This window comes from Momordica charantia (assembly GCF_013281855.1).
Source record: "Momordica charantia cultivar OHB3-1 chromosome 11 unlocalized genomic scaffold, Mcharantia_2.0 BLBB01000011.1, whole genome shotgun sequence".
Classification (NCBI taxonomy): domain Eukaryota; kingdom Viridiplantae; phylum Streptophyta; class Magnoliopsida; order Cucurbitales; family Cucurbitaceae; genus Momordica; species Momordica charantia.
This window is the reverse complement of record NW_028275159.1, coordinates 9,317,598-9,460,209: the sequence shown is the minus strand read 5'-3', so window position 1 is coordinate 9,460,209 and position 142,612 is coordinate 9,317,598. Positions and strand designations below refer to the sequence as shown.

The 142,612-nt window shown below is 32.8% G+C and overlaps 13 protein-coding genes, 3 long non-coding RNA genes and 3 pseudogenes across 24 annotated transcripts; 12 read left to right on the top strand and 7 right to left on the bottom strand.

The window, feature by feature from the left end:
• Positions 1–12,557: 12,557 nt before the first annotated feature.
• LOC111010311 (uncharacterized) lies at positions 12,558–16,133 on the bottom strand. Its single transcript, XM_022283666.2, has 7 exons — positions 15,464–16,133; positions 15,203–15,353; positions 14,561–14,628; positions 13,590–13,703; positions 13,332–13,494; positions 12,860–13,012; positions 12,558–12,767 (listed from the first exon to the last, which is right to left on the bottom strand). The coding sequence occupies exons 2-7, from the start codon at positions 15,275–15,277 to the stop codon at positions 12,741–12,743; spliced, it is 600 nt and encodes a 199-aa protein (XP_022139358.1). The 5' UTR covers positions 15,278–15,353; positions 15,464–16,133; the 3' UTR covers positions 12,558–12,740.
• Positions 16,134–19,004: 2,871 nt separating this feature from the next.
• On the bottom strand, positions 19,005–24,392 carry CARB (carbamoyl phosphate synthetase B). The gene is made up of 5 exons (XM_022283671.2): positions 24,232–24,392; positions 22,750–24,130; positions 21,176–21,868; positions 19,376–20,939; positions 19,005–19,288 (listed from the first exon to the last, which is right to left on the bottom strand). The coding sequence occupies exons 2-4, from the start codon at positions 24,094–24,096 to the stop codon at positions 19,398–19,400; spliced, it is 3,582 nt and encodes a 1,193-aa protein (XP_022139363.1). The 5' UTR covers positions 24,097–24,130; positions 24,232–24,392; the 3' UTR covers positions 19,005–19,288; positions 19,376–19,397.
• A 10,004-nt stretch (positions 24,393–34,396) lies between these two features.
• On the bottom strand, positions 34,397–38,645 carry LOC111010456 (seed imbibition 1). Its single transcript, XM_022283904.2, has 13 exons — positions 38,112–38,645; positions 37,765–38,012; positions 37,314–37,404; positions 37,109–37,157; positions 36,918–37,009; positions 36,728–36,835; positions 36,510–36,644; positions 36,010–36,420; positions 35,770–35,911; positions 35,627–35,694; positions 35,395–35,529; positions 35,085–35,302; positions 34,397–34,985 (listed from the first exon to the last, which is right to left on the bottom strand). Exons 1-13 carry the CDS (start codon positions 38,495–38,497, stop codon positions 34,606–34,608), a joined length of 2,463 nt encoding a protein of 820 aa, XP_022139596.1. The 5' UTR covers positions 38,498–38,645; the 3' UTR covers positions 34,397–34,605.
• Positions 38,646–55,592: 16,947 nt separating this feature from the next.
• On the top strand, positions 55,593–56,244 carry LOC111010473 (Chaperone DnaJ-domain superfamily protein). The gene has a single exon (XM_022283922.2). The coding sequence runs from the start codon at positions 55,719–55,721 to the stop codon at positions 56,073–56,075; it is 357 nt and encodes a 118-aa protein (XP_022139614.1). The 5' UTR covers positions 55,593–55,718; the 3' UTR covers positions 56,076–56,244.
• Positions 56,245–60,187: 3,943 nt separating this feature from the next.
• DDI1 (ubiquitin family protein) lies at positions 60,188–70,085 on the top strand. 4 transcript variants are annotated; one of them, XM_088119887.1, is made up of 16 exons: positions 60,188–60,464; positions 60,605–60,637; positions 60,936–61,063; positions 63,075–63,183; positions 64,162–64,278; positions 64,363–64,428; positions 64,754–64,816; positions 64,902–64,946; positions 65,164–65,225; positions 67,015–67,108; positions 67,254–67,346; positions 67,455–67,524; positions 67,626–67,696; positions 68,849–68,903; positions 69,220–69,299; positions 69,755–70,085. In XM_088119887.1, exons 1-16 carry the CDS (start codon positions 60,399–60,401, stop codon positions 69,878–69,880), a joined length of 1,278 nt encoding a protein of 425 aa, XP_087976013.1. In that variant the 5' UTR covers positions 60,188–60,398; the 3' UTR covers positions 69,881–70,085. The 4 variants fall into 4 exon arrangements, with proteins under 4 accessions (XP_087976013.1, XP_087976012.1, XP_087976014.1 ...); XM_088119886.1 differs by having other exon boundaries at positions 69,217–69,299; XM_088119888.1 differs by having other exon boundaries at positions 60,189–60,464; positions 69,217–69,242.
• Positions 70,086–70,753: 668 nt separating this feature from the next.
• Positions 70,754–74,010, top strand: LOC148208085 (uncharacterized). 2 transcript variants are annotated; one of them, XR_015788945.1, is made up of 7 exons: positions 70,975–71,098; positions 71,742–71,861; positions 72,096–72,158; positions 72,266–72,302; positions 73,527–73,645; positions 73,742–73,787; positions 73,871–74,010. It is a non-coding gene; the product is annotated as an uncharacterized LOC148208085 (long non-coding RNA). The 2 variants fall into 2 exon arrangements; XR_015788944.1 differs by lacking the exons at positions 70,975–71,098; positions 73,527–73,645; positions 73,742–73,787; positions 73,871–74,010 and adding an exon at positions 70,754–70,952 and having other exon boundaries at positions 72,266–72,337.
• On the bottom strand, positions 72,148–73,957 carry LOC111010453 (BTB/POZ domain-containing protein). Its single transcript, XM_022283899.2, has 4 exons — positions 73,823–73,957; positions 73,546–73,691; positions 73,177–73,295; positions 72,148–72,982 (listed from the first exon to the last, which is right to left on the bottom strand). Exons 1-4 carry the CDS (start codon positions 73,939–73,941, stop codon positions 72,380–72,382), a joined length of 987 nt encoding a protein of 328 aa, XP_022139591.1. The 5' UTR covers positions 73,942–73,957; the 3' UTR covers positions 72,148–72,379.
• Positions 74,011–74,193: 183 nt separating the features above from the next.
• LOC148208084 (uncharacterized) lies at positions 74,194–78,998 on the top strand. Of its 2 annotated transcripts, XR_015788947.1 has the most exons (4): positions 74,194–74,334; positions 74,416–74,585; positions 76,621–76,894; positions 78,711–78,998. It is a non-coding gene; the product is annotated as an uncharacterized LOC148208084 (long non-coding RNA). The 2 variants fall into 2 exon arrangements; XR_015788946.1 differs by lacking the exon at positions 78,711–78,998 and having other exon boundaries at positions 76,621–77,361.
• Positions 78,999–80,653: 1,655 nt separating this feature from the next.
• LOC111010540 (uncharacterized protein At4g26485 pseudogene) lies at positions 80,654–82,292 on the top strand (annotated as a pseudogene).
• A 3,391-nt stretch (positions 82,293–85,683) lies between these two features.
• LOC111010539 (uncharacterized protein At4g26485 pseudogene) lies at positions 85,684–87,368 on the top strand (annotated as a pseudogene).
• A 1,537-nt stretch (positions 87,369–88,905) lies between these two features.
• LOC148208083 (uncharacterized) lies at positions 88,906–90,117 on the top strand. 2 transcript variants are annotated; one of them, XR_015788965.1, is made up of 2 exons: positions 88,906–89,149; positions 89,217–90,117. It is a non-coding gene; the product is annotated as an uncharacterized LOC148208083 (long non-coding RNA). The 2 variants fall into 2 exon arrangements; XR_015788966.1 differs by having other exon boundaries at positions 88,906–89,154.
• Positions 90,118–91,081: 964 nt separating this feature from the next.
• On the top strand, positions 91,082–91,911 carry LOC111010538 (uncharacterized protein At4g26485-like). Its single transcript, XM_088119677.1, is given in 4 exon segments — positions 91,082–91,241; positions 91,346–91,454; positions 91,456–91,527; positions 91,611–91,911. Coding segments are annotated over 4 exon segments (642 nt in total).
• Positions 91,912–95,170: 3,259 nt separating this feature from the next.
• On the top strand, positions 95,171–96,068 carry LOC111010537 (uncharacterized protein At4g26485 pseudogene; annotated as a pseudogene).
• A 1,609-nt stretch (positions 96,069–97,677) lies between these two features.
• On the top strand, positions 97,678–99,700 carry LOC111010536 (uncharacterized protein At4g26485-like). Its single transcript, XM_022283998.2, has 3 exons — positions 97,678–97,935; positions 98,542–98,740; positions 98,848–99,700. Exons 1-3 carry the CDS (start codon positions 97,746–97,748, stop codon positions 99,620–99,622), a joined length of 1,164 nt encoding a protein of 387 aa, XP_022139690.1. The 5' UTR covers positions 97,678–97,745; the 3' UTR covers positions 99,623–99,700.
• A 4,235-nt stretch (positions 99,701–103,935) lies between these two features.
• LOC111010452 (Late embryogenesis abundant (LEA) hydroxyproline-rich glycoprotein family) lies at positions 103,936–104,927 on the top strand. The gene has a single exon (XM_088120068.1). The coding sequence runs from the start codon at positions 103,939–103,941 to the stop codon at positions 104,800–104,802; it is 864 nt and encodes a 287-aa protein (XP_087976194.1). The 5' UTR covers positions 103,936–103,938; the 3' UTR covers positions 104,803–104,927.
• Positions 104,928–106,831: 1,904 nt separating this feature from the next.
• CPSUFE (chloroplast sulfur E) lies at positions 106,832–108,299 on the bottom strand. Its single transcript, XM_022283897.2, has one exon. It carries the CDS (start codon positions 108,213–108,215, stop codon positions 107,184–107,186), a length of 1,032 nt encoding a protein of 343 aa, XP_022139589.1. The 5' UTR covers positions 108,216–108,299; the 3' UTR covers positions 106,832–107,183.
• Positions 108,300–110,130: 1,831 nt separating this feature from the next.
• Positions 110,131–112,920, bottom strand: LOC111010338 (fructose-bisphosphate aldolase, cytoplasmic isozyme 1). The gene is made up of 3 exons (XM_022283707.2): positions 112,158–112,920; positions 111,365–112,047; positions 110,131–110,691 (listed from the first exon to the last, which is right to left on the bottom strand). Exons 1-3 carry the CDS (start codon positions 112,183–112,185, stop codon positions 110,329–110,331), a joined length of 1,074 nt encoding a protein of 357 aa, XP_022139399.1. The 5' UTR covers positions 112,186–112,920; the 3' UTR covers positions 110,131–110,328.
• Positions 112,921–113,056: 136 nt separating this feature from the next.
• Positions 113,057–121,215, bottom strand: LOC111010337 (uridine kinase-like protein 3). Of its 2 annotated transcripts, XM_022283706.2 has the most exons (15): positions 120,546–120,564; positions 119,809–119,973; positions 119,122–119,213; positions 118,734–118,803; positions 117,787–117,905; positions 117,085–117,181; positions 116,303–116,382; positions 115,516–115,710; positions 115,309–115,392; positions 115,128–115,188; positions 114,283–114,343; positions 114,022–114,115; positions 113,829–113,901; positions 113,538–113,620; positions 113,057–113,443 (listed from the first exon to the last, which is right to left on the bottom strand). In XM_022283706.2, the coding sequence occupies exons 2-15, from the start codon at positions 119,957–119,959 to the stop codon at positions 113,255–113,257; spliced, it is 1,449 nt and encodes a 482-aa protein (XP_022139398.2). In that variant the 5' UTR covers positions 119,960–119,973; positions 120,546–120,564; the 3' UTR covers positions 113,057–113,254. The 2 variants fall into 2 exon arrangements, with proteins under 2 accessions (XP_022139398.2, XP_087975625.1); XM_088119499.1 differs by lacking the exons at positions 119,809–119,973; positions 120,546–120,564 and adding an exon at positions 120,937–121,215.
• A 12,377-nt stretch (positions 121,216–133,592) lies between these two features.
• KP1 (kinesin-like protein 1) lies at positions 133,593–142,187 on the top strand. 2 transcript variants are annotated; one of them, XM_022283882.2, is made up of 18 exons: positions 133,593–133,846; positions 133,976–134,220; positions 136,506–136,669; positions 136,784–136,927; positions 137,080–137,436; positions 137,552–137,620; positions 137,695–137,910; positions 138,084–138,165; positions 138,250–138,345; positions 138,733–138,912; positions 139,061–139,167; positions 139,300–139,478; positions 139,596–139,760; positions 139,840–140,093; positions 140,244–140,407; positions 140,493–140,690; positions 140,987–141,708; positions 141,867–142,187. In XM_022283882.2, the coding sequence occupies exons 2-18, from the start codon at positions 134,061–134,063 to the stop codon at positions 141,985–141,987; spliced, it is 3,378 nt and encodes a 1,125-aa protein (XP_022139574.1). In that variant the 5' UTR covers positions 133,593–133,846; positions 133,976–134,060; the 3' UTR covers positions 141,988–142,187. The 2 variants fall into 2 exon arrangements, with proteins under 2 accessions (XP_022139574.1, XP_022139575.1); XM_022283883.2 differs by lacking the exons at positions 133,593–133,846; positions 133,976–134,220 and adding an exon at positions 134,997–135,017.
• Positions 142,188–142,612: the final 425 nt, after the last annotated feature.

Genomic DNA, 142,612 nt, shown 5'->3' with positions numbered 1-142,612 from the left:
TATAAGTTTGAAAAATGTTTTTTAATTAAAAAATAAAAGAAAACATACCTGTTTTTTAAAAACATAGAGGAGAAAACCAATTTGATTATCAAATAACCTTAAATTTTTAAAAATTTGAATACGGAGGCATAATTGTAGACTTTATTTACACTCGGTTGCAAGCTGATTCGACAGGTTAAAATATATTTGATCCATATACTTTCGAAATATTCGTTTTGGTCCCTATACTTTTAATTTTAGTTCATTTTAGTTATTGTACTTTCGAAATGTTCATTTTGGTTTTTGTACTGTGACCATTTTGGCCCTTAATTTTATTCTTAATCTAATTTTTTTCTATCACAATTTCAACCCGACGTTAAAATCAATATATTTCTTAAAATGTAAACATTATTTTATACTAAAAAGTTTCCATTGTGTGTAAAATTTGTATTAACATTTTGCAATAAGGGATTAAAATGATCACTTTTTTAAAAAATACAAGGACCAAAATGAACATTTTCAAAATACATGAACTAAAATGAGCTAAAATTTATAGTACAGGGACCAAAACGAACCTTTCAAAATACGGAGACTAAAATGACCCGAAACTGAAAATACAGGGACCAAAATCGTATTTTAACCTTTCTAAAATTAAATACTTCAAGCACTACTTTTAAAAATTATCTCAAACTATGATAGTAATAAATAATAACAACTATAATCGGTTAATCAAACATAAGATACATGAAATGAGCAAGGTATTAAATAACCAAGTCTAAAGAAAATAGTTAGTAATTAGTGGATTAGATTACTAAATCGACTACCACTACTTTATTTTCTTAATTAATCTTCTACACACTTTTTCGTACTATTTTATTTTTTATTTATGCATTTTGTTCTTCAACATCTTTCCATGCATCTTTTATATTTCGTAAGGGTGTGTTTTGTATACTTTTGTTTATGACAAACAAAAAAAAGTACATATTTTTATTTGTATTGTTTTGTTAAAATTTTAGAGAAGGAAAAATGTGTTTAGACTCATTAAACTGTTTTTTTTACAATAATAAACAATTATTAGAGAAATTTTAAAAACAAATAAAAAGTATTTAAAAGAAATGATTCAATTAATAAGCGTTTTACAATCGAACTCACAGCTTTTTGATTGGAGGTATGTGTCAATTACCGCTGAACTATACTCACTTTGGTGAACATTTCACTCTTTAATGTACATTGAGTGCCTCAAACACTCATTTTTATTGTCTCATTTCTTAATTTGTTACGACACATGCTTTATTTCTTTCATTACTCCCCACATTTTTTCTTATTAAACTTGTTTGGTTAGATTTTCCGCCATTAATTACTCTCTACACACATCTTTTCTCACTTTCACACGCATCTTCATCTCAAAATCCCATCTAAACTGATAATATTGTTTGTGACTAATTAGGTATTACAGTTAAGAGAACTTGAGTACATTTTACAAAGAAAGACCTACATAAGAGAAGCAAACACTCTGACACAAGTTAGTTTAAGCTCAACTTTAATATAAAGTTCGAGATAGAATGCGATATCTGATACGGAAGTGAGATCCTCTATTTATAAGTTTGGGATCCAACAAGTCATCCGACAAATGATTATTTGTGTCGTTTCGCAGGTTGGATTTATCGGGTGTCTATAGTCGAACCTAGGTCATACCTTCATTGTAGGAGAGAATTGTTGCAGCGTTTGCGGCTAAGTATGGAAGGTCAATCCTGTCTGAGGTGGCCTTTAGATAAGATCTTAACCTTGTGATCATCCTCCGTTCTCCACATGGCAAGACTATTTTCCTACCTCTAACAAATATCATTTCAATGTTCTGCCAATCGATATTAATGACCAATATTAAATATAAATACAATAAAAGTTATTAAATGAATATTTTTTTTAAAACTCAAGACTAATGTTGTATTTGGTGCCTCGGATTTTGAAGGAATTCAAAATCATGATAGATTTCAAATGAATTCCATTGTTTGATAGCACATGATTTTGAATAATTTGAAATCTTATTGGTTTCAAATCCTATTTTTACTTAAAAAAATTTCCAGATCAAAATGGTCGGATTTTACAAGGTTTGATAGACTTTCGAAGTAAATTACTTATTTAAACTCGTCATATTATAATTTTTAATTAATAAATTTAGAATAAAAGCCTAAATCAGTAAAATTTCTATTTTCTTTTCATTTCCAGTGAACATCCAAACAAATAAATCTAATTTAATTCGTTTCAAATCATTCTCGTACCAAACAAGATAAAGAATTTAAAATCATTTCTCGAATTTCAAATCACGGAATTTAAAATTATTTGATCAACTTTCTGGACGCCAAACAAAGGATAAGCGGATTTTTTAATTAGAGTATTACACATAGAATAAGAAGGGAGGATTTAAACCTACTCACAAAAGAGTACGAGACGCCTAACTAATGTAACCTTCAATTTATTGGAAAATTTTAGTGGGTTGTATTTTTTAAAAATAGATGTGCAAGTATATGTCTTTTAGTAATTGGAGATATATCATTAAAAAAATAATTGAAAATACATAAAAAATTCGAAACTAGTAAATCATTCAAGGTTAAATTTAACAAAATACCCAAAGGGTATGTTTTATTCTAAGCTTTTCAAATTTTCATTTTTAGACTTAACCTTTAAATTTTATTTAAAAATTATCATTTCATCAACTTTTCCACTGAAATGAAGATAGATGGGCGATGACTTGTAAATAGTGGTACATGTGGTATAAATAAAATCGAGAATTTTCAGCATGTATATATCTCATTATTTTGAAAATTATCGCCACGTTGTTTTTTCGTAGTCATTTTAAAAGAAAATTTTAACGGAGGGATCATTTTGAAACAAGTTTAAAGTTTAAGAGTAATATTGAAAACTTTAAAGTGTTCAGAGATATTATTGAAACCTACTCGATGGAGTAGGTGGATATATTTTGTATAATTTATCCTTTGAAGAACAATAATTAATGGTTAACCAATATACTATAAATTAGAATCATATTATATCATTAATTAACCTACATATTATTGATTAACTATAATTTTAGTTTTCATTTATTACAACACGTGGGGTGGGGATCGAACTAACTACCTCTTGGAGATATATGTCAATTATCGTTAATTTTTCCATATTCATCTTTTCTAAAATTGTAATTTCCAAAGTTTCTTTCTCTTCTTCTTCCCTTATGACTTTTTTTTTTTGTCGTTTTAAAGGATTCCGCGAGGTTTATCATGGAACTCATTTATCGTTTCATAAATATTCATTTTCCACGAATTTAAACATAAAGCTTAACTAGTTAAAGCATATATTCTAATAAAAAAAAAGCTTGTAAGTTCAAATCCCTACTCGATGTATTGTTGTACTCAAACAAAAAAAATATATGAATTTTATCGAAAGGTAATATTTTATTAAAATTGAACTTATTAAGTCGTCAGGGTTTAGGGTTTTGTAATTTAAGATATAAATTAAGTACCAAATATAAGCTCAACTTTTCAACTTTAGAAAGGTAAATATATTCTCTAGAGTAAAATTTTATTTATCATCTAATTTCATTTCATGGATAAATAATCTCAATTAGTAGACCAATTAAATTCTAAGAGCTTCTCTAGAAGTTGTATTGTCCATAAAAATAATTAATTGACATTCTTTAATTTATAAAATAATAAAAGATAGGTGGTTCACAAGAACCATAACTGGTATATCCTTACTTAAAAATCGTGGGTTTGATCAATCTCCACTTCCATGGATTATAGTCAAGGTTTTAAATGTTGATGTTTTATGTAAATGTCGATAGAAATATCGATAAATGTTGATGTCGGTGGTATTTCTATAAATGTCATAAAAATAAAAAAATCGTAAAAAATATTTAAATTAACAAATAAACCTCTCACTCTTTATATTATGTCTAAAATAGAAATATTTTGTTGATATTTTTGTTGGATTTTATCTATTTTTTTTAGAATACCATGAAAATGTCGATTTACCATTCATGTTAATGTCGAACCTGTTGATACATGAAATATAGATGGAAATATCGACATGTCGACAAATATTTAATATCTTGGTTAAAGCAACGCTAAATGATAAGTTTACATTTCAAAGCGAGCATAAGTCAGCGGTAATTGACATATATCTCCAACCAAGAGATTGTAAGTTCGATCCCCATCTCAAAATATTGTACTAAAAAAAATGATAAATTTACGTAGCACGATACTTAGTAAAATTGACAGAAATTAAAAAAATAAGAATAATTAAATCATCTCAAGGAGTAAAAGTCAAAATTTATTAGAACTTCACAAGTATTATGTTTAAGCATATCATCATCCAACAATATTAAAACTAAAACGATCTCTTATACATCAAAATTGAAGCTAGGAGCTAACATGAGTATCTCAACCGTAATTGACATATACTTATTTTTTTGAGATTGAAGGTTCACCCTCCCATCTTCAATTTGTTGTAGGAAAAAAAAAACCGAAGCCAAAGGGAACCAAACGGCCGCGTTTTGATTATATTGAAAAGTACACTATATTGTATGTTACGCCGTCACCAAATGTTATATTTTTTCCATTATAATAGTTCCAACGTTCAACAGTTTTAATCAACCGCAACCCAAAATAATAATAATAATAATAATAATAATAAGTTTCAGTCGACCCTTTTCTTTAGACCATTTTATAAAAAAGAGTACCCAATAATAAAATATGGTCCCTTTCTACCAACTTTTAATAGATGACAGGTAATTTTGGTTTTTGTTCACTGTGATTTCAAAACATTTTCGTTTCTGTATTTTTTTGTCTCTTTATTTTCTATTTTTATTTTGTTCATTTTAATTCATGTATTTTTTAAAAGTGATATTTTTTATCTCTTTATCTTATTTTTATTTGGGTCAAAATTTTAGGATGACATTCTTCGATTACTAAATTTTTTAAAATGTAATCATAAATTTGTATTAAAAGATTTTCATCATTTATCGGTACTTTTTAAAAATATAGTAACCAAGATGTTTAAATACATAAATTAAAATGAGAAAAATATAAATATTAAAATAAATATTTTAAAAATATAAAAATCAAAATACATAAACTAAAATAATATCTAAATTAAATTTTTATTCTTTGGTGTTGCTCGGGTGTTGGGGGCAGGCAAGGCAGCTAATGCATGCCAGCGGGCAGCGATATGGCATATGGGCAGCACGACCACAGCCTCAAAGGTGGCCGGTCAGCTCAATCGCTGTCCAAAATTTTGGCTGCCATGGCCATGGGCGGGAATGATGAGTTTGGTAATTATTTTATTTTTATTTTTTATTTAAAAAAATAAATTTATAAACACTACTTCTATTTTTACGTTTTTTTTGTCTTGTTGTTAGAATATTTCCAAAATCTAAATTAAATCTTGAAAACTTAAAGGAAATAAGAGTAATTCGTAAAAACTTGTCTATATTTTGAAATTTGACTAAGTATTTAAATGTGTTTTTAAACAAAGGTAAAAGAATTTATATGAAAAATTATACTTATTTTTAAAAAGTTAGAGGATTAGAAAATATTCGAGGTTAAATTAAATTACCATTCTAACATTTATGATTTGAGCCAGACTTCAATTTGGTTCTAGTTTTAAAAGTCCAACTACAGCGTTTTTATGGCTTAGTTAAATTTGGCTAAATGTTCTTCTTGTTATCAAATGTAAACATTTTTCTTACATGAAAAGCTCTAACTTTTTAGATAGGGTAGAAAGAAGTTATGAGTTAACGATTTATTTTCGTTATATTAAAGTTTAGGTTGAGTAATAAATAGAAGAAATTGAGTAAGTGCCAATAGAGTTTTAAAAAAAGGTTTGGATCTTACTACGTACTACACACATTTTCAAAAACCCTAATCTTAAAAATGTCAAACCCGGCCCCTTTCTAAAAAACATGTTTTCTAACTCATAATCCGGCTCAACAACCTAATATAATTAGTCGATTTTCAGTACACTTTATTGAATGCCCCCTTATCAACTCTATTTGCCGTATTTAAAGAAAACATGTTGCGTAAGAAAAGTATATAAATATGTAGTTGGATAGAGATATTGTCCGAAAGATTTAACTAAACATTGACACTATAACGAAGCATTTAAAAACTTACAACTATAAAAACCATATAAAAACTAAAAGTCTAAAAAAAAAGAATTATTGAACGAATTAAATAAAAATAGATATATGTGCATTTGTAATTTTTATCTAAAATCAAGAAATATTTTGAAGTTAATAATAAATTTAGATTAGTATAGATGAATCTTAAAACTTGTTTTTTAATCCATATAAACTAATTAACTCAATTGTTGATGTTTTAATTTATTTAAACTACACCAAATTTAAACGAGTTTATAATCCAACTTAACTTCCATTAAAAATGTTAACTTTTCTCGTGGGACCCATCTTTAGGGGCGGAAAATCTCCATCTAGACTCTCCGAAGGCAAGAGTGGGAGACATTTTGTCTACGTTCCCCTCCTTTCGCCCCCACCAAATTGCCTCTTTTCTTTTTCCTCCCTCTTGAGCTCTCCACTTTACCATGAAAATTAACTTTTAATTTAGAATTTCTAAAAAAATCATAATGAATATTCCTCCCTCCATGGAGTTCTCTCCTAGAGAATTTAACTTTTAACTCCTACTCTGATCCTCATAAAACTTCGTGGGAATTTCACAGGGATGGATAATGACTTGTCTCCACCCTAGTTCGATAACACTTCCTACCCATATCGTTGGCATGCGTGCCTTCACATATCACAACAAACAAACAATTTAGCCGCCCTTTCACCTTTCCCTCTCAAACTAATAGCTTTTTACTTTTCAAAGATTCAAAACATCCCATTCAAATTCTTGTGTGTCAAAAGCTCACACATCTTCATTACTATTGTTGGTAGGCCACCATTTTCAACTTGTAACCATCAATACACACATTATATTATAATGTTTTAGGTGTCACACACCATGGCTTGGCTCTTACTTATATTATTATTCCACTTTACTATTTTATATAATTAACCTTATGATATCAAGAGATGTAAGATCTAGAAATAGGTATGAGTTCAATCATTGGAATATTTGTTGCACCAAACACAACTCCAAAGCATATGCCAAAAAAGAAACATCAATCAAAATATAATATATATATATATATGGATGAGAAATATATGTTTAGATCTAAAAAGTTTTTTGAGTGATTTAATTAAAAATCCCTTTCATACTCGCAAGAAATTAAAAGCTAAATAATGAAGTTAAAAAGTCTTTCTATGTGGGGCATGAGCTTTTGGTTTTCCTTTGCTTGTGGTGTGGGTTGCCTCTTTTATGTGGAGGGCCCATGTTTGATTAAAATCCATTTAGAACAATATTTAGTTCCACACCTATTTTTCCAATATGAATATCACTGAAAGATTGACAACTTATTATTTAATATATATATATATATATATATCGTTTTTGCATTTCTCTTTCACTTGTCACAAATTTAATAGATTGGTGCTAATCAGTTAGCGGAATAAATCATATAATGTGTTTTATTTTTACAAGAAAAATGAATCTCGTGTGGATTGTGAAGAAAAATTAGAAGAAAAGAGAGAAATGTGTAATGCACTCGAACTTCAAGATACACATTGAGATAGAAAAAGAAAGAGGAGAAGGATAATATAATAGTAGGGAATTAAATTTCCATCGATATATCCATACTTTTATATGTTCATGAGTTTGACATCGACAAAGGATGAATCAACATTTGCACAGTATTAAAAAAAAAAATTTAATGATAGTCAATAAGAGATTATGTTACTGATAAGTTATCCTAATAAATCATATAATGCATTTTATTTTTAAATTCAAAGAAAAAAGTAATCTGGCGTGAAGTATTGTAAGGAAAAATTAGAAGAAAAGAGGGAGAAAATGGTGAGGAAAAATTAGAAGAAAAGAGGGAGAAAATGGTGTAATCAACTCGCAATTCAAGATAGACATTGAGATAGAAAAAGAGAGAGAGGAAGGATACTAAAAGTACAACATTTTCATATATCCATGAGTTCAGCATTGATAAAGAGTGTCATAATATTGAAAAAAATAATTGATAAAATATAAAAAATATCAACAAAATATCATTAAATATGAACATAATATAATATTAATAATTAAAATTGGTTTAAAGAATGGAATGCTTATTCGTTATTTTAATATTTATAATGATTTTTTTTTTATTTTTATAATTAATTTTCAGTTATATTTTAATATAATTGAGATTTGGCCATTTAAAATATGAACTCGAAGTAAGTGATAGGAGGCACTATACGTTTGAGAAAGAAGTAATTTTCTTTATTATTTATTTTCATATATAAATAAATATATATATATATATTTTGAGATCCATCGTATTGATAGGTGAAGGGTAATCTATTCCAACTTATATAATCAACTAGGGTTATATTTTCTGAAGAGTTTATAATTATATTGTGTGATTCTCTATATAGTTGTGACTTTGTCCATAGTTTTTAATTTTCCTTATAATTTAATTTGTGACCATCAAACATTAAATTTAGGTACATTTGTAGAAAAATATATGGGTATGCCAAGGTAATGACTTTGATGGAAGAAAATAATATAAAATCAAAATACCTAGTGGTTGACGTAACATAATATAATTTTACAGGCAGAAAAAAGTTCCACACAAAACCTTGTAAAAATAGAACGAAACGATTTAGTTTATGGGTCAAATTGTGCCAAATTTGAATTTATATTTGATATACGAATTTGCTTTATCTTAAGCTATGAAATTTATCTACCTATGAGTAGTTTATATAAAGACTTACGAAACATATATTTTATATTACATATAACTTTTACAAATTATAAATTCGAGTTTACAAAAACTCTAAGTTTGTAATAACCTAACTTATTGGAACAACGGCTTAAGCCATTAACTCTATTAATTGGATCTAAGTCATAACCTACGTCTTCTCTTCTGTTAGTATACTACTATGGAGAGACTAAGCTCTATTTTAGAGATTGGACTTTCTTCCCCTTTGCTTTTGATTTAATATGGTATCGATAACTATAACTTCATACTTTCCATATCCCTCATGGCTGACGTCTAACCAGCACGAACACGCCGACATGAAACGAGTTCCCCGTGAAACATTTTTCTTTCGTCCTTGGACTTTTAGATGTTTTGTTCGATTCCGTTGCAGAAATCGAAATCCAAACGAGACAATCCCCGACGGAAGAGTTCGGCCTGGATCAGTTCTTCAAGGACTCGTCCTTGCCATCCTCCCATTGATTCCTATGAATATAGTGTTAAGGATCCCACATTGATAAAAGAAGGGACCTTACATGAGTTTATAATAGACATGGGCTACTCCTCTCATAGCCAATTGGTTTTGAGATGGAACCCCGTAAATATTGATATGGTATCAGAGCCCAAAAGCTCAAAAAACTGGGTTACTCCTCTCATAGTTAATTGGTTTTGAGATGGAACCCCTCTATAGGAAACTTTTATTTCTCATTCACAAATCCATCTTCGAATCAACCTCTCTAACCTTGAACCAAACATCTCTCAATTGAGAAGTATTTGTTCACCAAGCAAAACTTTGGGCAATTTCTTGTCCAACCAAATTTGGATTGGAAAAAGTTATAAATAGTATATTTAATTTGTTAGAAGTTTGTAACATTTTGCCACTCCTACTCATTAATGCATGGTTTATAATTATTGTTCTATTTTAGGAAGGATCTACATCCACTAGTAGAAGTATTAGCCTCTAAAACAATATTTTCGGACAAAAAAATTTGCATTTTGAAGAAATATTTAAAAATTAGATTGCTTTAAATTAAAATTTTGAAGTACTAAAAAAATGGAAGAAACAAAGATGAATATCCAAAAAGTTATTTTAAAGTAATAGATATTCTTGCAATTTAAGCAGTTAAATACATGCATTTAATTTTTAAACAAAAAAAAAATATATATATATATATATATATAAATTTTGTGCTATATTTGAAATATGCTATCAATGTAAAATAGCCAATAAAAACGAAAAATGTTTGCTTCTCCAAATAGAGTTTGAAAAATGGATGTGAAAATATAATAGCTGTCATGCACAACAAACTAACTACTTGCCAGCCTAATTTCTAACAAACTAATTAATATCAATGGGATAAACAAATTAATAATTATATTACAAAGGCCCACTTTCAATATATATATATATATATTACAAAGATGCTAGTTGTTAACTTGTTCCATGTTTAATTTTTGTAGAATTTGGAAGGGTTTGAAAATACATATAATTAATGCCACTTTTTTAAGCTTTAGTTTAATTGTTAAAATAAAATTTCCAATTATTCTAAAAAATAATAAATAAAATTTCCAATTTTCTTATTATTACCATTTAAATATGAGTGAGGCAAATTTTAATATCAAAACAATATTTAAATATTAAAAACAATAATGAAAGAAGAAGTTACTCAGTTGAAGCTATAATGGTAAAGCAGCTGGTAAAAGAAATACATTTCACTTATCATGTAAAAAAATGTATATATAAATTAAAAAAAATAAATCAATTTAGACATAATTCAACTAGTTAAAATGGATATTATTTATTAAAAGATGGAGGATTAAAAAAGTAAATCAATTTGGACATAATTCAACAAGTTAAAATGAGATATTATTATTAAAGGAGGGAGGTTGGAATCATCCCAATGTATTGTTGAACTCAAAAGGTAAAAGGAAAAAAAAAATGAAGGTAGACAGTAGGCCTTGAGTCTCTAAAGTCTCATGAGGCTTATCCAGTAGTTTCTAAAATTAAAATTTTAATGTCATATAATAGAACTCAAAATTTTAAAAGTGAGATTAGAATTATATTAAAAAAAAAAAAGTGAAATTAGAACTCTTCAACATTTTTTCTTAAAGATTTGGAACAAATTTGTGTAGTTGAGACAATTTTTGAGTAATTATTTTTGTAGTTAAATTAAACAAAAGTAACTTTCGCATATATTATGTCGCAAAATTAAGTTTCGACTTAAAATACGACACACAATTATTTCGTCGCATAAAATTTCGTTGCTTATAAGTGTGACGTACAATTATTTCGTCGCATTATTATTTCGTCATTTTATCTATGCGACATACGTTATTTTCGTTGCATTTTATGCGACGAATCTATTTCATCGTTAAAATCGTAAATTTTGTATAGTGTCACGTATCACCATGTGACACTATACAAAATTTACTTTTTTTTTTTTATAAAGTTGTCATCATCTTTTTACCTACTTAATTTTGTGGCTAGATTAAATATCTTGTAGTTGAATTTACAAATTTATGACTTGATATATTGAGTGATTTATTGTTGGAATTTAACATTAAAATGAGCTTACATGTGCCCCTATTTAAGAGTCACATGGAATATTAATTTCAAAGAAAACATAAAATAAAACAAAATAAAGAATAAAGACCATACAAGAATTGAAGGGCAAACTAGGGTGGGCACAACTCTTCATTAAGCTCATCCATTCACAATTAATTTATGATATCATATCCTAAAGAATTTTTTATTTAATACATTTTAAGTAAAAAATAAGTGTACCGAATATTAAATTTTATGTCAACATAACATTTACATATATCTACACATCATTGATATGAGGGATGTATACCGCTTACGAAGGAGTGCAGTTCGTTCGATAAATTCAATATTTCTATGATATCGCAAAAAAGTTGACAAAATATAAAAAATATCAACAAAATATCAATAATATTAAAATTAATAAAATTTAACTTACTTAAAAATGGTGAAATGTTTATTTCATATTTTAAATATTTATTCTAATTTTTTTTAGAAATATTCATCAACATATACATTTATTAATATTTTTATTGATATTTTTGACATCCGTATTTTTATGAACAATATTCTTTAAAAAATTTTGGTGTATATATATTTGGAAATAAAAAGAAACGTTTGAAAGAGTTCAAAAAAGATTTAATTTAGGCCAAATTATTAAAAAAATGTTCATTTATTAAAAGAGTTAAAAAACAATGTTCTTTATTTTGTTATACAACTTTTATGAACATTTTAAAACTTAGGCCAGATTATTAAAAAAATAGTTTTCAAAAATTTATTTTTGTTTATTTTTTCTTAGAAGACTAAAAATTCAAATACGTTGGTCTACAAAGCATAATTTTTAAAATCTAAAAATCTATAAACGTACAGACAATACTTCAATTTTTAAAATTCGACTTAAAATTTTGAAAATATATATATAGGGAACACACTAGCAGGCAGTAGGAGCACGATCTTACAAACGATGGAGGGTGTCATATTTTCTATATTTTGCTCGTGCAACAAATGATTTGAGCATCCAAAGACAATTAGTAGGTCACCTCACCAGTGTCGAGATCTGTTCTTGCAAGTAAATTTTCTACTCAATTTTCTACTCAGTTGGACACGTCAATAGATTAGATTTCAGTATCAACACACCTTTTATCCTTTAAATATAGACCTAACACTTGTGCTATATAGGATCTCCATCATGAACCTTTTCTATAATATATTCTGTTTTTGTTAACCATATGCAACCATCGGGAAAGCATCGAGAGAAGATCCAAGTTCGACTCGTTTCAAAATGAAACCACTATATATAAGTTATTGAACAAACATCTATCCTTGGATATAATAATTTACAGAAACACCATCTTGAATATTTAAGTCATCCTCTGAGTTCCTCCATTAACCCCTGTTATTCAGAGAATAGGAGTAGATTAGAAGACATTAAAGCAAGCAATAATAAGAATTGCGAAACGAAATTTGGAGTGGAGGGATTCTCACCCGTGAAATGAATTGCTCAGCATCAGTTCGTTTAAGAAAATGTATAGAATGACGTGCAAAGTTTGCTGTTTTATCATCACTGAGTATGATTCCTTCACCGATATCATCGAGTACCCTCACTTGGATATATGGATCCTTGGGTGGCACCATATCCTGCCAGTGATAAACTTGGAAATTTCAGTTCCAGGAATTTGAGTTCTTAAAGCGTTATGGTTTCAAATTGGTTTATGATTTTCCACCAAGTGCTTTAAATCATCTATTCTTATTATATATAGAAAAGGAGTGAAAGAATCAAACTCGCAGTCTCCCTGGAACGGGCAAAAAGCCAAGAATGAAGGAGGGTAAATTACACCTTCATTCGCCTTAATTCTTTTAAAGAAAATTACACTAAAAGTTAAAAGATTTCTCTTTAATTTGCTCCCTAAATTTTTAGAAGGAAAAGATTATATATAAAAATGGTGTCAGAGATTACCACAGTCAATTCCAACTCCAGTCTCGACATGTATACTTTTAGACGTGCAGAATGCTTCTTAAAATACTCTTCCTCTGAGTTGCTAAGCTTCTCTTGTATTTCTGGTGGAAGCATAGATCCTACCTTCCATATCAAACTTCTTATAATCTCAGCTCGATTATACCTGCTTGTTTATATATAAAGACATTTAATTGGCAAATATAATTATCTCGAACCCAGAAAACCGGATAAAAGCCAATGTCACAATATTAGACTTACACATAAGCCATAAGGCATCGTTTATTGCGAACTAGTGAAAGGTGGTGAATGAGCGCACCAAAGTGATCTTCATTCTTAGTAGTCTGTAGATCCAACCCTTCTTCCTGTATTTTCCTGTTCCAGATCATCATATCAACTACAATGAGTCATCCTGAAATACTGTCTTTTAATTTAGATAGCCAATGGTTCTAGACAAGTACTTAAACGCATACAAGTGCCACTATTTCTCTTTGCTCACTTACATAAATTCAAGAGTTATTAGAATGGAGAATTGCTGGTTTTAGAATTCATTGGTTTAGGCGCTCTTACAACCAGAGCCAGTGATTACATGACTGGTAAGCTTTCAGCATTTGGTTATTTGTTTTACGTGGCATAACAAGAGGTAGCCTTTGGGTTAACCTTCCAATTTGATTAGATGCAACTGTTACTAAAGAGATAGCAAATGTCTTGTGTCATCCATGAGTACATTCCTTTCTACATGTGACAGTTCAATCTGGGAGTGACAATGCAATGAGTCAAGAATATACAGTAGTAAGTTCATGACTGCAGTGAACTTACTGGGATAGTTCCTAGGATAAAGAAGGTCCCAAGTGCTACTGTCAATAAATGGAGCCTTGAGTTGACTTCTGCTCTTAAAGTCTTTCATACCATATAATGGAATGGAGGGCAGATTGGACGGAAATTGGATAAAAGAAATGTCAGTCGATAGTATTCACTAGGTGGCCCCCATACGAGACCATCAACATTAACCGTGATAAAACCACTACTCTCATGAAAATATGAACCTCTGTCATTTCTCAAGATTGATGAACTATTAAAAACCAAATGAGCATGCTCTTAGAAGCAATTTGACTACCTTCTTTTCATACCAAACAGACTAATAACCATCCGGAAACAGATCAGTTTTCACTTAAAACTAAATATCATATCAAGGAATGAAATATGTTAATAAAAAGGTAGAACATTATAACCTCATCAAGGACTGAAGCTCAAGATGATGCTGCTCGCATTCTGAAATAACCTGATCAAATAGGTCGCTCTGAAGAAACACAGGGAAAAAACAAAAAATTTCAAAATATTAGATGTAATCTGAATTTACTATAGAAAACAGTTAAAAAGCTGGACACCGAGACATTGAACAATGTGATTTAAGCCACCATAATTTCTTTTCAAGACATCTACTTACTGAAAGTGCTTAAGCATCCAATAAAAAACAAGCTAGTTTATAAGAGTGTATATTTTTTATATTAAAAAGTCGACAATGCACGCCTCTACTGTTTGATCAATTTGTTCCAAGTGTAAAATAATCACTTCACACAAACCTGGAAGTGGTGAAAAAAAAAACAAGCAAAATACATTCTGTGAAATGAATTTGAAAATTTAGGCTTATTTATCAAAGTAAACGATTTGTCGAGTGACTAAATCATCCGAAAGAACCAAGTGCAAAACATTTCATCAACTATAAAATTAGCCCTTCTAGATCTCCTAATAATGCAAATAGATGCAATCTTCAAGATGGAAACGAAATTGCAAGGACAAAACTCGATATCCAATACAATACAACCTCAGTAGGTAAACAATAAACATATACAAAAACAAGCATGTGGACTTACATTGAAGTGCGTTAGCTGACCTTTCTCGCCGTTTGCTAGCTCTTTCACCAACTGGCATGCTTTTCTTCCATACATATTCAAATTTCACCTCTCCGACAGAAGATTTTTGTTCCAGAACCTTATTACCACGCGGACACACAGAGATCAAAACCTGCTCGAAATAAATTACGCAAATGGATATAAGTTCGATCGCGAAAGAAATCCAGAGAATACAGAATTGGAGAAAGAGAAGTAACAGTTATAGATTGCAAGTTACAGTACCTATCAAAAACTTCTGAGCATCGGCTGATAATTGAACTCCTGTTTTGTTTGGCAGAGAAGAAGAGGAGAGGAACTGCCAGAACAAACTTCTGAATTAGGGATTTTGGCGCTTTTATTTTTCTAAATATCAATGTTAAAAGAGGAACTGGCGGGAAATTGTGCTATGACGTCTCACGTGCTCTTAAATTGTTATCGGAAAACTTATTTTTTCAATATTTAAAAAGTAATAATTTATAAAAATCTGTTATCATTGGGTTAGAATTTTTTTTGGATCAACCAAGAACCGAATACACTGGACAATCCAACTCTTATATTTTTTTAGCTGGGTGATAGTGCAGTTCAAATTGTTCACGATTTATAAGTTTCAAATTCTCCTAGAATCAATCAATTCCAGAAATCAGTCCTACTTTAGACCAAAATACACACGGTAGTTAAGCTTTTATGAAACAAATATCTAATTCATGTCGTTGAATGAGGCAAAGATATGAGATACTGATGACGAGCAAATAGCAGGCAAGATCGTGAGAGAGACGAGAATGAGAGCATGAGAGAAGAGCGTGGAGAGAGATGAGAGGAGGAGAGCCTGAGAGAGACAAGATAAGAGGGAGGCAAGCGGCAGATCTAAAGGACTAAAACTCTAAATTATAAAAGTTATGTAGGTATATATTATGGTTTGATTTGGTTCCAATTAAATTGAGTTTCTGTTTCTTGAATTCGAGAACCATAACCAATTGGTTCTTGAAAATCTCAATCCAACCTAAACCCAGTATAGGGTTAGGTTGCTCGGTTTCTTCGGATTACTGGATTTTTTATACAACCCTATCCTTTTTTTTTTCTTTTTTTAGTTTGAGTTCCGTCCTATATTTGTTATAATTGTATTATTGTCTATATCATTTCATTAAAATTAATAGTCACACTAAGTTACATAAATTTGATATACATTATCAACGTAGCATTTGGAAAAATATAAACTCTGATCATTTTTAATATATTTTTTTAATCAATACAACTTACTAGGTAGGGGTGAAAATTTTTCGGTTCGGTTCGATTTTCGGGTAGGGATGGAAAAATCGAACTCGATTCGGTTCAGAAAAGATGAAAACCGAACTGCAGCACGTACCTTATAAATTCCAATTCCACCAGATCCACTAGACGGTATTTTACTTTGTTATCTCTTTAGTAACAATTGCATCTAATCAAATTGGAAGGACAATGCAACGAGAGATTGGATTAGATGCAACTGTTACTAATTTAGAGTCGTCAAGTTCAACTAATGGAACACTTTGACTAAAATGACTTGTTTTAGAAAACTCAGATGAAGTCTGTGAATTAATAAGATAAAATTAGACCTCCTAAGAAAAAAACAAAAATGTTCAAGAAACTCAACCAAAAAACTAAGAACATAATCATTAACTCATTAAACTCAAAAAATGCGCCTCAACGATGGAATCATAAACTCAAACTAAAAATAAAACCATTAGTATTCTACGTTTCCTCAAGAAAATGCACATCAACGTCATCAAATCTCATTAAATAAACATCCAAAGTAAATGCAACATCAAAATAAACAAATTCGAAGCAAAAGCAATGAAGCGTTAGAAATTGGAATCTGGCACGCTGAAATGAAGGGTTGAGGGACAGAGGCGCGCTAATCTAATATGTTACAAAACGAAGACTAGGGTTTAAAAGCAACTAAAGTTCGGTTCGGTCTGGTCTGTACGGATATATAATTTAAACCGAACCGAACCGAACCAAATCGGTCCGAGTCGGTTTTTCGGTTCGGTTCCTTCCCCCCTACCAAATACAATTTCACAGCCTGAGGATACGATTCGATTCTCAAATCCCCAAAATCAGGATCCGGTTTCTCAGTAGAAACGCCGATACCAAAGTCACCGCGCCAACAGCACCGGTCCGGCGATCCACCCCAGCTGAGCCACGCTCCACGGCAGAGACAGCACGCCGGCGCCGATAACTCCGGTAATTATATGAGCAATCGCCGTCCTCAAACTCCCTGAATTCCAAAGACAAAAGCCCTAAGTTCGCGCAAATTTCGCCGAATCGATTCCTCCTCCGGAAGATCTTCGATCAAGGCGAACCGGCGATCGTCTTCTGCCCATTTTTTGCAAATCGAGGAGGTCAACTTTGAAAACACTAAACAGGTTAGTTTTTCGCTGTGATGTGTTATGGAGAGATTATAGGGGCGTGTGATTAATTGCTCGAGGGAATTATTCATGAATTGTTTATTAGGGCATGATTGAGAAGTAGGCCATAATCATAATCAATGGTGCTTTTTGTTTAAGAAAAATAATAATCCACCTCCCTAGCAAATTGGGAATAAGGTTTTTTTTTTTCTCTCTTTTTTTCCTTCATGTGTGTGGACTACAATGTTTTAAATGTAGATATTTTTAGATGTTGATATTTATAGAAATAAGGTTAACTAAAAAATATCTCTCTATCACGATGGAGTGCAATTTTTGTTACGATTTGTGGATATAAAATGTCAAGTTGTTGGATATTTATGAAAAAATTAAGAAATTCATAAACATTATTTAAATGAACAAATATTTGACTCTCTTTGAATTGAATTGAAATTCTTATTATTAATATAATGCCAATGATATTTATTTTATATATTTCATAATGGAAAATAAAAGAATATCATTAATACTTATGAAAATGTTAATATTCAACCTATGACATGTAGAAATAGAAATATTGCCATGCCTATAGCCTATAAATAACAAATAACTTATTAATAGAAATTCATATTACTTATAATAGATGTCTTGACCACCTAAACTACATTCAAATCGATAGAGATTATACTCGTGTAATCTTGAGTTAAACACGAACCATAGACATGCATTTGAAGAATCTTCCTAAACGAGCATATGTTAAACCCATGCACAATATTGCGCTAAGATACATTAAGAGCATTTGTCTAAAGAACCAAAGAATCTATTTTGGTGAATCAATATGTCAACCACCCAAAAGGAGATGAAATTGTTTGTAACATATGTTTCGTTTCCAAATTTATTAGAAATATAAGAATTGGACAACTAAACATTCTCAAAGTAGAAATTTTGAAAAAAAAAAAAAAATTCTTGATTATTGTTCCTGTTTCTAATTTGTTCAAATATAAATAAATATTTTGCTATATCATTCTTGAGGTTGAGGGCATACTATTATATTTTTCTATATTAAAAAAAAAACAAAAACAGGACGCGAAAACCTAATCAAAACCTGTCCTAAAACTTGAACAATTAAGGACGGATAATCTTTTTAGAGGCAGTGGAGGAAAGGAAACATTTGAATCTGTAGGATAAGCAGATTATGATTTATGAGGAGGTTTGGTAGAGTGGAATGAGAATATCTTATGAAAAAAAGAAGCAAATTCATTTGGAAGAAAAGGAGGCTGATTCCAAGGATGAGTAACAATATTTTCGATCCCGGAAAAACAAAGCGAATTCTCCGTGAAAATTCGAGCAACGGAATGGGGGAAAAACATGGTATGATAATTGAAAATAACTGCATTGAAAGATAATCTGTGAACTTCTTACCTTAGCTCTCTCAACTTTATTAGAAAATGTTTCTCCAAGCATTCATAAATGGAAGCTGCTTCACAATCAAGGAGGAAACAGATTTAGATCCATCAGTTGAAAGATATTTCTCCATTGCTGTGGAGTGGGAAGATACCAACAACATGAAACAGTTGTACAATTACAAAAAAGTTACTTATATTTTACAATTTAGAATCCAAACCAGACAGCCATTGCTTCGCTCTTAAAATTTGTCACCGCGAGCTTGTCGACGAAGTTTGAGAATCTGGGACAAACCGAAAGGCGGAATTAAATGAGTCAGTTGGTGAAGGGTTGAATAACACTGTGGAAAATGTAAAGTATAAACACTTACAATAAATGTATGTACAGCAGAATCATATAGAAGCTGACTGCAAGTCCTTTCGACTACCGCTTTTCGTCTCGACAAAGTAGTCCTGAAGTGGAACCATCGAAACACCACTGGCCTTCAGGCTCTTTATAGCTTCTGCAGTTGCCAATGCTCCAGCAACCGTCGTTATTATCGGAACTTTATATGCAAGGGCCATCCTCCTCAAATGTCGTCCATCGATCTGATCAAGATCATCACCAGAACTAGTGATCACCATCAACTGAATCTGCCCATTGGCAAGTATGTCGCCAGCATGAGGCCGCCCCTCGTGCAGCTTCAGCACTCGCTCGACGGGAAGGCCTTCCAATTCGAGAACATGGGCAGTTCCAGAAGTCGCAACAATGTTGAATCCAAGCTCTAAAAATGCCTTGGCTATTTTGGGAAGATGGGGCTTTGTCAAGTCATTTAAGCTGAGGAACAGGCTACCAGAAAGTGGTAACTTGTTCCCAGCTGCAATTTGAGCTTTTGCAAATGCAATGGGAAACTCGAAATCAAGACCCATAACCTCACCAGTGCTTCTCATCTCAGGCCCCAGTAGCACGTCACTGCCTTGGAACTTCTCGAACGGAAGAACAGCTTCCTTCACCGACACGTGTTTCGGGATCACCTCTTTAGTGAAGCCTAGCTCGTTTAGAGACTTCCCAGACATAACAAGGGAAGCATACTTAGCCAATGGGTGCCCGATGGCTTTAGATACGAATGGAACGGTACGAGAAGCACGAGGGTTTGCCTCAAGTAAGAAAACCTCCCCTGCCAGTGTGATTGCATACTGACAGTTCATAAGCCCACAGACATTTAGCCTCTTTGCCAATTTTGTAGTCCAGTTCCTGATTGTGTCGAGACACGATGATGGAATTGTTTTCGTTGGGAGTGAACAAGCAGAGTCACCAGAATGGACACCAGCCAGCTCAATATGCTCCATAATCCCGCCAATTGTCACATTCCCATGGGAGTCAGCTAATGCATCAACATCGATTTCAATAGCATCAGATAAATATTTGTCAACTAATACAGGACGTTCTGGATCCACTTCCACAGCAGTCTCAAGGTAAGTTACTAGTTTGTCATCACCGTACACAATTTCCATTGCCCGACCGCCTAAAACGTAGGAAGGCCGAACAACAACCGGGTATCCTATATCCTTCGCAATGGAGAGAGCATCTGCATCACTCTTGGCAATGCCCCCTCTTGGTTGTTCTATCTTTAACTCCTTAAGGATTGCATTGAACCTTTCTCTGTCTTCGGCCGCATCTATAGAATCTGGAGATGTACCCCAAATTCGAACATATCCATCACCACTGGCACATTTAAGCTTCTTCTCATCTAAATACTGCTGTATGGGGAGGGCCAATTTCAATGGTGTTTGACCTCCAAATTGCACGATGATTCCATCCGGACGTTCCAAATCTATAATGTTAAAAACATCTTCAACTGTCAAGGGTTCAAAGTACAACCGATCACTTGTATCATAATCCGTTGATACTGTTTCAGGATTCGAGTTCATCATGATTGTTTCGTACCCCACATCCTGCGGAAACAAGTTAAACGAACATTTAAAGGCACAAGCCAAGAATAAGAATAACCATCCATTGTACACATAAGTATGAAACAGAATCAAGCCGATCTGATCACATTATATTACTAATGACCAGTCAATATGGTTAATAAGAGGTTATAATGAAAAATGTTGCAATAAGGTAAGCTTCATAACTGTCCAAGTAAATTCATGGGCATGTTTATATTATTTAAATATGAAACACAAACCTGTAGGGCAAATGAAGTGTGGCAGCAACAGTAATCAAATTCAATACCCTGACCAATACGGTTCGGACCGCCACCCAATATCAAGACCTTTTTCTTTTGAGTTGGGGCTGATTCACACTCAAAATCATAAGAAGAATACATATAAGGAGTATTCGCCTCAAATTCTGCAGCACACGTATCCACACGCTTATAAGATGGGAGGACACCCAAAGATATTCGTCTTGATCGCACCTCCTTCTGAGTTGATTTAGTGGCAAATGCTATCTGCTTATCACTGAAACCTCTCCTCTTCACTTCAAAGAAATCTTCCTTTGTTAGATTAGACAAGCTTTGAGCCAAGAGGTATTGCTCCACATCCACCAACTCCTTTAATTGAGTAAGGAACCACTTATCAATGTAACTCAGCTCATGAATATCATCCACTTTCATACCCTTCTTCATTGCAGCATATACTGCATGAATACGATCTGGGCTAGGAACTCGAAGGCTGTACTTCAGTTGTTCCCAATCCCAATCCAGTTGCTTAATGGGTTCACAACCCCATCCAGAGTAGCCATATTCCAATGATCTTACAGCCTTTTGGAAGGATTCTTGGAAAGTGCGGCCAAGAGCCATAGCTTCGCCAACTGATTTCATCTGAGTTGTCAATATTGGTTGAGAACCTGGAAACTTTTCGAAAGCAAATCTGGGAATCTGCAAGAAAACGATCAGAAACAACTTATAAGGAAGAAAGAGAGGTAAACATGTGGAGAGTATTGGTGTAGGGAGAAAGTAGGGGCCAAGTAATGAAAATCAAAAGATGAATAAATCATCAACCGTCATCAAGTAAGCAAACAGAAAGATACAGGAAGGCTTTAATAATCATAAAAATTACATCAAATCTTTCTTAAATGAATAAAAACCACAACTAGGACGGAAAACCATCTATGGATCACAAAGCTGTTAGCCTTAAAATGCAAGATAAAACATCTGAAGGAAATTGGTTAGCAAAGACAAGGATGAATATGCATGACCAAAATCTCCAACAAGACATTAGATTTATAGGACCATACAACTTACTTAGGAATATTTTCATCACCAAAGAACTAAGTGAGGTTGGTTTTTTTAGTGAGAGAAACAATTTCATTGATGATATGAAATCACAAAAGGGCCCGAGGGGATTACATGTAGCACTCTCGATTGTAGACTAGGGAAGTGTGGCTATAGTAGTGAAATAAAGGAGAACTTTTGCACCAAGAAATGACTATAAAGACGATTATATCTAATAGCCGTTCAAAGGGGAGATCTTTGTCGTTGAATGTACGGTAAATACATGAACTCCGTTACTCTCAGTTGTTTTTGGAAAGAAACAGGTCAACTAATCAAATTTCAAGACCATGCGAGAGTTTGGACTTTGGACTTTGGACTTTGGAGAACCATTAAATTTCAGAAAAAATTCAAAGTTATAACCATGCTAAAATTTTCGGTATTGTATGTTCTGTCATATTATTCAAACTACAGACCAATATCCCAGTACCTTCAATTTCAAAGCCACTCAAAAGATAACAAGAAACCTCAAAGTTATAAAAACTTGCCTTTGTCACCACGTAATCAATTGAAGGCTCAAAACTAGCAGGTGTTTTCTTTGTTATGTCATTCGGAATCTGATCCAACGAATAACCAACCGACAATTTTGCAGCCATCTTCGCTATTGGAAAACCAGTGGCCTTGGAGGCCAAAGCAGACGACCTTGAAACTCTCGGGTTCATTTCAATCACCATCACCTCACCGTCAGCTGGATTAACAGCAAATTGCACGTTCGAACCCCCACACTCAACTCCAATTTCTCTGATGATAGCAATGGAATAATCTCTCAGCCGCTGATACTCCTTATCAGTCAAAGTTTGAGCTGGCGCCACGGTTATGGAATCCCCAGTATGAACCCCCATAGGATCAATATTCTCAATGGAGCATATGATCACCACGTTGTCAGCAAGATCCCTCATGACCTCAAGCTCATACTCCTTCCAACCCAGCAAAGATTTCTCCACCAGAACCTGCGAAGTCAAGCTTGCGGCTAGACCTGCCTTACAAATAGACTCAAATTCCTCCTTATTGTAAGCAATCCCTCCTCCAGTTCCCCCCAATGTGAAAGCCGGTCTAATGATCAAAGGGAATTCTCCAATCTCACTAGCAATTTCAACACATTCCTCGAGCGTCGTCCCTATCCCTGAAGGCGGCGTCTTAATCCCAATGTTCTTCATAGCCTGCTTAAACAATTCCCTATCTTCTGCTTTCTTAATTGCCTCAAGCTTCGCTCCAATCAACTCAATCCCATATTTCTCAAGCGCGCCGCTCTCGGCCAAGGCAACAGCCAGATTTAACGCAGTCTGCCCGCCCATGGTGGGCAACAGAGCATCGGGACGCTCCATCTCGAGTACTTTCTCGACGAGCTCCGGCGTCATCGGAGTTACATAGGTTTTATCAGCCAATTCCGGGTCCGTCATGATCGTCGCCGGATTCGAATTAATCAAAACCACCTCATATCCCTCTTCTTTGAGCGCCTTGCAAGCTTGAGTACCAGAATAATCAAACTCACACGCCTGCCCTATCACAATGGGCCCTGCACCAAGAATCATAATCTTCTTCAAATCGGTTCTCTTCCCAACTTTCCCTCCTCCCTTACTCCCCTCGCTAGTCCTCTCATCATTTTTCTCGCAGCGAACCAACCCGGCTCGCTCGTGCAGCTTCCGGAACGGAGAAACCCGGCCCTGCCATGGCTGTATCTTGAGCAAACTCAACCCCACCTTGCCGGAGTAAGAAAAACACCGTGCATGGCTGAGATTCGACAAGAACGAACTAGAAGAGCCACGAACAGAAGACGAGCGGCACAAAATGGACCTCGCGGAGAGGGATTGAGAGGGAATCAAACAGTAACCCATTTCTCAGCTCCACCCCGATCGTACAATGGAAATGCTATTACAGAGATACAGGCCGTCAGAGAAAGAGAAACGAAAACAAAAACAGAAGCAAAAGCAAAAGGAAAAGCAAAAGGAGTGAGAAGGAGAAGGATATACGAGAAGCAGAGGCTGGGAGATTCGATTGGAAGTTGCTGGGAGTGGAAAATCAATGGCTCCGATTCTTAGAGTGAGAAATTGGTGTGTTCGAATCCGGCTACGACAGGACAGTGGTAACAGTGCAGCAAACAAGAAGAAGAAATTGGAGAAGATCATTGCATTCAGTGTTTGAATATTAGGGTTTCTATTGTTGTGCCGCGTGCCCCTTCTGATGGGCCCCTGCCGTTTGGCCCACTTAGGGGTATTCTTTTAAATTCACAATTTTGTGAAATATATAATTTTGGTCTAAATACTATTTTTTCCCGTCCGTTATACTTCATTTTGGTTTCGGTGCTTGAGTAGCACGACGCCTCACTTACGAAATTTCTTAAAATGTAGCCATAAATTTGTATTAAAAATTTTCGTTAGGTAAAATTTGTATTAAAATTCATAAATGTGGACCAAAATAATAAGTTCAAAGACTATCGTAGACTTTTGAAAGTATATATACTAAAAAAAATAAAAGTTAAAATTACATGAACCAAAGTCGTACATGCACCATAATATATTTAAACCTATTCACTCCTAAACTTTTATGATTATGTTTATTTAGTTTAAAATTTATAATAGCCCTTCGAATTTTTAACTTTATAACGGATCTGAAATCAATTTATAAGTAAGTTTTAAACAATATAATCATCCTCCACAAGTGTTCATCTAATGGAGTTAATCGATAATTAAAATTTTAAAAGCTTCCTAAAAGTATAAAATTTAGATAGAGGGAAACTTATAACTGGCCTTTAATCCATCATATTGAACTTTTTTTATAGTTTTTTTTTTAATTAAGTCCTTGCTATTAGTAACTATTAAAAAAATGATGATATATAAATTTTAAAATATTAGTTTTTGAGGTTGTATATTATTAGTATATTAATATTTTAATGGATCGATTTTGTATGATAAGCAATTTTAGTCCCGTAAAGTAAATAACTTTCTTTTTGGGATGAATGACATTTCTATTTCACCCATTTAAAATATATAGTATATCTCAACACAATTAATATAATATTTCGTTATTACATCATCATTTTGTCGTTTAATCGGAAAAACTCAATGCATAAAAGATGAGGTTGAAATTTTTAGAAGATTATGGACTAAATTGATAAAAAATAAATAAACTAAACTAAACATTAAACACTAAATTATATTTTTAACCCTTTAAAAATTTTCATTTGTTACATTTTAAAATAATTTTATTTAAAGATATATTAAATTATAAATCTAACTTTTAACTATATTTTTAACCCTTTAAAAATTTTCATTTGTTACATTTTAAAATAATTTTATTTAAAGTTAGATTAAATTATAAATCTAACTTTAACTTTTTTTTTGTGCAGTGGGTTTAATTTCTAAATTTTAGAAAATTATAACTTTGTATTCTGTTATAGGGAAATAAGCGAGATCCAGCTAGGCGACAGGAGACTAAAAGAAAGCAAAGAAGCGGGCACAAATCAGGAAAGGGGATCGACACCTGGCAACCCGAGCCCTAAGGGTTCATCCCGAACCATCCCACCTCAACTCTCGATTCGACCTTAAGCCCACAATGAAACGAACAAACCCAGCATGAGGCCCACGACCTCTATAAATAAGAGAGTAAGGTAAATCCTAACCCTAAAGGTATGCTACAACGGTACCCAAGGTACTCCAAGCTCTCACGGCTTTGCTTTTGGTTTCACCCAAAAAGCCTCACACCAAATAATTGTCCTCTCTTATATATCCATGATTATTTTTTCCCTAGTAAATGTGAGATTTTGTTTGCAATCACCTTACAAACCTAACCGTTCATTCCTTCTATTTATCGTTAAACGAAAGGGAGTATGATAATTTGTTCAAATGCCAATCATCTTAAAGCTTGTCAATAATTGGTCAAAGAATGAAAGACCCAAAAGTGTAATTTGCTCTATTTTAATATTATACTTGCAAAAATGCATTGCTTTTATAAAATAAGTTCAAAAAATAAAGCAAAAATAAGGTAAACTATGACGATTATGGCATGTTTTGGTTTTTGTCCTTTTTGTACGTCAGATACTACTTTTGAAGGATTGGCGCCACGGCGCCACTAACAATTTATTATAGAATTGATTATTAATTAACTTTTTTTCTTAATAAATTTATTAATTAACAATTAAGTGTGCTTCAACGGTATACCTGTGGACAAATGATTAGGAGATTAATAAATATAATAACCACTACATGAACCCTTTTTTTATATAATTACCAATAATTTAACATAATTAAATAAATTTGAATTATATTGAACACATCGTAGGATAGGACATCTTTTGCAAACAAGAAATCATGTTATTTGTGTTTGGAAATTAGTTCGCCACAGAAAATGTCCCCTTCCACAATTAATATTAGTCATCTAAATCAATCATACGACACAAAAATAAATACAGAGAAAGCAATAAATGACACAATAGATTTATACGGGTTCACTCTAATGACGTTCTAGTTTTCCGTTCAGATGCGAATTCCACTAGTAATGAATTGGATACAAGCGCTCTCAAAATATCCTCCGATATTCACTCTCTTGATTTTCGCAACAAAAGCCTCCTAACTTCTAAGTATTCAACACTACACTTAAGTACGGGAATGAAAGAACTCACAATCAAATCAAGAACTAATTACCCAAAATACAGTGATCTCGATCTGCCCCTCTGCTACCAACACCCTTGAGTCGTTGTCTCAAATGCCACAATAATACTCTAAAAAATTGGCTGCACCATCTGATTTTAAATTCATAACTGACCTAAAACTAAACCAATATGGAATATATATATATACCGTTGTGGTGTTGAGGCGTCTCAATGCTACGAGATATGTAGCGTGATTAGAACAGTCTGCACATGCCTCCTTTAATTCCATCTAATGTTTGCAGCGTTGAGACGATCTCTACAGCGACTCAACGCTGCCCCCTCAGATCATCCTGCAGCAATACTTCATTTCTCCACTCTTCTCTTCTTCCTATTCTTTTTGCCTCGACTATGGTTTAGCTCCACCAATCCCAACAATTTGGTTCATAACTTGAGTTGTATAATTAAATTAGAATTAATTAAGTCTACCTTAATTGTAAGTTTATTTATCCTAAGCTACAGATTTGTTAATTTTATTAACTACTTATTGTTTACTGGATAAATTATATAATATCATTTTCAAAAGTCTATGGTACAATCTCCTACCCTACACCATTGTTGAACTAAACGAAAAATTAAATAAAGAACCTAACTCTCATATTATAATTAAGTTTTTGCAAAATCGAAACTTTTGTCAACCTTCCACACTACTTGTCAGAAATGATTGTCTAGTATTTAACTAGCACTAATATGGTGTTTGTCGAAACAATGATGATCAAGTTACGTGATGTGATGATAAGGATGATGAAATAATTGAGATGAGAAAAAAAAAATTTTTGATGGACTAATGATAACACTTTAGATTAGATGTCATAGATAATAGGGAAGATCTTATATGATAAAGTCGAGCTTATATTATGCCAATAGGGAATAGAAGTGTCAAGTGCTAAGCAAAAAGAGATCTCAATTTGGGTATATCGAGCAAGAATTTGCTTTATCTAACTTGAGTTGAACTATGTCGAGCAGATGTAAGTAGTTTAACTAGCACTTAATTAGTAATTAGTTCAACTACGAGCTACCATGTCAAATAGATTGAGAGCTAAGAGTAGCGTGACTACGTTTAATGATCAAGATTTTGTTGCTTAAATTCATTGATATATTTGATTTGCATCCGCTCTCCCAAACATATAATTATAGAAAGTGATTAAATGTATAAAGCATGCATAAACTATATAATAAATCTTATATTTCTTCTCGTGATTTTCTTAATACCAAGTTGTTAGCTATGGACCACTGTCCCATTGATAAAAATAAAAAGCATAGTGAACTTATTTAATGAAAATTTAAATGATAAATACAAAATTTTCTTATGTCACCATATTGGAATTGAAAGGCTTAATATGTACCTCATGAATAAATACATTTACAAGAGACAAAGAAAAGTTTATAGATATGAGAATGTGAAGAGTGGGGATGGTGGGGAGTGGTATTATCATAAAATTAGCTATATATGTCACTCTTTTTCTTTTTGTCATTTTCAGTCAATAATTGAGGATAAACTTTTCTTTTTTTTAATCATAGCTCAATTTTAACTTAAAATTTTAAATTGGTTTGAAATGTAACGAGTTCATCTCAAATGAAACCAAAGAAACGAGTCAAGTAATTAATCGAACCGAACTACGTGACAAGACTAAAACGCGAAGTAAGTTTTCATGAGTTGATGAAAACTTATTTGATGAATTGAGTGATGAACTTTAAAATGTAAATTAATGTTGTTTTTTAAATCAACTGAAATTTTTTCTTTTTGAAGATAGAATTTGAAGCTTAAAATTTTTAGTCATAATATATAACAATAATGAATTGAGTGATATTCCATAAATGTAACTTATTATAATTTTTAAAAGAAATCTCGAAGACATAAATGGAAAGGAATATATTATTTGACCTTTCACCACACAAGAGAACAAAGGGGATATAAATCCAAATCCCTAACTTAACCTTTCAATAAACCCAAAGGGGATTCGACATTTCCAATAGTTGCAAAGGGTCTTTTTGCAATCCTTCCACTTTCATTCTTTCATTTTATATTCTATCATGAAAGAATAGAAAAAAGTAATTTCAAATTTCATTTTATATGATCATTTATAATATTATAACTCATAGGATATTTGAATTTGTGTAAAATAAGCATGGTTGAGTGGTGATTGTCGTTCTTCAATCAAGAGGTTGTGAGTTAGATCTCTACCCCACATGTTGTACTCAAGAAAAAAAAACACTTGAAATTATTTTGTGAAGGGATGGTTTTATAAAAATTTTATTTAATAATATTAAATTTAAAAAAATATATAATTTCATTTAAAACTATTGGGGAAAAAGTACGACCCACATGCCACGTGACCGAGAAGAATAGATCATCTTAAGTGATTGGAAGATAATACTTCAAAAACGTGTGGTAGTCGACCTATTAAGCTCGACTAGAGTGAGTACCAGATAGATTGGCCAAATGAGAGATAACCTTGAAAAGGTTAGGCACTCAGGTATCGTGTCCAACGATCTCTAATCGCGTAACAAACTCTTCAAACGGTCTAACAGAATCAAGATGTATGATCCACTTTTTTCACCTATAAATAAAGAAAACATCCCCGTACAAAGGTATGCAATCTGATTCTTCATCTCGAGAGCTATAGGTTAGGTTCTTACTAGTGTCGGAATGTTTATTATCCATCTTATATATCTCACATATATAGCTTGCTCTGAATAGTTCGACCTATCCAATTTTCTACGTGCTCTCCAAGTGGCCAAATTTTAACATCAACAAAAAAAAATATAATTTGAATGAGTTTTCCAAATAACTTTTGCTATATTAAATGAACTAATAAACAAGAAGAGCAATAAACAATATAGTATATATATATTTTGACAATCTATTTTATTCTCTCAACTTTTAAACAAATCTGATGATGTTATAAACTTTTTCTTAAATAGTGTAATTTTTTCATTAATTATTTAGTATATATCTAAATATATTTTGAACCCAATCTATAACTTGCTAAATTTCTACACGTGACTTCAAATATTTACTATCTCATAAATATAAAAAATATGTCTATGTTAAGTTTCTATTAAGTAATTTATTAAAAACAATTAATAGAAATAATTTAAATGATTTCTTTAATGTTAGGTTTCAGGATCGAAGGTTATATTATTTGTTTAGTTCCTGAACTTTTAGAGTTAGTTTTTATTTTTAAATGAGAGTTATGTCTTTTTAGTCCTTGGTTCGTTTATGATAGGTACATGAACTTTTAAACGGTGGCTATTTGGTTTCTTAAAAAATATTTTAACATATTTCTAAACTTTTAATTATGTGTATAATAAGTTATTGTCATTAACTTCATCAATTTAATGTTTATGCTACTAAATGTCATAAGATACCCAAAATAAAGATGTCACATAATCCTTAAATAACAACAAATATATCACAAAACATTAAATTGATAGAGTTAATCACATAAACCTATTAGAAGAAAAAATAATCGAAAGCTTAAGAACCTATTAGAATATTTTTAAATAAAAGGGCTAAATAGACGTAATCTTAAAAGTCTAGAGATTATTAAAAATCTTTTAAAGTAGAAATGATTAAATGCATATGATCATGAAACAAGTAGCTACTCCCACTGCAGTTGCAATTGGAGGCATAGTAGCAAGAATGGGAAAGATAAATAACTAGCTCCTCCTTAAAATTAACGAGATCGTTTTTCTTGGATGGACCTTCGTGAAACGGGTCGATCAACTAGGATAATAATTTAACCAATATTAAATATTTTAAAAATAAAAATAAATAGATACAAAAGATAGAAAATGAAAACAAGGTTTAAATTTTAAAAAATGTAACAAAAATTAAAAAGTATAGAAACACTTGCAAATATGTCAAAAACATTTAGTAAAATTAGTAAAATAGCAACTGCATTTAGTTTTTTCAAATATAGCACTTTTTAAAAATTTAGAAAAAAACGGAGGTGCAATTTTAAAATAACTTATATATCTGACTATTAATATATGTCTATGATATACTACTGATATAAGTATCTGATATACTTGCAATATGTATATAATATATATCTGATATACTATATGAGTATTTGTACAATATGTATATGATATACATGTAATATACTATTCATACGAGTGTCTAATATACTATTGATATATTACTGAAATGGTTATATTTTAAAATATTCATATTTGAAACTTTTTACTGTATTTGAAAATTTAAAATACATAAAAGATTTTTTATTAGAGAATATATATATGTGAGATAAATTAGTAAGGGAGGGGAAAAAGAAATATATATATAATAAATAAAGAACTGATTTTATTGGTAGTGATGCAAATGTGACAATTCATTCACCTTCCTTTTGTGTGTGTTGTCCTTTACCATTGGTATTGGTGAGTGGGTCCCACTTCCATTATCATCTCAAACAAACTTCTCTCTCTTCCTTTTCTCTCTCTAGGTTGAGTGTTGTATTCGTTCTTCTACTCCTACATGTATGGTACTCCCGTTAAAACTCACTCCACGTGGCATCACGAGGTAAAAAGTGAATATTTCCTTATATATTTATAAAAAACTCACTTTCGATATGTTTAAAATATTTCAAAAATATCTCTTTGAGTAGACATCTATTAATATTTGAACTTTAATTTAGACATAACATAATTTAGAACGATGAGAAACTGAATGTTAATTAGCAGTACAATGTAGTAAAATTTTGAGAATAATGACAAAGACAATATACAATAAAATTGTAACCATAAGATAAGACCCGGATCGGAATGATAAACAATCATTTGATTGAATGATAAAAGTTGTCATATGGTTAAGAAAACTACAAAGACAAGAGGAGGGAAAATTTATCTGGACAAGGAGAGGTGGAGACTTTGAACAAATGGTCCGCTTCTACCATCATATAGAAGATATCTCTATAATATAAACACTACTCTCATTTATTGTCAATCGTGTCAATCTCGTTTAAAAATAATGTGGAATCTCGTAAGGGACTAAAAATTGTAATTACTATTAATTTCGGTACAAAAGTTCATGCACGAGTAGAGAATGTTTTACTTTTGAGTGAAATTTGAACGGATAATTTAGATATATAATTGAAAGGGACTAATTAGATGGTGAAGAAACTTAAAAATCCATTACTGATCCAATTTGAATACGTCCATTGACTATTGAAAACCAAGGAGAATAACCTTCCACCAGATTAGGAATTTCCAATTCATTTTTGTTTGGTCAGAGATATATAAGGATTTTAAATTGATTTAAACTTAAATTCTCATTTTTTTTTTTTATTGAAATCTTTTGTTCTTTAATGGATTGTTATCATAACAATTGACCAGTATCAAATGTGGCTTCAGTAGCGTTTGTGACTTTATTATGTTTCAAAAAAAGAATAAGATATTATTGAAATATGTGAATATTTTATTGCAAATAAACAAATATTGTTGGAACACAACAAACATAGCAATCTTAATTTAATTAAGACCATCATGAAATTCTTATTTATCATTATAACACAATAAACACCTTAATAGAAAGAAACATATTCAATTTAAATTTACAATACAAAATAATTAAACCCTAAATCTTGTAGATTTATCCAAAGCCACCTTTGACTCCCACAATACACAACTCTAGTTTTTGACAAATATGAATTTTTAAGTACATTTTGTGGGATGTTTTACCTTTGTACTCATTAATATAATTAATGAAGTAAGATTTATTCTTTAATATAAGGTAAGTGAAATTGATTAGTCCATTAGGAAAATCATGTTCGAGATGAAGATTAGATGTCTAAAGTTCATATAATTTCATGAAGATTTGTTTTTTATTTTTTATTAGTATAGTACTGTATTAATGTTGGAAATCAAAGACTTGAATACTTTTTTTCTAGTAAAACTAATATAGAGTATAAAAATTTTGAACCTCCAATGTCAAGAAATTGAATTATATATCTTTATTTCTGAACTATGCTCGTGTTTTTTAAAACCTAAGTAAAACATGAGCTAGGAGATTGAAGGAGATCAAGAGATATGTAAGCTAGGAGATCAAGAGTCATGTAAGCTGGGCCAAAATGAATAAGCCCATTTGGGCCCAAAATGAATAAGCCCATACATATGTTTACAAAATTTAAATATAAATGCAATTTATAAATTTCTAGTTTGAGCTTATAAATCAGAGCTGCAAAATATATTTTACCTTTTTTTTTTTTTAAATTATTGTATTTCACAAATACCTTTTACTATTTTAAAATTCAACATAGACATATAAAAAAATATATATTAAAATTAAACTCTGGTGCTAAATAGTCTAGGGAGAGATTCAACCTACACAGAACAAAAATTATTCTTTTTATACTCTCTTCTTTCTTTAAAAACAATGTAAATAATATTCAAAAGTATGGTATATGGATAAAATATTGACAAAAAATATGCTACTTTTTGTCAATTCAAAATTCACGTGTATCCAACGTGAGTCACGTGCTTTGATGGATTCCACGTATAGATATCGTGGAGGATGAATACAATCTATGGTTCATTTGGTAACGTTCTCATTTTCAACAAAGAGAAATATAATTACATGGTTTCAACGTCTATGAATTTAAAAATGATAGGATCATACTTTTAGTTATGTTTTGGAACAAATGGAAGACAAGACTTAGAAAAAGAAAAATTGATTTTGTTCTATACAGTTTTGAGGACGTTTTCAAAAAAGTAAAAAATAAGAAAAATAAATTATTGTCAAATGTTTAGATTTTCTCAATAAAATTGGAAATGAGAAAAATAAGAAACTCCTTATTTTCACCCGTTCCACTCATGTTATCTTATTTTCAAAAGTCACTAATATTCGAATATCAAATCAAACTTTTCTTTTTCCATGTACTTGATCTTTTTGTTTAAAAACTTATTTAAAGTAAAAAAAAAACAAATCTTTAAATATGATATTGACCAAAATGAGACATTCAACCTTATTCCTATTTTCTAAAAAGAATTTAATATTTTGACCTAAATATTTACTTTATATATAAAATAACCAGCTTCAAAAGCTACATCTTGACTATTTTTTCTTAATACAGTTGGTGGAGATTTGAATGTGTTGGCCCTTTTGGAACTTTAAAATGGCCATGAACATAAAAAGATATACATTAAATTGAGAATGATAAATGAACCACGTTTAGTTCATTATTTGGATGTTTATTAATATACAAGTTTAAGTACAAAATGCTAATAATCTCTTAAATCTTAATAGCAAGTGAGACATTTCTCATGAACTTAAAATTCTCCCGACTCCAAGAAACTTAGCCACCGGTTTAAATACTGCTTTGATCGTTGTATTTATTTTCGTTTTTGTATTTTTTACTATATTTTTAAAAAGTAACTGTTTGGAATATTTCACTCTTAAAATATAGTCTGAAATGATTTCCACTCGGTATCAAATTTATATTAAAATTTTGTAAATAAGAATTCAAGAAAAAAAAAATGCAACAAGAAGATCCAAATGCTTTGTTGACTTCATTAAAAGTGGCATTATTCCCATTACAAAATGAGTTTACAAAAAGGTTACATTAGAGGAAAATAAGAAAAGAAAAAGAAAAAAGAATTTCATCTCAGAAGAAAGAAAAAGAATATTTCTATTCCAAAGCCCCACCAGATCCTCACCCCTCAGAGATATTCAAAAAAAGAATCACTCTTTTTGAGTTTATGAGTGTACTTCAACATTAATGTTCCAAAGATACAACTCTTCCTCTGGTACCCTCAAATCAATGGTGATGAAACCAGACCCCTCATCATATCCAAACTCTACCTCCTTCGAATCGACCACAACTCGCTTCGGTTGGCTCGAGGAATACGCCCCGAACGGCCCCGAACCACAAACTTTCAGTGATACATTCGAACTTCCAGGCTGATGGTTCAGTTCTTTCACAGCTCCTCCGGAGTTGAACATCTTGATTAAACCTATGGGAGCAAACTTGATGCCATCCGCCAGTTCCTTGACAGGAACGACGGTGAAGACATCGTATTCCTTCGGTTTCAACGTTATCGGCATCGAAGCGTCCTGTGGTAGGTAGACAACTTCTCCTGCAATGTAATGGGGATGATTAAGAACAATGTGAATTTAAGATCAAATTCTCGAATCGAGTGGAGTTGATTGTAACTGGTTAAAGGAATAATACTCACCAGTAAGATGGGAGAATATCACTGCATCCCCTGTCCAAGTATCGCCCGCAATCTTTGGAAGATAACTGACATCCTTAGCCCGAATAAACCCCGTGATCGTGCCAGGATTTACGTCGTGAATCAGGTTCTTCTTTCCGACCTTGCACCATCCTGCTCCTTGGCAGTTAAAGACCCCGACAACTCCCGAAACATCGTTCATATTCCATATCTTCAGGAGACTGCAAGATCACAAGTTCTTTAGAATACAATTCTGTAACGAAACCGGATAATGTGTTCATATCGACGCATCGAAACTAGACTTCATACGAACCTTATGCCATCCCTAGCGGGATCTGTAAATAGGCAATCCTTGGTTGGTCTTCCGGGAAGCTTCGCCCTCAGTATAGAACCATCATAAAGCACAAGCTTCTTCAAAAGATTGAAGTCGTGGTGACCAGGCTTGTCGCTGTACAATGTTAATCGAAATCAAAGTATAAGAATTTGTCGATCGCAATCGAAGTCGAAAGACAGTTTACATATTAATAGATCTCGACAAATCGAACCTGACATATATAGCACATCCTCCCACGGCTCGAGCTGCACCGTGATATTCGGCCATAGTATGCATACTCTGAAATCAACCAGAGTTCAAGTTAGCATCCAGCAAGTTGAAATCGACACAAGAACAACAATGACTAGTCCTTACATGGAACATATCCCAATCTGGCTGCATAAACTCCCCAAGAAACAAGGAGTTGTAAGCAACCGATGCTATATGAATCGTGTGAGATGCCGGATCTCTCGGCCAGAAATCATCTGAGGCTCGAATAACAGCGTTCCGCTTCGAACTGAGGAAATCGTAAACGTCAAACACTGAGGCTTTGAAACAAACACATCCATGATCCATATATATGATCATTCATCAAACATGGAAGATAAAAGTTACCTGTATAAAGCATCAGTATTGTGACTCATGCATGAAATGATCCCGTTATCGCGGAAGTTCCGAGAGATCGATGCCTCAAGAGCATGGTGGTATTTCCTAGCAAGTTTCACCCTCCCACCATGCCCTGCCCCGAGCGTTTCGAGAATATTTTGCACATCGACCTTAACTCCATCGACGCCAGCAGATGCAAGATACGAGTGTTGTTCATTGTAGAAGTTGAAAATTTTTTCAGGGTTCACAAGGCCAAGTCCAGTTTTCATGATGCTGTTCAAAGCATCACATGGCTCGTTCGATTCGACACCGGGAGATGCTACGGGGTACGCCAGCTTAGACTCGTAGTGTTCCATCTCTTTAACACCAGAACTCACACCACCCCAGTACCCTGTTATGGCATGCCATACATAGACATACCTGATAGAATCAAAGAAACACATAAGCATCTCATTGTACATCTACTCTAAACTACGAAATGAAAAAACTATCGATTTTGGAACGCATACTTCATGGCATGCTTTTCTTTCATGTAGGACACCATATGCTGGAGACCGAGCTTGGGATTCTCGACTCTCTCACCCTCCTTGCCATCTTTCTGAAATTTGTGATTCTCTTTTATGTCTGTTAACCTGTTTGCAAAGCTGAATCAAGAACAATCAAGTTAGCCCGACTAGCCTTTGACCAACCAAAGAAAACCGAACATTATCCCGATTCAGCAACTTACTTCGCAGTGTTATCAGCCTTGCAATCAGCGCTAGTCGAATCCTTTCCAACCGATTGCCATCCATCATCAATAATAACAAACTTGGGAGGAATTCCCCCACTCTCAAAGCTGCAGAAGTCAAATGTCAATATCCTTCATCAAGATCAGAATCACGTACAGTTGAGGAACATGTAATCACGAGAAAAACTACCTCTCGAGCCCTTGCTTGACCCCTTCAGAAGTGACGTCGGTGTAGAACGCATCCCACGTACACCAGCCGAACCAGTTCAACATATCAGGCATCTGCAGCCATGGAACAGACAAGAGTATTAAACGATGGAAATACATAAACGAGCGAGCTCGAAACCAAGGAAGCGTGCTTCATTGGGATGAGGAGAGTACCTTCTTCCTCTCACGATGAGCAAAAGTCTGCAAATGCTTCTCAACAGACCTATATAATGAAACAACAGAAACTTAACAACTGGAAAAGCAGATCTCTAGAGTTTAAACTTCCACAGAAATGTTCATCTTCCGGATCTTTAATCAAATCTGGCCAACAATTATACTAATTCAAGAAACATTACTAAAAAAATGTGTTGAAACTTACTTCACAGCGTATGTGATTGTTTCAAATGGATCTGATCCAGCAGCCACAAACACCAAATGGCTGCCTTCGAACCCATCTACAGCAGGATCCCCTGCAAGCAACCCAAGATTCAAACCCCATTAAAACAACAGCAACAATCATGTTCATGAAGATTCTCTTCATTTGGATTCAGCTTTAACATTTTAATTATCAAATTAAGCCTCGAGATTGAGTCGTCTTAATTAAGGGCCAAAAACGCATTCCATCCTTCTTCAGTTGCTCGAGTTGCATAGTCGAGGAAGATCCATATCTTTGTTCGACGTTCAGGTCTGTACAATTAATTATGGATCCATTTAATTCTATTCGTATTTTGGGTTTTCAGTATCCATCCTATTGTTATGATGCTTGTTCATTCTTCAATGATCATGGGGTTCTTTCTTTTTTAATTCTGTTTGGTTTCTTAATTTCTTACCACTTTCTAAGCAGATTTCCAGTTCATTGTTCTCATTCCCTTGAAGCACAGCTCTGAAATCTCCTTCCAGAATAGGAAGAAACACAGTATATACGGCGGATTCCTGTTCACTTCCAGAGATATTTGAGCCGTCGCGCGCTTCCACCACCATAAACTGAGTTTCGAACGGAATATCTTGGCCGGAAGTTCCCATTCTCTGAGTCATCCACCACAATTTGAATCGGAAAGCACACAAGAATCGCAATCCACTGCCAAACAAAATTATAAAAAACCCCGAAACTCATGAATTTCTTTTTCCAGATTTCAGTTCAATCTACCGAATTAAATTTCAAAACCCAGAAACATACATTAACTTGCCGACAGGGAAGACGCGGCGGCAACCGGTCTGATCGGACTGAACTCCGATGAACGCCCCGTTCATGACGCCGCCACCGGGCGCCGGCGTGACGGTAATGTTGTTATGAACATCAGACAAAACGGGGGTACCCAACACCGTCAGATTCCCATCGGACAAAGTGATTCCAGCCCCAACCGTCATGATGCCCTGTTTTCTCGCCGCAACGGGAAGCAACGCCGGGAAGGAAACAGAAGAATCCGGCGAGGAGGACCCAGCAGGCGCAGAGGAAGAACAGCGAAGAACAGAGGGAAGAGAGAAACGAAAAAACAGAGACGTATAACGGGAAGAAGGTGGAAGGGTTAATGGAAGACGGAGATGTTGAATTAAAGCGGCCATGGAAATGGGTATTTATAGCAGAGGGGGATTCGCGATTCGGATTTGGATTTGGGGAAAGAGAAACTCCGTTGAATCGGGGAAAAAAGGCGTGCGCTGGTTGTTGTGCAGGAAAAAAAAATTATTCTTTTCTATAAAAAAGAAAAAAGAAAAAAAATTGAAGAATTGGGCAATAAAGTGATGAAATGATGATCCAATTTGGCGGGAAACTGTAACAACTGTGAGAGGATCAGAGAGGAGGGAAGAACACGGGCAGGTTCTTGTACACTGGGTTGTCTGTCACGGGCTGGGATTTTCCATGTGAGCTGCTTCAAGATCAGACCAATCACCACCGTTCATTCTCAATAATAGAGACAAAAAGAAAAGCTAAATTACAAACAAAATACTACTGAATTTTTTTCACAAGACTACAGCTGGGAAGGAAACAACAGTGCGGAAGTTCGAACACATGATCCCATTTTGGTAAATGATGAATAAATCACTAATCGACCAAAAAATTTAAATTAACAAATTGGGTAAACTTCATTCATGTATTGGATATCTAACATTTCGAAAACCTGTGGTTTCAAAAGATTTAATACTATTAACTTTTCATAATCGTTTAAAAAAATTCATTTGAAGAAACATTTGTTAAAATTTTAAACGGAAACTTGACTGGTTAGAATCGGAACAATGTGGCAATTGATATCAGGTTTAATGTTGTAATTTTGTCCGAAAAGTGTTCTTTTCTCTATTGTCAAGAGAATTTGTTTCTCAATTGCTTAACTCAATTTGTCTTAATTGTCATATCGTTTCTTATCCTATCATGCCAATTATATGTTCAAAATACTAATGGATATTTATTCCAAGAATATTTTTGAAATATTTATGAAAGTGATGGTATTATTGAAAATATTGAAAAGATAGAGTTATTTTCTAAACAAATAATAAAATTTTAAAGATATATTTTATAATGTACTAAAAAAGGGATATATTTTGTAATTTAGCCTTTAAAAAAAGAAATAAAAGAAAAAAGAAAACACCGTCAGAGAGTGGCAAATTGTATCTCGTAAGTCGCAACTTGCAGACTGATATATGTATCTAAATATATATATATATATATATATATATATATATATATATATATTTTGTAAGAAACAAAAATTAATTATTTTATATATTGTTCACGTGGTTCAATAATTTTGTAAGCTTTTATCTCCGTGAATACAGTACATTTTTACAACGAGACAAGAATTTGTAAATTGTACTGTCCTGAATTTTGAGGGTGGTGTTTATTATCTTTCTTTTCTTTTTTTCTTTTCAAATTTCAAATCTTTAGATCGTTCTTCCGACGGAGTTTGCAAAGAGTAATACATATATTACACGCTTAACTTTGCAATTCTTACGACTGAATTATCGAAAAGGATAGTACACCTTGTTATGATAGGCAGTGACTATCATTTTTTTTAGTCTTTTTTGACCATTTTTCCATGATCTCAGGATCTCTATCATTCAGATGTGGTATCGATTCATTCATGTATTCCTCATTTCTATTTGAGTGTCACAGTATATGTCTTAATTAGTTGAGCTATATTTATATTTATTGTTTGAGCAAACTTTTTTCTTTATATTATATATACACATTTATTTATATTTATATATATATATATATATATATTATATATATAAAAGTAAAAGTATTATTAATATTTTGAATTGGTATTTTAAGGAAAAAAATGATAAACACACTAGGAAACTGAATTTAGTCAAATCATATACTAAATATTAATATTAAAATATAAAAAGACGAAAACTGTAGTTTCTTAAAAATATAGAAAGCAAAATCAAACTTTTCATAGCATAGGGCCAAAATGTTATATAAATGACAAATTACGAGAACCAAAGTAATACTATTTTAAACTTAAAAATAGATATATATTTTGGAGTACATTTTGTATTTATTGGTAAAAAAAAAAAGAAATAGTAAATTTTTTAGATATGTTTTTATATCTTCCAAGATTAAAGTTGCACATGGGGTGTCTTCATTAGTAGTAAACGACACGCCCAGTTCAATTTTGTAGAGTAAACAAATAATTGAAAAACTTTTTAACTAATTATTTTATTTTTTGATTGGATCTGTCCTTTTTAAATTATCAACTTCATATTAAATATTGGAATATTTACTATATCAAGCTTAAAAGTTTCAATTAACATTTTTTAATTATATAATTTTGTTTAATCTTTATCGAATATCATTGACGAAGTATGTTGGAGGTGTAAAACAATACTGCCACGTGGAGGACAATGAGTTGGCAAACTGTTCTTCGATTTGAAACAATCAAGTCCAATCATCTAAGAACCGACCACCAGGTCGGCCTCAGACATTTGTTCCACCACTCATGGAACGACTAGCTACACTTAGCCAAATTCTGAGTGAAGAGAGACATCAAAATATGCATGACCAGCACGAGCATATTCAACAAGAATAGCTGCAATCCGACATGCTCAATTGCTAGACGGACACCCAAACCTCTAAATAAGGGGTCTTACTTCGCATTCAAGTATCTGATTCTATATCGGTCTAATATCAAGGTCGATCTCATTAATTGACTTGAGCGTCGAAGTGTTTGATGCAGGTCCTTCCTCGCCAAGATATCTCTTTGTACACTCTGGTTCATCCAACTCACTTCATCGATTCACCTTGACCTAATCGACCTAGACCATCCACTTTGTTGCACAAAAAAATGTTAATATGATATGTTGATTAGATAATTTTTTACTGAATTGATATGATATTACAAATTAATAAATATGTCATATCATCATTTCATTAATAATACTAACGATAGATTTTAGAGGTTGATCAAAACATAGTTTAACTGAATACGATATTTATTACCTTCAACTCGATCGAGAAAAGAAATAGATATTAAATTTAATTTTAAGAGTCAAAACACACAAGCACTCTTGTGAAAAAGTGGAAGTAATTATAAAATATTTTAATTAAGAACAAATAAAGTAAAGAATACATTAAAGTGCAAATTACATTTGATCAAAGAGCTTGATTATAATACACTAAGAAGTATTTCTAGACAAGAATGTAGGACCTAGCATCAAAATGTGTAATTAATCATTGTATTACTAAAATGCTCATAAAGTACTTTTACTAAAAGTATTTATTCTAAAAGTATTTTAACATGGTCTAATTAAAAGTATAAGTTAAAGTTCATGACATAATTATAAATTTTCAAAGAACTAAATAGATCGATACGACATTAAAACTTGACTTCGAGCTATATAATCATTTTGGTACATGTAATTTGAGTTTAGTTTCAATTTGATTTCTATAGTTTAGCTAAACTTCTCTAAACTATTTTATACTCACACATTTCTCCTATTTTTTACTTAGACATAATGTCGTTGATTAAATAGAAATATAGACTCGTTATTATGTAAATAAACCACGTGTTGATGTCTTGTAAAAGGTAGAGATGCGATTGGTGAGTTTTAACCAAACGAACTATCAAATTGGAACTTTTATGACTATAAAAATTACGCCCAAAACATAAGATTAAATTAAACATTTTAAAAATTATAAGGACCAAATAAAAGCTAAGCGAAAACTATTGAGATTGAATATAATCGTATTTTATTTTATTTCTTTCACGTGTCAAATAATAAGTGAAAGCAACTTAGTACAATTTTTTCTTTTTCTTTTTTTTCCGGATTCAGAAGAGTGAAAAAGTCACAATGGTAAGAAATTGTTCACTTCAGGAATAACTCTCTTGACTTTACTTCTGATTTCACCAAAAAGACTTCGTTATAATAGAGATAATTGTTTTTCACCTATATATCATGGATCATGGATTGTCGGACCTCTTCCCTAGCTAAATGTAAGACTTTGTTTACCGTTCTTGCAACTCTAATACTCCCTGTCGAAAGTTTTAGCACAAATTTTATATCAATGAAAATATCTTAATATAGGTTTATGGCTATAGTTAAAAAAAAAATTATTGAGTAAAGTCTCGTGTTAAAATTGTAATCAAAAGAAATAAACCTAAAGTACATAAACCTAAATGAATATTTCAAAAGTACGTGGACTAACCTAAAGCAATGAAAATATAAATATTTTATCTCATTTTAGATCTGTCCTTTTTAAAATATGAATTTTATTTTAAAAACTTTTAATATTACTTTATGAACTTTAACCATTTCCAAACTTTATTGAATTCTAAATTATAATTTATGAAATGCTTTTCTTAATACAATAACTCGAGGATTCCAACTTACAACTTTTTGATTGAAAATATGTATCTTAATAAATTGAACTAAATTCAGATTCATTGTAATTTATGAAATTTTAATATATATATATACAGTATGTTGATTAGATAAATTTTGACTGAATTAGTATAATATGACAAGTTAATAAGCATATTATATCACCATTTCGTTAGTAATATTAACTATAGATATTAAGATATTAATTCGAAAGTACTATTTTTAGGGCAAAAGTGGGAGTAACGTAGAGTATTATAAGAATAAAAAAAATACATTAAAGTGGTTTGTGTAAAGAACTTGAAAAGTATATGGAGCTTGATTAGAATACACTCAAAAAGTAATTAATAGAAAATAATGATGGACCAAGCATCAAAATGTGTTGTTATTGATCATTCCGTTACTAAAATGCTCATAATTAAAGTGCTTTTACTAAAAGATTTCTAAAAGTATTTATTCTAGAAATATATATATATATATATATATTTTAAAAGGTATTTGTTTCATTAAATTACTCCACGATGGCAAGATTTGAAGGGGAATCCCCCTCGAATTACATCACAAAGCCATCTTGGAAAAGAATGAGTCTAGTACCATGTGTCTAAAGCACATGAGAGTCCCCATTTTGCTAGACGGTGGGGAGGGACATTACAATTTCGAGAAGCATGATCGAAAGAAATGAATTCGAAATTTGCTTTTAGGACATGGATCTCAATCAACCAGCTTCCCTCATACCCCATCGATGGAGTTTGTTCTTGAATTGGACGGATTGCTGATACAGAATCATATTCAACTTCACTTCACTGCGCAAGCAATCCGTAGAAATTGCAGGCCGCAGCCCTTCCAATATCCCACGAATTTCTGCCATTAGAGGCGACAGATGGTAATTTAGCCGCAAAGATTTGGCGGCCACGAGTGCACCAGAGGAATCACAGATAATACACCACAAACCAGTCGAATCCTCCCGACATGCAGCATCTGTATTCAATTCAAGAGAGGGGCTTGACAGGGGTCTCCATTGATGATCATCCGAATAGGGGTTTCTGTTTCAAGGTAAATGGTTACTATTTTGCGCTTCCAAAACATTGCCAATATAGGCGTTAATCCATTCCCCTTTAATTTCAGTTGACATTTAAATTAAACTAATCTTCATGATATAATTATAACTTTTCAAAGTTCATTAATTAAATAGAAACAACCTTAAAACTTCATATACTAAATGTGGGTTAAATAACCATTTTGTCCCTCTAATTTAGTTTAGTTTCAATGTAGTTCCTATGATTTAGTTAAACATCTCTAAATCGTTATGTACCTACCCGTTTCTCTCACTTTTTACTAAACTCAAAACATCATATTAAATTAAAATCTTCAAAACTATAAGAATCAAAGTAAGACTAAGTTAAAACTATAGAAATCCACTCCCATTTTATTTTTAACTTTTAAATTTTTTCACGTGTCAAATAATAAGTGAAAGCAACCGGTATAATTTGAATTTTTTCTCAAATTCGAATTCATTTGGACCACAAAAAGTAATTTATTGTAAAAGAAAACAAAAAGTACAGAGAGCAGAAGTCTCATGCTAAAAGTTTGATAAAAAATGCGGTAAAAATATAAATGAATAAGTTAAAAATTATCACTTATTAAAAATATGATTATCACTTATTATTAAAAATATGGGAACCTAAACGGACGTTTCAAAATCATGAAGGCTAAAATGAACAAAGTACAAAAAAACAAAATGAACGTTTTGAAAATACAAAATATAAATACTGAAATAATATTTAAACTTAAAAAAATTTTCACGTGCCAATAATAAGTGAAAGCAACTAGGTAGAATTTGAATTTTCTCTCCCATTCATTTGGACCACAAAAATTAAAAAAGTCATTTCTTGTCCAAAAAAAAAAATTTATTTTTCCTAATTCGTGGAAGGGGCGAACCATGGCGCTTCAAGAACCGGCGAATCAGCAGAAAGCTACTTGACAAATATCTAAATCTTCGTTGGACTGACGTGGCTCCTCGTAGACGGGTCAAAATCAAATAAGGCCAGACCCACGTGAGCCCGGCACGTGGCGGGGCTCCATTCGTCGTAAATTACAATACATTTAAAGATACAAAAAAAGTGGGTAGGTAGAGGATCTTGACTCGGCGAACGGATCCGTAGAACGGCGTTTCTGAAACGTGCGGCTGAGAAAATGATGATGAGAGTGGAAGGTAGTTGGAGATGAGAAGGCGCCACGTCAGAAGGAGAGGGAGACAGCTCAGATCCGAGTTGGCAAATGAATTGTGTCCAAGTTAAGGAAAAAAGGCTGGCGGATGAAGCAATAACATTTATAGTTCTAAATTCTTGGTTGTCCCCTCCCACCGACTAATCACTAAGTTTATTTAATGATGATTTTAATTACTAATTATTCACACTTTTTTAAATTCCTATTTTAATTCTTTAATTATTGCTTGAACTTTTATTGAATTTTTGGTTTGGGCAGTGGGATTTCATTTAATGAGAGTTTTAAATATGTTGTTTATAGGATTAGTATTGAGTTTGATGTATGTGTAGTTGTTGAAGTTAGAATAATGCTCTATTGTTTAGCGGTACTGGCACGTGGTATCGACCTAATTAAGGAGTTTTGATGGTCGAGTCAAAAAAAGCTGAACTTTCCTGACAAAAGATCAATATAGATATTTTGCTTACTATGGTGGTGAGTTTAATAAATGACACGAGATTGGTTTTTGTAATAATGATTGGTAGGAATTATGTTGTATGAGGTAGCTGTGTGATGCCATATGTCTGGAGATTTTAGTTAGTCGTTGGGAATCAAGACTATGTCCTTGTGACTACTTCACCTATCACTCAACAGATTTTCTATCTCCTTTGACGACAGAATCACCCACTCATAATCGTCGGAGGATTTCTCACCAATAAGAATCATCCCCATGAGTTAGAATGAGTCGAGCTAAACTCTACCTACGTAATCACGAGTCCTTTCTCATTGTATACGGAGTGTTCGAACCAGCTGATGTTATCTATTATATATATTTATATATATATAATATTAGGTCAAATAGCAAAATTTCTTGGTAGTTGGTAGTTGATTACGGCATGCTAACTTGAATGAGTTTTCTCACACCTACCCAACCCAACAAACACAGGCATTGAATTTACCCTGTGAGTTCAAAATTTTGAAACTGTGTCAGCTTTAGTTTGTTCAAGATCCATTCAAGGAATTTGTGGTTGTGGGTAAAATGTTCAAAATCACGGGGTTTAAATCATTATTCAAAAAAATTAATTGCACAAACTAAAACAAATTAGACAAAATTCAAGACCTAATTAAAATATAATAAATATGAAAGTTGTAATGTTTTATGGTGTGAAATCATCCATCAATCCAAAACCTTAAATGATGGATTACGGTAGATTTTATTTGACATTTCATTGGTTCGAACACACTTTCGATACCATGTTAAATCTTCACAGAACCCAAACGCTTAAGAACGATAGATTTTTTTTTAATAGATATGTTAATTTACAGAAACTGAAATCTAAAATAATTTTTTTGTGCGTGATATATATAATATTTTTCGACATACGTGAATAAATGTCCTTACGTGATTGCCACATGGCAATAAGTTGGAGGACACTTTGGCTACGAATGAGGTGTAGCACACCTCACCAACTCCAACATTAAATCGTGCTCAATGTACAACATACCGATATCTTAGCAACATTAAATCGTGAGATGGAGAATACATTCCCGACTAGGTCATGTCGATCTTGTCCCATTACTATCACTTCATTTTTGTTCCCATTCTAGCTACTATGTCTCATTGCCTTGGCCTAAATCAAGAGATGACAATAGGCACCTCACGTGTGTTTCGCTGAATTGAAACAAGAGAGTGGTTTTTTTCATATTTTTATATATTTTTTCATTATTTTAAGGATTGATCGAATAACCCGCATAATTAATATGCAAGTTTTTTTCTTTTTATTTGGTCAGGAAAATTTCGACTTTTAGCCGCAAAGCACTCACTTTCGAACTTAAACACTCTTTGGAAGTTTTTAAAATAGGGATCTAATTCGAATTTTATTGCTAACTCATGACCTTTAGATCAGAGATATGTGCCTTAACCACTTGAGCTATGCTTGATTTGGCTCTTAATAAGTCAATTTATTTGGTATAGCAAAATTATTCTAATATATGCAAGTACATGAATTAAATGTTTTAATTAATTTAAAGTGAGGTTCAATAGGCTAAGATGAAGTCTTTTAGTCACTTTAAAGAAAATTCAATTCAACAATTTTTAACTAAGACCTTATTTACATTACTAATTTGTTTATTATTAAATAAATCATAAAAGTGGTAAAGGGTGAGTTTCGTATGATATATATATTTTTTTAATGAAAAACTACTTTTAGCCAACTAAAAAATTTTTCAAAATTTTTGTGATGTATTTAGTATATCATTAAATTGAGATGTTTTCTCTTGAAGTTGTGCTTGTAAGACAACTAATTAGGAGTGAGTTTTAATATAATTTCTAGAAGGATAAAATGTGTTTTTGGTTAATTTAAACATATTTTTCAAAATTTTTATGGTGTTTAATTATAAAGTAGAATGTACTTTTTAAAAGACTGAATGGTATTAAATTATATGTACTAAACTTAACCTTTAATTTCTTGCCGTCAAAAATACTTTCCATTCAAAGTATTTGAATCAAATACAGAAGTTAAAAAATTAGTAATTGTCATGTGTTTCCTGACATCAAATGTTGTAGGACAAGACGATTGTGTCATGAGATTAATCGAAGTACGTACAAGCGGGTCCGAACAATCAAGGATATCAAAAAAATAATAATAATACAGAAGCATTAAAGTGCTACGAATAAAAGTATTTAGACGTTTTTTTTTTTCCTTTTGAATTCTTGATTAAAAAATACTTAAAAGTATTTTTAAAAATTTAGAACCAAATATCAAAATGAGGCACTTTTTTAAAAAGTGCTTATAATTTTAAAAACAAAATCTTTGCTAAAAGTGCTCCCAAAAAAATCTTTGAAGGGAAACATTTAATTAATGCTTTTTCAAAAAAATAAAATGATAGATAAAAATTGTCTAGAGTTAAAAATCGTTATTCTCAAAACTCATTTTAGACTCACCCCTCTAATAATTTTTCCCCAAAAGTGTTGTTTATTGAAAAAATATATATATATATATATATATATATATATATATATATATATTTTACTTAGAAATACTATTCTCTAAATTCTGTATGATAAATCATTGAATTAAATTATTAAATTATCACAGTCCTAAAAATGAGGAGAATGGTTAATATGGGGCTCATACATCTTTGATCATGATTTTATATTAAGATTCAAGAATGAAAAATCCAAATTCTATGTAAACTTATATGTCAATTTTACCCAAGAATAAGTTCGGAGAGAACTAGTGTTTATGTAAATTTATATTTTTGTTTTTTCTCTTGAGTACAACAGTGGAAGTGGAAATTCAAACTCATGACTTTCTGGTCGAGCATAGATATTTTAACCCGTTAAATTATATTTAGGTTCACAAGACTTATGTTTAGAGTTGGCAAAAGAGTGAATTTCAAGTAATTTGAATTTAGGTAACTTATATAGCATTATTACTATGCATGTGTTTTCTTTTTTTAATATTTTAAAATCTTACTGTTAAAAAGTCAAAAAAATAACTTTTCTAATAAAATATAATACGTATGACTAAACTCGTGAAAGACATATATCTCAATCAAATGGTCATGGATAATTTGAATCTCTCCTTACATGTTGTCCGTAAAAGAAAAAAGTCAATAAATTTTTTTTTTTATAGCTTAGTGGATATGAATAAGACATCTATTACCTTCTTTAATGTTGACGATTCAATCTCCACCCCTGCATTTGTTGAATTAGAAAAAAAAAATTAAATCCATCTTTTCTCTCTTTTTATGTCTTCCTTTCTCTACCGACCAATCAGGAGTAACTACTTTCTTTATTCACACTAGGGTATTTGGTCCGCACCCCCTCTTTAATTTCTCATCCAAGCAAGGATTTTTTCCCTGCTTATTTTTTTTATTTTTAAAAATTATTTATCAATTAAATGATTTTTTAAAGAAATTTTAATTAATCGATTAATTTCCAATAATAAAACTCTATTTACATGGTTTAATCCTCATCTCCTCGTGTATATCTATATTGGATGGGTGAAGAAGAATTGAGTTTTTTTTAGTACATGTATATATAGACATGGAGGGGGTGGGGCAGGGAATGTATTCCCCGTCTCCGTCTCCGTCTCCCTCTCCATCTATGTCCTCGTTTAGGTGATGGGAAAGAAACTTCTCTCATCTCTACCCTGCAAGAAACTTAAACGAGTATTCCGCTCCCCGTTTAGGGTGAGGCCCGTCCCCACATAAAAAATAGACATCTCTAGTTCACACTATAATTTTATATTTATAAATAATTCTTTAATATCGATGGAGTAACCCAACAACCTTATGTTTAATATCAAATGCTCGTGTATATTACTGCAACTTTTCCCCAAACTATTATTCTCTTACCTAATTATCTATAAATGTGAGTTATCCATTAGAAAAGAAGTGTTGGAAATTGGCCAAAAGAGAATACCATGAAGCTTACGTGGTTTAGTTGAATTTGAGTTTTGTCAATCAATCAATTTTGATGTTTTCAACTTTCAAACAAGAATTTGATGCGACCATATCATGAAGCTTTAAAGTTTGAATTTTCCTCATATTCGAAAAAATTAACAACTTAATTCATATAACAAAACACATGCATATAAGAGTTTTTGTTTCTCCAACCAAAACTTGTCTACTTTAATTTTTATAAAGGTTAAATTACCATTTTAATCATTTTTGTTAGGTTTAAGTGTAATCATGACTCGGGTTGAGTTCGATAGGTTAGATTGAGGTACTTTTTAGATTAAATCTAAGTTTTCGGATGATAAATTTATTCATCAAAACAAATCCTTATTAAATATTAAACTCATCCTAAATTGATGGTGAAATGTTTTTGGGTTGAATTGGTTTAGGTTATTTGGGTCCTTTATTTCAATTTTCTTAAAAATAAATAAAAAATAATATTGTTTAATTTAATAATAAGTACGGGATGGTTTGGTTTCAACCAAAATTAATTTTAGGTGAATTTATGAACAAACTTAACTCATGAAATTTCTATTTATTTGAAACTAACGCTACCCAAATTAAATAAGTTTATAACTCAATCTAAATCGTAAGAGTTGAGTTGAGTTGATAAGATTTTTTTTGGTCATTGGAATTTTTGAACGCCTTAACTCTCTTGCGAGGCTTAATTTCAATTTCATCGGTTAAATCTGTCAATTTGTAGTGATGTTAGAGACACTTCGACCTATTTAATAAAACTATAGAAACAAAAATGAAAATTTTGAAATTATTTTGACTAAATTACCGTATTTTAAAAAAAATCCAATAGCAACTTTTAAAAATATCTAATAGCGCCTTAAACTTTTATTTGTGTTAATAAATTCTAAAAATGACAAAAAAATAAAGTTAAATGACTTATTAAATACAAAATTCATATTTACAAAGTTTAAGGATATAATATCTTTTTTAAGTTCGGAGGCCAATTATACAAAGTCTGGGAACTAAACTTATCACTTTATTAAACTTATAACTTTATCATTCTGAAAAAGAAAAAAATAATTAATAACTATATCCGGTTCAAGAAAGAAAAAAAAAGACTTATAATTAAATATTGTATTCAAATCAACCTATTTGTATTATGAGATTTTGCTTTTCAAATAGACAAATGAATTAAGATCAACAAATGTCACATAAAAGGGCCGGCCCAGCTATTTGAATATACAGGTTGGCCCATTACCAGCCCAATCATATAGCTTTGGCCCACATTAAAAAGAGGCGAATGATGGTCTAATATTTTAGAAATAACGATCCAAAGCAGTAAAAGGTAAAACGTAAAAATATCAGTTTTTTTTTTTCGGTTTATTTCTTTTTGGCTTTTTTGCAGCAGTAAAATATGAGTTTTATGGTCCGCTTCATCTCTAAATTTTGAAGGTAGGTTCCTTTAGTCGCTAAATTTTAAAAAAGATTAAATTATATTTGTAGACTTTATGAATTATGTTTATCTCTTTTTTTTTTTTTTAAGAATTATGTTTATATATTTTTTAGTAGAATATGTGGGGTGGAAGATCGAACTCACAATCTCTTGATTGTAGATATATGTCAATTACCGCTGAGTGATGTTCGCTTTAATATTGATTGATAAAATCAGATAGACAATCATTTTTTAAAATCTAGATGAGGTAACATAGTTTGATAATCTGATAGATAAACACTTTGACTCGATGTGATATGTGTATTGGGATCAAATGTACTAAAAAAATAGTAAAGTTTTTTTTTTGTATAAGTAAAGATAAAATAAGGGCAAATAAACTATAAAATTAGTTCAAAACATATTTCAAACGTCTAACATATAAAAAATTGTGGCCACCCTGATGATATTTCGCTAACTTATCTCTTAGGTCACATATATCAAATTATCATTTCTTAATCTAATCTACATAGCATATCAATATTCATATAACAATCGTGGGCCTCATTCAAATAAAATAAAAAGCTCAAAGCTCAAATACATAACTAAATTATCAGTAATTACATGCTAATTATTCTCTAATTTGACCTTTCCCACTAACTAGTTGTCCTCTAGTACACCTCCCCTTCAAGAGGTAGAAGTGGTCGAGCGAGCCTTAGAATCAATTTCTTTTGTTCCACTCCTCTCAATTAAGGGCAATGAACTATCTATCCTTGTTCCACTCGACCAACTCCATTCCAAATCCAATCTATCATAACGTGAAATCCAATCTGTTTGGGATGAAAGTCAGAACGCCACATGGAGGACACAGATACGTCTACCTGGACGTGCTTAAAGTCAGGTCCACCTCGAACATGTTCAAGGTGACACACTTCGTCGAATATTTATTACGTTAACCATACCGTGGGGTGATCTACTCTTAAGTTCGATACGCAGCTTGGAACATGTCTGACTTGACCTCCGACATTGATAATCGCCTGTCGAAAGGATTGTCGGATCCTCAACCTAGAAATAGAGAGCATCACTTCTGCATATAAGTATTGCTTTCCATCTCGAACTTATTATTTAGTCTGAACTGATTACTGACTTGAGTGTTTGAGAGTTTGCCCCTGTTATGCAGTTCGTCCCCAGCGAGGGGAGTCAGCTATTCCACGTGTCTAACCTTGACCAGGTCTGACCTTGTTCGGTTTCTTGCATAAACACCATCGAAACTTTTACGGTTATCCCTACCTAAACTTAAGCATGTGATAGCCTTCCTCTCTCCCAATCTCTTATTACCAAATCCCAAGCTCTCAGCCCTTCTCTTAACTCAAATTCTACCTATTTACATGAAGCAAATGAAACCTCCTCTAGAACACAATCACCCCAAAATACAAAAACAAAAAGAAACATAAGAAAAAGTGAAATATTTATTAACCAACCTATAAATTTTAGGGGGGTAAGAAAATAGAAAATACATAGACGATCAAAGTTTAATTAAATTCGTTAATTGAGATACAAATCTAATAACACATTTATACTAATATTAATCTACCTAATCCCAACCACAATTCAAATAAGAAATAAATCAAATTCAAATATAACATAATTCAATACATAAGTCGTCTACAATATTCGATCACCACCCATAATTGAATAGATAAGACGCATGACATCCAAAGGAAAAAGGAACCACTTTTATTTGTTGGCAATGTCACTTTATCCTACGTGGATAGGATAAGGAACTTTAAGCATGGGAGGTAAGCGTGTGGGCCCATCTTCTAGAAGGCTTTGGCCCACCATTTTCTTTTTCTTTTTTTTTAATTAATTTCTTACAGACTTGCAGTAGAATTGATTTCTTCCAGCGACCGCAGATTTGGATATCCTTCTAGAAGACCATTACCTCACCCCACACATGTTCCACACCGACGTGGACACCCCACCCTCTTGTCCTCTTAAGTGAAATTATTACCTCTAATTCTCCGATAATGCAATTATGACATCGATAAGGATGATAAATTGAGAGATATTATAGTTCTTAAGGCCGAGAGAATTTGAACTTTCGAACTCTAGAGAGATAATTGACGTCTTTGACCTGGTTTAGTTATATTTCAATTAGCAAGAACAATATAGTTGAAATAACTTAATATTGTGTTCTAATCATATATTAATATTCATAAGGAAGTTCTTTCTAACTTCCTGTATGATCCAGTAACATATAGATAAGATCACGTAGTAATTATGTAAAATAAAAAAATCCACTTATTTAAATATTACTAGACTATGCAAGAATTCATGAGAAAGCTCTTCCTTAATCTCTAGTGGAGAAGTTTTTTCCTTTAATGATGTTTGAGATTGATTTTTTTTTCTACGTTAACGTGACATATTCCTGAGATAAATTTTATTGAAGTTAGCATAATTTGATAAGTAGTTGGATAAACAAATGGGTAATTCGTGTCAACTTTTTGTTAGAGATGAACAAAAAAAGTGTAATCGACGTTTCGAGAAGGTAGATGAAATCAAGTTTAAGAAAAAATATTGAATGGAACTGCCACAGTATATTTGGTTGCTTCCTATTAACGGTTGAATACATATTCTAAAATCTCCCTGCTCCTTAATAACCATACATTCGAGGCATCCAATGATGTAAAACTATGAACAATATTGTGCGACCTCTTCTTATAATTTCTCAAATCTAAACTCCAAATAAGCACAATACTCATAGTTGATATAAATGTCTTCCTTCCCATCATGCTTTTCCTATTAGAATCTCTTTGAGGGTCGAATATTTCTAATAGATCAAAAATATTTACTTGGCAATCGTTTAGTTAACGTTCTTTGAACATTCTTAGTCTTGAGGGAAATCTATGGGTTAATGTTTGCCCAATTTGCAAAGACATTTAAAAACAATCACTCATTATCTTTGGAAGTGCAAAAAGATTCAAGGGGTGGGATGTCCTTTTCTCATGATTTTCAAAACAATTTGATTATCTTACCATTATTGGAAAACATACATTTGAAGGCTTAATCAACTTTAAGCTTTGATGAATTGTTTATTTTATTACCTCATGACCCATGTAGTTAAAGAAAGAAATCCCTTCATTAATAAAGGGGTAAAAGTTATTTAGGCGATTAAAAAATACGTTCTTGCCTCAATATGGTGAGAATCCAAATAGATACATTGTGGTCACTTTTTTCTAGTTCGACGGATTCATGTGTCATTATCAAGTTGTCTTAATAGTGTAAAAAGATTTAGATAGATTTTTCCCCAAGTGCTAATTTATTAATGAAATCCTCTATCGCTCCAACTAATTGTTATCAAAATATGTCAGCAACCAAATCCATACTAATATAATAGTTTCATTTCTAGGCATTTTTAACTCTATATATTGATTTACTAAAAGTCCTAGAGACCAACCTCCCTTAAAAAAAAATTAAATTACTAAATTTCTTCTTATGATTTAAGTTGGATTTTAATTTGATTTTTATAATTTCATGTTAGTTAAGAATGGATTTACAGATTTCAATTTAGTCTCTATGGTTGGTTAACCCAAAAAATTGTCCTAAACCAATTTCAACCCACCTGAAAATCCACCGCTTTTTTCTTTTTTATTACTCACTCTTAATTCTAAACTCTAACACAAATAAAAAAACACTCTGCTGTACCATGTGAATAGAAAGTTTAACATAGATTTAAGCTGTGCTTGTTGGGAGTGATGGTAAAATTATTGATTTTGAAAAAAGAGATTTAAACATAATTGATTTTCTAAAATCATCCACCAGTGATATTTTAAGCTTTCCTAAATCAATTTTTTAATTTCTGAACAACGGGAAGAGAAGTGATTTTTACAATGGTAAAAGTAATTTTGACCATGGCATAATCACTTCCAAACACATCCTTACCCTTGTTTGGAAGCTCGGATTCGTGAGGATTTTGAAATCTTAATGATTTTAAAATCATTTCCGTATTTGGTTGGAATTAAAAAAATAGAATTTGAAATCCAATCTAATTTGAAATCTAGTTTTATACCAAAAAATTTCCATCCAAAATAGGTTTGATTTTGGTATATTTTAATTTAAAGTTGACCACGTTACAATTTTACCCTTACAATCGGTTAAATTGAAGAAATCAAATTGAATAAAAAAAACTCTGAGATGGAAGTAGTACTACAGTAGTATATAAATAATGACATGAGATAAAAAGAGAAATAAAATGGAGAATGAGATGAAATAAAAAAATAAAAAAATAAAAAAAAAAAGAAAAGGGAGAAGAAGATGAGAAAGAAAGAGAATAAAGAAAATAGGGAAGGCAATGCAAATAATTACTTTATTTTCATTTCTTGTACATCCAAACAAAAAATTTAATTTTTATTTATTTAAACTCTATCAAAACTTATTGTATTGCAAATATAATTAAAAATTTGAAATCATTTTTATAATTTAAAATCTTGGAATTTGAAATAATCGGATAAAAAACCTTGACGTAGTATCTACGAAACGAACTATTGAACTTAACCCAGACCAAATGATCAAATTAATAATGGACCCGACTCGGTCCAGCCTTGGGCCACACGTAATCAACCCGGTCCGAGTCAGCAAACATCACGACATGAAAAATATCATAAGCAAAAAGTTTCTAGAAACACGAGGAGAAAAATAGAAAGAAAAAAAAAAAAAATAAATCTCCCACGTGTGGGCTCCACAACACGTCTCAAAAACCGACAGAGCCTTACGGTTTCTTCATTAATCTTGGTGCTCAGTCCCCCTGGAAAAGCCCTAATCCCCCTGCCATTAAAATCCTCCTTCACCACCATCGCCATTTCTCAGATCTCCAAATTCACTTTCGATTCCCTCTCCCTCTCCGCAGTTTCTTCCATGTCCGCCTCCGCCAAGCTCTTCGCGCCACCTCTGGCCTCCGGATCGCGCCGCTCCTCCGCCAGCTTCTACGACATCCTCCGAGTCAACCACAACGCCTCCTCCGTCGAGATCAAGACCGCCTACCGGAGTCTCGCCAAGATCTATCATCCGGATTCGTCGCGGAAATCGGACTGCGATGGATCTAGTTTCATTGAGATTCACAATGCGTACGAGACGCTTTCGGATCCTGCTACTAGGGCTCATTACGACCTCGCTTTGGCCGCTCTCACCAGACGCTCTTATCTGTACTCCGTCGGGAGTAGATCCCGCCCGAGGCCGCCGCACCGGCGGTGGGAAACCGATCAGTGCTGGTAGAGGTCGGAATGGAATTAGATCGTAGAGAATTTGTAAGTCGCGTCTCGATTTGGATGTGGCATTTGTACAGAGATGTTTTTGAATGTTCTTCTTCGTATTAGAGTAAATATTGCGGCCATTTTTTCTCTTTTTTGTTCAAAATGGTGAGTCAACCAATCTCTTTCTATGATCTTGATTTCTTTCTGTTGATTTTCTCTTCCTGTGCAATTGAGTACTGAAGAACTTTGGATCGAAGATGCGTATTTTTCCTGCATTTCTTTGCTTGCAAAAGAATTGAAGAACGTTAGTTTTCTTTTATCGAGACGTGATTTTGAAGGAAAAATTAAACTTAGATTTGTTTCAATATCTTTGGAGGCAGTTAAAAATTAAAATTGGCGTCCACTTTTGGATATCATTGTTGAAGAGGAAAAGACGAAAATGTTACTGAATTTATGCACTCGCTCGTCATGTCTTTTCTTCTCCATAACTCATTGCGTCTCTTTAGGAATTAGTTAAATTACATATATATATATATATATTTTTTTTTTTTTTCAATTTAGTCAAAGTTTTATTATACTTTATTATTAGGAATGGTAAAAGTTCAACTTAGATGATTATACTCCAAAAATAAGTCACGTAAATTAAATGTGAATCGGTAATTATGATTAAAATAAGATTAGCTACAAATTATATCCGTTGTTTTTTTTCCTTTACAAAATTGAGAATCTTATTATCTTATTTATTGAAGAAAAATAAGTAGTGAGAATTTTACTATTTGAAGTAGAGATGCTTTAATTTAACTATATTTAGGGTTGGTTTTACCAGTCTTGTGTTAATGCGAATTATTTAAAAATTATTTAGGTTGATGTAATTATTGGGAGTAGAGTTGGGCGGCTCGAAAATTTTTGCATATGAATCCTTGATACTTGCAAAGTACGAGACAATTATGGAATGAACTCGAGGTCACATTTAAATATTTTTGTAAGGATTTGTAACCAAATGTAAAGCCCTCTCTTATAAGTCGTAAATATTGAGGGATCGTCAACCTATGACATAGCTTAATTAGTTAATATATTATTAAATTTAATTAGTTAATATATATACTAAATCAAAATTTCGAAGGTTCAATTATACTTTCACATGTTGAACGTGAAATGGCTCGGCCATGTGTCCAAACTAGAAGAGAGGGTGCAACTTCTTGTAGGCCTCATGTAGATCATGAGGTCATATGGTGAGGCTCAATCTTATATAACAGTTGAGCGAATAGAAATTAAGGAAGGTTTTTCATCGTCTAATATCTTCCAAGGTGTATCGGGATGGAATGACAAATGAACGATCAAAATCAAACTCAAACGTAACATGAAATAAACTAATAGAAACTAAACTTATATCCAATGATGATATCTTTTCAAAATACATAATAAATTTATACTATTTAGTGTAATTTCTCTACTATTTTCAATGTTAAATATCAACGTAATCAAAATTTCAAAATGAATGAAAACAATAAACAAATATGAATATCCTAAAATTGTGAATATTGTATTTATATTGTCTCAAACATCAACCGTTTGATTCTCTCCTCACCGCCTCTGACTATGATATGAATACTTAATTCAATGAAAGATAGGTAAATTAATTATAGATTAAAATTTTATCTAGGAAAGGGACGGGAAGACCTTTGTTTGTTCAAGATTTGACCAAATCCATGAAGTTTAGTAACAAAACGAGCTAACTATTCAAACCAGCTGAAATGATGCAAGGATGAGACTTGCAAAATAGAGTAAGTACACTCCGACGTTCAAATCAGTAATTCATCAAACTATATCCGAGAAAACATAGTTTCGTGTACCTGAAAATAATTCAGAAACTCTCTATTTATAGGTTGAGCTTCCGATAAACCCCTAACGATTGTTAGAGGTTTGTTCCTGCAGAAGTAAATATAGGTCGACTCGATTGATAACTCAAGCAATTGAGGTATAAGGTTAGATTAATATCTCAAATGGCTGGGACGTTAGACTTTGGTCGACTTGACATGGAACATGGATCATGGTCGTCGTTAGTAGTTCGGCTCGACCTTTACAAAGGTCCAAGCTATAGTTTCATGTGTGAGTCACTATAGCTCATTATTGTTGAGCATATAGTCACTAGTAGTTGAGCATATCATATGTCGACACATGACTAGTGAAAAATCACTTTTAACAATCATATTGCTCTACTTCTCTCGTTGTCATCCCTAACTCTAATGTGCCAAAACAACATAGCGATCCAGATCAAAATAGTTATTTTATTGTAAAACTATATTGAAATTTATTATTTTTATATGTATTTTTTTTAATTTTATCTATGTTTTAATTTGATCTAACCAAAAGACACGAGACAGTAATTTTTGGAAGTTAAATCACAAGTTTTGAAATCACAAACAATTATGTAACTGTTGGACGAGAAATTCAATAAGTGAAAACTTGAATTTATGAATTTGTATTTGTATTTAATGAATATAGTGTTACAATCTCTAATTGTGATCCTCTAATTAATTCTCATAGATGTGAACTTTAATTCGAGGGCTTGTGAGCTTATTCTCGAATCAATGAGTCTACGCCTTCAGCTTCTAGCGTATTGAAGAATCTTTAGAGTCTTCGGTTGTAAAGCTTGATGCTCGACGAAGTTTGTGGCTTGATGAAGTCTTCGGCTTGTTTGATGAGATCTGCAGCTTGATGAAGTACTTTAATTCGTGAGTTATTCGGCTTGTAGCTTGTGAAGTTCTTCAGTCCGTTGCTTGGCGAAGAGAAGATTTAGAATTCTTGAAGTCTCGTAGTCTTCAAGTCTTCCACTTCAGTTCTTCGAGTCTTCTTGGTTTTGAATGCTTCACGCTCTAAATGGTTGCAGATGACTCTGAAAGCTTTGAATATCCAATGCTTATGGATCTTTCTGAATCCCTCAAATGAGAGGTGACCTACTCTATTTATAGAGTTTGGTGGGTCTTGTATGGGTCATGGGTTTTAATGGGTCGTGGGCTTGGGCCAATCTCTTTATGGGTTTTGATCCAATTAGTTGATTTCATCGGACAACCATAAGGGAGACACACGACATGATTAGATTAGTCGATTTTAAAATTAATTTAGGACATGTGTAATTTTATCATTAGTCCCAAATGTTAATTTTGTAACGTGACATTTAGTAATTAGCCGAAATTTCTCGTTCAATAGTGACGTTTTAATCAAAGAATTAAATAAAATAACGATTTTCTTCTACATCAACCAAATAATGAAATATAATTTGATTTTATAGAAATATAGTCATAACAAATATTTAACTTAAAAATAAATATTTTACTATTTAAAATAACTTAAAAATTATTGACGTTAATATCATGTCTATAAATATTTTATTGATATATATATTTTTATTTTGTTGGATGTTATGAAAATATCAACTCATTCCTATATTTATGTCTAATCCCATATTGATATATTGATATGATACCGATGATAGATGAAAATATTACACAAACCATTTAATATCCTCTAAATACACTCTCTTATTTTATCTTACATTTTAAAATTGATTTTACCAGATAATTTTCAAAATTTATTTTGACTACGGAAGTAACTTTTAAAGGGTTACAAGTTTTGAAATCATGAACTTTGCTTAACTTTTAAATCGATCAAACATAACAACAATCTTTTTTGAGATCGACAATACATGAAGATAATACGAGCTTAACTCAACTATATTCTCAATTAAAAAGTCGTGAGATGGAATCATCTCTACTTGGTTGTATTAAAAAAAAAAACACATGAGGATTTAATTTCTAACTTTAGGTCGAAAAAATAATTAGAGTTTATCCCATATTTTGTTTGAAACTGCGAATCTGATCTTAGTTCAAAATATATATCATCAACGGAAAAATTGGATGAGTTGAATTAAAATAATACAACATGTAAAAGTGAAGATTTCAACATAGGATATTTTGTTAAAAATAGGTGTCTTATCAGTTGAGTCACGATCGGTTTAGTAAAAAAAAAAAAATTAGGAAAAATTATGAAGAAGCAAATTCAATCCCTAGAATTTGAACCGCTTCAACTAACATCCAATTGGGAAATTGCAAAAGCCCCCAAAAAAAGAAAAAAAGAAACAAAAAAAGACTAAACTGAACTTTTGGGGAGTGTTCTTTTATCTCACCCGCAAGAAAAAAGATTTCTTAATCCCCAAGTTCTTCGTAAAGTAGAAGCCGAGCTCCGTAATTTAACTCAGATTTCTAGGCGAAGGCTTCCGCATCGTGGAGCAACAGCAAGGTACCATAAGCGATTCAGTTTGCAGAAGAAGAACAAGTAGAAGAAGATGAGAATCACTGTAATGACTGCCGACGAACAGATTCTTTCCTTGGATGTTGATCCTAATGAATCTGTAAGTTTCTTTATCTCGTTTATTCTCAGAACTCCCAACTCCTATTTCCTGCATTATCTCGTTTCTTCAATTATTCTCACTTTCTTCTTACCCTGGATTGCCCCCTGATGTTAGAGTTCTTCCTTTTTACTGCCAATTAGGTTGAAAACGTGAAAGCTCTTCTTGAGGTTGAGGTGAGAATCTTTCTATTATCTTGATTATTGTGCTCGGTAGTTGGGGGAATTTTTGATATGGAACTTGACATTTGGATCTTTATCGCGTAAACCCAACTCCTATTATCAAGGTTGCCGCGATGGCAAATTTGCTACTCTTTGTGATCCAAGAACATTGTACATTTACGATTAGGCTGAGTGGAAGTTCTCTTTCTTAATTTTCGTTGGGATCAACTTTTCTTTCAACTTAACAGTTGATTTGGTTGTTGAGACTTGAATGGTCATCTCATTCTGTCTGTTTGACTTTGTTGCTGCTCAGACCCAAGTACCACTTCAGCAGCAGCAGCTGTTGTACAATGGAAAGGAGATGAAAAATTTTGAAAAATTGAGTGGCTTGGGTGTTAAAGACGAGGATCTGATTATGATGGTATCAGCTGGCGCTTCAAGGTACGTTTCTCAGACTGCAGCATCTTTTACTTTGATCTGAAGGTGCAGACTTATAGGATACCTGATACCATAGCCTAGTAATTTCACCCAAATAATAATGATTTCCTATGGCTTTGATGGATAGATGGGTTAGTTCATTGTATTCTACTTGTTAGTAATTTCCAAATTGTTTTATTTACTGAGATTTTAACCGAGTAACTTTCTATACCACAATACATAATAAATGGGGATAAAATCTAAAGATGCCCCTATAGTTTTTTCCTCTAACTAATCTAGTCTTTAACAAACGCCAATTGGGACCTCCTATTAACTCTTTTATAATCGACCCTTCAGTTGATTTTTCATCTGTTTGATGAATACATTTTCATACTATTTGTCTAGAAGAAGCCTACCATCTCAGTCAGGTCTCCTCTTTCTTACACTTCCGGCATAATATAAAGAAGATAGTATGCTACACATCATGGGAATACAGCTGCCTCCCAAAAACTCAAAGTCGAACAACATCAATTTGATGCCCTTACATTCTCTATATTTGAGTTTAACCACAAGCTCATATATGTGAATCTCTTGATAAAAATGAACTCATCAAGCTGAAAATTACGAACCATTCCTTGTGTTTGTTAAAAATAACAATCTTACCTAACCCATTGGAATTGTTTAAGAACAGAGAAGTTCTTCATTCTAGCTAATGGTAAGCCTAGTGGCAAGAAATTTTGCTTCCAGAGGTAGTAGGCAAGGCAACCTTTTTGTCTCCTTTTCTTTCCTTGGGGTGGTGGATGTTCTCAGTAGGCTATTGTCCACAGGGAGGGATAGAGGTTCAGTCGAAGACCTTCCTGTAGGGGGTGGGTAATGTACATCTTAGTGATAAGCAGTTTGCTAATGACACTATCTTCTTCTATCGATGAAGGATTTATTTGTTTATATGAAGAATATTCTACAAATCTTTGAATTCATTTGTGGTCCTAGAATCAACAAGAAAAAGTATTTTGTGGCTGGTGGTAATTGTGATAAAGCTGAACTTTTTACGGAGCTCATTTGGTGGGGTATGTGGTCTTTTCCTTACTTATTGATATACTTAGGTCTACTAGCCTTGGGCCATAACCCTTATGAGAAACCTTAATGAAGATACCTTTCATTCTTGGGGTCTTCATTTCAATATGAATTGTTGAAGGAAAGTGATGAAGGGACTTCTAGTGATAGAGAGAGCTTAAAGGTAGGTATTCAGGAGGAGGATGAGAAACTATTTCAATGGGACAATCTTAATGTTGTGGTGTGAAGATGTTTACACTAGGATTTGTACTAGGCTACAGAGGGGCTAAGAGAAGTTACTGATCCCATTTTTGCTCGTAACTTGTTCCATGCAAACAAAGTGTTTGTGAGAGTTCATGATTCTAAGCAAGCATGGATCAAGTTATTCTTTCACTTTGATGTTCCTTTGGTCACTGTAAACTATATGGACACTCTATTTTGCTGGGATATCATCAGAAGATCAACTTGTTAAAAATTGAATGCCTTTTACAAGTGTGTTCTGTAGAGTAAGGTCTTTGTTAGGCAATCTCGTATAAAAGGTCACCCATGTTCTTTTAAATAATTTTCGAGATTAGGAAAATGCCTGGGACAGAATTCGTTGATCTTTTGTAGCTCAAAGAATGTAAGATATCAATATTTTGGGATTGCATTTGGTTATACTCTTGAGGGTGTGAAGTTTGGGAACGTGCAATACACTGAGGTGACTTTTTTTGGTTATTGTTCAAGGGAGGAAGACAGGAGTAGATTGGTGATGTTATTTCAATTGGGTACGTGAATATCTTTTCTGGTTTAGTGGGAAGAGTGTGTTGTGAAATTTAGTGATTGCTTTAGCCTTTAGAAGTCACCTGTCTCTTATTAATCATCTGTTTGATGCTTGTGGAAATTAAGTTATGCCTTTTGTGTTAGTAGATCTATAAAATTTCATATTATCTCACACCTATGCATGCCTTTTATTCTTAATCTAATATCCATAACCTTGCAGTGCTTCTACCAACAATTTGAGCTTCAACCCAGATGGTTCTGCAGTGAACCCTGAAGCCTTCCAGCAACACATTAGACGTGATTCAAATACAATGGCTCAGCTATTTCAGGTAAAAACTAACTTGATGGTTCTTTCCAACAAAGATTTGCTTTTGAGATACAAATCACAACTTATTTTTTTTTTTTGGGCAACAAAACAAAATTATCATTGATATTTGAAGAGTTACAACGAGGATATAACTGACTCCAAAAAGGATATAAAGACTCCAATACGAATATGAAGACTCCAATAAGGATATAAAGACTTCCCTTATAGATTACGAGTAAGCAAGCCAATTTGAATTGATTGCACTTACAGAATAGTTACTGAAGTCACTAGAATTAGCACACAAGAAGCCACGTGGTATCTAATTAGTTCCAACCTATCAAGAATCTTTGTCTTCAAATAATTTTTCAGCCCAATTTCTCCAAAACAATGCTTGAATTGAATTAACCCACAAGCTTCTCTGCTGAATCTATGTCCTCCACTAACTGTTGAACATGATTCTTAACAGTGGCATAAATTACCCAAGAGATTCCAAATCCTTTGCATCAAAAAATCCCAAAATAGCTGAAAGAAAGCATGAAAACTGTTTTCTCCTGACTTGAACATAGCACACACATACTTAGGTTGATATTCCAGAAAGGACGGCATTTTTTAAGCCCTGTCAGATGCATTTACACCAGTAAGTAATATCCAAACCAGAAAATTGACTTTTCTAGGACTTATGGTCTTCAATAATGCTTTAAGCCACCTCCTCTGAAATCACGATTTAATCAAAAACATACCTAACGTGTTCAGGCCTCCCAGCTCGTGACTGTGTACCAAAGATGTTCTATCATTTTTTGTATTTGTGCGTTTGATTCCCACTACTTGGACAGTTCATTCATACATAAACATGATAGCAAGATGTTGGGTCATGATTGCTATGTACTGGGAGTGCAGGCTAATTGATTCTCTCTGTCAACTTGTATCTGTATCTAGCTTCACTTTTATGACTATTATGCAATTAGTGAATAATTGTTCAAGACATTCATGGGCACTACAGAGTGATCCTGAATTGGCCCAAGCTATTGTTGGGAACGACCTTAATAATCTGCAACAGATTTTACGTGAGCGTAACCGTCAGAGATCTGTATTACAACGCCAACAAGAAGAGGAGATGGTGAGTAGGTTATTTATTATTCTTTCTTTAATAGTGTAATTGATTGAAAATCTGATTTCTTTCTCCTTATTTCTTGGCTATTAGGCCCTTCTATATGCAGATCCTTTTGATGTTGAGGCCCAAAAGAAGATTGAAGCTGCTATTCGCCAGGTTAGAATAGTTTATCATCCTCTTTTCTTCCAGCATAAATTACAAGTTGTTGCCTAGTGACATTGACATCGGCGGTCAAATGGTGGGTGGAACTGGTTTGGGCTTGTATGAAGATTATTTTTCCACCAACAAAATAAGGATGGCGAGAGGGCTCTGACGGGTTCTATTTTGGATTTCTCTTTTACCGTGTCGGGCATTTGTTGTCCCCTGTGCCAAATTCTTACCTGGTTGAAATGGAAGAGTTATTGATAATAAGCAGTGTTTGATTACCGACCTCAGTTTTCATTATATTAAAAATGATATAAAATTATCAATACTTGTGCAGAAAGGAATTGATGAAAATTGGGCTGCAGCTCTTGAACATAATCCTGAAGCTTTTGCTAGGGTGGTAAGTATTACATTGACCAACATTGTCCACATGTATTGTATTTTGTTTCATGGTTGATTTTGAGGTTTCAAATGTAACTCTTCAGGTCATGTTATATGTTGACATGGAAGTTAATGGTGTTCCATTAAAGGTAAGGGTCTAACACACATCCTTAATGTTAATTTTTTCTTCTACTACATTTTAGAATAACGTGAGAAGGCACTCCTTTTCAACTGGTTACTTGCATTAACGGTCCTTGATTAATAACTAGATTCATTTTAAAACAGATCCAACTGTTTGTGAGATATGAACATTGTTTATTTATGACTGAGGGAGAAATGTTAAGTGTTTTCATGGTATTGTTTTAGGCATTTGTTGACAGCGGTGCTCAATCAACAATTATATCGAAAAGCTGTGCTGAGAAATGTGGGTATGTGGTATCTAGCCTATGACTACTATGCTGATTTTGCCCCTCTTTACACTGAAACCATTAATTGCTTTTTATCATTATTAGTTCTATGCATTACCTGATGAAATTTATGAAATGAATAGTACGTGGCATGGTTTAACTTGAAGGAAAAGGGGTGATATACGACAGATAATTTTATGTAACATTATCAAATTCTTCAATCGCATGCTTACACTTCTGAAATAGGATTGTTACTTGTTGGAGGAACCCCCTTTTAGAGAAGAATAAGAAAAAATATTGAGAATTTTTGTTTGTGCGAGAGGCGACTGCTCTCCCCTCTCGTTCTTTCATTGGTTTTGTTAGAAGGTGAGGATGCTTGGAGTGCTTTGATTGTCATTAAATAGAAAATCTTTGGGGTGCTTAACAAGGAGGGAGGAAGGAAAGTTCATATGGTGGAGCAGGGAAAGGTAGAAAGTCATCCTTAGATTTTGAGCTGGGTACAGTAACACGGGTAAGAGATTGTTTGGTGGGGGTTGTGGAATTTCCAAAATCAAGGGTTTTATTTAGGAAGAGATGGTTGGAATCAGCTTTAATCTATGTTATGATGGCATTCAACTCCAAGAGAAAGTTTGTGTGATAACTCTTGTACCTTCCAGAGGGATAAGGTCTTACTTCATAGTCCAGGCAGGTAGACTGGGACAATGGTGGATGTCTCCCTTAAGCATATGCTAGAGGGTTTTCTTCTTGTTCGTCCAATGGATGAGAGGAGATGGGTGTTAATGCTAGTGTCGGGCCTTGGAACATGAAGGTGGTGGCTGACTAAAGATGGTTGCTTTTAGTGAACGATGAGTGTTGATGGATGGAGTTCCTCTTTGCATTTAATGAATATGATTTCTTAATTGGTTGCTTTTTGTGGAGAGCTGGAGATTCGAAGAAAATGTGGATTCGCTCCTTGGGTTTGTTAAGGTGTAGATGAAAGAAAGGTTGGAAGGCATCATTCCATGATTTTTGTATTTTAGGTTTGGACATAAGGAATTTAACCATTCTAGCTAATATGGAATTGATGGGGGCTTCTTGTAAGGATATTCAAAACCAGAATTTATACTTGTTGTTGGTGGTTGTGATTAGGAGTAGGATTGGCTCTCCGAGGGTGGGAGGGTTGAAAATGATGATGTGGCCATTTCTCTCTCGCGCGTTTAGCTTTCTAATTTTGGAAGTTTTCCAATGTGATAGTTGGCCGGAGGGCTTCGGTGGTATATCCCATTCAAAGTGGGCCACCTTCTGGTCTAGGGTATGGGAATTTGAGGGGGTCGTTCTCTTGCTTTCTCACTTAAATTTGCTTGTCAAATTTTTTTTGCTTTTTGGTTCCTTAGGTCTCTCTCTCAACTTTAGACAGTTGATATTCCAGTAGAGGTTGAGTTTTTTGCTTTTTGGTTGCTTAGGGTCCCCCCACTGTGTGTGCGCTTCTCTCAACTTTGGAAAGTGTATTTCAAAAGAGGTTAAGTTATTTGCCTTTTGGTGCTTTTTTGTTTTTTTGTTTTTTTTTTTGGTTTCTTAACTCCATCGGTACTATTTTGAGGTCTGTTTCACTGCGGCCTAAACCACAATATTGTATTTTATGTAAGGAGGTGATTGAGGACTAGAATCATACTTAGTGGCAATGTTCCTTTTTATTGTGTGTTTTATTTTCTTGCAACTGCAGATATTATATATATATATATTTTTTGATGGATTAAAATAATGAGGTTGATTGTATTAATTAATTATTTAATAAATTTTTTTTTTTGGGGGGGGGGGGGTGGATTATCAGACTGTTGAGGCTTTTAGATCAACGTTACAAGGGCATTGCACGCGGAGTAGGCCAATCAGAGATCTTAGGTCGAATACATGTAGCTCCAATCAAGGTATTGAATCACTCGCATCTTTTTTCCCGTTTGAAGCTGGACCTATGGACAAGCTGGACCAAGCTATATTATCATGAGTATCATTTCTTCATTTTCTTTGTGCTTGGCTAAATAATTTAACATCTTCACCGGTCACCTTTTTCAGATTGGTAATATATTCTACCCCTGCTCATTTATGGTACTGGATTCTCCAAATATGGACTTCCTGTTTGGTTTGGATATGCTACGGAAACACCAGGTAGCATTCTAAGCTGTATTGGACTTGAAACTCATGGTTGAATTGTTGTTGAACAGATATCTTTCCTAGTTTTTTTGTTTTTTTTTAACATAGCTACTTTCCTGACAGTGCATTATAGATTTGAAGGAGAGTGTTTTGAGAGTTGGTGGAGGAGAGGTTTCTGTACCCTTTTTGCAAGGTTGGCCTTTCTGATTTCTGTCAAATTCGATCTCTTCCCCCACCACCACACATTTTTTTAGTATGCTGAAGCTTCCTCTCGTGTTAAAAATTTATGTTCAGAGAAAGATCTTCCCCCTTCTCTCTTTGATGAGGAAAGGCTCTCCAAGGAAGCCTCTAGCTCTGGAGCCCCAGTGAGTTCTTCTACATTATTCTCTTACTAAATTTCTTATATGTGCATTTTCAAGTAATTTGATTAGAAGTTTGTAGTCTGTCATTTCACCATTTTAATTCTACAAAGAAATTTATGAGCCTGGATTTATGGATGATCCATTATATCATGATTGACAAAGTTCATTACAAACTGATATATGTACAGACCAGGGGTACAGGTTTTGCACTTAGATATTTTTTGGTTTTTGGAGTGAGCATTTAGAGTTGGAATGAGATTTAAATTGTTATTGATTACTTTGTTTTTTCTTGAGATGAAATAAAACAAAACAAAATATCATTAAAGGAGAAGAATACAAAAAGATGGGATAAGGCATCACCCAGAAGGTAAATGGAACTTACACTAAGGGGCTCATAATACAGAATCGTTTGGACATGATACCCAATACTGTAGCAAAGTGTGATATCTAACAAGGTACCAAAAATCTTCCAAAGAATTTGAGGTATCCTTCAGTTTCTTCAAACCAGATACCCCAAGAGAAGATTAATGGAATATTATAACTTTGGGCTGATGGTTTTGATACATACTTCTTCTCTCCAATGGTTTTGCTAGACCCCAAAAAATACCTACTCTCTAGTCCTCCCATGAGAAACTCTACTCTAGGCTACAGAGTCGTGAGTTGCCATCCCAGTCAATCATCATGACAACGGTTCATATAATATTAATGTATACTAATATAATTATTAATATGCATTGATATGTATTGAATTTGGTATTGTTAATACAATATGTAGTTCGGTGGACCGAATGTCACTCATCTTCCCCACGGATTTATCGTTCCGTTCTGTAAGAAATGGAGAAAAGAAAAACAAAAATGAAAAGAGAGACAATAATTGATTGATTTGAAATCTTTTGGAGTGGGATATTAAGCTTTCAGGAAAAAGCAGCTTTAAATCTGGGAAATGATCCTTCAAAGATGTTCTAAAGTCGCAAGAAGAGTTTAAATGTGTCTTGCATCATATTACAAGTTGGAGAGCTCTCTTGTAATTGCCTTCGGGGCCTTTTGTATATTTCATACTATCACTGAAATATTTGTTTCATACCCAAAAAAAAAAAAAGGTCTCGCATCAGTCTATCTTTCTTAACCGTCCATTTTATCACTTGCTATTTCCAGGTGGCTTCAGCCCCAACAGATAACAGCAGGAATGCAAGAGCTGGGCAGCCCACAGGTGATACAGTTTACTTCTCTCTGTTCTGTGATCAATTAAAGTCATTGTCTTGATAGCTTTGGTAGTATCTTAATGTTAAATATCGGTTATAATCAAAGTGGTCTTGGATTCAAAATCTCTTTTTTGGGTTTTGGATATCCAAGAAGATGCTTATCATAATATAGCTATTCTCTCATAACTGCACTTTCTAAGGTTCATCTCCGCTGCTATTCTTTGTAAACTTCTGAGGCTTTGTGTGTTCATGTCTGAAAAATGACGTGTTCATTATTAAAACTTTACCTCTAATTTTCTTTTTCTTTTACTGTCTTAAAAGCAGGAAACGTCGGGGGAGCGGTTCAGGTAATTTTATCACGAAGATTTAGATCAAATTACAAATTCAGTCCGCAAATTTGGATGGTTGTCTATTTATTCTCTAAACATTAAATATTTTTAGTTATATTTCTGAATTTTGAATTATGATTTTTGGTAGCTTCTATGTTTGAGTTTGACCAAATGCTGACACGATGTATTAGACAAATGGCAGAAATAGGTGGTCCAGCTAGATAAAATAAGGTGGCGTAGGCGCCGAGACTTATGCTACTTTTTTCGTTTTATGTAGCTTACTCCTCTTCCTTCTACCACATGTTTATTGTGTTGTTCTAAATCAACCGAAGTTTTTCCAATAGATATGCCATGTCGTCATTTAGTCAATCAATGGTGTTAACGCTAAAGGCTACATGGAATTATGATTCAAAGTTCACAATTTTGAAGTTTAAGAAATAAATAGACAGATAGGCATCAAAGTTGAGGACCAAATTTATAACTGAATAGAAAATTGACCTTCGAACTTGTGTTTGATATTGTGATGACAGGGTCCCGATTTTGAGGCCAAAGTAGCGAAGCTCGTCGAGTTGGGATTCCAAAGAGAGGCTGTAATACAAGCTCTCAAACTATTCGATGGTAATGAAGAGCAGGCAGCTGGGTTTCTTTTTGGTTGAATAATCAGAATACAGAATGTTTGGAACCCATTTCTTTGTGGATTATATGTTTTAGATATTTCAATTTTCAATTTAATCCACAAACATTCATCTGCTTCTGCTTTCTGCTATTCAGATTTTGAACTTGTATTCAAACAATATTTATGTCAAACCAAAAGCTCAAACATTATTGATGTGAGAATGGATAATTCAAACTTAACTTTTATTTTCGTCTTCTTTCTTTAATGAGTATCTTAGAAAGGATTTTTTTTTCTTCAGGTAAAAAAAAAAACATTCAAGTAGGGATCAAATTATTAAGTACCTATGGCTATTCAATTCTTCTATATAACTTTCTAAAAAAATTAGTTAGATGCTTCATCTATAGCATTTTTAACTGTTCTTTTTCTGACGTTTTTAGAGATTTTTAAACAACTTGTGCTTATGGAAAATTTTAATAAGTAATTTTAATTGGTCAAAATATTTTATCATCTATAAGCATTTTGGAAAATATGTCAAATGCACGTTGAGTATGTTGTAATTTGCACAGGCTAATGTGTTTTTACCGAGGAACTTTAGCATTAGTTATCTATATTAGTTATCAATACTTCAACACTAGCATATTGCTTATGTGACCTAGTCGAATCGTGCTAACAAAGTCTACATAATTTATTTTTATATTTAAACAATATTCAAGTCAATCAAGGACGTAGCTCAATTAGTTAAGACATAAAAATAATAAAATTTTGAAAAATCTATTAATTATATATTTATAATTACTTTGTAAATATTTTGGAAAAATAAAACTATCGCAAAATTTTCAAATTTATTTATTATTATTTTTTATAGAAATTTATGGCACGTGAAGTCCTCCGCTTAAAATTCCCACCCAAAGGATTTAATTGAAAAAAAAAAGCATAGACATGAAGATTCCAACAATATTCCCTCCATTATTCTCACTCTGTCCTCTCCCTTCACTTTCCGATCTCCTTCCTCTCCGAATTTCCAATTCTCAGTCTCTCAATCCGCCGGAGATGGAAACTTTTCGGAGTGATTCAACTGGTCTTTCATCAGAATAATGGATGGATTTACATCGGTAATCTTCTGTTCGCTGAGTTGCTATTGGTATACTTTTTGTAGTCGAGATGATTGTTCTTGTTCAGTATTGGTTTCTTGAATCATAATGTGCTAGGAAGTTTTGCTCAGTTCTGAGCCGATGGAGTCCGTGTGAAATTCTATCAGGTGATTGATTTGTGGATTGGAAGTCCTTATGTTCATGGCTCAAACTTGGAAGCTTTTAAGTTAATTGCTTAAAATTTCCTTAGATTTCTTCTGGTTTAATTGCATCTTCTCGGTACATTCACGATTAGAGTGCCGTGATTATAATCCGGATGAATAGAATATGCTGGTGTTTCAAACATAATTGTAGTCTAGAGGAATACGTTTCTTATGTATTGCTATCCATATACTTTTTGTGTAAGAAACTTTTTGAAGTTCGAGATGATTGTTCTTGTTCACTATTGGTTTCTTGAATCATAATGTGCTAGGAAGTTGTGTTCAGTACTGAGCGGATGGAGTCCGTGTGAAATTCTACCTTAGAGCATTTGCTTTTCTTTGAGTATTGAATCAGGTGATTGATATGTGGATTGGGAGTCTTGATCATGGCTCAAACTTTTCTTAGATTTCTTCTGCTCCTCATTGCCTTTTCACGCTACGTTCACGATAAGAATGCCATGATTACAATCCAGATGAATGGAATATGCTGGTGTTCAAGCATAATTGTAGTTCGAAGAAATACATTTCTTCTGCTCTCGATGCATTTTCTCGCTATGTTCACTATTAGAGTGCCAATTTAAGAAGTGTTTCCTATGCTGTTTGCCTGCAGTTTTTGGAGGTTTTTCAAATTTGTGCGTTGGCACTTGGAGGGGGAACGAACATTGGAGGTTTTATTGACCTCTTTATTTTTATCTTACTGGATTGGATTGATGCGGTAACTATTTTTAAGGTAGGTTGATGTAAATTCTTCTCTGATTCTGGAAACCCAAAAGTGTATTGACGCTAATCATTTTTGTTTCTGTATGATGAGTCTTGCTTCTTGTTACATTGTTAAACTAGAGTTCCGCTATTCAAACGCTGATTCCATAATATAACTTATGTATCATATTGTCTTTTATGGTTAAGGGAGTTAACATTCAAGTACGGTCGTAACACACTGCAATATTGTTTTTGATTCTATCAGTTTCTCGTGCATTACGAATATCAGAGTACTGTGAGATCTTGTGAAGGAAAACTGCAAAACAATGTAAGAACAAAATTCTTAACCCAGAACATCAAATTATTTACATTTCATTCAATTGTATTTGTATTCATAACACCTTCATCTGTCATGACAAACTTGACTAATTTCAGGACAAACAAATTCTTTGGAGAAAGAATCACCTTCAAGGTAATAAATTCTGGCTGGCACTAAAATCCTTGTAAACAATCTTCTTATGTGTACACCGTAAACACACCAACATCAACTTAGAAACCTTTCCAAGCATTAAGAACTTCATGGAAGATATCAGCTATTAGATCCCTGTCTGCATTCTGCAGAAAGACATCGAATTCATCTCGGATGTCGAGTATCTTACCGAACTTCACAAGATACTGCATGCACCTGGTCTTCAGTTTTGGCAATTGATACAGAGATGCGTTTTGGAGTCTTTCAAGAACATTTTTGGCATCGATATCCTCTATAAGACTATCATGGCAGGCCTCTTTTAGGTCAGCTATGTCATATTTATCAGCTGCACTAAGAAGTGCCAGTCTATGGGCGAGAAACTCTTCATGTTGGATATTCCCATACATATAATTAAGAAAAGCCTGGCAAGCTTCGAAAGACATATCAGAGATGTTTATGGTAGATAACTCCTTTTCTCTCAGGTCATGTGAAAACATGCTGTGAAAAACAGGTGATCTTGAAGCAAGAATAGCACGATGGGCTCCGACGCTCCCATCAGAAGCATTAATCATGATATCTGTGTGGACGCTTTCCTTCAACATTCGACCCAATGCAATAAGAGCTCTTGAATTCGATCGTTTTTGAGTCGATCCATTAGCCCAGATGGAGGAAGGTTCCCCACCCTGTTAAGTAATTTGGCAACAATTAGTTAAAAGAGGAGTCAGAAAAGGTAGCCAGACCAGATTGTTCTTTCTTTGACATAGGTGTTGATAACTATGTTTTCTTAGTATTCATTCAGGAACATCTTTTGTCAACTGCTCTCCTGTAAGTGGCTTGTTTTTTCTAAAGAAACATGCAACCCAATAGAAATGCTTACCTCGGGTGATGCAATCTTCAAGTCAAGGAACTCGACGTCGATGATGAACTTTCCTGTTAATGGAACCTCAATTGGCCAAATAAAGTCGTCGTTGTTTTTAAGCTGTTTGTCTATTATTTCTGCATGGATGTAGAGGAACTGAAGCTAGATCATCGAGAAAAGATGGAAATTAAGACCCCCTCCCCCCAACTCACACACAAAAGGGCGAGGCCAAAAGAATAAGAAATAGAAGCCCAATCAATCAATCAATCAAAATTTATTTGGGATTCTATTGGATCTAAAGTATTTCAACTCATATTCATGATTTAGAACTTGAAGAAAACTAATTGCTCTGCCTTGAAAATGTACAGGAAACGAGGATGAAATTACCTGGATGAGTCAAGGCCTTCCTATCTCCTGCAGAGCAGACCACTCGGATGGTGAAAGATACAATCGGAGGATTATCTCTTGTTATGCTTGATATCTCTGGGTATAATTTAACATATAAAAGTCTGTTTTTTTCCACTGATAAATGCCTTCAATCCAAACAAGACAATTAGTAATCTAAATTTCCTTTTTTGGCCAGAAAAAGCATACAACATCCCCAATAAAAAAAAGGGGAGAACATATGGGTAGGTTTAAACAAGAATGGAAAGAGTAATTTTACCAATTCCAGTTGCCGATTTTGAAAGGATCTGATTTTCTGTATGTGCAGGAAGCTAGATTTTCGATCCTCCATTGGGCGAGACGGGATGTGGTTTGTACTGTATATGCTGAATCGCTCATCCTAGCGAACGCGAGGGCTGCTGTGATTTCATTGATGCAACCGAAGATGCCGTCCAGGAAGTGCTCTCCGGGCTTTCCCAGGTTGCCGAATTCTACAGGTGTTACTCATAAACGTATGCACAGCAGAACCTGAAATTGAAAACACCAATAATCTCTCTCTATTTTTCTCTTCCTCTCTGCACTGCTCACTGATTAAGGTATAAGAAACTATGATGATCAAACAAAAAGTATTGATTTTTCGTGTATTTATTGCATTTGAGTGGTACCCGACACGCCAAGATGTTGGCGATGCTTTACGCCATTGATGTTGAAGGGTTTTTGTTGTTTCGTTGGGAGAAGAAATGGGTTTGAAAATGGCTGTTTTGTTCGCTTTAACTGCACTTAAATGCCACGGTATGCTATGGATCATTTATTGGTCTCTCTTTTTCCCCTTTGGGTTTTATTTCCCACAATTTAATGTCAATTTTATTTCAGTATTTGGCTTGGAAGCGTGGTGTTCGCTCCTTCAAAGCAAGGTATCTCCTTCATTCTTTGCTGGGATTTATTCGTAATTTCAAACAGGAGGAGTCCATTGTTGGTGAATCAAGGAAACACAAGAAGGAGAAAAAAAGGCCCATTCTGCTTTCATGGACCCCAGTATGGAGGTATGTAATCTTTTTTATTTTCTTTTCCTGAAATTATATTTATCTTCTTTGTGTCCTTTTCTGGAGGCCAATGATGCTCTCTTGGAAAGGCCACAATTAAAGCCATGCTGTTGTAGAAAATATTCTAATCAGTATTTACCATGCGGAATCCATTTATGAGTTGATGGCTGATTAGTAATTGAATTAACTAATTATTTTGAGAATTAGGGTTCTAATTCTGGAATGACTTTGGATTGGGTACATTTGGATTAAGATTAGATTAGCTTACTCTTCCCCCCTTCCTCTATGCTTTCCACAAGAAAAGGAAAAGGAATTCTAAAAAAAATTCCCTTTTTCTTTTTCAATATTTAAACATTTAATTTTTTTCCCAAAAGTTACAGAGGAATGGAGGGCATTCATACTTTAGTAGTAAAATTTAAATTAGTAGGACCTTTGACCCTGCTTTATAGCCTCCATTTATTTAATAAAAATAGAGGTAAATATTAGGAATGATAATGATATTCTTTTGATTGGAATTGTTTAGAATTGGAGTCAGATAACTATTCATATTGTCTACTTGAATTAGTAAAATCAATCAGATATAATAATTATTACAACTAATTATCATAATACCCCTTTTATAGTTTTAATCAATTAAAAATGTACTAACTAAAGATGTTAGAAATTTATTTAAATAGAACAATTATTTGGAGAGAACATTATTTGATTTCATTGTTATGTTATTTAATTACTATGGGTAGAGTGGAAGAGATAGGGTGAAAGTGTCAAATGATTATATAGTAGGTTGTGAGGTCCACACAAAATAGGGAAAGATAATAAGATTAAAGAGATTTTTTAGGGGATAAGATTCTCTCATTTTTTCCGGGAATAATTTCTAATTCTGAGAGATGGACTAAAAAAAGAAAAAAAAAAAGAAAAAGAAATACCTCATAATTATTTTTTTTACAATATTAGAACGAAGATCCAAATCTATTATTAGAACTTTAGAATTTTGACCAATTTGACTAAGTTCAAATTAGTAACACATAAAAAGTTAGAGGTAGGTAGGCCTGAGGTTCTTGTTTTTTGTTTTTTGTGTTTTTTTTGTTTCACGTTTATAATTCGTTAGAAACGTAAAGATTTGATAATTGTTCTTGTCTTATTGCTTATTTAGAAAAAAAACCATTTTTAAGATCGCGTAAAATTTTGAAAACAACAAAATTAAAAGTTCTTAATTCATCTTTTCAATATTTTTATCTATGATATTTTTTTTCTAAAAGATAGATAAAGCATTATGTTATCAAAATTTTAAAAGTACATAATATTTAATAAAAAAAATATATATATAGAAAAAATCTTACTAAAAAATAAAAAATATAATATAAAAGTTTTGAATATTCAATTTGAAAATTTAAATTTCATATAAAATTTTTACTGTTTTTAATTTAAAATCTAAAATTTTAGAGAGCAAACAAGAAAAAAGAAACATTAAAGTAAATTATGGCTCATTTGGTAATGTTTCTTTTCTTGTTTTGTTTTTTTCAATTCTATTAAGAAATCTAAGCATTTGATAATTATTTATGCTTCTTATTTCTAATATTTTTAAAAACATAGTATAAAACTTTTGGAAACGACAAAAAAACTGATTTATTGTTTCTTATTCTCGTTTTCAATTTGTTCCACTTCTAAAGTAGAATTAAAATCTTGTTTTATCATTCTTCGGTCCATGGATGTAGGAGCCATGCAATTCTATTTTAGTATTAAAAAGAAATTGCATGGCTCTGCATCCATAAATTGAAGGAGGATAAAACTAGGTTTTGATTTATGTTGGAATATATTGAAACATAACTCATTTTAGTTACTTCTAAAATTTTTATACAATTTTTGAGAATGTTTTCTAAAAAATAAGGAAAAAAAACATAAATAATTGTCAAATACTTAGAATTTTTAATAAAATTAGAAACAAAAAACAAGAAACCATAGATTTATCTGAGGAAGGTGAATATAACCATTCTGACTCATTTGACGATAGTTGACATCGGACTTTCCTTTTCAGGAAAGAAAGGCAGCATATCTGATGCAAATTGTAATCACAGTGATGGGTTTGTTTAGATAAAATCAAAAGCAGGAGAAAGCCATATTAATCGTGGATGAAGAAGAAAGGTATCAGAAACTGAAAGTGGGGCATACAACAGGAATCCCAAGGAATCTAGTTAAGCTGAAAGAATCCCAAGTTCCCAATATCAGAAGCAACCTCCAAAACCAATGGCTTCCATTTCAAAAAATTTTTAAATTTTGGATGGCTGGCCCATGTGAGCTCATCTTTGAAGGTCAGTGTTCTTATCATTTTCTGTACGTGTCTTCTCATCATTCAACTATTTATGATCTTATTATGATGAGGCCCACAGGGAAATAGGAGAGGGAAAACTCCAATAATTATGTCATTGTCTCTGCTTTGTTAGCTGGGATGGGTACTTATTTATGGGTTCAGAGTGCCTTATTGGTAGGATAGAATTTAAGAGAGTTAGGATGTTTAGTTCAACTCTAAACTTGTAGCAGTCAATTTTTAACATTAAAAATATTAGTACACGTGTGGGGTAGAATAGCCTTCCGATGCTCAAAATTTAATAGATTGTGTTAGAATCAACTGTCATCGAGTCTTGAAATAATTCTTCAACCAAATAACTTGTGATGTGGGGATTAACGTTGCTTAGAAATAAGAAATAAACTATGTCTTTGTTAATTGAAGTAGTGATAAGTGAATTTCTTTACTCTTATTTTGAGAGATGTTCTTCAATTTGTTAGAAGAAGACATTTTCCAAATATTTAGACTCTAACCAACTTTTATGGATGCTTTAATATTACAAAGTGAACATCTTTCTCTATAGATTTTTGAATTCATCCAATTAACTTTATATCAAAATGAGTAACTACTTTTTTACCGTTCTGTTTGCAAGTTTCTTGATCATACTGATTTTTAGGTTTAAGTTCGAATGTTCCAGTAAATTTAATATAAAATTCTTTTAATATCCCTCGACTCTGGACCTTGTTATAAGGTATATATTATCTAGCCTTCACATCATGTCATAGGAAAGGTAACGGGGGATGGGGCCCTGAAATTGGTGCAATTAAAAAAGAGGGGCACATGGCGTCTAATCCATGGAATTAGCAACTGGTAGATTCACCTAATCTGTGGACTCTGAAGTGCACTACTAATTTCAACCAACCACGCAATCACTTTTGATTATGTTCCAACTTTTCCAATTTCCAAAATCTATTTTTTTTATATAATATATATTTGTAGATAAAAAAGAAATAAAAAAAATCAATAAAGAGAAGAGTCAGACATGAGATATCCGATTCATTAGCCTCAACCTTGTGAGTTACAAGAGCATGAGATTGGATTGAATTAATAAGTTAGGATTAATTTAATAATTAATTTATATGTGGGTAATAAATTAAAGAGTAATTATATTTGGACTATTTAATAGGTATATAAATGATCTTGTGGTTATGGTCTTCTAATATACTATGCCGATTCCCAATACACTATGGTTCTTCTGTGGTTGTGGTGTCTACATCATGTAGAGAATCTATCTAATGGTTAATAGAGAATCTATCTCATGGTTTTAGGTAATTTAATATCGTTAAAGATTTTGATTTTCTTTCATATTGATTTTTTTTGTCGTCTTAGTTACTTTTTGACCTTTTTCTTCTTGGTTGGAGATATTTGTCTGACTCGCTTTGACAGTTATTTCTTGATTAATATTTATTTAATCCCTACAGTTAATATTTAATAGATTACAAGTCTTTTATCTCCAAAAATAATAATAATAATTCTAGTAATGCTCAATAAAATCTTCTAATAAATTATTAATATTAATTTAGACACGTTAAACAAAATCATTCGAGTTTTTGTTAGTTTTTTCTTTTTAATCTATTTTTTAGAATCTATTATCAAAATCCAGATTTTAAGGTAATTTATTTGATGAAGGCGGAGATCGCAAGTGCTTCTCTCTCATATCTATTTTATTTTATTTTATTTTTTTAGAAGACGAACCATCATCTTAATTTTTCCTCAATTTACGTAATTTAATTTTTTATTTCTCAATTATGCAAATGAATTAACCAAAAATTAAAATGAAGGCTCGTGGAGAGAGGAGACAAGAACACGTGGTTGCTATGCAATAGATGGATGATTAGTCAGCATGAAAATCGCGCACATTTTCCACCATTCATGTATCTTTTCTTAATTACTTTAAGAATTAGTTTTAAAACTACTCTACTTTTATTTATTATTTTTAAGATTAAGCACATTATTTAGAGTAGGTAAATTTGAAGTCATGTTTAATGGTAGTGTTGTCGGTTATGGAAGTGAAATTACACTTATAATCGCTTTGGCAATTACACGGTCTTGTTGATAATGTTGTTCAACCTTGGTTATGGAAGTGAAAGGTACACAAGAATATGATGCAGTGAGAAAATTATTCAATGGAATTAGTACTGTTGGAATAATTAAGGTTCAAAATCTATTTATTTCTTTATAGTTATTTGATACAATATAAGTTTATTTGAGTGATTTAATTATGTAAATAATAAATAAAAATCGAAGCGATAGATGTAATTGACATATATCTCCAATCAAGATATTGCAAATTTGATCTCTCACTCCCACATGTTATACTAAAAACTAAAAAATTATGTAAATAATAAATAAACTTAAATAAATGATAATTTGAGTAAGAAATTGCGAGGCTTGAGAAAGGAAATAGCCAATAAGAAATTAAAATTAAGAGTGAGGGTTTTAAAAAGAGAAAAGTAAAATTGGTAAGGAGGAAGTGGCATGGGGGAGAGAATAATTTGTGGCTAACGGCAAATTATTATTATTTGTTTCAAAACGGCAAAATTGTTACTATAATAATAATGAAAATGATTAAATTAAAAAGAATGAAAATGATTAAATTATAAAGACAAAATAGAAAGAGAAAAATGTTCCCTACAGTAGCTTTTATGCATACTATAGATTAAAGATAAACTCGTAGAGTCACATGAGGCATGTAATAAATATGAAGTGTAATAAAATTTTATATCATAGTTACACTAATAGATTTGGGACATCACGTGTGTTATTCTATTACATTAATTAATTAAGATGACTAATTTTAAACCAGTAAGAATATAATGATGGTTAACATGAACATAGCTCAGCGCCTCGGATTTAACATGAACATAGACCCCATATTAGCTTTAGCTAATTGAATCGTTTATTCCCGCTTTAGATTTGGCTTAAGCTTCAGATTCTTAAGATTAGGGAGAAACAGAAGCTTTTGGTTTGGATGCTTTTTGTGGATTCAGATAAAACAAAAAAATTTTACTCCTTAGTGGATGATTTGGTATCCTCGGGTTCTTATGTCTATGTCTTCCGAAACTCGATTGTACACTTTAGCATTAATTGGCACCTACTTCTCTTGAGGTCGAAGGTTCAAACTCTCATCTACAATTTGTTGTACTAAGAAAACCCAACAAAAATAATAAAACTATGGACGAAGCGAAACAATTTCAAATGATCACGGGCTCTCAAACTTGCATAATCTGAACACATCGGCTTGCCATACTTATTACTCACTTAAAACTAACCTAATGTAGTTGTAGAGTATATATGCTCGCATCAACATGTTAATATATACACTCGAAATTAATACATGCCCACATCAACACATAACACACATTAAAATAGACCTGATCGAACAACTTTAATTCGTAAGAAAATCAAGCATATGATTTAAGGTATTTTTTGGTGCTGACATTAAATCCATTGTATCCATCCGACACAGAGACCAAAACATCAAACAATAATAAAAACCTTAGAAAACCTCATCAGTCAAAACAACACATGAATCGTCCCACACCATTTAATTTTAGATTTAAACTTGCATAATTAACCCTTCCATCTTCCCCAAATGACTTTTCATATATCAAAACTTGTAATATATATATATATATATATATATATATATATATATATATGTTGAGTAAAATGGGCATATTATTAGATGATCAAAATGGGAAGGTCCAAGAGTAGAAAAAAGAAATGGGTAATGCACTACAATAGCTCCCACAAAATACTTCTCGTTGGAGAGGGCAACTTCTCCTTCTCGGTTTGCTTAGCCACCGCCCTCGGCTCGGGTGACAACATCGTCGCCACGTCCCTCGACTCCAAAAGTATTTCAACGAAAGAATTTCACTACCTAACATAAATTTAGTATATCATAAACTTTACGATTACGCTAACATATTTACTTGACGCTATTTATGTTATAAGAGACACTTTTGAGGAAGTACGGGGACGAAATCGAGACGACTTTGGAAGAGTTGGAGGAGGAAGGTTGCATTGTGATGCATGGAGTGAATGTAAGAACGATGAGCCAACATCCTCTTTTGCGCAATGAGTTATTTGATCGCATTGTGTTCAATTTCCCACATGCTGGCTTCACATACTCAGAAATTGAACCCAAGCAAATCAAGTGAGTATACAAAAAAAATGTCTTTAAATTCTTAATTATCTGAATTTGTAATGATTTTAATTTCTTTTTTTTTTTTTATCTTGTTGGATTTGGAATGAGATTTGAAATGTAGTTATTTTGTTTGTGTGTTTGGACATTTATGTTTATTGGAGAGGGAAAATAAAAATTTACTAAATATCTTCATTTATTAATTGAAAATTAAAGTATAATAGGATTGTAACTTAACCCTCGTACCCTATTAACATATTTTAGTTTGGAGATTTTTTTTTTTTCCTTTTTCAAGAGGTCATTTTAAGAGATATGTGAGAAGCATTACAAAAAAATAACACTCCAATTAAAGGAAACGGCAGATATGTTATAATTAAAAAAAAAAAAGTTTCTCTGGGCAAATTACACAAAAATATGTATTTTTAAAAACAATTTTAGTACTTTTATTTAATTTTCTTTAGAAGTGTCATAGACTTAACTTTTTTTTCTTTTTTTTTTTCCTTCTCACTCGATATTTCAGCAAAGCTTAACTTTTTAGGGAGATGGTCTGGAAGATAAACTAATTCAATACAAACAAAAAATATGAGATTGATGAAGTTTTTTTTTTTCTTGAGAAAATAAATAAACACTTAAAAATAACTCTAAATCAGATTTAACTTAAGAAATAAGCCAGATTGATGAAGTTTATAACATACCCAAAAACAATATTGGAAGACTTAAAAAAAAACACAAGGATATTCCTGCTATTGTCCCCCCACACCCACAACTAAGGACTTTTTCCTCTCGGGTAGGAGAATCATGATCGAAATAGCAAATCCAAAACTACGAAACTCGTGTTTTTAAGTCGTCTCGGTTTTGTGTGTTTGTGTTGGGCAGACTCCACCAGAATCTAGTGAGATGTTTTGTGAGGAATGCAGTGGAAATGGTGTCTGAAAATGGTGAAATTCACATCACCCACAAGACTTCACATCCATTCAGTGAATGGGAGATTGTGGAAATTGCAGAAGAAGAGGGTTTGTTTTTGAAAGAAGAAGCAGAGTTCAGCAAATGGGATTATCCAGGTTATATCAATAAGAAAGGCGATGGGCCTTATTGCAACCGCACTTTCCCTGTGGGATGTTGCTGCACTTTCAAGTTTGCAAAAGCACTTCCCAAAGATAAGCACAACAAGGTTTCAAACTCCTTGGCTGCTGAATTTGCACACCTCACAATGTAATAATCCATTGAATGGTGTGTTTCAAGTTAATGATAATGATCTATCACCAATGCTTTCAGCTGTTGCTATAGTGTTACTTCTTTAGTTAGCTTTCATGTTATTTCCTTCATTTTGAAATAAAACCCCATAAATGTTAAGGACAAAACTTCATGCGTGGTCCAGCAGTATATAAACAAATGAATTTTTTATTTTGTATAATTTCTATGTGATCTATTTATCCATATGTTATTGGACTATGCATAAATTCAGAAGAAGCTTCTTCTTGAATTTTCACGAGGGAAGTTTTTTCCAAATATTAATATGGGATTAGAGTGTGAAAACTCAAACAAGACATTCGGTTCAAAAATGAGATTCGGCCAAGATTGATGAGCACAATCGTAGAGGGCATATGTTAAGGATTCTGCATTGATAAGGGACCTAATAAAGGTTTATAATAGACATGGCTACTGATCTTTTAATATACAGTTGGTTTTGAGATGTAACTTATGAATATTAATACGCAACAATCACCTAACGTGGGATGATACCTAGTTAAAATTTGTGCGGAAATGAAATCTGTCTACTATTTTTTTTTTCAAATAAAGCTTTTCTATTATTTTGCTAGCATGAGCAAAAACACACTAAATTACTAGGTAGCTGGGATTTGTTGTTTCTTCATGATTGTAACAATCACTTTGGCACGGGGAATCTATTGATTTCATCCATTCCTAAATCACTAGGTACCCAATCTTTATTTAACTCGGCTCAAGCAATGCCCAAATACTCCCATGTTTGTACCATTAGTTAGGAGTGAATTGTCAGATGTCTCTTTCGTTATTACTTATTTCTTTATGTCTCAAACCAAAAATTGGAAACATCGTTCTTTTCATTCCTTTTTTATTATTTATTTATTGAGGTCGTGTACAACAACCTTAACCGCACAAGCCTCGATTGGGCCTACCTCCATTCTAACTCGTCGATTAATTTGTATGACCACCTCGAACCGAGGCGGTTGATGGGGAGCTTGTAGCTTATGGGCGACCCTCTACCCCATCGACGACAGATATCGCTGAACCAACTGACTCATCTATCGAAATCAACGGTCAGGCTTTTCCTTCGTTTCTATCTCCGAAGTGGAGACCGAGTTGAAAACTTGCTCTCTCTTGTTTCCTTTCGCTCTCGCTAGCTTGTTTCTGAAAATGTCGAAAACCTCATGGAATTAGGTTTTCAATTAAGAGAAGTTTGTTTCATCGATCTTCCGGCGAAATATGTACTACAAAGCGGCAATTTGAATTTTGGAACGCATGACATTTTGATCAATTGAATCTTTGATCTGAAGTAATTTTGATCTGCCTATTTCTTTTTGGTTCTAAAGAAAAAATGACAAGTAAGATAGAAACAATATAAATATTGCCACATCATTCAAATTTTACCAACTTAACAATATCACATTATCCTTCCCTTAGTCGACAAATTTTAGAGGTCAAATAAACAAACCATCTGATGGTTGTTTGAAACACAGTCATTTAGGAGTATTTTTTTGATAATTTTAATTTGGTTAAATTACGACTTTTACCCATAAACTTATAAAAAAATATTTGGTACGTCTCTCAAACAAATATTTGGTACGACCTTAATTAGATCAAATTTCAAGGACAAAGATAAATTTTACCACACATCATAGCAGCTAGAATGTTTAAGGTTTTGCATCCATGTGCATAAATTCATTATATATTTTGTTATGGATGAGGAAATCCATATTTTCTATAAAGGAGAAGATATCCTAATGTCTTAGAATTTTACCTCTATAAATAGAAGGTAAGTAGTCACCTACGCTACAGATCTCTACTCTTTGCTAACTATCTTATTTTCTATACTCAACTACTCCGATTCTGACTTAATTAAGTATCGGAGCCTGTGTGGCAAGCTACGCCGGTCTTTAATGCTATTTTGTTTTGCAGGTCTCATCGATTCCTTTTTTATTATAAAAGATTGGTGCGAATTTGGCGGAATTTCAGGAGGCCAAATTTCTGCATCAACAATTGGCGCCATCTGTGGGGTTGACTAAGATCTAAAAGCCAACAATATGAAATCTAGAGAGATCAACGGTGTTTTGAGTACGATTGTCATCCGAGAAGAGGGACGAATCGAGGACGCGTCTTACGCGATGGAATTCAGAGGGAGATAAGCCCATGAGTTTCAAGACAGGGAGAGCAACATGTCCAGAACTCTAATCAGATCAACGAGGATGGACGACAAGGTCTTGATGGTGAGGTGAGAACATGCCATGCCACTAGTTCAACATCTCCAGTAGGTGACCACTTACCCATCAGAAGAAGAACTACTCAAACCCGATGAGGTCTAAAGCAAGCAAATTGACAAGTTATAGGACAAATCTTGAATAAGGTAAATTGACAGATTCCAAAATAGGTTCTGGGAGAAACGATCAACAAATCCCATAATAGAGAGACCCCATTTAAAAAAAAAACCTGAACAACAAAAAGAAAAGGCAACCTATGCTCGTTCAAGGTCCACGGAAGGACAAAGCTACTGCAAGAACTTGACAAGCAAATTACATTACTGGTCATGATCTAATCCAGTGCATGACTAGACTTTAGGGCACGACTGGATCCACGGCATGAGCAGGTCTCAACCGAGCAAGTGTCTGCCGACCAGGTCTCTTCCGCCGACCAGGCTTATTCTGCCGACCAGGTCTATTCTGCCGATCAGGCCTATCCTGCCGACCAAGTCTCTTTCGTCGACCAGATCGGATAACTGTACGATAGCAAAGGTCAGCAGCACGTAGCAGCTGAACAAACGTACTCCTCTCATTTACTATTTGGTACATCATTAAATAGTATTAATATGAACGTAGTTAAAAAATGAAGACACCTTACTCCTACTTTAGAGTTCCGAAATTTAACTTCATCCCAACATTTTTGTTGTACTATAAAAGGATACATCATTAAATAATAAATATTATTTTATTGGGTAGACTCCACATGCTATTCTTGACGTTGATTTGATAAAAGGAAATTATTTTGACTTGTGAGGACCAAAACTTTGTCGTCACCACCACTAAAAACTATATTTTTGTATCGTCAAATATTTAACAATGGTTACTTATAAACAAATATTACTGTGGAAAAGTTTCCATACCTAACTAGAAAATTTGGCCTAATTTTTCCATAAAAAATCTTCCAAAACTCATCAGTACTCATTGAATTATGTTTTATTCAATGCCCTTTATTATTCCAAGTTCCAGTCTAAACCCCTTCTCTTCCCAAAATGCCTTTTCAAATCAAAAACTCCTCACCACTCAATATATATAAATGCACAGTACTATTGAAAACTGCCATCATATTTCACATCCCCTCACATCAATGGGAGACTTAATAACCAGTGGAGAGAAATGGATAGGTCACTACAGCAGCTCTCACAGAATACTCCTTCCCTGGCCAGAGCTTTCGACTCTGCCGCTAACATGGTCGCCACTTCCCTCGACTCTAAAGGTATTTCCACCGCCCTCAAATAGTTTTCCTCATATTGTGACAATCCCATTCAATAATTTTCTTTGCTGTTGGAAGAGGCACTGTTGAGAAAGTACAACAATGTTGCAACAAACTTGGAAGTCTTGGAGGAGTTCGGGTGCACGGCCCTGCATGAAGTGGATGCGACGTCGATGAGCCAACATCCACTTCTCTGTCACGAGTTATTCGATCGCATTGTGTTCAACTTCCCGCATGTTGGGTTTCAATACTTTAGAGAACATGACTACCAGCAAATTGAGTGAGTATATATGTACATAGAAATATAGTCATACTAAACCCTAGTTTTGGAATCAAACATTATTAACGGATTTGAGAAGAGGAAAGAAGAGAAAGAAAAACTACCAAAAATTCTAAAATTTTCGGCATGACATCGATTAGTTTAAACTTTTAGATTGATACACTTTATAAATAGAGTAGCAATATAATCTTGTGTTTCAATTCTTGTAATATCATTTCCTCGCTGGAAGGACTTGTACTATTTTTCAATTCCAGAAACAAGAAAAAGTATTAAAACAATAATTACACCAAACGAATTTATTTTTGAGTTTTGTGTTTGGTAATTAAGTTTTTATTAACTACTGCTTCAACACTTAACTATTTTGCTTGGAACTATTTGAAACTAAAAATAAGATTGTTATAAAAAACAGGATTTAACCTAGCTATATATCAGTTAAATAACTAAAAAAACTCAAAAGTTTAAACTTCAACTACAGTAAATTTAATCATTTATCTAGGTTTAAAAATAAATGAAAATTTAGTAAGGTTTAGGTTAGATTATAAACTTGTTTGGTTGAGCTAGGTTTAAAAATAAATGAAAATTCTATGAATTAGGTTGGCTCAAAGGTTCACCTAAAATAATTTTGGGTTGAATCCAACCAACTCGATTTTATTATTAATTTTAAAATTATCTTTTTAGTCACCATACAAAATATATATGGTTATATTTATTTTAATTTTATATCGTTCAATAATTCTTTATGATTTTTTTTTTTTACAAAGGTTTTTAAAAACGACCTTTTAAAGTTTATTTTAGTGTACTTTTTCACCACGTAAATAAAAATCGACCTACGAATCTTGATTGAGTGTTAGACAAAGTATAAATAAATATTTAAGATATTATCATATACTTTCTTTTTGTCCTACAATACTTTGCCGCATAATCCGAACAAACCCAATCCAAATAACTTCGACCCGAATAATTGGGTTGGGTCTAAATAAAAGTAACTCAACCCATGAACGCCCCTACTTATTCTATAAATTGACTGCACCTGTTCGGGTTTTGACAGACTCCACCGGGATGTAGTGAGAGGGTTCCTGAAGAATGCTGAGCAAGTGGTGGGGTTTTGACAAGACTTCGCACCCTTTCAGTAAATGGGAGATTGAGAAACTAGCAGAAGGAGAGGGTTTGTTTCTGAAAAAAGAGGCAAAATTCATGCGATGGGAGTATCCAGGTTATGTCAATAAGAGAGGCAATGGGCCTCACAGCAATCGCAGTTTCCCTGTGGGATCTTGCAGCACTTTCAAATTTGGCAAGTCCCTTAATTAGCTGCTGACTTTACACATCCCTCACACCATATATAATACATATCTATGAATTTTGAGTAACTTTTATAAGTGGGTCATTTTTTAAAATGCAATATTATAATTTTGGTTTCAAAACACATTTGATCCATATACTTTTCCGATCATTTTAAACGTAACGATCAACTAGTATATAATATTTTATGTTTAAATCCTCTGGTTATTTTTGGTTCTGAAAAAAAAAGGTTAGTTTCCTATACACATAAATAAAATCTGTATCGTATTAACAATATTGCACTCTTACAAGCAAATTAGTGCAATACAGGGGTGGTTTTGAACACGGTACTAAAATTTTGGTAGACGTATTAATAGTTTTGACCATATTTGTTTTGAGTTTGACGGTGACATTAGGGATGAATCGATATTTTCAATAGTATCACAAAAAAAAAATTGACAAAATATATATAAAAAAAAGTATTAACATAATATCGCGACATAATATTTATAGTTTTAATTTTTAATTTATTTAAAAATGGGAAAATATTTATTTTTAATTTAAATATTTGTTAAGATTTTTTTTTTATTTTTTAAAGAAATATCCATCGGACTCTACATATTTTACCGCTATTTTCATGGACATTTCCATAAATGAGACCCAATATTTTTCTTTTTCGAAAAATGAGTACCATTTCATTAAAGTTAGGTGAGGCACGTACAAAAAGAAAAAGGTTTAAAAGAAAACACTCCAATCGGGAGAAAAGGATGAGAATGTTATTTATACTATATTTGAATAGGGTTATGGAGGAGAATCTTTACCTCCCCATTTTGCCCCCACCTTTTAAATACATACCTAATTTGTCCTGAAAATTTCTACAAGAGACACGGCTGTTTGAGCTAAAATGTCTGTTGAGATAACAAATCCAAAAAAATTGTGACCATTCGATGAAACAAAGAGTTTAATCCATGTAATTCAAAATCGTTTCAACAATGAACAAAATGACCAAACCCAATCAGATTTCAGAACACTCACATTCAAAGCAGTAAAGTAAAATTAAAACAATAAAAGAAGAATGAGAGAGTAAGAACAACACACAATTTATAGTGGTTCGATCCAAAATTTGATCTACATCCACTTAGTCACTTCCATTGACATTTGTTTCAGCAAGGTCTCGATTACATGATCATCTTCTAATCCAAGGCTCAATCAAACCAGAAATCAGCCTTCACAGAGTATTTGCAGCAAACTCAAATTAAAGAAGAAAACAGAGTCTCAATACCCTTATCACTGGAATTCTCTTAGCCCCTTTTCTCACATCCACGACCCTCAACCCAGTCTCCTTGTAGGTTCTGGATTCTTCTTATCTTATCCCCAATCTCAATTAATTTCCTTCTATTTACAAGAAAGGAAAAATTACAGCACTTACATAAAAAAGCACTTACATAAAAATACGTGCTTTCCGTTGGTGACACATCAGAGTTTGTTATTTCCACCAGAGCCCATGTGGAAAAATTCCACATCACACCGAAGGGAAATTGCAGGGCCCACGTCAGTATATCTGGAGTATAAGAAAAACTATTGACAATCACCAGATCTAAGCTATCAATACTCAACAATCCAAAAGAGTTGTAATTGTTGGAGTAAAAATATGTGTTGAGAGGAGTTAATCCGATGAAAAGTACACTGATGAAGAGATGCATCTATCATTCCCAACAAATCCAATCTACGCAGGAAAGGTGTTGCTACTGATGTTTGGTGTGTTCTATGCAGGAATCATGAAGAGACATCGAAACATCTATTACGGGAATGTAAGGTAACGAAAGATCTCTGGATGTCGTTTCTTTGTTCTAATCTGGGGCTTTTTTCTATTTACAGGATTGCGTGGGAAATACACGACTTTTGGGATTGGATGCTAGACAATGCTAGGGACCACGACTTAGAGAAGTTCATGCTGATTGCTTGGGAGATATGGAATTTCAGAAACAAGGTTGCTTTTCATGGGGAAATCTCGGATCATCAATCCATATTCCACAGGGTAGAAAAGTTGTTGCACGATAAAATCAATTTAGCCTCAATTAATAGATCAAAAGCAAAGAGTGGAAATCATGAAGCAATGGCCACCCATCTCAGACAAAGGAAATCTTGGGTACTGCCCAATCCCCATACCTGGAAATTGAACACCGACGCAACCTGGTCCAACGAGCTCCAATTGGGCGGCCTGGGTTGGGTACTCCGAAATTGGGAGGGCTACGTCATTTTGGCCAACAATGCCCCTGTTTGCGAGAGAAAGAGCATCAATTTTTTGGAGGCTTTAATAATTAGAAATTAGAGAAGGATTGAAGAAGACGCAACAATTGGTATCTTACCCTATCATCGTTGAGACAGATTCTTCCGAAATTGCTAGCTTGATCAACAGAACTACGGTGGATCTCACAGAGTTGAAATGGGTAGTGGATGACATCTTGTACCTCATGGACTATGTAGGGGTAATTTCTGTTTCAAAGGTTGGGAGGGTTCAAAACGAGTGTGCCCATAGTTTAAGCAAGCAAAGCGTAGAGGTTGCAAGAGAGAGAGGAGGAGTGGAACATGTGTATTCCTAATTGGCTAGAGATTTTGGCTAAGAAGGATCTTTTTTGCGTTTAATGAATTAGTTGTTTCTATAAAAAAAAAAAAAAAATAGTTAGCAGTTAGCACTAATGGGATATAGTCCTTTTAGTCTATTATTTTTGTTTTCTAAAATTAAATAAAAAAATAGTTGGTAACAATTTTCATTCCAGTTTATGAAACTTTCAATTTTTTTAATGCATAAGAAATTAAATCATTATTTGTGTGGCATTTAAACATTTAAAATTACTGTCCCTTTTTAAAAAATAAAATAAAATAATGAAAGTTTTTTTTCTTTTTTTTAGTACAAAATAAAGAAAGTTGGGAGAGCCAACTAGACATTTGTGCATGTCAAACACACATTGATAATCTATTAATTAAAATTTTAAATTTATTTATTTATATGTTAAAGTTATGCGAAAATCAGAAGAAGGTCGAGGTATGTGTTCTATAATAAATTGATCTTTCAAACTTAAGAATATGCAAACCAATTAGTTAAATATCGAAACACCAGATTGTTCAATATCTCTTAATTTTAATTTTGTAGGTTATCCATTTCAATCGCGCTCTCCCTCACTCATCTCACTAACTATATGTTTAAATTCATTGTGTTTTCAACCTAGTTAGCTGTTCCTCCCAAATCATACAACAACATAAATACGAAAAGTTCGATCTCGAGAAATCTTCGACACCAACCTTCAATCTCCATCTTAGAAAAATTTTATGAGATAACGGGTCAGGAACAGGAAAGGAATATGATCCGCTCTAAAATCATGTCTCAAAATTCTCACTATCATTTATTGAAAAAACAAATTTAAAAAACTCATCCATCGTTTCCAAGGGATTGCTTGGGTGGCTTGGAGTCTCAAAAATAACCTTGAGCTCTTGAGTTCGAGCCAAATGATCGCCGTCGACTATTGGATAATTAAAAAATAATAATAATAAAAACCACCATTATTATATTGAAACCATTATTTAATGCTTCTTTACAAAATTTGTACTACGTACTTTCACTCCCATTCCCCAAGTTCACAAGTGAATAACCCTTCCATCTTCCCAAATGTCTTTTCAATTCATAAACTTATCAACATGTATATATATATATGCATAACCTTCCATTCTTTCTTCTCACATCAATGGGAGACCTAAACACTAAAGATCAGAAATGGATCAAGCATTACAGCAGCTCCCACACGATACTCCTCTTCGGAGAAGGCGACTTCTCCTTCTCGACGTGCTTGGCCAAAACTTTTGGCTCTGCTGTTAACATGGTTGCCACTTCTTTAGACTCGGAAGGTATTTCTGTTTCTATATAATTTCTCTCTCATACATCCAATCGCGTGTAAAACGTACTCACGAATAACTTTTAATGTTGGTGTTTATGAATTTGCAATGAGAAGTGTCCCTGTGGTCCAAGTATATTCGAGTCCACACAAACTTGAAAGTTTTGGAGGATCTCGGCTGCACGGTCGTGCACGACGTGGATGCAACAACGATGAGCCAACACCCGCTTCGACCGCGTCGTCTTCAACTTCCTCCATGCAGGATTTCGTTTCAAAGAAAGTGACATTAAGCAAATCGAGTGAGTATCGCACCTAAATTATTCTCTCTAGGTCAATTTTGCTCTTCTCTATGAAAATTTATGGCTCTGCTTCTCTCGGCTAGACTCCACCGAGCTCTAGTTCGAGGGTTTTTTAGGAACGCGAAGAAATTATTGGGCGAAAATGGTGAAATTCACATCACCCACAAGACAACATATCCTTTCAGTGAATGGAAGATTGTGGAACTGGCACAACAAGAGGGTCTGCTTCTGAAAGAGAGAGCATATTTCTTGCTATGGGATTATCCAAATTATGGGAATAAGAGAGGCGATGGGTGGAATAGCGATGGCACTTTCCCCGTGGGAGCATGCGCCACTTTCAAGTTCTCATTTATTCACACAAAGCTTCAATCCCTTATCTTATGAATTTATAATTGAGCACTATATCTACAATATTATAATAATGTAACTATCATGCAACGTTGTTTTTATGTTATTTTAAATTTATGGAAAAATGCTTCATCCGACTTTTCAAAATATTTTGTTCCATCATGTTATTTAATATTGGTTGGAAAAGATACCACATGATCAATAGGTGGGGTTTTCACGAAAAATTGATATTTTTTTTTGAAAGATGGAACGTCATTCATTCAAAGAGATGGTGAGGGTGTTGTAATTACAAAAGAAGGCTGATTTAGTTGACAAAGAAGAAGCAACTGTTCTTAATTATAATGTCACCGAGTCTCAAAGAGATAGTTTGGATGACTTGGAACCTCAAAGGATATCATTAAGGTCTTGGGTTCAAGTCACCCAAGGTATGGAGACAGTGTCCATATCTTCCACGTATAGAGACATAAAGATCAAAGGGCTGCCTCCATCATCGAGGAGGGCTACACGGTCTATATAAATAAAAGCATGGAGGTGCTCAAACACACTAAAGAAATACTAAATATTAAAAAATACAAATTACAAAAAAGTAACTAAAATACGAATTAAATAAATTTTTAATTGACAAAGTGACATTGTGACATTGACAAAGTTGATCAATTAAGTAAATTTTTATACACTAAAACTATAATAATTGTGATAGTTCTGAAGACTTGAACACAAGTGCGAAGGATCGTTGAAGAGTTCTAAAACATAATTAGAACTCTTTAAATCCTTAATTATGTCACCGAAATTCGAGACTTGCATCACATGATTGGAAGAACGATGGAGTTATTAATCGGTCAAATATCATTTTTGAGGTGCACGCTTCTTGAGCATCCAAACTCTTTCAAATAGGGATGGCAACGGGACGGGGTGGAGCCCGGGAGCCATCCCTATTAATCTTCATGGATTCTATCTCAAAATCTGAGAGGGGTAGTCATTGTCTATTATAAACGTCCATTTTATATTTTCAACGTGGGATCATTAACATGTCCCTCAAGATCATGGTTCTTTAATTGGTTCATCGATCTTGATAGAATCCCATTTTTGGACCGATTGCTCATTTTAGCATTTTGTGCTCTGATACCATATTAATTTTCATGAATTCTATCTCAAAATCATTTTTTTGGACATCTCAAAACAAATTATAGGAAAATATTACTATATTAATATAAACAGTTCAAATGAGCCCATCTAATTTAAAAACCAAACATCCATATTCAATTCAATTTATAAAAAATCGGGCTGGTCAAACAAACAATAACTTTCAACAAGGTTCTGATTGAGCCTGAGCTTGGATCTCGACATTTAGGCTTTGAACTCGATGATGGAGCTAAACAACAAATATCATAATCGGTACAGCAATTTTAAATTACAAAATAAACCAGGAAAAAAAAAACTTCAATCAATGCTCAAGGAATAAGTATCATGGCTTCCTACTTAATTTGAACCCCTTCGATAACTCGATCATCATTATTCATAGTCTTTTAATTATTCATCATTATTCACTTAATTCCCAATTAGTTCCATGTGAACGTGAAGCCTTCCATCTTCCCAAATGCCTTTTCAATTCAGAAACTTATCATATATATAAATGCATAACCTGCCATTTCTTTCTTTCTCACATCAATGGGAGATCTAAACAGTAAAGATCAGGAATGGATAAAACATTACAGCAGCTCACACACAATTCTCCTCGTCGGAGAAGGCGACTTCTCCTTCTCAATTGTTTCTAAGATCGAAGTGTACATAATTATAAAAATAGATTATTTATCTCCCACCAGTGCTTAGATTGTTAAGCAACAATTGATGGCAGCTACATTCAACTTAGAAACCAAAAAATAAAAAATCTAAACAGAAAGATTAAAAGAAAAAAAAATAGTTCAAATTGTGATAGAAAAATGAGTCAAAATGAGTCATTTTATACACGAAACGAAGGAGTTACAAAACTGATCATGAGATTCTAAAACATTTGACATTAAAAAATTAAAATATACAAATTCAAAAGCATGAATAAAATTTAAAATAAGTAATTGTTCCGAGGGAGTATATGTTCACAAGAATGGAACTCAAAAGAATTGGCAGCTGAGTAGGTAGAGAAATACTCAGGGGTACGAGAAAATGTTTCATACTAATATTCGGTTTCACCAAACTCTTGGATATATTTCTTGCTAGAAGTCCAATATTGAAATAATTTCAAAGATTTAAGAAGAACTTTCAGATTAATAGACAATACGATCGGTTGCTTCTCGTAGACACCGACAAAGTCTTTGGTTCAAGTCCAATACGTCGTCCATAGATGCTTATAATTATAATATAATAACTGTTATTGTATTATTAATAGTTAATTAGATTTGAATTAGTTGTATTTGTTGGAGGATGAATGAGAAGTTGGAAATTGATATTGTGAACTTTGAGATAATGCAAACTAAACATAAATATCATAAGGTGTTTGGCAAAACACTAGACATGGATTGTAGATTGCATTCGGCCTAGCAATTCCACCAAAATCATACAACAACATATAACACATGAAAAGTCTTGAGATAATAATAGACATTAAAATTCTTTACAAGGTTGATCAAGAATGGGGAATGCATCTCCACGCAACAAAAAGAAGAAAAAAAAAAGTCTCTCTTAGTTTTCAGACATTTAATGATGATAAGGACAAGATTGGTGCTCACGAGGCAAATATTTTCTGTTGAAAAATTGACAACTCATTAATTTTTATAGAAAAATCTCTATTTTTTATTTTTCTTTCTTAATTGTCAGACATTTAATGATGGAAGGACAATATTGATCATCAACTTTAAAGAGACAAGTATTTTTCATTCATACGGAAAAGGAAAATACTTTGACTCCTTAATGGGTGAAAATCAAATCTTGTCTTTGCCACCATTGAAAAATTGACAACTCTCATTAATTTTTATAAAAAGTTACTACTTTTATATTTCTCTCTTTAATTAATAGTCGGATATTTAATGGTGACAAAGACAAAATTAACCCTCACCGTCGTAGAATATTTCATACCCACCCTTATATTGATACCATTATATTATTTAATGCCGGTTTAGAAAATGTAACTACGTACGTACTTTCGCTCCAATTCCCCAAGTTGAAGTTAATAATAATTAACCCTTTCATCTTCCAAAATGCCTTTTCAATTCAAAACTCATCAACTTATATACATACACAACCTCCCATTTCCTAATCTCACACATCAATGGAGGACCTAAACAACAGTAGAGATCAGAAATGGATCAAGCATTACAGCAGCTCCCACACCATACTCCTCGTCGGAGAAGGCGACTTCTCCTTCTCGACGTGCTTAGCCACAACCTTCGGGTCTGCCGCTAACATGGTTGCCACTTCTCTGGACTCGAAAGGTACGTCTGTTTTTATTTTCTCTCTCGTACATTCAACTGTATATAAAACCCCACTAGCCATATCGAATAATTTTTCTGAATTTGCAATTGCAAGAGTCCCTACTGAGCAAGTACACTCACGTCGCCACAAACTTGAAAGAGTTGGAGGAGCTCGGCTGCACGGTTGCGCACGACGTGGACGCGACATCGATGAGCCAACACCCACTTCTCCGACACAAGTCATTCGACCGCGTCGTCTTCAACTTCCCCCATGCTGGATTTCATTTCAAAGAAAGTGACATTAGACAAATAGAGTGAGTATATTTCATTTCAAAGAAAGTGGATTGGATTGAGTGGTGGTTTATTCATCGTTAACAATAGTCTAGTTTAATTTCCTCTCTACTAGACTTCCTCTCTACTAGACTCCATCGACATCTAGTTCGAGGGTTTTTGAGGAACGCGAAGGAATTTTTGGGCGAAGAGGGTGAAATTCACATCACCCACAAGACTGCACATCCTTTCAGCAGATGGGAGATTGTGGAACTGGCTCGAGAGGAGGGGCTGCTTCTGAAAGAGGAACCAAATTTTTTTCTATGGGAATATCCAAATTATGAGAATAAGAGAGGCGATGGGTGGAACAGCGACGGCACTTTCCCAGTAGGAGCTTGCAGAACTTTCAAGTTTGCAATTACGGATGATGATCAATCGGACTCCTCGTTTGAGGCACTGATTCAATCCCTTTGTCTTACGGAAGACATTATAGATGACCACTCTCTAAATTATTTATAATATAAAGTCGCTTTACACATCATTTATCATGCAATTTAAAACTATATCTATCTTGAATTCCAGTTAATTATTTTGGTTTTGTTTTCTTTGTTGTAGTTGTTTTTATTTTATTCTAATAAGAAAGACACGTGCACACACATGCAGATCATGCCCATATATATATTATATCGACATGCATGTTTAATATTTATTAGATGATCATGCATGTTTGATATGGGTTGAAAAGGCCAACAAAAGTTCAATTGTAATTACCATTTGTATATAAGAGGTCATGAGTTCGAATTCTCTACCCCACTTGTTATACTAAAAAAAAAATTTATATATTGATCGGAATGAGGTACTACATGAATAGGTGGCTAACAAGAAGTCTTGTGTTCCAATCATACTCTAATCAGTACTACTCAACTCAAATAACACGTCCTTCGATTATGTACATACATATATATGTATGAGTCTGCATACACCTTGATGGAGTTTAGAAAAGATCGACTAAATTCATCGAGTTGTTTCGGCCAGTTATTAATGGAATTTCTTGTCGGCTCTCTATAAAATACTCGTTTGAACAAGGGTTTCAAAATACGTTGTAAGTTAAACTCGTGTTGACGAATAACCAACCTGCAATTAATAGAAAAAGTAGAGTAATTCTATGAATGATCCAATATCAATACTAGTAATAATAGAATCTGTGCTTCTAGACATGTCGACCTCCACATATTCTTGTGCAATCAAAGGAGAATCGATTCATAAAAGAACATTTAATTTGGTCGTACAACTATTATTTTATATTTTAAAATAATATATATGATAAACTTATGTAAAATAATAATAAAATTCTTTGCAAACAAAACTAATAATAATAGAATATGTTTAATAATATATTATAGTAGTAGATTTTTATTAGAGAATCAAATATCAAGTAAAAATCTATAGTATTATATTAGTTCAGAATATTTTATTTAAATGTTATTTCATCAGTTAAAGACATTTACTAATGTTTAGGAAGGATATAACATGAGAATATGAATTATGTTAAAATTTAGCATATGAATTATGTTAAAATTTTGCGCAACGTGGTTTTGTAATTAAGACATCTTTTTTTAAGATGTCGGAATTCAATATCTCATCTCTATCCTGAAAATAAATTAAAATTTTACCTCACTCATACTAATTTAAAATCAATAAAACATGATAAATACTAAAATGATAATTAATAGTCATATTCAAATAAATTAAAATCTGCATTTAGTAATCATATCCTTTTTAATTTCAAAATTTAAAATTATACCTGTTTTCTTATCGTTAGATATGATATTTGAATTCTTAATCAAATTTATAGAAGAAGTAAAAGTTTAAAAACTACTCGTTTTTATTTTCAAAATTTAAATTTAAATATATATATATATATAAAATTAGAAACAAAAGAAATTTTGAAATGATGTGAAACTAAAATATATATTTTGAAAGTTTTGGACAGAATCATCTCATATGAAAAAAAAAATTAATAATAATAAATTGTCTTATCGTGGCCGTACACTGGAGCAAGATTGAGGAATGTACTATAAATTTGGCGTACGCGTCGCTTAAATACGTCTCCACTTTCCGCCAAAACGGACGTCGTTTCGTTTATTCACAGTTTTGAAACTCTCCCATTCCCTCATTCCCCACTCTCTCTCTTCAATGTTCATCATCGGCCGGCAACCGCACGCCGGACCGGAGGGAGACTACGACGGCGAGAAGTGGCTGAAATATTACTGCTCCAACCACGAAATACTTTTGGTCGGCGACGGAGATTTCTCCTTCTCACTCAGTTTGGCCAGGTCTTTTGGCTCTGCTTCTCACATCGTCGCTACCTCGCTCGACTCCTACTGTATGCCTCTCTCATTCTTTACTTCGTTTCTCGTTTTATGAACATGAACTTCTGTGTTTTCGGTTTGTTGAAGGATGTGAAGGAAAAACCCTCGCGTTTCGTCGTTGAGCGTTTGTTCTTTGGTTTGTTCATGTTCGTAGCTGCGATTAGAGGTTTTATCTGCTTAGCTGTTGTTTTGTTTTATTTGATTGCGGTTTTAGCATTCATGTTTTTCTTCTTAGGTGTTGTGATCAGCTTTTCGTGTTCTTTTTATCGATTCCTGTACTTTTTTTTTAATAAATGTTGCTTTCCTTCATTTAATTCTTCTTTACACGTATCGTGGTTGAGTGTTTGATTTTTAGTTTCTTCTTGTTCTTAGCTGCGATTAGAGGTTTTATCTGCACGAATGTCGTTTTGTTTTATTTCATTGCAGTTTTTGCATTCATTTTTTTGTTGTTCGATGTCATGATGAGCTTATCCTGTTCTTTGATTCGGTTCCTATATTGTTTGAATAAATGCTGTTTCGTTCATTTGATTGTTGTTTCGTGACTTCTCTTTGCGTTTCATTTAGATGATATGATCGGTGTATTGTTTTATTGATTAGATTTCTGTATTTTTGCGTTTTAGACGATGTTGTGAGGAAGTACAAGAAAGCGAGGTCTAATTTGAGGACTCTGAAGGATTTAGGTGCGACTGTATTACATGGAGTCGATGTGACTAAAATGAAGCGTCATGTCGACTTGCATATGCGTAAATTTGATCGGATCATCTTCAATTTCCCCCACGCCGGTTTCCATGGGAGGGAAGACAATGTCTTAATGATTCAGTAAATTATTTCCTTCCTCTTTTGAACTTATGATCGAAGCATTCATAAGTTCATAATACAAAACCTGATTTTGCAAATTTTCTGATGGATGGAACTGAATTTTTCAGGATGCATAAGAGGCTTGTGTATGAGTTCTTCAAGAATGCAAGCCAAATGCTGCGAGCCGATGGCGAAATCCATGTGAATCACAAAACAAAAGCCCCATTCTGCGATTGGGATATCGTCCAACTCGCCCTTCAGAACTCTCTGTCATTGATTGGATGTGCTAATTTCAACATTCAGGACTACCCTGGATATAAAAATAAGAGAGGGCAGGGCCATAGATGCGACCGTCCTTCCTATTTGGGTGAGTGCTGTACTTTCAAATTCAGTATTAACCATAGAGCCAAGAAGGCACCACGAGTAGTTCACATGAATGCCATAGAAATGCAAAGAAATCGGCCATTTCAGGAGATGCCAATCTCAAATCACTGCCATCCACATCCATATCCAAATTCATTTGAATCGAGCTACTCTCACTTCCCTACACGGAGTCATCCAGCTCCGTTCGAGCCCGATCGTTCTCGAGTAACTAATTATCCTATCAATGCACATAGTTATCAGGCACCACCACCAGTTTATTCCCTCAATCAAAGCTCTAGGACATATCATACAAACTCACTTGATACTGAACAAGCATATGCTTTTGAGGAATACCTTGTGAATGCAATTGGTGCTTTGCTTAGTAGATCTAGGACAGGAATGCCCGAGAGGACGTCGAATGGCGATGTCCATCGGACGAGCACTTTGAGGTCGGTTATATCGCGGAGTCGATCTTCCAATTGTGGTGAGGAGAGAACAGATGCACATACAGCACAGGGATTGTTTCGTCACCATTGGTAAATAGTAAGTACTCTCTGGCTGTACCAAAATGTAGTATTTGATAGGCCACCATATGTTGGGATTGTGAAGCTTTTGTTATTTTTTTGATCAATGCCTGATGCTTGCCTGCTTGTTAGTTTTGTTTTATTTGGGTGTTCATATACATCGGTGAACATTTTTACTTTTCTTTTTGACATGTTTGCATGGCTAAGAAGATGAGACAGCTCTAATTATATTAAATTGATCGCCGTTTCGAATGAGCATGTAGAAATTTGTACTGAGTGTAAAGATGTCTTAACTATTAAGTTAAATGTTTATTTGCTAATTTAAGTATAACTCAATGGGTTAAAGTATAGTCGTGTATATTGGAATTTAGAGTAGGATAGTTGTGTATATTGGAATTTAAAGTAGCATGTTGAAATATTTTTAAGTTTATGTTAAACAATTATATATCTCTCAGATTGTTAATGGGGGCTTTCTTTTTATAATGCTTGCTTATTTTGAGATAAAATATCTTTCCCATTAATTCCTTCGTTAAAGTATTTTGTTTTGGTAGCAATTTGCAATGATCCCAGTTGACCTTCTTCCTTAATTCTAGGAAATAAATAATAAGCAAATTATCGGATTATTTATTTATTTAGTCTAACACGTTGAAATTCTAGACGGATTTACTCAAATAATTATATTTCAAATAAAAAAGTAGAAAAACACGCACACACTGCACACACTGCACACACAATATATATATATATATATATTTAATTGGTTCAATTAATTATGCTGAGTAAATAAAGAAAGGTTTGGAAAAATAAATTCAAACTTACTCTCAACTACATCCAACGTTAACTTCCTCTCCCCTCTCTCCCTCTTCTTTTATTCTTCTATTGAATTTCTCTATCATCTCAGCCTTTCTCTCTAATTAAAGTGAATTAAATCATTGAAAGTGGATTTAATCTAATTCAATTATGTTTAAAAAGTTCAATTTTGATGGAATTGAATTATTGGATGTGATTAAAAATTAAAATATTTTGTTTAGAATGAAACTGCTTTTGTTTTATTTTATTTCATTGAGTATTATTTTGGACTTTTTATCTCCACCTAACGAATTATATTTTTTTATTTGATAAATTATATAATTATTATAATTATTAGATTTGTTATTTATAAACATATATATATATATATATTATAAAGTTTATTCATTAACATATCTAATGTAGGTTGTATATTTAATTTTTAATCTTTTTTAATTTTAATGGGAGTGTTAATTCATTTAATAAAAGTAATCAATTCATTTTATAATTTTACATTAATGATTTATTTATATAATTAACAATTACAATAATATTTATTAGTTAAGATCATCATTCCTCAAAAAAAAAAAACAGTTTTTTTTTTTTTTTGAGAAGTCATCAAAGTGATTGTTGATTAGCAATTATGTTACTAGTGAATTAATAGTAAATGTTGATTGACATTCCTAATAAATTTTAATGGATAGTAATCACTTATTAATTAATCATTAATTGGTAATTGAATTTTTTTTGGTACACAGATTGGTAATTGATTGGTAATTACTAGGTGCACTAAAAAAATATATAATGGTCATTACTTTGACAATGAAAGTAATAATTTATTTGTTTTTTTTTAAGTAATAATTTATTTTTTGATTTACATATTTGTTTATTAAGGATTTTTAGAATATATCACAAATATGGGTGGAAATTCAAACTTACTACCCTTAAATTTAATGAATGAAAGTCATGGAATGTTAGTAATTACTGATTAGTAGAGTGCTTAATTACTAATTTTCAAAACTAAAATAATTACTAATTTATGGTTATCACTTATTTACTACCTGGTATTGATAATAACTTATTTAAAATTATAGTAATTGTTTATTTATGATGAGTTTGGTATGTTTCTGGAAGGAATTTTTTTTTCAGTACTATTTTTGGAGTAGCATTTAGAAGAAAATTAATTCAACGCTTCATTTAAAAGCACTGCAAGTACTTTTTACCAATTTTTTAAGAATATTATTTTTAAATGGTTTAAAGTGCTCTTTGAAATTTTAACTAAATGTTACCATTAAAAATAAAAAAATAAAAAAAAAAACATTTTAAGAGGTATGTCACTGACTCACTTTTATTCCATGAGTTGTGTATTTTTCAAAAAATAACAAATTTGAGTGAGTTTTTTGATATTAATATCCTTAAAGCTAAATAAAAATTTTCTTTTTTATTTTGGTTTTTTAAAAATAAAAAAATTCTTAAAAACCTATTAATTAATAATATAGAAGTTCAATACTCAATTAGCTTAAAGAATTAAGGCATGACTAAAATGTCGTGAGTTCGAATTTTCACTCCACATGTTGTACTGAAAAAAATAGTTAACGAATAAAAAAAAAATTTAAATCAAAGCACGTAGATGTCCAAAGTCAGTCAGAATCTAGTCACAAAAGCAAGCTACAAACGAGCCATCTATACTCGATAATAAAATGCCTAAAACTATATAAACAAACCTTCAACACCAATTAGGAAAATCAATACTCATTTAGCCACAAGAATGCTAATAGTTTGCTACATTTGTTTTCTTAAAAAGAAAAATTCTTAGTTAGTTGACAGTATTAATTTCATTTTCTTATTTAAATATTAGATAAAATTAAAAGTTTATAGTATCCCTTTTAGAGGAAAAACATAGTTCAAGGCATTAGACTAAAAAAAGGTAAATTTTGGAAATTGATAATCTATCACATTACATTAAATAATAAAAAGCTGAAAATGTTTTATGGCAGTTAAAATGCAATGAAAATAATTTAAGGTTTGCTTCAGTAATACTCTCTCCCATCAATCAATGGATTGATATATCTTAAAAGGCTAAGAATCAGAAATGGCTTTTTCCCATTTTAAAGATTCGGTCTTCTATTTTTCATATGGATCTCATAAACATCAAAAGTTTTTGTTTTCTATCCAATTTCTTTTTTTTTTTCTTTTTTTTCACATTTGACTTACACCCAAAGTATTATATTTCTGTATTTTCACTTATATTTTCTAATGGTGATGGGTTGTTCAAAATTGATACAAAGAGTGAATCAAAATTTTGAAAATTTTACATAAAATTTTGGCAAAATAAAAAAGAATATATATATATATATATATAACTAATATAGATATAGTAATGTTATGGATGAGAAAATTCCTATTTTCTACGAAGATATATGTTGATGACCTTATGATTCAAAGGAGAAGATATCCTGAGAATATATCTTATATTCAAAATGAGAAGATATCCTCATTGCCTCAACATTCTCAAAGTTAGAGCATTTATGCATCAACAAGTATCAACATTAATAACTTTTATTTTATTTAGAAAGATTGAAATGTTTATTTGTTAATATAAATTTTTGTTATAAATTTTTATTTTTATAATTTTTTTGGAGATATCAATCATCATCGATATTTTCATATTTCCATAAAATTGAGACATCGACATTTGATACATTTAAAACCTTGATTATAGTAATACTTATTTTTAACAATTTCTCTTATTTAAAACCTTGATGATAGTAATACTTATTTTTAACAATTTCTCTTACTTGATCTTTCATCGCTATTTTACAACCAATGTATTAAATTACAATCTTAACTCACTAAAGACTTCATTCTCTTGTCTATTCGCCGAAAAGCAAACATCTATAATCACATCTATAATCAATTATAAAGTCCCGATATGAAATCCATCTCCAAACTGAGTAATCCTTAATCCTGGCCAGTTTCAAAATTTTGAGGATGGGAGCGGAGATGTGAAATACATCTCGTCCCCATCTCACCCTCCATTCCTAACGAGTAAGGGTGTGCTTCAAGGAAGTTCGTGATATCATTACAATTTTCTCCAATGGCGATCAATGTTTTATAATTCGTGACGAAATAGAAACAGAAAAGTATTCATTTAACCATATAATATAGCCCTATTCAAAAGAGAAAAAAAAAAAAAACTGTATAATATAGCCATTTAGATTACATGTGAAATACATACATAAATACACAAATGGCCAAGTCTCCTCATGAGTTTTACTTAAGAGGGAACTGCAATTTCCAAAAGCTGAAGTCATTCAAACACACACATATTTTGGTTCAACTTTATTTCATCTTTTAGGACACTCTCTCTTTTCCCAATATCAATAAACAGCTCATTGGCCCCACACCCTTTATCAAAAGCTTCTTTAGTTCCCATTTTTCTACTTGAATCACCTAACAATTCATATAAACAAATTGGTAAACACATCATCTTTCATCTTCCTCATTACTTGATTCAGAGGATTCTCATTCAGCCTTCCTCAGATGCCTCTATCTCCACCGCCACTACCACCACCACCACCACCTTTCACAGCTCCGTCCGCAAGCTCACCGTCCAACGCTGCTGCTCCACCGGTGGCACCGTCCCCTGCCTTGGCAGAGGGCGCTCGAACATCTCCTGTTCTGACCTCTGCTACACCCTCAAGACAAGCAGAACTGACTTCTTTGGAGCAGATAGTCATACAAAATCGAGCTACGAAACCACACACTCCACTTCTGAATCCAAGTCATATAGATTCCAGTAACTACAGAAAGCCGATACTGCAGCAAGCTCGGCCACGCCAAACGAATCCGATTATATGGTGTTTTGCAAGCCTCTGCATGCTTTTTAGTATTCTCCTCATCTTCTTTGGAATTGCAACTTTGATTGTTTTCCTGGTGGTTAGACCAAGAAATCCCCTGTTTGACATACCAAATGCAAGCCTCAGTACCATCTACTTTGATTCAGCGGAATATCTTAATGGAGACTTCACCGTTCTCACAAATTTCACCAACCCGAATCACAGAGTCGATGTAAGGTACGAGAATGCAGACATAGAGCTTTTTTTTGGGGATAGGCTCATAGCAACTCAAGCAATCCAGCCTTTCAGTCAAAGAAGAAAAGAAGTGAGGTTAGAACCTGTTCACTTGATATCCAGTCTGGTTTACTTGCCACAGAATTCCGGGTTGGTACTCCGAAGGCAGGTACAGAACAACAAGGTTATCTATAACATCAGAGGAACTTTCAAAGTTAGAGCTTCACTGGGTATCATCCATTACTCCTACTGGTTACATAGCCGATGCCAGTTGGTGATGACTAGTCCACCAACCGGCGTTTTAGTTGCTCGGAGTTGCAGAACCAAGAGGTGAAGAAACAGAAATATATATATACACACATATATATATTGTACACCTTCTATGAAATCTCTGTATGGATCATCCACATCACAATTATGGATATAAATCTGAATAGCTCTGAAATATCAGTTAAACAACATCCATCCTGTTTGACATGGTTTGCACCATTTTTTGGCTTCTACATTCTCAAAATTGATGCAAGGGAGGTATTGGGTCGAATGGGGTTTGTGTGTGAAATTTTTAGGTGATTCTTCACTAACAATTAGCAAAAAAAAAAGTGAACCTAGGATCAATCAAGATATATAGACTACAGAAACACAACCGATAAAGAAAAAAAATCCTCAGTTTAATAACTCTGCCCACTTGCTGTTGTTTAGCTATATCAATTGGACATTTTATTTCTTAGTGTCTAAGCTACATCATTTTCTACCCTGTTGTTCTTTCATGAACTAATTGCATCCATATGTGGCCCTGAGAAAAGCTAGAGGGGAAACATGTGTGAGTATCAACCAGATATCCCTCGAGTATTCTCTGTCAATCCCTTTTTTTATTTTTGATAGGAACCACTTTTTTTCAAACTGACAGTTCTTTGGTATTTTCTTTTATGACCATGGATTCCTAGGCTAGCTTAATGCTATAGAACTTTTGTCTAATTTTACCATATTTGCTGTTGGGAATCTCGTAGAGATATTCTACATCTTAGGTAAATGGCCACTGGTTTGAACTCGAGACCTTAAAATCATCTAGGTTTACAGCTTGTCCCTTTGATTGATAATTAAATTCTACTATATCATCTACTATCAGTTAATCTAATCAAAGATTCAATTATCGAGCATGTCCTCAAATTGAATATTCAAAACAGGAAACCATATACATAATTCTTTTATTGGAAAAAAGCTTGAAATTATAGCGAATATAAAATCTTGATCATTCTGTCTCCAAACCGGGAGTGCACCAAAACCAGAGGAAGATAGACTATAGTTGATTTAGAAGCAAACTGACTTATAGAAGTTCGGCGATAAATTTCATTTAAAATAATGCATTCAGAAAAATTCAACCCATCATGAATATCTCAGGAAGTCACTGAATTAATCGTGGAAATCAATCATCTCTCTTGGGGCTGATACTCCCTAGTAATTAAACTTTGGTGGAAAGAAATCGACTCCCTCACCGTCCACAAGTCACATTCACAAGTATCTTTGTTCTATGTTGGAAAAAAACCACAGAACCACCAGACGGAGAGTGCATGGCAAAATATAGCTCAAGCTTACATTCAAAAACATTTTCCAAGATCAAAGGAAGGGTGGGAAAAGTAGTAAACACCATCTCAGCTCTACGCTTGTAAAGGATCTGGAAGGTCTCTTCTAAACATAAACAACACTATGCTCTAAAACCTTGTAAATTCCTCAAATCTAAAATCAAAGGAAATAAGAGATTATTTTACTTCACGAGAAAATAAGGAGAACGCTGAGAATTCCTATTGAAACATCAAATGGTCTCCTTGATGAATTCTTTTTAAACATGGAAAAAAGTGAATCCTGATGTGGCTAAAAAGGCCGAAATTGTTAGTTAATTCCTAAAGAGGTAAATTAAAAACTGAAATATTCAAGAAAATGAACTCAAAGATTTAAATGATGACATTTGCCTAAAATGTGTAGATACCCTGATTCAAGCTTTCAAATTTTGTTTAATATCTGTTTTTAGTTGTTTGCTGGGCTAAGTAATTCATTCTAACATTGTTGAGAATGGGAGGATGAAATCTGAATTTTTCCTTTCTCTAGTGATCTCTCTATTTAAGTTAACACCATTCTAACCAGACATCCTTCTTTAATTTAATCAAAATCATTCCACAACCAGTTCCACAAGGCCTAGAAGAAATCCCGAATTCAATGGCTAGAATGGTCCCTGAGCTTTACAGTGTACCATTGTTTGGACAAAAATTCAAAAGATTCTTTACCAGGCTCCCCATGAAGAACAAAGTATATACAACCTTAGAGAGACTAAGAATAGAAATCAACTTAAATCTTAGGACACTTGAGCAAAATCAAAACCCACAAGACAGATCAATACATTATACTCGTTTTGTACCAATGAAATGAGTCACTCACAAAGTTCATTGGCAAAGTATGTGAGTTTTGTTTCTATTACAAAACGCCCTCTTTACCTTTTTGTTTCTTTTCCTATCAGAGAACAAGAATTGTTTACAGGTCCATTGACGACAAAACTTCATCATCTAAGCCTAACATTATTATAACATTAACATAAATACTTCTTATAAATCATAGAACTTCCTCAGCCACTAAATAGAAATAGAATACAGAAAAAGAAAACAAAAATATGGGAAACCTCTTTCAATTGAGTTATGATGATGACAAGGCCTTTCTCGATTGGCTTTAGAGTTCATCAGGTGTCTTTGCTGAGATGGATAAGGCGTGCAGTCCACTCTGCAACTCTCCTTGCAACAGGTTATAAATGAGCCTATGCCTTTTCACTAAACTTTTCCCTTCAAATTCCTTTGACACAACCTTCAAATTGAAGTGAGTTTCTCCATCGCTACCTCTGACCCCAGCATGCCCTGCGTGCTGATAAGAGACATCTTCAACATCCAATTCTACTGGACTAAGCTCTCTCTCCAATTTCTCCTTAATTCTCTTCCCTATATCTCCCAATACACCAGAACTGTCATTTCCTCCATTCCCCGATTTCGAATCCCCAATTGGGTTCTCAGAATCAGTATTAGAATCCAATTTCACTTTTTCAACAGAATCATCAGTTTTAGACGATGGAATCGCACTGCCATTACCTTTTTCCGATTCCACAAGCAACCCAAGCGCTTTCTTCTGCATCAATTTCAACATATTCAGGAACCCATTATTTCTAGAAGGCGTCAGACTCTGTTGAAGCCCAAGAAGAACTACAAAGTCCGGAGAAACCCGCAGAATCTCCTCGACGGGGCGATTTGAGAGGCCTTGAACGAGCAGAGCGGCGAGGCCCTTAGTGAGAACAGAGTCCGAATCAGCCTCGTACACAACATTCTTATTCGAATCCAAAAATGCCCTAACCCAGACCTGGGAAACGCAGCCCTCGACCTTGTTAGACTTGTTCTTGAACTGGGCGTCAAGGGGTTTGAGGTTTTTGCCATAGAACATGAGCTGCTCGTACTTGGCCTTCGGTTCCTGAACGGATTGAAAGAGCTTAACGATTTCTTGAAGCTTTGGAGGGAGTTCTTCAACGGGTTGCAGAGGCTTGGAGGAGGACGCCGATGCCGATACGGCGAGTGGCGACGGCGATTTGGAGGGAATCTTTTGGAAAGAAATGGATCGAAAGAAACAGAAATTGTGGGATTTAGAGGAGATTAAAGTTCTGGGGAATTGAGAAGAAATTGGGGATTCGATTGTGAGTAATCGAAGCCTAGAAGACGACATCGCATCCAAAATTTGAAGCGCTGAGCCACTCACACAAACTTCCGCTGAAGAAAATCAGTGATGAAGTTTAAATTGGTGGGAAAATATCATTTATATTTGCTAAATTTATTTGACGGTCTTTATTTTGTAGGTAATTTTCGGGTTCTTAATCATAAGAATCAAGAAGAAATTTTTTTGTTTAAATCTCTAACTTTCAAGGTTTTTCTTTTATTTTGTTTCCTTTTAATACCTAAACTTTTGAAAGGTTTATTATGGTTTTTGAATTATTTTTATCATGATTTTAACAAATTAATAACATGACGTGTGTTAACATGATCGTATATTCAAATCATATAGGTTGAAATCAAGTATTAAATGAATTTTAGGCGGAAAAATAATCTAACAAAGGCTAAAAGTTTAGGGAACAAAATAAAGTTTAAATATAAATATTTTAATTTTAAAATTTTTTAATTAGATCCTTGTGTAAAAAATTTGGTTGAAGTTTGATAACAAGAAGTTGATATAAATTAAGTTATTGGTTTATATATTAACATATTTGGACAATTGGAGGGGTGGCAAAACCAAATGCAACCACGAAGGTCGTGGATCATAGGTTATTTGCTAAAATAGAGATGATTTGGACTCCGATACTTAAATCAACTTAGAGTTTTAGGGATGCTCACGGGGTGGGCAAGATGGGGAAGGTTTCCTCGTCCCTACTCTCCATTTAATTCCTCATTTCTCCATTTAATTCCTCATTTCTACAAAATTTCTCATGAAATTTTGAAGGGAATTCGCAAGGGTCAAGTTTTCTACGAAGAATTTTCCCTGTTTGTTTTTTATTTTTAAAATTATTTCTCAAATAAATACTTTTTATAAATAAATTTCTAATGATAAAAATTCATTTACATAATCTAATCTTCTTCTGTCTCTATATCTATTGGGTGGATAGGTAGAGAAGAATAGGTTTTTAAGTATGTGTATACATAGAGAGAGAATAGTACGATTTTTTTAGTACATATATATATATTTAAAAAAAAAAGTGATGCAGGGCGTGGAACGAAGACAGGGAACGTATTCCTAGTCTCCATCCTCATTCATCCCTATTCTACTGGGAATCTTAACAAGAGCGGGTTCCCATCGGAAAATGGACATCCGTTCTTGAGTTTCACATAATTTGGATAGGTAAGGAACATAAAATTTACTTCCTTTCCATCCTCAAATATATTATAGGAGGCGTATACTATGATCACACTTGTCATAAGTTGTTGATACTTGATAGAGTAACATTAGGCTAGGCTATACGCTATCATTAGTTAACTTCAACTATGACTTAAATAAGACATCTGCCAACACAAGCATAACTTGGCAGTTAAGGCACTTTACTTTGGCAGTTAAGGCACCGACCCTCCATCCTCACATTTGATATAACCAGAAAAAAAAAAAAAGACATCTCACGTGAGTTTAAGATAGATCATTATAAGTCACGTCAATATATTAATCAAATCTTATCTAGTTTTAGTCCCACCTAGTTAAACTAAGTCAGGTGAGGTGGGGATTCAAACTCATAACCTTTTTTAAAATATAAGAAGTAGGGTGAGGGATTCGACTTCATGGTAGAAGTCAGAGACAAGCCCGTGTTGGAAAAAATCTCATATTTTAATTTTAAAAAATCTCATCCACAACATTAGGATTACAATATCTAAACACTTAATTGCTAAGTAAGCGGTTCCTTTTGTATTCTTCCACACTTTTTACTTCTCCCTCAAAATACACAAATACCTTAAAATTTGTGTCAACGTGACATATTTCATAAGATATATCAACTTTCTTTGAAAGACGGTAAGTTCACATCTTTACTTCGTATTTATGATATGATGATAAAATTTGTGACGAGTTAATGAGATTTGAATAAGAGATCAAAATCGATCAGAAGTAAAAAAACATATAGGTATATATATATATTTTTTGAAATGAATTATGGAGTACACAGCCAAGATGTAGAGAGCTTTGATTACATACACAAACTTGAGATGTGCATCAAGAAAGATGGAAGAAGATCAAGTAGTATTATCATACACAGTTCATTCAGCCACACCAGAGCCCCACGACCAACCAACCTCCAAAAGTTAGTTTAGTATTTGTAGCCGGGCACGTACAGGCTCTCGGAGGCCGACCCGCCACCGATTCCACCGCCGTACGTGCCGAGAGTGGCCTCGGAGTTGGCCTTGCACCTCCCCAAGAAAGCCTCCTGAGCTTTCCCAACGTTCTCCTTCTTCCCACTCCATATCTTGAGCGTACTTTGCTGCAATGCTCGACCGAATGAGAAGGATAGAGTCCATGGCTTCAACACTTCCAGTTTGTTGATGGCGTTGAGGTTGAGTGTGGCTTCTTCCTCGCTTTGTCCCCCTGACAGGAACACGATCCCCGGGACGGCGGCCGGGACTGTCCGGCGAAGTGCAGCCACCGTGTACTCCGCCACCACCTCAGGAGCTACCTATTATCACACAACATCATCTCAAGCTGACGTCTAAAAATTAAAGGTATATTCAAGAGTTGTGTTTGCTAATCACATACTCATGCATGGCCAAACGGGTGCAAGAGAAAAATAAAATGCATAAACATAAATGATAAATCCCTCGATGTACTCTAAAAATATCAGGAAAATATCCAGTAAATTTTAATGTGTCAACTAGCAATTAGAAAAGGGAAGAAATATCTAAAAGAATATGAAGTGGCGGCTATAACTATAAACCTCAGAAAATACTACAAAACCCTAAAAATAATTCTAGAGAGTTGGAAATTTCCAAAATACCCCTCTCATCCTATGGTTGGAGACAAAGCTTGTGTAACTTGGAGATATCCCTTTTTTGGGACTTGAAGTACCGAATTGTTTTTCTTTCGCAATTAATTTTTACTTTTACTTTCATGCTATCACCATTGAAAATTTGATAACTCATTATTTTTTTTAAAAAGTCCATGTTTTTACATTTTTCACTCTTAGTTGTCAAGATTTAAAGGTTGTGAGAACAGTTCTTTACCGTTAAAAAGCCAACTATTTTCCTAGATCTTTTTTAGTGAAAGGGCTTTTAGCTTAGGACTCATGCGAATTCGGAGTTCAAACAGGTAAATAATGAAGAGGGTGTGTAGAATAGAGTGAGCATTATCACCTTTGGGCTACCGGAGCCAGGGGTGACCATATTGGGCTTGAGGAGGGTCCCTTCAAGAAGCACGTGGTGGTCACTCAGCGCCTTGTAAACCGCCGCGAGCACAATCTCAGTGGCAGCAGCGCACTTCTTGATATCATGAGGTCCATCAGTGAGGATTTCAGGCTCCACAATCGGAACCAATCCATTCTCCTGACAAATAATGGCGTAGCGAGCCAATCCCTGCGCGTTCTGTTGGATAGACAACTCAGAAGGCTCGGCAGCGCCAATCTTGAGAACCGCACGCCACTTGGCAAAGCGAGCGCCGGCCTTGTAGAACTGCTGGCACCGAGCGCCGAGGGAGTCGAAGCCTTGCGTCGTGGTCTCGCTGTCGGTGCCAGCCAGCTCCACCGTGCCCTTGTCCACTTTGATGCCTGGGATGACATTGTTGTCTTGAAGGACTTCAACGAACGGCTTCCCGTCTGAAGTCTTCTGGTAAAGGGTCTCTTCGAAGAGGATGACACCTGAGAGATAAGAGAGAGCATTGGGAGAGGTAAAGAGGAGCTCACGTAGGGCTTGGCGGTTGGACTCGATGTTCTCGACGTTAACACTCGCCAGCCGCTTCCCTATAGTGCCAGTACTCTCGTCAGCTGCCAATATGCCCTTCCCTGGGGTGGCAATGTACTTGGCATTCTTGATCAGCTCATCTGTACAAAAATATACAAACTTTATGAATCATTCATCAGAAACCCAGATGTTTTTCCCTCTACATTTACACGTGTGTGTGTGAATGCGCATTAGAGAGAGAGAGAGGTACCTGCATACTTCCCAACAAAGGCAGCCATGGTTAGAGGTGGAGGGGAAGCTTCTGATTCTGAGAGAGATGGAAATGTGAGGGACGAAAGAGCAAAAAGTTTTTTATCTATATAGATAGATAAGCTTCGTCATGGGAATATACTGGCAGAATCAAGGCCCATGCAAATGCATGGACACGTGTCACAAAGTTAGCCTAACGGGGGTTATCGAAAGTAGGATAGAGGAATGAGTGATGGCTTTCCAAGCCAAGTGGCAACTCATCCCCTCAATTATATCCATCCCCAACAGTACTTCAAACAGCTGAAATCCGTTTATCTGTATCGTTTCAAACAAAGAACAAAAAAAGAAAAAGCTAATGGTCCTCATCTATTTCTTCCTTGGAGATTTCAAAAGCCGCACTCCTAGGCAACAAAGTTGATTCTTGGATTTTACCTCTCTCTCTCTCTCTGCCCATTATTCTTTCTTTTCGTTTTATTCCATCTTTCCTCAGCTTTTCTTTTTTCTTTTTTTATAACTGGGAGTCAGAGCTTTGCTCTCCTACCTCCAGGACTACCCACCCCAAAGCTCGAATCCGAAAGACATCAAGAGTTTGTAATATCCAACTCGAAAAATTTGAACTTGTGAGCCAGGATGACCAAGAGACCTAAGTCCTTACTAACTGAGCTGCCTTTAGGACATCTTGCCTCAGCTTTTAGAGCAGTGGAACATTAGCAAGTTTCAAGGAGCATCTCTGTGCCCCTAGCCAGACTCGAAAATTAGAGTACAACAATAACACAGCTAACAGAAATCAGCCATATTCAGGTCCTGCGTAAAAGAGTTTTAGCTTTATACAATCTCTCCATGTTTATAATGCTGCAAGGCATTGCATAAAAATCAAAAGCCAACTGCACAGCCAAAGAATAAGACGAATAGTAATAATAATTAATAATAAAATAAGGGGGGCATTTGTTTTTCCATGTAAAACACTTGAGTCAAAATTTTTTCTTTCTAAAACACCTCGTCAAACACAACTTATAATAGCCACATTATTTTGAGCCAAGATCATATCTCTCTCCACGACCAACGACTGGTTATGATTTTTGTGAGTGGGAGTGTTTATTACTTGAAAGAGCGACTAGTGTGGAGAGGCCTCACTTGTTCATCATCGTCGGTTCCAAAATACCGGTCCCCAAACTCGCCCATACCAGGCACCACACGAAAATCTTGATTCAGGCCGGTCTCAATTTCAGATGTCACGATCTTTATTCTTGGGAAGCGTTTACACACCACATGTACGCCTTGAGGTGCCTAGGGGTGAGGAAGAAAGTGACATTTTAAGTAAGATCAAAAAGAGAAAACCTGCTCTTCTGTACAAAATTTTGCTGACACTTTGTAAACTTACTGATATGAGGTTGAGAAATATGATATTAGGCTCTGGAACACCCTTGCTTATGAGCAACGAAATGGCTTGCACGGCCGAGTTTCCTGAAGAAATGTAGAGACTATCAGACCTAAGTTTAATTAACTGTGATTGGTTACATAGAAAATTTTGAATTTTATGGTTCCTAGCCGTCTCACAACGAGCCCAATTCATGTCACAGATCACATAAAGGTAATTAATGGCCATGACAAAACTTAAAGTTAAATCTGAGAAATTCATAGAGTATGAGCTAATATGACAAAAGTAACAAACCTGTGCCTAGGATGGGATCCAATAGCAATACATGCCTATTGGAGATGTCCGAGGGTAATTTTTCATAAATTAACTGCAAAAAGAATACAACATCAAGACCTTGTCAATTTGTACATACAAGTGAATTCTTATATTCTTTATTGGGAACAAAACCATCTTGGGAATGGAACCAAAGAAAACAACAAGAGCATACCTGTTGGCCGTTATCGCCTTCTCTATGAATGAGAATCTTTCCAATTTTGATGCCTTTACAACATGCGCGGAGAGCATTTTCCATACTCTCACCACTGGAATCAGTTTAAAATAATCAACGGTGTAACTTTTAAGGACCAAGATAAAAACACAATACACATTAGAGGCACGCACCCCTTTGGATGAATGAAATTAATATTTAGGGAACCAGATAAAAGTACACAACTTCTAAGCCACAAAAGAATTGGGATGTACGTCTTACCTCCTGATGACAGATACACCACATAACCTCTTACAGAAATCTACACCACTATATACAGATCCTGTGTTTGCACAAAAAAAAAAAAAGGTTCTAGCAGCAATTAATTTATTCCGCAACATATAAATAAAGCAGATAACATCACATCTCAAAAAGAAAACAAACCCAAATGAAAACAGCTGATTTACTAAGCATGCTGCATCATAACTGTGCTGAACACTTAATCTTGATGATAAAGTTGCAACCATAGGAATATCTACACGTAGGTTAATCAGATTATGATTTTCAGGTAATGCAGATGGGGACTTAGTTTTTTATAAAAAAAAAAAAAGTCCCAACTGGCGAGAACCTATCACTGTTAAATGATTGACAACTAAAGGAGAGAAATGTAAAAACAGAATTTTTTTTTAGCGGTCAATTTTTCAATGGTCGTTAGCATAGAGATAAGCCCTCACCTATTTTCCTCCATATGGATAGAAGAATTTTCAATTCTTTCAATAAAATATAATTTTCTGGTCCCTATAACCCAAGTGTCATCGATCATGCAAAGAAGAAAAACATGAGGGTACACCTAAAACTTAAGAATGAAGCTTCAGAAGAAATGAATATTTTTTCAAAAATTTCAGAGGAAAATAGTAGAGACGCCAGAGGGTAATAATGCAGATCATTCAGATTTTATTAAAAGAAAACCATTTAGATTTGACAGAAAATGCATACAGCTCACAAGTAAAAAGGACACTAACTAAATGCATAGATTCCTATCCTTTAACTAATAATTAAATTAATATTTTATACCAGAAAGCCTTAATGACATTAATACAATGATAAAACAAGTTAAACCGGCTTACCAGTTGGAGTGATCACCTGCTTTTCTGTAAATGGTAAATGTCCCAGACCATGTTCAACAACCTAATCAAGAGTCAGGAAGTCATGACAAGGAATAAAAACCAAAGAGAAAATTCTTGAACCATTTCTACAAACAAAGTTAACCACTGATAGAATAAAGGTGTCTGTAGGCATAGAACTTACCAGACGAATCAATCGGTCAGCATAAAACACAAAATCATGCTTTGTAGTTTTAGCATCTCGTATTAATGTATGCATACCTCGTATCTGAAAAAAGCAGCAACAGTATTAATCCCCAACAAGAAATAATTGATATTACAACAAAAAAGGATCTAATTATGTTTAGCATTCTAAGTAAATAGCAAAACACAGAGTTGACGGGTTATATACCTGAAAGGTTGACTGGATGACATATAAATTAGGGTATATTTTACAAAGATCATGCTGACCAAGCTTTGTGCGAATATGTTGTACAATCAAATCAATGGCAACATGATTATCGCCCCCTCTGGGGATGATGATATCAGCATACTTCTTTGTTGGAAGAATGAAGTCATCAAAAGCAGGCTTTACAAATTTTGAATACTGCATCAAAATGAAAGTATACAAATTATTCATAAAGAAATATGATCTAGAAATCTAGAAATACCTTTAGTTTAAAAAAAAGTTTCATTTCTAAAGCCACACTACACTGAAAGTCAAACGTGTGGAAAAAAGAAGGTGATTGGGATCAATCCAAAATTGGAGTAGATTAACTTATACGTAATCTTTTTTTGTGTAAGAAACAATTTCATTGATGTATGAAATAACAAAAGTAGCCCATAAATGGGATTACAAAAAGCTTTTCTAGCTCAGTGTCTATTATTTATTTGCATGTGGGAAAACCAGAAAAACTAATGAGTGAACCGGAAAAACTAATGAGTAAAAATAAAAAGAATCATTATCTCTGAAAGAAGCACTCCAATTACAAATGAAAAATAGCACAGCGTAGTACCAAACGTCCATGTATCAATTATTTGCATATGTAGGAAAAGACAGTGAGTAAAAAGTAAAAAAGTAAACAAAAATAATAATAATAATAGTAAAAATAAAAACCATCATCTCTGAAAGATGCGACTCCAAGTATCACAGCATAGTACCAAACTCCAGTGGATATTTGATGGTACAAACTACTAACCTGATCAAGTACTGCAGCTATGTCTCTAGCCTTCTCCATAGTATCGCGCCTTATCCTTCTCGCCAAACGAACATCAGCATCTGCACTGAAAAATATAAAATGTGAAGCAATTACTCAACTTAGTAGGTTCAACATTTCCAGAAATTTTGCATGCACCATAGAACTATTTCATTTAGTCAGAACTATTTTAATATTATAAAATATTCAATTAAATTCATAAAAAATTTATCTATTATTCTAAGTTATTTTATTTTATAAAATTCATTTGATTAAAGAATTTGAAACACAAAAATTTATAGAAAGAAAATAAAATTTGAAAACAAATAACAACTTTTCAACATTTTCCACAGCCCTTCAATTTTCTGAAAAGGAATCCAAAAACTATTTTAATTTTCATAAACCTTTCCCATGCATATTATTTCTAATGGTTGTATTTGAAGTATCTAAAAAAATAGAAAACCTTTCATAAATCACAAACTAAATGAAGCCTTGGGTCCCAATGTTAATTAGAATGGAAATATTTTTTTCTCACCCACCACCTCCACCAGCACAAAGGAAAAGAGCTGTCTCAAAGAGAAAAAAAGACTTCGTTTCAAATCTGATAGTCTCTAGAGCTACTAATTTTTATTTCATAGAATAATAGCAACAACAACATTCACAAGTGGAGAGGAAGACGAACGTATGACTTCATTTCAGATCCAAAAAGTCTCAAAAGCTACTACATTTCATTACATAGAAAAATAGAAACAGCACATTCAAAAGTAAGGACAGAACATAGAGACCTGTATCAACAAATATCTTCATATTCATCAGTTCTCGAACGCGAGGGTCATGAAAAACAAGAATTCCTTCCAAAATGATAACATCTGAAGGGTTAACCTGAAAATGACAATTTGACTTTGCGTTTGTGGCACCAAAAATTAAAACGTATATGACGCCATGGCATGGATGATGGATTTACTTGTGAGTATCATTAATAAGATATTAGCTAGAAAGTCTAATGAAGGTGAAATAAAATCAAACACCTCCCCGTTATAATTCAAATACAACACCTTTGCTTTCGTTTTTCAATAATGAAATAAAGTTTTTATAAATATGATTAATGTTTAAAGGTATAAAAGAACCTATCAAGCATTCATCAATTTATACCTTTTACCTATTGAAATAGGTTTTTTCAACCACAAATTTTATGTACTTTACCTCTCCCCGATCAAACTCAAGTAATCAAAACCCGGACAGAGTAGAACAGCAGAATCAAATTCATTGTACACTGTACAGGCATGTCCTAGTGTCCTAAAGATACAAGACGGCACCCTGAGAATCTATTCGCATGAAAGTAATGCCACATCAGAAAATAAAAGAAGAATTTTCAGTGTGACTAATTCTAATGTCACAAAATGGGAAAAAAAATATAAGTAAAAAAAATTCAAACATATATAACATTTTAATCATAGCAAACGGGCAGTTATATCTAAATGCCATACCCTTCTTGGTGGAAACACGTTATTTTTATAACTCTTGAAGTCATATTTTGGAATATCTACAGGCTGCCCATGCCTCAATTTATCCATTGAACTTAAAAGTTGCTCCGTGTCAAATGCATCTGATACAATAAATTTTACATCAAAAAGAAGCATTCCATCAATTTTTTAAACCCTTAAACAGTCAACCCAACACAACTACGATATTGATTATATATTCATCCAGTATAAATCAACTGATCAATAGATAGTCCTTCAAACTATTATTAAGATGATATACCCTATGATTAGTCATTTAATATATAGATTCTCCAAGTAAAAATGCAGCTTAGAAAACATTAGCATTCAAGCTTTTCAAGGGTAAAGCCAAGAAGCATCTCTAAATATTGCATTGATGATGATATAATTCTCAACTTGTCGCACTAATGCAACTAGAATGTTCAATTTTTTATTGATTTGTAAGCCCAAAATGTTGGTGAGAGTAACCAGTTACCACAGCCTAGTCAGGAGCCCAAGCATATTAAGCCCACCAAAAAACAGTTCTCAAAACAGGCTAAAATACAGCCCAGAAAATAAAACAAAACATAAAAGTATTTAAAAGAGAAGATTTAGGTTAGCTGTCATCACATAGCAAAATGATAAAACCAATCTATTAGATTATTCTCTTACTCCTAGAAATTAAGCCTTAACACATGCAAAGCAGAAAAGAAGGCCAGAGAAAAAACACACAATAGTAAAAAGAGGACAGAAACATGAATTAAGTAAATTTGATGATAGGAAGACATGGAAGATGCAAAATGTTTAAACAAACAATTAGTAATTTCCAATGAAAAATATGCTATTGAGAGAAATATTAGCATTAAAATATATTTGGAACTATACAGTGAAATACCCAAGGAATTATTCGTTTGTTATAAAATATGAATTATAAATTGAAACATTAAACTTACCAGGATGATCAAAGTTGTATTCATGTACTTGTTTAAGTTCCTCAGGAGTTAAATCATGATAGAAGGAATCCTATGAGACCAACGTATAATATCAATATCAGTGTCTGAAGCTCATCGAATTTAAATCCTCACTTGTGATTCTCCCCCATGTTTCTATAGAGCCATGGGGCAAAGAGTTGTGGTAGATTAATGTTTAAGAATAAATAAATAACACATTTATATATATATATATATGAGGCTGATAAGAACTCAGATTAACTCCAAGCAATTGATGATCTTGAATTATCCTGTTTAGGAGCTCAGTTTTTCAAGTTAAAAGGTAATTAATCTAACATGATACTTCTGATGATCATCACCAGTAAATGGAAATTTGCATAAAGAAAACTACCTGGTTTACAAGAACAACTCGCTGATCATGAAGTTGATGAATGATCATATCACAAACTGTAGTCTTTCCAGAAGCCGCACCACCAGCAACCCCTTCAAAGATAAAGAAGATTTGTGAGCCATACAGACAGAAGATTTTTAAGACCCGTGAGTTTGAGTTTGTTTGGAAAACTCAAAGTTATAGAGTACACAAAGAATGTCGTGAATGAAGCTAAACAAGAATATGATAAAATAGATGAGTGAAAGAAGTCTTCTATGAGAAGGACTAACTACCAAACCCACCAATAACATAAAAATAAATAAACAAATAAACCGTGATATGATTCAATATAGCTGGACCTTTTGACGTCATTTTGAGTTTTCCGGATCAGTTAACAAGGTGGACAGATGAAAGGAAAAAAAGAATGAAAAAATAAAATTTGTTTACTTATCATGTAATTTTAGTTGCAACTATAAGGTATGAGAGGATTGATGTCTCTTTAAGAAAGGCCCACATTAAAGTCACTTTTGTCAACTATTATGATGCAGATCCATGGCCATGCATTACAATATTACGCATCAATCAATTACCCACTATAAAAATTTAGGACAAATATCAATTCCTTCTTAAATAAACGTCAGTTTTATGCATCTTTCACCTACCCTGAGGCAAAATGAAATCAAGCAGGTAATGGACATAAATACTTGCCAATGACAAAAGGTTGTTTATGAAATTTTTCAGTTTCTGACGTAAAGCTCCTCGCATGTCCATTTTGTTGCTTCAAACCATCCATATGCAGTCCAGAAAAATGCACGCCCGAGGAGGCGTCTATTAAATCCACGACTGAAGCAGAACCCATGCCCAGAATCTTAACTATAATAAAGAGAAACTAGCAATGAGTATTCCTTATAAGGGAGGAAACGCATTTAGCTAACCTAAATTCTCAGACAATTAGAAGAGCGTATTTTCAACAGCATGCAGTCATTCATAAAGCCTTTCCTTTACACCCAACTTAATAAGATAAAACAGAAAAACAACCCTCCTCTGTGCAATGCAGGGCATACAGACCTACTATTCTAGGTACTATCAACACAACAAAATCAATCTTTAGCATAAATGGCCTCAAGATCTAAACACCAGAATACAACTATCAATTATCCCCATTACGTCATAGTAGTTGGAGTACTTAACTATCCTATCCATAGGATCTGCACGAACTGGGCATTCCCACTCTTATCAATTTCGTTTAAAACTTATGTACAATTATTTTCCCCATTACCATATTCCAATATAAGAACAGTTGAATCGACCACAGATGATTTAAATTTAACCGCTGTCCTAAAAAATACCGAGTAGATTCAAAGACTACTTCAACCCAGCAGGCTGCTCGTACTTTGATATTGAACATAAACGTTGTAGCATATGATACATGAACGAATCCTTACCAATCACAACACCATACACCACCAACATCCCATTCACGTAATTTACGCCATACACCTCAATCATATCCCTTCATCCGTACAGAAGAAGAAACCACAGTCCTAAATTCCGAAACGACACATAACAGAATACAACGCACGCAAAAAGCAGATTCAGATTTGCACACGCCGAAATCGAAATAATAAATCAATCAGAAATCCGAGTTCACACACGGCACGCAGCTACAGTAATCTACATTCACACAACTCCACAACAATCGCAAGCAAAACAAAACAAACAACAACAGTAACGAATCGAGATCATAAATAAAGCAAAAATGATTAATTAAAAGAAAGCAAATCAATCAAACAGAAACAAACACACAAAAAAAAAAGCCTGGGGAAGTTGTCTTACATGACGGCACGATTACGCAGCAGATCCAATCGAAATCCCGTGGCGATCAGCGAGCGAATGCAATTCTTTATTCGTGTGTGTATATATATATATATTATTATTATTAATTTGTTACTATTACGAGATGGATACTGAGATTCAGTTGATGGAGAGAGTGGAGCGAAGCAAATTGCAACGAAATCGAATGCGGTTGTTCTTCGTTTGTTCGTCCTTCGGAAATATTTAGAGAGAGGAAACGAGAGATGAAGAGGAGAGAGAAGTGATGGAGGTTTTTTTTCTTATTTCTTTTTATTTTTTTAGTGATACAGAGGGGGCGGGTTGGCAGTATTATATATAGTGGAGCCGAGAGGGAGAGGGAGACGTTGCATCCGATTCCATTTTAGAGCGGTGGGCCCGGCTGATCCGGTGCGGCCGCTGTGCCACCGCCCCGCCGTACGACGGTGGCGCTAGAATTGGGAAACAGAGGAGAAAATATACGATTTCCACCGTGCCACTGAATCGGATGTGGGCCCCACGCCCTTTTTCTCGTTTTTTTAATTAATTCTGAATCTCGTTTTATTATTATTTTTTATTCGTACATTTCTTTTTTTTAGAAAAGATTTTTACTTTTTCGAATTTGTTTCGCCAGCGATGTTTATTTGTTTCAGATTTAGATTTGGTGGATATTTGTTTGACAGTTTTGTTTTTTAATTTTGTTTTTTGGATTTTGTAATTCCAACGGTATAAATACTAAAAATATTATTTATTTTTTCTCAATTATAAATTTTATAATTATATTAACAAAAACTTTTCTAAAAAAAAGAATTATAATAAAAATATCTTGATAAATATATTATTTTACGTTATAAAATTATTTCATTTTTAAAATTAGAACACATATAACATAGTATAATTATAAATGATATAATATTGTAAAATGATAATTATACCAAATTTATAATATATAGGTTAATAAATTAATTAATAATATTTCATATTAACTAAATATTTAATAAGTAACTAACACTAGTTTGCAAACATATTAGTTGAACAATTTTTTTAAATTGAGATTAAATTTTCAAATTTACTATCAGACACATATTTGGAAACAACGAAAACATCACATGAAATACAACTTTTTTTTTATCTTTGAGAATTTTTAATAACTATTTTTATGGAATAACTTAATTGGTAACTTTTAATATATTAAAGATAAATTTTTTGTTTATTTAATTTTAGAAAGCCAAAATAATAAATGAATAAGGAAAGCAAATTAGAATTTATCCCTATTGCTACTTTTATGTACTTTTATATATAGACATAGATGTATACTCCAAATTTTGTCCTTTTCTTTTTCGAGTGTTATAGACATGCCAAAGTTTAAATTTTATTAAAAGAAAAAACAAGGATATATATTGGCTGTCATTGATTTAAACTCTAATTTTCCAATTATATGTTGATGATGTTTATAAATACTAAATAGTGCAGCAAATCATTGGAATGTATATTTAAAAGTTAACAAAATTTCTTACCACAGGTTATTTGAAGCAGAAATGTTCATTTTTCTCCTAGCTAGGAATGGTCTTGCGGGATCCGTTTGAATGGGACGAATACGTGCAGTGGGGATGGAGGAAGTTTTTTTTCGGTCGCCTAAACAGGGACTAGGATGGAGAATGAATTGAAAAGGTTTTTTCTCGTCCCCGTCCACCTCACCATTTTTATATTTATATACACTTAACAAATCTTATTGTTCTCTTTATGTTTACAAATATTGAAAGATCCTATTTTTTTTCTACCCATACAATATGTATAGGAGGATTAGATCATGTAAATAAAGTTTTATCATATTGAAACTTGAGTAAATAATTAGAAACTTCCTTAAAAAATATATTTAATTGAAAAATGAATTTTAAAATAAAAGAATAAATACGTAAAAATCCCCGTAAGAAATCCAATCTCTGTAAATTTCTCGTATAGAATCCCCGCCACGAAACTTTTACGGGGATGAAGAATTAAGTGGGGGATGAACATCCCTAATTTTAAGACATATATATATATTTAACAATCTATGTATTGCTGCTATATATATATATAAACTATACAGGTTTAAATTTCTCTATAAAATATTATATTAATATATCTTTTTTAATAGATTATTACACGTTAGTTATTCACATATCTTTTTTTTTTATTTTATTCGTTTAGGTAAATTTTAATTTGAATTCTGTAGAGTCTAAAAAGTTCTAGTTTTTAAAGGTATTCTTTTAATAACTTTACACTATATATTAAATTCAAATATTCTTCATCAAGAATCAAATGTGGGTTAAAATATAAGAGTGGCATATTCTAGTTAAGTTTATAATTTAATTATTATTGTTGTTAATTTATGTTTAAATTATTATCTTATTTTTATAAACATTTTTTAGATTAATTTAAAATGAGAAATATTATAAAAAGTAACAATATTTTTGATAGATTTTTCATAGTAGTAAATTTAGAAGAATTAAGAGTAGATTAAGATTAAAAACTAGAATTCTTATTTGTAATTATAATATTCAAATCCAAGTTCATGTCAACACAAGCATAGTTTAACCGTAATTGACATTTACTCATTTTTTTGAGATCGGATGTTCGAACTCATACCCCAATTTGTTGTAGTAATAAAAAAAAAATAAAAATAAATCCATTGACAAAAAAGTATATTTAGATTTTTCTTTTTTGTTTTTCCCTAGGATTTTTCATCCTTTATTTAATAGTAATATACTACTCTTCAAAAAGTCAAAACTTTCCTTCTATTCTTTAGAACACAAAAAGTGTGAATAGAATATTAAAGATATGATTTTTTAAACAGTTATGTCTTTATCATCTATATATATATATAATCCTACTTTTTAGAAGAAAAAAGAATTAAACAATTTTTTTCTAAAAAAAAGAATTAAACAAATCATGAAAGGTAGGTATTAAAAATCATTCCATCGAATTAAACGTGAATTTAAAATTGTACTAAGAATAAGATTTCAAAAAGTATATCTATTTAAATAATCTTTTGAATGAATAATAGATTTTAACTTTTATCGCAATTTCTATGAAATCTTTGGCGGGAGATTTAGATTCAATTTTATGATTTACAAAATAAAGAATAAAATGGATACAATAAATTTATGTTTGGAGTGTCCAAATTTAAAAATACAATTCAAAAAATAAAACCAACTTTTAGTTTTTTCTTTCTTCCTAAAAAAAATAGTTTTTTCAACTTTTTCAAATATCGAAAATGTTGAAAACACTCTATTTAGTATATGTGTATTCAAACAAGTCACGCTCCTTTTATCTTTTTTTTTATTTTTTTTTCTGTAAACCTTCAAAATGCTCTATTTTTAGTCTGCATATTACTTTACATAAAAAGATTATATTAGTTTTTGTCTCATCAATTGTATAATATGATTTTAATGTGACACGTATTTTATCAATTACGTTATGATCAATAGATGTTTATGTGAGCAAATATTTGAAATCACGTATCGTTAAATAAGTGATGTATTTAGAAATGAATCAAATTTTAAATTAAAAGGATAAACATGAAATTATAGCAATCGGTAAATAGCTTTTCATAAACATCTAGTAAATAAAATTAAACAAATTTTAAATTTAAGGACTAAAATATAATATTTAAAACTGATGGTAATTTTATGGTTGGTTCTAGAAAACTGAATTTGGTTCTTCAATCTACAATAAGAACTTATTGAGTAGTTTTAGATTTAGATCAGTTAAAAGATTAATATAAGCATTTTGAAGTATATATATTGAGAAAGATTTAAAAATCTTATCAAGTATAGGTAGATCGTATCACTATAATTTTAGTTTGATATTATTTATTTTAGGTATAAAAATGTTGAACGTATGAGATAAGGAGAATTCGAATTCACTCGTCAAAACATAAGTATTTTACCTAGAACCAACCATAAAATGTCTGCGTGGCAGAGGCTGGAAATTAAAAAAAAATATATTGTGGGACCCACTTGCTCTGCCAGCTAATCAAAATAATAAAATCAGCATTATTTATTGGATTAGTTTAAATGTTGCAATATTTTTGGAATTAGTTTCTTTTTTAACAATATTAAAAAAAACTCCGTCCAGCTAGTATATAATTTATTAACGAATTTACATTATTTATTTTAAAATTTATGTTAAAAAAAAAAAGAAAATTACTTAAATTAAATTGTTGCGGCTCAGGTAATTGTAACTTTTTTTTTTCTGAATTCTTAGGTAATTCAACGAAATTTAATTCCTAAAAGATATTTAATTAAAGTGAAAATGAGGTATCAAAATATTTTTTAGTACAATAACACGGGGAGAGGTGATGTTCGTTGAACTAGACTTAAGTTTAAAATAAATGTTCTATTAATGATTATATGATATGTCATAACTAGCGATTTAGTTTTTTTATTCAACAACATGAATCTCGGACATTTTAGGTTGAAAATATGCTCAAGTTAGGCTGTAACATTTAGTCTTTAAATTATACTTATTTTTTAATCTCATCTCTAGTGCATGACATGTATACTTTAGGCCAACCTTAAGTGTATATTTAACTAAAAAGATATAATATTTTTTTCCTGTGAGGAAAATCTTTATTGCTACTGAGGGCACAATTTCTCCAATTCTTTTGCAATAATGAGAAGAGATAATATGTTCCACGTTTTGTCTTGGAATCTTATTTTCACAGATGTTTAACATTTACAAATTTTACAATTTTAGATTTTTAGATTTAAAATTTTTTCCAAATGCGAAATTTACCTTTATTGACATTTATATTTATTATAATTAATTTTTTTATTTAAATATAAAAGATTTATGCTCCATTTGTCGTTGGATTGATGAGAAATGATTTTAAATTTCACGATTTTTTAATAATGGAAATGATTTCAAATTTCTAATTACGTTTGGAACCAAATTGAATTCAAATCATTAAAAGTAAAATTTCTTGTTTGGATGTTCACAAGAAATGAAAATAAAGTATAACACTTTACTATTATGCCCTTATAATTTAGTATAATATTATATTAATAATAATATAATATTTTAATATGAAATAATAGTGTGAACCACGTAAAAATGAAATCATTTAATCAAATCAATATATTAAATTAAACCTTAAAAAAAATTTAACAACATCTTAAAAAACCTCACGAACAAAAACACAAGAAGGGAACTTAAAAAGAATTACAAAAATGTTTTAAAAAATACTAAAGAGAAATTTTAAATGTATAAAAAATTGTATTTTGCTTGAACCATCATTCAAAAAATGTTTGTAGAAGAGAGACAAGAAAAAAATTAATTTAGTTGAACGGCTGTTTGCTTATGAAGTAATGTTTGAAAGATTATCTGTGGGATAAATTTGGAATTAGATACTTTTTAATTTCAAATCCTGACAAATCCGAGCTATTTGAAATGGAAAATTTTGGAACTTAAAATGTGATTTCAAATCTATTGTTACTTCAAACTCATTCTTTTTCTTTCAAATGATTTCAAAATCATTTATGATGTGAGAATTCTTGCAAATTCTAGTTTAAAGGTTTAATGTTTCAAACTTGATTTTCTAAACATTAAATCATTGTGGCCCCAAATCAATTATTTCTATAATTTCCTAATTTACTCATTAATATATTCTAATGAAATTTATTACCAAATATTTTCTTTTTCATTCTAATTGTATAGAAGAATATAACAGACGAGCAAAAAACACATGCAAGTTAACTGCAAAACATGAGTACAACAGTCTAAAAATAATCTCATGATCATAACAGCAACCGTTATAACATAAACTAATATGGAGATATAAACTGTATACCGCTACCATTATAACATAAACTTATATGGAGATATAAACTATATCCGGTTATAAACTATAAGTGTTGACTGCAATATGAAGAGTCGATTCACCAAAATCAAGCTCAGATAAACTTATATATGAACTATAAAGTATATAGTCGTCCTATAATTAACAAACAATGCAAATAAACTACTTAATAAAATAACACACTAGCATATGCTAAAAAAATCCATAGACTAGGATAATCTTCCATATTGAAAAATTGTTCTTAACAATACCCCAAACTCGAACACCCAAAATCGGAAATCATAAACAAACCTAGAAGTTTTAAAATGTAAACGGTAGAAAACGGGCTGCCAAACAATAGTGAAAAACGAGCGAATCAAATACGGACTATCGGAGATGATAACGATAGAAAACGAAGAAGACGATGAGACGGTCTGTCAGAAACAATAGTGAAAAGCAAGACGGGCTGCTGCCCGCGAGGGAACGGAGAAGACAAAGAAGACTGTTGAAAAAAATGGTGTTTTTTATGAAGAAGACAAAGAAACCGACGACGGGCACTTGTTTTCAGGTGAAGAAGACGAAGAAATTTGGATATTTGGATATTTTTTAATTTAGGAGAGTGAAAAGTGGCATAAAATTAGGAATTTAATAATTAAACCATTTTGAATTTTCATAATTTTTTTTAGTACATAATTAAATAATATTTAAAAATATAAAAAATGATATATTGATAAATTGTTGATATATTAAAAGGGTTTATTTTCAGATAAAGGTATAAATTTTATAGAATGAATCCCAAATTATAATCTTTAAAGGCCTGTCAATGTCCATAGAGAAAATTAAGAAGAGTTTTGGGAGTTTAGTTAACTGTAATTACTGGGCTGATCTGGCCCAAAAATAAAGTTAAGATTCAGTCCAGATCTAGGCCCAATAAATTTATCAGAAATATTTAGGTAAGCCCAATTCAAATTGTGTTATTTTTTTGTTATTTTTATTTTTGAATTCAATTATTATATAGAGTCTTATCAATAACAATTAAATTTAAATATTAAAGATATAAATTTAAAGTTTTTTTTTTTATAAAAATCAATAATGGGATATCAATTCTAAAAAAATAATGGACTATCGGTATGAAGTAATAATAAAAATAGTTGACAATTGCACTAAAAATAACATTTTTTAGACGGGGTAAAAATTTGATAATTACTGATTCTTTTAACGAATTAAGTTAGGTTTAGATTAACCACTCACAATTTACTTTTATGTTCGGATTATTAATGAGGTTCTTTTTCTTTAGTATTTACCAACGACATTCATTAATATATTTGTATATATATTATAATTCAAAAAATAAAATGATCGTGGTTATAACGGTAACTTTGTTGAAGATGTTTTAAAATTTTAAATTTTACTCTGCATGCAAAAATTTCAATTTGATTTTTTATGATTAAGTTAAAGGCTGATGATGTAATATTTAAAAATATTATTTGATGAGTTTAGTATATTTTGAACACAATTTTTTTTTATCTCACTCGTATTAAGACAAATCAAATAGGGCTTGGAAAAAAATCAATTAAGTCCCTATTTTTTTCCATAAGAATTAATTCTCGTTGAAACAAAAAAACAATAACGTTAAGCGAACATAGTTTAACAGTAATTGATACATATTTCCAAACAAGAGGTTGTAAGTTTGAAGTTCCATCTGGAACAATGACCTTACTTTTAAATATCTTACTCAGCTTACACTTTTTCAAAAATTTTGGGTACTTAAGGTTAGAAAATATTCTATTAATCAAGTATGGCAATTATACATTTCTTAATTTAACATATATAGTTCATGGAAAATAATATTGTTTACATATCACATCAATTTCCCTCCGTTCAAGGTTCAACAATGTTGTTGAGTAAGTCCTCTCAATAGAAAAATATATGTGTATATGTATTTTTTTAGTACTCGATAGAAATATATTTGATACAACTTCGAGGGCAAAAATGTTGAAATTTCACAAAATATTAGCTACTAAAACATGATGTTATGTAACGTTAAGAAAACTAAATGATATATTCCACCGACAAACATGACATAAATTATCCCCGATCTCAAAATAAGAAGGGCAAAAGTGGAATTTCACGAGCAACTAAATATGTAACGAAGATAATAGATCAGTGAAAAATAAAATTTTATGCTTAAAATACCATTTTAAGTCTCTGTACTTCCGAATTTGATTTGTTTTAGTCTTTATATTTTTAAAATGTCCATTTTTATTCACGTACTTTCAAATTTGGTTTATTTTAGTCATTATACTCTCAAAACGTCTATTTTGATTATTGTATTTTTAAAAAAGTGACCATGATTATTGTTTGCAAAATCTCAACACTAATTTTATACACAATGAAAATTTCATTCATGGTCGAACCGACCCGGATGCACTCGGTTCAGTCTTTCATTCCGACAGACTCCACGACAGCACGCCGTGATTCACGCTTACCTTAAAGAGCCGTTGAGGTCCTGTAGGGAACATTGTCGGAGACCTAAATAAATAGGGACCATATGCTCCTATCCCAGATAAGCGAATACTGTATTTTCTCTCGAATACAGTTCGGATGCTTTCTGACTTGGACGTTGGAGTGTTTCTCTTATATGTCTCCCAGCACAGTCTGACTCATTTTCCAGGTCTTTCTTTTGTCCGATTCGAAGCTTGGTCATTTTCGAGATGAACATGATTGAAACAAAAAATTTATTTAGCACAACAATAAATGGAGAGGAGACTTTAGGAATACGCCTTTGACTAAAATAAAAGTAAGTGAGAAAAAAAAAGTAAGAAAAAAAGATAATAATTTGGTAGAGAGAATGTGGTCGAATAAATGGGGCACATAATGTAAAAAAAGGGCGCATGGCCAAAAGTTTGCCTCCGCAATCATTCAAGTTTGGAGGATCCAACGTTCATAATTCTCCCTCTCCTTTACCCTTTACCCTTTTCCCTTCTTCTATCTTATTCATTTCAAAAGTTGCACAACGTATACTATAAATTAATCTACTTTCTTTTTTTATTGTCTCGGTATGAGAACGGTCTTATTCAACCAACGTGAGTTTAACTCAACAGTAATTAACACGTGTCTCTAATTAAGAGGTCGTGAGTTCGAATCCTTCCCTCTCTTGCTATACGTACTCAGAAAAAGAAAAAAATAGAAAGGTTAAATGTAAAATTAAGAAATAATAAATTTTGTTGGAGATGTAAATATAATATCTCACATCAATTAGAAGTGATATATGAATATTTCATATATTATATGAAAAAGAAGAGCATCCCTTTTAGTTTTGGTTCTTTTAAGTGAAACTAAAAATAACACAATTGAGAATAAAGTGGAGAACGGACGCACAATGGGTAGGAATTTGTCGAACAATTCAAGCAATTTCCAGCTAATTATACTCTAATAAGACTAATAGTCGTACCGAAAAAAAAGGTTGAAATATGGATTATATCATACATTTTTTAAATACAAGATTAAAGAGGCTAAACTTAGCCATTATTTTATTTTTTTGAGAAAACTTAGCCATTATTTTAAGTCACTATAAAAAAAACCATATATTAAAAACACAAAAGAAATAAAGAAGGCTACACCTTGCATTCCTTTTTTTTCCTCTCTATCTAATGAACAATATTGTTTTCTTAAATATGGAATAAAATAATAGTTTGCATTATATTCTATTCTAGTCCGTAAGTATTTGTCTATTTATATTGTCTTGGTTCATTAAACTTTCAATTGTTTCATTAAGGTCTTTAAAATTTGCATAGAAAATCATTTTCGTCTTTGTTTTAAATTACCCATAATCTTTAAATAAAGAACTTGACGTGATATGTTTATTTATTATGTGATGCAAAGAAATATTTTGAAGTCGTAGGTAGTGAGTTAAATTTTATAATATGAAATGAAACATGACTTTTATTAGATGATTAAAAAAATAACAATAATGACCTAGAATAAAATAATTTTATTCATTAAAAATTTGAAGTACTAAAGAATAAGTATGAAAGTTGGTATCGGAATTATACAACTTAAAATAATTTATATACATTTTAAATTCTAAAATTCTAAACAACTTTACACAAATATAAAAAAATTAGCTCAACAAATCCAATTATTTCCACTTGATCCCCATGGATTTTTGGAATTTGAATAGTTTTGAGGCATTAACAAGGCAACTCTAATCATATCACTCTTGCATTCATTGTTTCATGGAATTTTGATAGTTCTATTTTATAAGGGAATTTCAAGAGATTATTCTAATAATGGCACTATATAGTTTACTAATCAAATTACAAATTAGTAAGTCATGTATTGTTAGTGATATGTTTCATTAAATAAAATTTTAGAAGAAGGGTGTTTTTTTTTTAATTCAACAACATGTGATAGTTGAGATTCGAACCTCTGTCCTTTTGATCGAAAAATATATACTTTAGTTAGTTGGATACACTTAGGTTGACGAGATGAAGTAGTGTTATTTGATTGGTAGTGGGAGGGATTGCAAATGAACGGTCAAATATAATTAATGTTGCATTAAATTTGGGCTAGTGGTTAGGTCAAGCCAATTAAATGTTTGTTTGTGATCAAAATTTGTGATCCATCAAAATAATTTTCTCCCGAAGAGCAACTTTGATGGCAAGGGCACATAATCTCTTGGTAATGCCTACCAAAAAGGTCCTATGTTTGAACCTCCGATGAGTTTTGTATTAAAAACTTTTGACGTCTTCTAGATTTAGACTTTGAAGCGGGCACGGTGCCCCGTTGATAAAGAAGTAAGCCAAAAGTTAAATAACTTCGATTATGAATTATAAAAAAATTTATTAAATAAAAATATATTTAATGTATTGAGGAATGCCACATTAGGCATTCCTGTTAATTAATATTAATATCTATGTAAATAAATATAATTTATCTAGATACTTAATTTCCAACCAACAACTAATTAAGGTATTAGTAAACTTTTAAAGAAATTAAGGCATTAATAATCTCTCTAACCAATTAAAAATTGAAATTTTTAACCCAAAATTTACAACTTAGATCTTAACTATCATTCTTGTCTTCGAAATTTCAAAATATCTCCATTCAAGTCTAGACTTGCAAGTGTCTATTAGAATTTAAAAATTCTATTTTGGTCTCTAAACTTTGATTATTCTTTAGGGACCAAAGGGTCGAAATAAATTTATGATTTTAATTAAGATTATTTGATGCTAAAATTACAGCGAGGTCAAGGATGTGGGGTCACTGACAAATCCTAATGCTGGAATTGATTCGGAGGACCAATCAACCGCCAGTTTGAATCATAATTACCAAAACCCTCCGTTGATTTTGGAAGGACTATTAGTACCATTATATGAGTGATGTACTGTATCAAAACCCATAGAGTCCGACGTGGAAGACATAAACGTGTCGTATCTGCATTTGCTCCATCTGATGCCACGTGGAATAACCGTTTTTCAAGTCAAACTCAAACTGACTTCTTTATTTAATATGCCGTATGGAACTCTGACGGCGCTTCGTTTATTGACGTCCCGCTTAAAGCCTCTGGTACTGTTCCACTGCTTGCCGTTAATGAACGGCCGTCGTTGTCTCACAATCTTCTTACATTTTCAAATTTCAAATTTGAATATTGTTTTTTTCTTTATTTATTGTATTTGTTTTATTCGTAAATCGCGATGAATAAAAATACATTGGAATTTGTACTTTATAACATTATCAAAATAATATAATAATAATAATGTATTGGTTGTGTTTGTTTTTTCTTTTTCTTTTTTTTTAAAATTTTAAATTTTATTAGGTAATAAAATTACCGTTTGTTTTAAAAATGCTCATCTCATTTTAAATGTTTCAATACTATCATTGGTCTTCTAAACATTTCAAAAATATATTTTAAATATTTGTCTATATTTTGATTTCAAACTTATAAATTTCACCACATCAATTTTTTCGTCCAAAATATTAATGGATAATTTATAAAAGATCAAAAGTATTATTGAAAGTTTTAGAATGATAGATCAAGACTATTTTTGTACTTCCCCTGTCTTCTAACTTGTTAGATATATAATGCATTTTACCATTTTTGTAACTAAAAATAGATTGTTTTTTCTTTTATCAATATTATTTTGCAATTCTAGTATTTGATTGGTTTTTATATTTTACTATCAAAGATTAGCAAGGTTTTAAAAGTTCAAGATTCAAATTCTCATCCTCACTTCAATTATAATACTAAAAAAAATTCTACAAATTTAGTGAAAAAACATAGTTAACTGATTGAAATATTAGTAACATTCCTAATAGATTTGAATATTCAAATTATCACACTCAACATCAGTACTTCACATTTACCACCATATCAAATTTAATAGGTGTATTTTTAATAAAATGTTAAACTAAACCAATGTAAACATAGCTCAATAGTTATAGGTTAAATAAAAAAAATAAACGAGAGATCCTTGAATCTTCAATCGGATATTATTGATCTAAAGGAAGGTAAAAAAATAAAAAAAACAAATATTTTTCTATTACAATTTCGAAACTTGATGATTCAATCTTAGCCCAAAAATTTAAAAGGAAAATGATCAAACTATGTAGAAAAGTATTAAAAAAAACAAGTTATTGTGAAAGCCAATATAGCTAAACGGTAATTGTCATATACCTTCGATCATGAAGTTGTGAGTTTGAATCTCCTCCGACCATGAAGTTGTGAGTTTGAATCTCCTGCGAATATGTTGTAATACAAAAAATTGATTATTTTATTAAAAAATATTTAGTTCATTCTTTTTTTAATCATGGGTTCATGTTCATGGAGGCCATAAACAAACCATAACGTTACAATTCGACTTCTCTTTATACTCTCTCTCTCTCTCTTCTCTGTTTCTCTCTCTACAATCTCCCCCACGTCGGAGACCACTTCATAATCACACCTCGGAAAATTTTTTGAAATCCTCAGATCAACAATCACGAGAAGCTCGTCAAATCTTCTCCACCTCCGTTCTTTATTGCACTCATTATGATTTCTTCCTCGTTCCCCACTCTCAGCTATTAATCTTCACTCGCCAACATTCTTTTGAGGTAAGATTTTGAATTACTATGCCGTTTGTAGATATTATTTTGCAGAAACAAATCGAGAATCGAGAATCGATGATCGACTGGTTTGTTTCTTCTTGATTTTTGTTTTTCTTTTCGTTTCTCCCGCTGCAGGGCGATCCTGCGGAATTGACTGTGAGTCTTTTGTTTCTGCGGAATCGGAGATTGTTGGAAGGAGAATCGAGCGCGATTCGTCAAAATGCCGCAGGAATTAAGCTACGGAAGTTCGATTTTGTCGTCTCCGAACAAGAATCTGAGAGGATTGAAGGCTCTGGTTCCGAGTAATGATGCTTCTTCAGCGATTCCTGAGGAGGTTATCAACGACGATGAGTTGGCTCAGCGGAAAGCCGAAGAAGCCGGTAAAATCCTCCCACTCGATCTCTTTTCCGATCGCTTTTTTATTTTTATGTTCTCAATCGAAGAGTTCTTTCCATTTCTTTTTCATTCTTTTTTTCTTTTCAAATTAGATATTTAGATGACTCTTCGTTCAAGGTTTCTGCCAAGTTGAGCAACTTCTTTTTTTTGAAATTTCACGGAATTTTCTCTTTACACCCACTTTACCCATGCCCTTCAATTTCTCATCACACCCACTCCATTTTTGAAAATCTCTTCAAACGGTACCAGAAAAGTACACTACCACAATTCAAAATTCGAAGAGCACACGAAATTAAAATATAGCTAACGTATATAAAAAAAAAAACTTCAGACATTCAAATTAATACTTTAGTTCTATAATTTAAAAAATTTTAGTAAAATTTTCCTAGCATGTCAATTTCTGGCCTAAAAAAGAAAAGCACGAGAGTGTAGTGTAAAACTTCAAAGGTATTTTTATAAATACTATAACCAAATTGAAACTTTTAAAATGGCAAGGAGTAAATTGAAACAGGGGTAAAATGGTAATTTACCGTTACCCACTTATTTATTTATATGCTACTAAATAATAATGACATTTTGGACTAATTCCACAAATTTAGGAAAAAGTGGGTGAAGGTGAACAGAGTAATAAAGGGGAAAAAGGAAAAAAAGAGAAAAAAAAAAAAGGTAAAGTCGTGGGAGCAATGTTGCGAATGAAGAAATGAACCCATAATTTCGCTTCAAGTAATCTGGGTCTGGGTCCATCTGCTAAAGAGATAGGTCCATGTCCAGCCGAAAGAAGGTTTTTTTTTTTCTTTCTTCTTTTTAATCCGTTTGAATAGAACAATTATTTAGTAGGTGAAGAACTGGAGATATATATATATATATATATATATATATATATATTTTGAAAGAGGAGCTCTGATCTCCATCATAGAGCTATTGCCTTTAAGTTATTTATGGAGGGGAAGTCAAATAATGATATTGATAGAGACTATAGGGTATTCTCTCCACCAACTACTCCCACGCCGTCAGATTACTCAATTATACTCAGCTTCTTCCATGGCTGAACTTGACATTAAAACATTGTTGTCCTTAGGAATAGGAGGAAAGCTAGACTGGAAAATCACATTCCAGGACCTAAGAAAAAGCCGATTGACCTGTTCTTCCCTTGTTCCAGTTAGGCAAATATATCTCCTTTTTTTTTTTTTTTCGCTAATGTTAAAATAATGGGAGGACATTTGAATCAAAATAGGATGAACAAGTAACTAGTTATTTGAGATATACTTCAATTATCATGTCCTTAGTGTTAATGGTATATGAATCTGAGTATGGTATCTTTTCATTTGAATGGTTAGTTGTAGCTCATTTTTATAGAGCATTTACCTAAATAGCATCTAACTGTTCAAAATTTTACAAATTAGCTTAATCCAAATCGAACTCAAACTCAAATGTAATATAAAACAAAGTCGTCAAACAAAGTCACACTTATGCTATATTGAAAAAATAAATGAAAAGTTGTAACATTTTTTTTATAATACATATATAATTTTTTTTGTAAATGTTTGCTTAAAAATTTAATATATATGGGATTAAATTAAAAGTTTTAAAACAGATGAAATTGAAAAATGACACAAATATTGGAATGAATTTAGATATTTAGCCTTTTAATTATTATATTATTTTTTTAAAATGTGAATTTCGAAAACACTTTTATTTTATCACAACCTCTAACATTAGCTGAAAATATAAATGGGAACAGTAAATTGAGTCCATGATTATGAGGGGTGATTAATCCATGACTTATGAACTAATTTGACTCTCATCCAGAAAGTTTGGATTTGAATCTAATCTTATCTTCTGAGTTTTAAACGAGCTCTCTCTGAACTTGGTAAGGTGGATTCAAAATAGTTTGCAATATATTTTATGTTTAACAATGATGCGCTTTTAGTTTACAGTTTCTAAAAATTAAGCGCGTGTTTGATTTTACACTTCTTAAAAACACTTTTAAAATATTTTTTTTTTCGGAAGAGAAAAGGGGCATCAGCCCAGTACAAAACACTTTTAAAATATGTATATGAGAGTAAATTACAAAACAAAGAAAGCAGTTGGTAAAAGAACATAATTTCAGGGAAAAAAAAATCATTATCAAACATGCTATTAGTTTTGGTTTTCGTAATGGACATTTAGTTGTTGCAATTGAGCCAGCAGACTACAGGAGGAGTTAAGCTCACTTATCTACGGCTCATATATATTTTTATTGCTATTTGTAAATGTGATCTATTTCCAGCTTCCAGGAGGAGCCAAGCAGCAGAATGGCTACGCCAAATGGATCATGGAGCATCAGGAGTGCTGTCAAATGAGCCCTCTGAAGAAGAGTTCTGTCTCGCACTCCGCAATGGCCTCATTCTCTGCAATGTCCTCAACAAAGTCAATCCTGGTGCTGTTCTCAAGGTCATAGTATGCTTTTTAGACTTCATTTTTGTGTGTATAGTCTAAGTGGGAGTGATTAGAATTTCAAATAATTCAAGTGGGGGTGAAGCTGAAGTTCTTATTTTATAATAACAGGTGGTGGAGAATCCAGTTGTAACAGTTCAGTCAGCGGAAGGAGCTGCACAATCTGCAATCCAGTATTTTGAGAACACGAGGAACTTCTTGGAGGCAGTTAAAGACATGAAGCTCTTGACATTTGAAGCTTCTGACTTGGAAAAGGTAACCTTCTTTCTGAGTATGCCTAATCTACTTCTGCAATACAAGTTTTATTTTTTAGTATCAAATCTTATTAATATAATTTTTTCTGCTTGAGTTGGTAGAAGGTTTTCACTGAAAATGTTCATGTTTTCGTTAAAATTTGATGCATATAGGGAGGTACTTCGGGTAAAGTTGTAGAGTGTATTCTATGCTTGAAAGGATATTATGAGTGGAAGCAAGCCGGTGGGATTGGGGTTTGGAGATATGGAGGAACTGTACGTATCACATCTTTCACCAGAAGTTCACCATCCATAACTGGAAGTGAGAGTACAGATGAGTCGGTGCACGAATCAGATTCATCTCAGTTCGAGCAGCTACTAGACTTCCTTCATCTGTCTAATGAAGTTTCAGTTGAAGAATCCAGAACTTGTAGTGCTCTTGCTTTTCTTTTTGATCGTTTTGGACTCAAACTTCTACAAGCTTACCTCAGAGAGAGCAACGGGATCGAAGATTTGCCTTTAAATGCAATGGTAGGTAAGGTCCTTTTCATGTTGTACCTCATTTTTTGGCTTCAGAATCTCTAGTCGAAATGTGTAACTCCTGTAGCTAACACGAATCTAACGTTACATGTTATAAACATTGTAGGTCATTGATGCATTACTTAACAAGGTTGTCAAGGATTTCTCTGCACTGCTTGTGTCTCAAGGCACTCAGGTAATTGATGCAACATTTAACGAAATGCATGGTAATTTGAAGAGTTCTTGAGGTTTATTTCTTTGTTCCTACAGCTCGGATTCTTTCTGAAGAAGATATTGAAAAGCGACTTAAGTTCACTATCAAAATCTGAATTCATTGAAGCAATTTCTCGATACATCAATCAAAGAACTAATATGGCTTCAAGTGACTTCTCCAAGTTCTGTGTTTGTGGAGGAAAACGTGAGGTTATTCTTAGGGCTCCTGCTGGCCATGAAGAACTGGTTCATGCTCAGCAGAAACAGATTCAGGTGTTAATGCGAGAGCTTACTGTATATGTGTCATTTCTAGTTCTTAAACTATTAATAAAGAGTAGTCACTCCATTTTGTGTAGCTTTGTCAAATATGTGATAGGCTCATTGACAAGCCAATTTTAGTTTGTGCTTATCTTCTTTTGATATACCTTGATTTTGTTGGCCTTCAGGAGCTAAAGTCAGCATTTCAAGACACCAAACTTGAAGTTAAACACATACAATCTCAATGGGAAGAAGAAGTTGAAAGGCTAGGTCTGAGAACTTGAAGCTCTTTTTTCTCTGTCATTTACATCCTTTGAGATTGTAAATATTCTTATATTCTGTTTATTTTCCCAGAACACCATCTTAAGGGCCTTGAAATGGCTTCCTCTTCTTATCACAAAGTCTTGGAAGAAAATCGTATACTTTACAATCAAGTTCAAGACCTTAAAGGTAATAATAATTTAATAACAGCCGGAAATCATGGACGCTTTAGTTTGGATATCGTCTCAAAACTGACAATATAAAGCACTCTGTGAGTGTTGTTGAACATGTCACTTATTAAGCACAATTGACACATGTTGGACACTTATTGAACACATTGGAGATATATCATGCACTTATTAGAGGCATGTAAAATAGTTGTTAAGTATATACTTTGGACACGTGTTAGACATTTGTGAACATACATATATTTAAAAAATGTATATTTTTAATAAACGTGTCCTACTTTGAAAATAATGTCTCGTCGTAAATGTGTCTTGTAGCCATGTCCTTGCTTCTTTGATGATGAGAATAACTGGATTGAGTGCTCGAACAAATGTTATTTTGTAAATACAGGAACAATAAGGGTCTACTGTAGAGTGAGACCTTTCTTACCTGGACAGTCAAACCAGCAGTCTACAGTAGACTATATTGGAGAAAATGGGAACATTATGATTGCAAATTCTCTAAAGCAAGGCAAAGAAGCAAGAAGAGTATTTTCCTTCAATAAAGTCTATGGAACTAATGTTACCCAAGGTATATCGATAATTCAGATTTATAACTAAAGTTACCCGTGGCATTCAACACATGTAGACTTCAAATCAAATACTAATTGCTGAATATAAAATGTCACTTTATCTGCAATTAAATGTCACTTATGGTAAGTCTCTAAAAATTTTTGCAGAACAAATATATGTCGATACTCAACCGCTGATCAGATCTGTTCTTGATGGTTTTAATGTATGCATCTTTGCATATGGACAAACTGGCTCAGGAAAGACATATACAATGGTAAACATTAAGCTCATCATATTGTCCCGTAATTACAAGAAGACGAGGGAACTTAATTTCATTTTTATAGATATTAACCAGTTTATCTCCTTGCAGACAAAGATAACTTTTTATATATTCTTTTTCTTGCAGAGTGGCCCAGATTTGATGACTGAGGACACGTGGGGTGTTAATTATCGAGCTCTAAACGACTTATTCCAAATATCAAATGCAAGGTTGGATATGATCAAGTATGAAGTTGGAGTTCAAATGATTGAAATATACAATGAGCAAGTGAGAGACTTGTTAGTCAGTGATGGCTCAAACAGAAGATATCCTTTTAAAGAACAAAGTCACAGAGTAAAATTTACGCATCTAAACAAAACTTCTTTTTTTTTTTTTTGGTTGAATATCTCTGTTATTATATTTGTTTCCTTAACTGCTTGTACGTTAGATATACGAAATAACTCTCAACTGAGTGGCCTTAATGTACCTGATGCAAGTTGGGTTCCGGTGACATGTACTCAAGATGTTCTTAGTTTGATGAGGATCGGCCAAAAAAACCGAGCAATCGGCGCGACGGCTTTAAATGAGAGAAGTAGTCGTTCACACAGGTAGAGGCTTTTCTTTTTTTGACTTAATTCTACCAACTGGACTCTTTCTAAATGTTCGTGCATCTGCATCTTGTTGTAGTGTTTTAACAGTTCATGTCCTTGGAAGAGATTTGGTCACCGGATCCATTCTCAGGGGGTGTCTTCATCTAGTAGATTTAGCTGGGAGTGAAAGAGTGGACAAATCTGAAGCTGTAGGTGACAGACTAAAGGAAGCACAACATATAAACAGATCGCTCTCTGCACTTGGAGATGTAATTTCTGCTCTTGCACAAAAGAGTGCACATATCCCTTACCGAAATAGCAAGCTCACTCAACTCCTACAAGACTCTTTAGGTAAACTTTTCAGCATTCTGTTGGACTATACTGTAGCTCGGGTTTTCTTCGTAAACATTGTCAAATTAGAATCACAGTCAGTCTCGAGTTAAAAAATGCATGTGATTAGAAGTGAGTTATAACATGTTCCATATTTTCCTTAATAAACAGGTGGACAGGCTAAGACATTCATGTTTGTACATATAAATCCCGAAGTTGATTCCCTTGGAGAGACAATTAGCACGCTTAAGTTTGCTGAGAGAGTTGCCTCCATTGAATTAGGTGCGGCTCGTTGTAATAAAGAAAATGGTCAAATTCGAGAACTTAAAGATGAGGTTAGTTCTGTTCTGACCATTCATTTTTCTTCTTTTTCTTCCCATGTAGTGAGTACTTAACTTTGTGTTTCATATTTTTGCGCAGATATCAAATCTTAAATCGGCATTGGAGAGGAAGGATGCAGAACTTGAACAATTAAAGAGTGGCAACGCTCGGGCCTTTGTAGAAAATCAGAAACCAAGAACAGTCTCGCCCTTCCGTGTTCTAAGACATCATGGTACTAATGGAGGTACTAAGCCTGAAAGTTGTCAACGGCCTTTGGATGATGCTAAAACTTTGGAGGTAGGAATGACGACATTTTGTGTTTTTATGTTAATTTACAAATTTGGTCACTGAACTTTGACGTTTGTGAGTATTTAGTCCTTAATTTTGATATTAAAATGACTCAAAAATTATAAAATTTCGGGTGTGATACATTCAACGAAACAAAAATAGTAATGGGAGACGAAAAGAAACAATAATCCTCCCAGATGGTGTCTGTTCAATAGAAACATTTTGAAACACTTATCAAAATCTACAGGCAGACTAAACAACTCTCTTCTCTATGCATCTATTTTGACAAGTTTTGATGATATCAGGCTAGAAGCTACTCTTCAGGAAAGCAAAGAAGGCCAAGATTTCCCTCTTCATTCACAGAGAAAGATGTAATAAAAATGCCATTCTTAGCCGAAGAGAGATCAACAACAAGTACAAGCTCTGGGAATGCAAGGTCTCCATCTCCACCAGTTAGGAGATCAATATCAACAGATAGAGGCGCCCTTATGAGAAGCAAGGTTAAATCAGAGACGAACGAGAACCAACCGATAGCAAAGCCTTCGTTTCCGGTTAGAGTGCCTGTTAACAAGTCCATGGCTGCAGGACGAGTAAACATCAGTTCCCAAGAGCACGAAAACTTCTCTGATGCATTGATTAGTCTCCACAAATCAATGGCCTCAACAAAGAAGAAACAACTAGTTTGCCAAGAAAACAATGAAGATGAACAGCAGCTGAAGCAGTCTCTCATTACAATTCAAGGTGGTGGGCCCAGGAGAGGCAGAAATGAAGGCAAAACCAAAGCTAAGCAACAGCAGTTACCCAGTGCAGCAGCCAGGATCAATAACCAGAAGCAGCAAGAACATGCAGTAACAACATTCCTTACTGATATTTATGCTGGTGGGAAAATGGAGGATGCAAGAAAGAGCGATTTCTCTGAGATGGAGAATGAGCATTTTCTTGTGGGATTGCCTCTTGATGGTGCTTTGAAGGTTAAAAAAGCTTGTCCGAAGTTCCCCAGAAACTCCCAGAATCTGGAGCCACCGAGGTATGATATGAAATGTTCGAGCTTTTAGATTTATCGATGATTTAACATGGTATCAGAGTAGGAATTTTTTCCTCATTGATATTAATAGTTCACTCGATAGGCTTTTGAGTTTAGTGGTTTAAACTCTGATGAAAATTTTGTGACTTATTATGGAACAGAGTGCCAGTTTCTACTGTTGAGAATGGGAATCGGTTTCAGAGTGAAGTAAGCAGTGGATCAGTGGCTGAATTTAGAAGGAGCAAATCTACACCTCGCGGGAAATTTTTGGTACTACCATGAGATAGGCATACTAACACCTTATATGAACAGTGAAAATATATCTGTAGCTATTTTTTTTCTTCACTTTGTTATTCTTTGTATATTAATTATTGTAATTCTTGAAATGGGGGTGCCTTTGAGGATGTTGATTTGTTGGAGTTTGATGGCTTTGAAATATGTTCCAATGTATATCTATCACAAGAGTGACAAACTTTTGTTTTGACCTTGGCCTTTGGTTAGATAGCTAGACTTACTCGTTATCGAGGTCATGCTCGTTTGGTTTAGGTATATATTTATCTATAAATTGAAAGTTCATTGAGTTGACAAAAAGGTAAACTTCTTTTAGGATAAAAAATATTTTATCCCTGTAATTGTATTTTTATTGAAGTAACGATTTAGTCTATATACTTTTAAATTGATAACAATTTAATCTTTGAACTTAAATGTGTAACATTTTAAATCATATAGTGTTGGGTGTGTTGCCCTAAACTCGTAGTTTGTATTATGTAAAAACAAATGTATATTCAATAAAGTTTTATTCAATAAATCTGTTGTTGAAACATAGCATTGCATTGTCCAAATCCAATAAACTAAACATCCAAGGTTATTTGAATGTAATCGGGACAGTATATATACTGAGTATATA

Excerpts from the sequence above, each read along its gene's own strand:
- LOC111010311 (XM_022283666.2), bottom strand. The coding sequence starts at position 15,277 with ATGTATGGAAGAAAAGCATGCCAGTTGGTGAAAGAGCTAGCAAACGGC. Across the intron at positions 14,629-15,202 it reads GTCAGCTAACGCACTTCAAT|AGCGACCTATTTGATCAGGT; the intron begins GTAAGTCCACAT and ends GTGTTTCTTCAG. Across the intron at positions 12,768-12,859 it reads CTGAGCAATTCATTTCACGG|GGGTTAATGGAGGAACTCAG; the intron begins GTGAGAATCCCT and ends TCTGAATAACAG.
- CARB (XM_022283671.2), bottom strand. The coding sequence starts at position 24,096 with ATGGGTTACTGTTTGATTCCCTCTCAATCCCTCTCCGCGAGGTCCATT. Across the intron at positions 21,869-22,749 it reads TTGATTACGTGGTGACAAAG|ATTCCCAGATTTGCTTTCGA; the intron begins GCAAGTTTTTAT and ends GTTTTCTTGCAG. Across the intron at positions 20,940-21,175 it reads ACACTTCATTTGCCCTACAG|GATGTGGGGTACGAAACAAT; the intron begins GTTTGTGTTTCA and ends TTGTTTCCGCAG.
- LOC111010456 (XM_022283904.2), bottom strand. The coding sequence starts at position 38,497 with ATGGCCGCTTTAATTCAACATCTCCGTCTTCCATTAACCCTTCCACCT. Across the intron at positions 37,158-37,313 it reads ACAATCACATACGCTGTGAA|GTCTGTTGAGAAGCATTTGC; the intron begins GTAAGTTTCAAC and ends TTCATTATATAG. Across the intron at positions 34,986-35,084 it reads GATATTCTCCCATCTTACTG|GAGAAGTTGTCTACCTACCA; the intron begins GTGAGTATTATT and ends ATTACATTGCAG.
- LOC111010473 (XM_022283922.2), top strand. The coding sequence starts at position 55,719 with ATGTCCGCCTCCGCCAAGCTCTTCGCGCCACCTCTGGCCTCCGGATCG.
- DDI1 (XM_088119886.1), top strand. The coding sequence starts at position 60,399 with ATGAGAATCACTGTAATGACTGCCGACGAACAGATTCTTTCCTTGGAT. Across the intron at positions 63,184-64,161 it reads CAATGGCTCAGCTATTTCAG|AGTGATCCTGAATTGGCCCA; the intron begins GTAAAAACTAAC and ends TGGGCACTACAG. Across the intron at positions 64,947-65,163 it reads TTAATGGTGTTCCATTAAAG|GCATTTGTTGACAGCGGTGC; the intron begins GTAAGGGTCTAA and ends GTATTGTTTTAG.
- LOC111010453 (XM_022283899.2), bottom strand. The coding sequence starts at position 73,941 with ATGAGCGATTCAGCATATACAGTACAAACCACATCCCGTCTCGCCCAA. Across the intron at positions 73,692-73,822 it reads AAAATCGGCAACTGGAATTG|GCATTTATCAGTGGAAAAAA; the intron begins GTAAAATTACTC and ends TTTGGATTGAAG. Across the intron at positions 73,296-73,545 it reads GAAGGCCTTGACTCATCCAG|AAATAATAGACAAACAGCTT; the intron begins GTAATTTCATCC and ends ACATCCATGCAG.
- LOC111010536 (XM_022283998.2), top strand. The coding sequence starts at position 97,746 with ATGTTCATCATCGGCCGGCAACCGCACGCCGGACCGGAGGGAGACTAC. Across the intron at positions 97,936-98,541 it reads TACCTCGCTCGACTCCTACT|ACGATGTTGTGAGGAAGTAC; the intron begins GTATGCCTCTCT and ends TTTGCGTTTTAG. Across the intron at positions 98,741-98,847 it reads GACAATGTCTTAATGATTCA|GATGCATAAGAGGCTTGTGT; the intron begins GTAAATTATTTC and ends TGAATTTTTCAG.
- LOC111010452 (XM_088120068.1), top strand. The coding sequence starts at position 103,939 with ATGCCTCTATCTCCACCGCCACTACCACCACCACCACCACCTTTCACA.
- CPSUFE (XM_022283897.2), bottom strand. The coding sequence starts at position 108,215 with ATGTCGTCTTCTAGGCTTCGATTACTCACAATCGAATCCCCAATTTCT.
- LOC111010338 (XM_022283707.2), bottom strand. The coding sequence starts at position 112,185 with ATGGCTGCCTTTGTTGGGAAGTATGCAG. Across the intron at positions 112,048-112,157 it reads CTTTGTTGGGAAGTATGCAG|ATGAGCTGATCAAGAATGCC; the intron begins GTACCTCTCTCT and ends ATTTTTGTACAG. Across the intron at positions 110,692-111,364 it reads CTGGCTCCGGTAGCCCAAAG|GTAGCTCCTGAGGTGGTGGC; the intron begins GTGATAATGCTC and ends GTGTGATAATAG.
- LOC111010337 (XM_022283706.2), bottom strand. The coding sequence starts at position 119,959 with ATGGGTTCTGCTTCAGTCGTGGATTTAATAGACGCCTCCTCGGGCGTG. Across the intron at positions 118,804-119,121 it reads GAGTTGTTCTTGTAAACCAG|GATTCCTTCTATCATGATTT; the intron begins GTAGTTTTCTTT and ends TTGGTCTCATAG. Across the intron at positions 115,189-115,308 it reads CTGACCGATTGATTCGTCTG|GTTGTTGAACATGGTCTGGG; the intron begins GTAAGTTCTATG and ends ACTCTTGATTAG.
- KP1 (XM_022283882.2), top strand. The coding sequence starts at position 134,061 with ATGCCGCAGGAATTAAGCTACGGAAGTTCGATTTTGTCGTCTCCGAAC. Across the intron at positions 136,670-136,783 it reads ATCCTGGTGCTGTTCTCAAG|GTGGTGGAGAATCCAGTTGT; the intron begins GTCATAGTATGC and ends TTATAATAACAG. Across the intron at positions 140,408-140,492 it reads TTCGAGAACTTAAAGATGAG|ATATCAAATCTTAAATCGGC; the intron begins GTTAGTTCTGTT and ends ATTTTTGCGCAG.